The sequence below is a fragment of the Budorcas taxicolor genome, chromosome 19, assembly GCF_023091745.1.
Source record: "Budorcas taxicolor isolate Tak-1 chromosome 19, Takin1.1, whole genome shotgun sequence".
NCBI classification, from domain to species: Eukaryota; Metazoa; Chordata; class Mammalia; order Artiodactyla; family Bovidae; genus Budorcas; species Budorcas taxicolor.
This window is the reverse complement of record NC_068928.1, coordinates 55,153,843-55,270,985: the sequence shown is the minus strand read 5'-3', so window position 1 is coordinate 55,270,985 and position 117,143 is coordinate 55,153,843. Positions and strand designations below refer to the sequence as shown.

The 117,143-nt window shown below is 54.8% G+C and overlaps 6 protein-coding genes and 1 non-coding gene across 7 annotated transcripts; 3 read left to right on the top strand and 4 right to left on the bottom strand.

Annotated features, from left to right (window-relative positions):
- The first annotated feature begins 5,602 nt into the window (after nucleotides 1–5,602).
- Nucleotides 5,603–37,722, top strand: ITGB4 (integrin subunit beta 4). Its single transcript, XM_052657234.1, has 41 exons — nucleotides 5,603–5,700; nucleotides 9,239–9,327; nucleotides 10,323–10,405; nucleotides 10,620–10,721; nucleotides 10,860–11,064; nucleotides 12,017–12,113; nucleotides 12,300–12,471; nucleotides 13,400–13,663; nucleotides 13,936–14,025; nucleotides 14,305–14,427; nucleotides 14,868–15,032; nucleotides 15,183–15,259; nucleotides 16,150–16,352; nucleotides 17,932–18,035; nucleotides 18,139–18,237; nucleotides 18,375–18,504; nucleotides 19,094–19,216; nucleotides 19,314–19,420; nucleotides 20,143–20,176; nucleotides 20,367–20,558; nucleotides 20,816–20,919; nucleotides 21,212–21,270; nucleotides 21,408–21,431; nucleotides 22,730–22,878; nucleotides 22,965–23,144; nucleotides 23,951–24,099; nucleotides 27,732–27,936; nucleotides 29,092–29,249; nucleotides 29,590–29,770; nucleotides 29,899–30,036; nucleotides 32,198–32,380; nucleotides 32,470–32,601; nucleotides 34,179–34,358; nucleotides 34,767–35,003; nucleotides 35,148–35,306; nucleotides 35,673–35,822; nucleotides 36,349–36,537; nucleotides 36,627–36,782; nucleotides 36,868–37,032; nucleotides 37,129–37,236; nucleotides 37,358–37,722. The coding sequence occupies exons 2-41, from the start codon at nucleotides 9,249–9,251 to the stop codon at nucleotides 37,495–37,497; spliced, it is 5,595 nt and encodes a 1,864-aa protein (XP_052513194.1). The 5' UTR covers nucleotides 5,603–5,700; nucleotides 9,239–9,248; the 3' UTR covers nucleotides 37,498–37,722.
- On the top strand, nucleotides 26,303–26,374 carry TRNAA-AGC (transfer RNA alanine (anticodon AGC)). The gene has a single exon. It is a non-coding gene; the product is annotated as a tRNA-Ala (tRNA).
- Nucleotides 37,723–37,920: 198 nt separating the features above from the next.
- On the bottom strand, nucleotides 37,921–44,806 carry GALK1 (galactokinase 1). Its single transcript, XM_052658317.1, has 8 exons — nucleotides 44,589–44,806; nucleotides 43,672–43,861; nucleotides 43,116–43,235; nucleotides 42,788–42,923; nucleotides 42,497–42,678; nucleotides 38,397–38,547; nucleotides 38,152–38,314; nucleotides 37,921–38,056 (listed from the first exon to the last, which is right to left on the bottom strand). Exons 1-8 carry the CDS (start codon nucleotides 44,751–44,753, stop codon nucleotides 37,985–37,987), a joined length of 1,179 nt encoding a protein of 392 aa, XP_052514277.1. The 5' UTR covers nucleotides 44,754–44,806; the 3' UTR covers nucleotides 37,921–37,984.
- A 9,891-nt stretch (nucleotides 44,807–54,697) lies between these two features.
- LOC128065180 (histone H3.3A) lies at nucleotides 54,698–56,474 on the bottom strand. Its single transcript, XM_052658318.1, has 4 exons — nucleotides 56,361–56,474; nucleotides 55,762–55,899; nucleotides 55,493–55,646; nucleotides 54,698–55,395 (listed from the first exon to the last, which is right to left on the bottom strand). The coding sequence occupies exons 2-4, from the start codon at nucleotides 55,887–55,889 to the stop codon at nucleotides 55,267–55,269; spliced, it is 411 nt and encodes a 136-aa protein (XP_052514278.1). The 5' UTR covers nucleotides 55,890–55,899; nucleotides 56,361–56,474; the 3' UTR covers nucleotides 54,698–55,266.
- A 3,982-nt stretch (nucleotides 56,475–60,456) lies between these two features.
- Nucleotides 60,457–92,595, top strand: UNK (unk zinc finger). Its single transcript, XM_052657607.1, has 16 exons — nucleotides 60,457–60,578; nucleotides 78,270–78,479; nucleotides 79,641–79,817; nucleotides 79,948–80,078; nucleotides 80,744–80,879; nucleotides 81,395–81,512; nucleotides 81,879–81,963; nucleotides 83,103–83,245; nucleotides 83,608–83,808; nucleotides 84,379–84,444; nucleotides 84,895–85,069; nucleotides 85,846–85,947; nucleotides 86,055–86,243; nucleotides 89,372–89,553; nucleotides 90,155–90,412; nucleotides 91,205–92,595. Exons 1-16 carry the CDS (start codon nucleotides 60,475–60,477, stop codon nucleotides 91,358–91,360), a joined length of 2,433 nt encoding a protein of 810 aa, XP_052513567.1. The 5' UTR covers nucleotides 60,457–60,474; the 3' UTR covers nucleotides 91,361–92,595.
- A 1,605-nt stretch (nucleotides 92,596–94,200) lies between these two features.
- On the bottom strand, nucleotides 94,201–107,871 carry UNC13D (unc-13 homolog D). The gene is made up of 32 exons (XM_052658148.1): nucleotides 107,740–107,871; nucleotides 106,960–106,995; nucleotides 106,623–106,730; nucleotides 106,476–106,535; nucleotides 106,320–106,386; nucleotides 105,930–106,110; nucleotides 105,359–105,403; nucleotides 105,186–105,254; nucleotides 104,941–105,010; nucleotides 104,678–104,782; nucleotides 104,486–104,578; nucleotides 104,308–104,411; nucleotides 102,827–102,944; nucleotides 102,594–102,718; nucleotides 102,385–102,475; nucleotides 102,247–102,303; nucleotides 102,064–102,161; nucleotides 101,911–101,962; nucleotides 101,702–101,832; nucleotides 101,512–101,632; nucleotides 101,015–101,158; nucleotides 100,195–100,293; nucleotides 99,886–100,092; nucleotides 99,620–99,688; nucleotides 97,988–98,067; nucleotides 96,617–96,722; nucleotides 96,464–96,535; nucleotides 96,032–96,115; nucleotides 95,816–95,936; nucleotides 95,498–95,621; nucleotides 94,821–95,017; nucleotides 94,201–94,325 (listed from the first exon to the last, which is right to left on the bottom strand). The coding sequence occupies exons 1-32, from the start codon at nucleotides 107,854–107,856 to the stop codon at nucleotides 94,201–94,203; spliced, it is 3,276 nt and encodes a 1,091-aa protein (XP_052514108.1). The 5' UTR covers nucleotides 107,857–107,871.
- A 1,171-nt stretch (nucleotides 107,872–109,042) lies between these two features.
- Nucleotides 109,043–116,474, bottom strand: WBP2 (WW domain binding protein 2). The gene is made up of 8 exons (XM_052657451.1): nucleotides 116,365–116,474; nucleotides 114,053–114,161; nucleotides 112,746–112,881; nucleotides 111,999–112,091; nucleotides 111,059–111,193; nucleotides 110,751–110,873; nucleotides 110,231–110,307; nucleotides 109,043–110,111 (listed from the first exon to the last, which is right to left on the bottom strand). The coding sequence occupies exons 1-8, from the start codon at nucleotides 116,421–116,423 to the stop codon at nucleotides 110,058–110,060; spliced, it is 786 nt and encodes a 261-aa protein (XP_052513411.1). The 5' UTR covers nucleotides 116,424–116,474; the 3' UTR covers nucleotides 109,043–110,057.
- Nucleotides 116,475–117,143: the final 669 nt, after the last annotated feature.

Sequence of the window (117,143 nt, the reverse complement as noted above, 5' to 3'; positions counted from 1 at the left end):
TTATGCCAGACTGATGACTAGGCAGGGGCTTCCCAGAAGGCACAGTGGTAAAGAATCTGTCTGCCTATGCAAGAGACCCAGAAGACAGGCGTTTGATCCCTGGGTCAGGAAGATCCCTTGGAGTAGGAAATGGCAACCCACTCCAGTATTCTTGCCTGGAGAATTTCATGGACAGAGGAGCCTGGCAGGTTACAGTCCACGGGGTCGCAAAGAGTCAGACATGACTGCACACCTGAGCACACACACACTTCATTACATGATTCATTAAATCATTGGACATTGTTTTGGAGATGAAAGTCAATCTCTAACCCGTCCCCCTTCTCTGAAGGTTGGGGGTTGGGGTGAGGGTGGGGGAGTATTGAGGCTGAAAGTTCCAACTCTAATCACGTAGTTGGTTCCCCTGGCAACCGGTGCCCCCAACCTCAGTGGCTTTCCAAAAGTCCCTTCATTAACATGAACTCTATTGTTATTGAAAAGAGCTTCTTATAAATAACAAAGACTCCTTTCACTTATATCGCTCCGGAGCTTTTCCAAGAACCATAGGCAAAAACCAAACATATTTTGCTTATTTATATCAGAACATCACCAGTGTAAACTATTGGATAAGTGAAAATCCATCTGTGCATGGCATTGGATTTGAAAAAAACAGAAAAAAATGTATCTGCCACCATTCAAGTTGAATATATCAACTCTTTACTCTGAAAGTTAGAATTAAAAGAATTAACCTTTGTGCACTGCTGACGGGATTATAAAATGATGCAATTGCTATGGAAAACAGTATGGTGAGCCTCAAAAATTAAAAATAGGACTACCACGCGGTCCATCACTTCTGGGTTTATATCCAATAACACTGAAAGCAGGGTCTGGAAGATAATGACTGCACACCCGTGTTCATAGCAGCTTAATTTACAATAACCAAGAGGCGGAAGCTACCCAATGCCCATCAACAGATGAATGGATAAAAACAATGTGGTCTATACATACAATGAAATATTCAGCCTTAAGGGAAGAAAACCCGGCCACATGCTACAACAGAGAGGAAGCTTGTGGGCGTTATACTAAGTGGAATAAGCCAAACACAAAAAGACAGACTGTGTGATTCCAATCACGTGAGGCACCAGAGCAGTAGTAGTAGTAGTCCCCTGGACTGCAAGGAGATCCAACCAGTCCATCCTAAAGGAAATCAGTCCTGAATATTCATTGGAAGGACTGATGCTGAAGCTGAAACTCCAATACTTTGGCCACCTGATGTGAAGAGCTGACTCACTGGAAAAGACCCTGATGCTGGGAAAGATTGAAGGCAGGAGAAGAAGGGGACAACAGAGGATGAGATGGTTGGAGGGCATCACCGACGCGATGGACATGAGTTTGAGCAAGCTCCAGGAGTTGGTGATGGACAGGGAAGCCTCCATGGGGTCGCAAAGAGTCAGACACAACTGAGCAATTGAACTGAACTGAACTGAGAATGGTCAAAATCACTGATTCAGAAAATAGAATGATGGTTAATCAGGGTTGGAGGTGGGGAGTAAGGAGCCATTTAATGGGTATAGAGTTTCAGTTTGCAAGATGAAAAAGTTCTGGAAATCTGTTTCCCAGCAATGTGTACATAGTTAACACTGTTGATCTATACACTTAAACAGATTAAGGGAACTCCCTGGCAATCCAGTGGTTAGGTGCTTTCACTGCCCCAGTCTGGGTTCACCCCCTGGTTAGAGAACTAAGATTCTTCAAGCCACGAAGTACAGCCTAAATAAATAACTGATTATGATGTAATTTTTATGTTTTTACTACAATTTAAAAAATCATAGTGGTTGTTTTGTAATGTAATAGTAATTGTTCAAAGTTCTATAACTCGAGAAGATTTTACCCTGTATTTTGGAGGTATATAATTCATTCCCAGTTGATGAAGGAAACCTTTTTTTTTTAATTTGAAGGATACCTTTTATTAAATATAGAAACAGAAAGTCACTACTCTTCAACCCCCAAAGAATAATTGATTCAAGCAAGGATCAACAATGGATGCTAGAACTGTTCAGTGAAAGTTTGTCGGGAAAAGGGCAGGATGACAAAACACCATCACCGCCTCTTACTGTTTAATCATAAAGTGAAAATGCATTTTTACAATTAAGAGAGATGGTGAGCCAGCTAACATCCTGCGCCAGCCAATAAAACAGAGCACCTCCGAAGAGGTGCTTACTCTTCCAATGAGTGACATACATCGTCAAGCAAAAAATAGTGGCGGGCTTCCCTGGTGGCTCAGTGGTTAAGAATCCACCTGCCAATGCAGAGGACAGGTTTGATCCCTGGTCCGGGAAGGTCCCACGTGCCGAGGAGCAACTAAGCCCGTTTGCCACAAGCACTGAGCCTGTGCTCTAGAGCCGGGGAGCCACGACTACCTAAGCCCGCTCACCCTCCACAGGAGAAACCACCGCAAAGGGGAGCACTTGTACAACCACTGGAGAGTAACCCCTGCTCCCTGCAATGAGAGAAAAGCCCGAACAGCAACAAACACCCAGCACAGCCAAAAATATACAAATAAAATGATTTTTTTAAGTCAATGTTTGGGGGTGAGAGAGGGGAGAGGCTGTTTTAGGAGTAAGAAAGATTAAACAGTCAACTGTGGTGGGGATTAATACAAGGTCTCTAGACGGGTCACCAAACTGTTCTGGTCACACATCCACTGTCCGTTTATTATTTAAGTTGTTTCTTTATAGAAACGGGTACCGCAACTGATGTACACGGTCAGGCAAAAAGTAGTGCCTCCTGTGGTGCATCCCTGGAGAATACGCCGTCCACCTCGGATGTTCGTGGTTTAAACTGTGAGTTCCGTGAAGCAAGCAGGTGGTGTGGCTCATTCCTCTGCGATCCCCAGCACCTGGCATAAGAGCTCGTTAAATGCTTGTCAGTGAATAAATGATTGAACTAATGAGGGAGCAAGTCTAGCCTCCCTGAGGCCCTGGAGTGAGCGTGGGTAGGTGGGAGCTGCCATCTGACGTTCCTGGACCTCTCTTTCAGGGACCTCAGCTCTTTGGCAAAGTCTGCAGAAGGAAACCCCACTGCATACCAGGCTCACTCTGGCCCTAAGGCTGCAGAATCAGACAATAGAGGGTTTTGTTTTATTTTTATTTTTTATATAGAAGTAATATGTAGTACAAAGCTCCTTAACCCTTTGGGGACCAGTACCTATTTGGGAATTCAGTGTAATCAAAGGATCCTTTCCCGGAAAACCCACATTCCCGTGTCAGATACACCTTGAGTTTCACACGTGTTCTCAGATGATTCATGGACCACCCCCCGACCCAGGTCCATGCTCAGGTTCTGGGTAATGAAATTCCAGACTTGAAGAAACCCGAGGGACCTCATGGTTGGTCTTCTGAGGGCCTCTCAGGGTACACGTCTCACCTCTCAACTGCTGCCAAACTCCTGTTCTCCTAGCCTTTTTTTTTTGGATTATGCACAATGTAGGATCTTAGTTTCCCAACCAGAGATTGGACCTGCACCCCTTGCATTTGAAGCACTGGACCCTTGCATTTTAACCACTGGATCACCAGGGAAGTCCCCCTAGTCATTTTTTATATATGATTTTATTTATTTATTTTTGGCCATGCTAGGTCTTCGTTGTGCGGGCTTTTCTCTAGATGCTGCGAGTGAGGACTACTCTCTAGTTGTGGTGTGAGGGCTTCTCATTTCAGCGGCCTCTGTCGCAGACCACGGATTCTAGGGTGTTCAGGCATCAGTAGTTGCGGCTGGTGGGCTCTAGAGCGCAGGCTCAATTAGTTGTGGCACACCAGCTTCATTGTCCCACAGCATGTGGGATCTTCCAGGACCAGGGATGGAACTTGTGTCTCCTAAATTGGCAGGCAGATTCTTTCCCACTGAGCCACCAGGAAAGCCCTCCATTAGTCATTTTTTAAAGTGTCTGGAATGAGGAGGAGAAGGGGTTGCTGGGCTCAGTGGGGTCTGTGGCATTACTGCCTCTGGGCCGGGCTCTCCTTCTCTTGGAGGGCTCATCAGCAGCCCCCACTGTGGGGTACACCCCCGGATGGATGGTGCCAGCAGGCTGCTCCCTGAGCCTGTATTTCCCGGGGTGGACTGGGTGATGGCTGGATTAGCTCAGATCCATCGGGCATGACCTGGGTGCCCCAACCAAACTGGGGCTTCTGCCACAGAGCTCCCGATTCCAGGAGTCAGCCTCTGAGCCCCTGGCCCAAGCAGAGCAGATCTCAGATGCCTGGGCAAGGAGCCAAAGGGGTGACCTGAGGCTCGCGCAGTTGCAGTGAGCGCTTGCTGTCCTTGGCTGCTCCTCAGTCAATCCCAGCTGTTCCTAGGGTCACTCTGAGAGTTGGCAGTGTTTGCACCTGTTTACAGATGAGAATGCTGAGGCTCAGGGAGGCTGTGTCGACTACACGTTTATTGAGCAACTGCTATGTGCCCGGCACTGAGCTAGGTGCTGGGGATCAAAAGATGTGCTACACCGTGCCCATCCTTGGGGTTCACCCTGCAATAGGGAAGAGACCCCTAAACAGATTATTTCAAACCAGTGTGGCAAATAAAAAAAAAAAAACATGCCCCAGGGGTACACAACCCAGTCCAGGGTTCAGGGAGGTCAAGGAAGCTTCTTAGAGCAGGTGACATCAGCATAAGGCCCTCAAGGATAAGGAGGATAAACCAGGCTGGGTAAGAGTGGGAAGACCCCAAGTAAAGGGACCAGCCTGGTGTAAAAGAGCCGCAGTCCCTGTATGCAAGAGGATGCTGGCTTGAAGCTGCTTGGTTGGGGGTCTCTCTCATTTTGTGCAAGGTGGAGCCAGAGAAAAAGACCAAGTTGAGGTCATGGAGCAACACCAGAGAGGTGAACCCACTTAACCAGCAGCACTTGAGAGAGAACGAGCTGGGTGGGGTGGGGGTCAGATTTGTGCAGCAGCTCGTCAAGAACAGCTGTAACCTCAGGTGGGGGCTGCCTCTTGAGGGGCATTACTCTCGCTTTAAGAAGATTTAATTAGCTTGCCTGCAGACACTCAGACAACCAGTCCTTGCCCAGAGCTCCCTCTGGGCCCACGGGGTGAATGCGCTGGCGAGTTGGGGAGACTAAGATGCTGGGAAGGCAGACCCCGCCTGGGGCAGCCGAGGGCTCGTCCTCGGCGCTGGCACACAGTGAGGGGATGCACGGTGTATGATTGTCGGGTTGTGTGTCTGGGGCTCCCGACGGCTCCCCAGGGCAGGGGCGATGGCTCCCCGCCCAGGGTCTGGAGGAGAGGGACGGCGGTCCCAGAAGGGGGCTAGGAGGGGCCGCCTCCAGCTGGGGGCAACCCAGCCCCCGAGCCTGAAGCTCGGAGGGGCGAGGAGGCTCGGCCCCCGGGGCTGGACCGGAGAGAGGCGGGTGGCTCCTCCCCGGCCCCGCCGCCCTGGGTCGGGGCGCGGGGCCGGGCGCCGCGGGAGCCGCAGCCCTTTCCGGGGGGCGGGCCCAGAGGCGGCAGCGCCCGGCTCCTGCCCCGACAGGTGCGCGCCGCGCGTAGGAATGCGGCCGGCCTGACTCACCAGCGCCTCCTTCCTACCTGCCGCCCGCCCCATAAAGCGGTCCCCTCCCCGCCGCCGCCCGCCCTCCCTGCAGCCCGCCCTCCGCACCGTCCCGGCTCGCCCGCGCGCCGCATCTGGAGCCGCCGAGCGGAGCCCAGCGCGGGCAGGGTGCGAGTCCGCCCCAAGGTAGGTCCAGCCATCCCCCCGCACTCCGCCCGCCCCTCCAGGGCCCCGAGCCGCCGAGGCTGGGCGCTCTCTAGGAGATCTCCGAGGGGAGAAGCGGAAAGGGAGTGCGCACCCCAGCCCCGGGCAGCCCGACGGGGAGCTGATTGGTGGGCCGGCGGCTTTTGTTTCCCCGGCTCTTCCTTTCCTAAAGGCCGGCCGGCCCCCCAGGGCAGGTGCCCTGCCTGCCCGGGTGTGTCCAGGGACCCCCGGCGGAAAGGGAACAGGCAGAGCTGGAGAAGGCGCTTGGTTGTCAGACCTCTGGGTGGAGGAGGGCAGCAGGGAGAGGTCTGGGCGTCGGGTGGGCGCTTGGGAGAAGTGGTGGGCAGGGGCCCGGTGGGTGGCCTACTGGGCTGGGCACTTCTGGGGTTCAAAAAGAAGCAGACACCTAGAGGCAGAGACCCTCTGATTTGGCTGGGTGGTGCCACCGTGCAGCTGGGGTCTGGGGACTCCTTGACTCTCCTCTCCTGGCTGGGCACATGTCTGCCTTGCTCCCAAAGTCAGCTCAGGACACCCTTCCTCCAGGAAGCCCTCCTGACCTCATGGCCCACCACTGTGACCTCCTCCAGGGCCAGCCCCCCGTCCCCATCCTCTCAGCCCCAGGTGGCCCTGTCCGGTTGTAGGTGGGGACCTCTAGATGGCTCCTCCTGGGCTCCTTCTTCTCCCCAGTGGCCTGGCCACACCCTGAGCCCAAGGCTGGACAGGGTTGTGGCTGCCTCAGACCACAGCTGGACGTGAAGTCTGCAGGTCTCTGTCCCAGGGGGCTGAGCGGGTAAAGGAAAGCAGGAGGGACAGCGGGGAAGGGGTGTCCGTCTGTCTCCTTGGCCTTGAATCTGCGGGTGATAGCGCAGCAGAGGGGCCAGAGGATAGGGAAGCAGGAGGGAAGAGAGCTGTGGAGGGCGGGTGCAGACGTGCCAAGCGGGGGTCCCATGGGGTAGGTATCAGGAGAACGCTGAGCCCGCATTATGTGGACCATAGCGTGTGTCCAAGAGTATGTATGTCCCTGAGCCTGCCAGACTGGGTGTGCCGCTATGTGATAACAGTGGGTGGCAAGCACTCACTTCCGGGACCGGCTGCTACATAAAAAGGCCCCGCGCCTGGTGGGACCCAGAGTAGCCTGGAGGGTTCGTGTTCCAAGGGCTCTTCCCATGCCGCCACAGTCACGTCTCCCAGGAAGCCCACAGTCCTCTTATGTGACATGTTTTCACCCACCAATGACTACTTTGAAAACTTTTTAGGGAGGCCCCTTGGTGGTCCAGGGCTTCCCAGGTGGCAAAGTGGTAAGGAGTCTGCCTGCCAATGCAGGAGACACGGGTTTGATCCCTGGGTCAGGAAGATCCCCTGGAAGAGAAGATAGCAACCCACTCCAGTATTCTTGCCTGGAAAACTCCCATAGACAGTGGGGCCTGGCGGACTCCAGTCTGTGGGGTAGCAAAGAGTCGGACACGCCTGAGCATGCATGCAGTGGTGGTCCAGTGGATAGGAATCGGTGCTCTCACTGTCTGGGCTTGGGGTCAATCCCTGGTCAGGGAACCAAGGTCCCACAAGTCACTCGGTGTGGCCAAAAACAAAAAAGCTTTTTAGGCAGTTCCCTGGTGGCCCAGTGGTTAAGACTCCATGCTCCCAACGCAGGGGGCACAGGTTCATTTCCTGGTTGGGGAACTAAAATTTCTCATGCGGCAAGATTCAGCCTTAAAAAAGAAAAAAAAAAGTTTAAAAACACAAGTTGAGAAAAACACAACACTCCTGTGTGCATCGCTGCTATTTTAGAGTCTCTGAATATAATGTGAAGGTTAAATGGGGCGGGGGTGCTGCTGCTGCACTGCCCCATCTCGTCTGGACAAAGGGGAGCGGGCAGTCATTCCCCCACTGGTTCCTGTGCAGATTAAATGGCGATTATGTACGTGACATGCTGGGCACTTGCCCATTGTGTGCCCAGCCTGGGGGCACAGGAGAGTGAGTAAGAGCCGGGTTGGGCAGTGCCTGTACCTGCATGTATAATGGTGCCCCAGGGAAGCCCGGGGAAGCAGCCAGTATTGTGTAGCCTGTGGGTGTGGTGCCTGTGCCCCAAGGCTGCAGGAAAACCATTTCCCCCCAAGAAGCACCCCTCCTCGGCTGGCTTGGGGCACCCTTACCCCAGACCCATCTTAGAGGCGGGCTCCTCCCCAGCTGACTGCCTGCGGATGAGGTGGAGCTCCTGGTCGCCGCCTCGGAGAGACGGAGGCATGCCCTCCTGCAGCCCCTCGGGTCTCCCCAGAGCCTGGGGTGTGCCTGCCCCACAAGCCAAGGCCTGCGCGAGGACTCAAGGCTGAGGGCCAGTAGGCATGGTCTAGTCTCGGGCTGCTGGGTGACTGGCTCTGGAGAAGGAGGCCGGGCGGTCACTCTTGCCCTCAGCTCTGCCAGGCCAGGCGCCTCTGGCCAGCTCTTCTCTTCAGCAGGCTGTCCATCTTGAAACGTTCTCAGGAATGTCACTGCCTGCCCCCGAAGGTCACCAATGACTCGAGATGGTTTAAAAGTTGAACCAAAGGGGCCTTCCCTGGGTCAGTGGTAAAAGAATCCGCCTGCCAATGCAGGAGACACAGGTTCAATCCCTGATCCAGGAAGATCCCACATGCCAAGGAGGAGCTAAGCCCGTGTGCCACACCACTGAGACTGTGCCCTAGAGCCCGGGAGCTGCAAGCAGAGAACCCACCGCAGGGAGAACCCTGCGCACCGCAACTGAGGAGAAGGCCTAGCACAGCCAAAAGCAATGAATAAATAAATCATTTTAAAAAAAACAGTGACGCAAAGGCAGATGGGGTGTCCTGGGGTGGCTGGCAGTGTGTGTGTGTATGAGTGGGCTGCAGGGGCTTTTAATCCCCCTCCAGGCTAACTTTCTAAAGGGTGATCTGCTCAGAATCCCCCAACTCAACTCGGGCAGGCACAGGTGCGGGGACCCCCTCCTCTGATGGGCCAGGCAGCAGAACTTAGCTGAGTAGCAAATCATGTCCTCCCTTCCCTAGGCCCCCAGTACTGCGGAGGACCCCCCTCCTTCTAGGCTGTATCCCATCACTGGAGGGCAAGTAAGCGGGCCAGGACCCTCTAGGGTGGCCCTGTCCCTGCCAAGCCTGACCCAACCCAGTGGGGTCTGAAAGGCGAGGGTGGAAAAAAATCCCTGGTCTGCCCTCCGGGGAGCCCAGTACAAGAGACCTAGTGGTGGGACAAGCTCAGAGCCCACAGTCCTCAGTGGTGAGAGGGTGGGGGCCTCCCTGGCAGGGCGTAGGCCTTCAGGGCATCTGGCCGCTCTAGCGATGCCAAGGAAGGGGGCAGAGGAAAAGAGGGATCAGGGGTCCTGGGCCCTGCCACTTGTAGGCCAGGTGGCCTTGGAACATCACTAAAATTCTCAGAGCCTCAGTTTGTACATCTGTGCAATGGGAACGGTGGAGCTCTGATGAGGACCCAGTGAGCTGACACGTGGACCAGGGTTGTCAGGCATCATGTGTCAATTGTGGGTGTTTTACAGGAAGAGGAGGATGGCAGGGCCACATCCCAGCCGTTGGACCAGGCTGCTGCTGGCAGCCCTGCTGAGCGTCAGCTTCCCCGGGGACATGGGTGAGTCGGACACGCCCCTGCAGCACCCTTCTTGGCGGGGCCTCAGCTTTCAAGGCCCTGCCCTTAAGGTATCAGGGGTGTGGGGGGAGGCTGTCACTCAGTGTCTGGCCCAGACCCTCACTCAGCCATTCAGCAAACAGCCACCACCCACTTCAAGGGTTGTGGAGCCATGATCCTGAGCTGTGTGGCCCAAACACTTAGCGAAGCACAAGGAGACTTGGTCTGAAGGAGAGAAAAGACATCCACTCAGAGAAGGCAGGCGCTTGCAGGGTGTGCTGAGGCCTGGACAGCGGAGTTGAAAGATTTTATGGGAATTTGAAGGAGAGGGAGGTGATCGACACCGGCTCTCTGAGTGTCTGCAGTCCGCAAAGGGCTCCTACTGATGGAATAGTGCCTGTCAGTGGACGCCATGGCTGGGAGCTCAAAGCAGTCCGTGGTGGGAACATTTATACTTTGGAAATCGGTAAATGCTGCAAGTCAGGGCTTCCCTGCCCTCACTGGAGACACTGCTAAACATTGACAGCACTCCTTTTCCTGAAAGTCCAGGAGCCCTGCCCACTAGCGAGGGCGGGTCCTCACTGTGATTTTAACTGAACAAAACCAGACGGTATCCCAACCTTTGGGGAAACTGAAGTTTCACCTCATTTATTTATTAAAAACTTACCATGTGCAGGGCATAGGCTCAGCACTAGGGACACTGATAAAAGAAAGACAATCCCCGAGGAGCAGGCAAGGGGGCTGGTTAGGGTGTCCCCGCCAGCAAATGGGCCAGCGCCTCCATCTCAGCCCCTACCCTCCTTCCCTCCAGACTTGGGTGGAAAGTCCCAGTTTGAGACCTGGCTCCTCAGGTTGCTAACCGCGTAGCCATTGGCCTCTGTTTCCCCCTCTCTATCTTGGGAGAGAGTCCCTACCTCTTTCAAATGAGGATGCTTAAGGGGAGGGCTTGGTCCTGGGGGAGACCTGTCTCAGTGGGCCCACCCCGCTCTGCTCCGCAGCGAACCGCTGCAAGAAGGCCCAGGTGAAGAGCTGCACAGAGTGCATCCGCGTGGACAAGGACTGCGCCTACTGCACGGACGAGGTGTGTTGCTGCCCAGCCGGGCCGCCTCCCCAGCCTGCGCACCCACCCCTGGGCTCTGGCCGAGTCCACATTTGCCCCACCCTCGGCCCAGCCTTGGGCCAGCCGGGCGTGGGACAACAGGCAAGGGTTCAGGAAAATCGAGGGGCGTAAATCCGGGGTTAGGAGAGCAGTGGGAACGGGCACGGCCCCCCTGACCCTGTCTCCTTCTGGCCAGGTGTTCAAGGAACGTCGCTGCAACACCCAGGCTGAGCTGCTGGCTGCCGGCTGCCGGCTGCAGAGCGTGGTGGTCATGGAGAGCAGCTACGAGATCATGGAGGTGCCCGGGGTCGGGGGTAGGGGGAGGCAAGCTCAAGGCCATCTGCTTATGGGGCGTTATGGGGTCCCCTGGCTGAGCAGTCTCTCCATTAGATCTGGAGAGGCCTTCCAGCCAGCTGTCCTCCTCCCTTGGGCACAGGAAAGGCAGATCGACACCACGCTGCGCCGCAGCCAGGTGTCCCCCCAGGCACTGCGGGTGCGGCTGCGGCCGGGCGAGGAGCGGCACTTCGAGCTGCAGGTGTTTGAGCCCCTGGAGAGCCCCATGGACCTGTATATCCTCATGGACTTCTCCAACTCCATGTCTGATGATCTGGACAACCTCAAGAAGATGGGGCAGGATCTGGGTATGGAGAGGAAGACTGCGGGGCAAGGAGAGGGTGCCCCCCCCACCCCCAGCTGCTCAGGAGGCCAGGGCTCAGGCTAGCTATACCCACTCCACAAGGAAGGACAGGACTTCTGAGCACCCCAAGAACTCCTCCCCATTCTCAGAGGAGAGTCCTGACCAGACCCCCAATAACCACTCAGCAGTATAGAGGAGGGCCCCACTGGGTGGGCCCCAGACCCCCTCTGGTCCTTTTTGGGTGTTTTGGCTGGACCGTGTCACGTGGCTTGTGGGGTCTTAATACCCTGACCAGGGGTCAAACCCGTGCCTCTGCAGTGGAAACCCAGAGTCCTCGCCATTGGACTGCCAGGAAATGCCCTCCTCTGGTCCTGACAAGGAGGGTCCCAGCTGCTATGAGGCTGAGGTTAAGTCCGAGCTCAACAGACGTCTGGTCCAGCTCCCCACCCGCCCCCTCCAACTTGCTGCATGTGTGACTCTGGGTCCCCTGAGTCCCATTCCCTTCATCTGTAAATAATGACAGGGCTGCTGTGTGCACCAACTGATGCCAAACATGCAAAACGTTGACGTTAAGTTATTAAGTTATTCTTCCTCTTCCTCCTTCCCAAACCAGCCCCCAACACCTATGTGGATGTGGGGTTCTTGGGGCTCAGCTGTCCTTTCTTTTTGTTTTTAAAAAGTTTATTTATTTTTAATTGAAGGATATTGCTTTACAACATTGCATTGGTTTCTGCCATACACCAACATGAATCAGCCGTAGGTGTACATATGACCTCCTCCCTCTTGAAAGCCCCCTCCACCTCCCACCCATCCCACCCTTCGAGGCTGTCCCAGAGCCGCCGGGGTTGAGGCGAATCCCCCGGCCACTATTTTACACATGGCAGCGTGTCTGCTTCTGTGCTACTCTCTGTCAATCCCACCCACAGCTGCCCCCTGTCTTTCCTACTGATGCCCAGCTCAGGTCCTGAGGCAGCTCACCAGTGACTACACAATAGGATTTGGCAAATTCGTGGACAAAGTCAGCGTCCCTCAGACGGACATGAGGCCTGAGAAGTGAGTGATGGACCGAGTGGACGGGGGTCCTGGCCAGGTGGCCCACCTCCCCTCAACCAAGGCACTTTGAAAATCTTGGGGTTACACTGAGCCAAGGGCTGGTCCACAAGGAGGGTGGGCGCGGGGCATGGGGGTCTTCTTCCCTGACTTTCTCTCTCCGTGATGCTCCCCTTCCCACCTTCCCAGGCTGAAGGAACCCTGGCCCAACAGTGATCCCCCCTTCTCCTTCAAGAATGTCATCAGCCTGACGGAAGATGTGGAGGAGTTCCGGAACAAGCTGAAGGGGGAGCGCATCTCAGGCAACCTGGATGCCCCCGAAGGAGGTTTCGATGCCATCCTGCAGACGGCCGTGTGCACCGTGAGTGCCGGGAGGCTCCTTCTGGCCTAGACCAGCGCTGTGTCAAGAGCTGCCCACTGGCCTGCTCTGGTGCCAGGCTGGGGCCCCCATGCTCTCAGACAAGCTCAGACCCTCTGGGGGACTCTCAATTCCAATCCAAGTTTAGAGGTGTTGGGGCCTGAGCAGTCTTACCCTGGTTTTGTATTGGTCACCAAGGTGGACCTGAGCCTCGGCATTCCAAAATCTTCAGTGCCCCGAGCCCAAGCTCCCTGCTAATACCCATCTCCAGCTGTGCTAGAAGAGGGCACTTTTTACGTGCACATCAATTTTTTCATTTAAACAATAATGCACTGATGGTATAGACAATTTGGAAAACAAAGAACAGAAATTGCCCATAATTCCACCACCATCACAGAGACAGCTGCCTGATACCCCGGCAGCGTGTATTGTTCCCTTGTGTAGTCGAAATCAGTGCACGTTATATTCTGCCCTTTTTTCCCCCCACCTATTGCTTTTATAAACATGGTTTCCAAAACCACCCTATATATTTCTCAAACAAATGGCCATGCGCTGCTGTCCCTGTTTTAAGTCTCTTGTTGAACGTTGGCGTGGTGTCCGTTTTTCTGTGCAGTTGAGAGATGCTCGCAGAGTGATTGAGACCTTGGGGGGACAGCTGGCTGAAACTGGCTCCCATCTTGCGTGGTGCCCACTGTGGGCACCATCCCTGTGTCCATTTCCCGCTCCCCATGGCTGGTTTCTGCGCCCCCTCCCCACCCTGGTCATCCTCCCGGCACTGTTTGTCATGAGCGTTGCTCACAGAGGCTGTGAATCCTGAGTCCTTGCTGAGCACCGCATTGGGACGCGCCTTCGCCGTGATGATGCACGGCACTGTGACGTTGCCGTCAGCAGGCTGCCTGCTCCACGGGCACCCCCTTCTTGCTCTCCCCAGAGGGACATCGGCTGGCGCCCTGACAGCACCCACTTGCTGGTGTTCTCCACCGAGTCGGCCTTCCACTACGAGGCCGACGGGGCCAACGTACTGGCCGGCATCATGAGGCGTAACGACGAGGAGTGCCACCTGGACCCCACGGGCACCTACACTCAGTACAAGATGCAGGACTACCCGTCGGTGCCCACCCTGGTGCGCCTGCTCGGCCAGCACAACATCATCCCCATCTTCGCCGTCACCAACTACTCCTATAGCTACTACGAGGTACGTGGCTGGGCCTCCCTGGGCTTGGGGGAGGGACCCATGGAACTTCTCAGACACACCCGCCACCCTCCTTTCCTTCCTTCTGGAAACTTCAGATGGGCCCTGGTGGGAAGAGGCGGTCATGTGCCCATCCTCTGACCCCACTCCCCAGCAGGCAGGAGCTGAGAGCGTCCCCCACCCGCAAAGCGGGTGAGCCCCAGAGCTCCCGTCTGGATCCGGAGCGATGGCCCCCGTCAGAGGCTGAGCCCCGGGCCCGGCTTTCTCTCCCGCAGAGGCTGTCGTCCTACTTCCCCGTCTCCTCACTGGGGGTGCTGCAGGAGGACTCGTCCAACATTGTCGATCTGCTGCAGGAAGCCTTCAACGTGAGGGCCAGTGCGGGCTGCGGGGCCCAAGGGTGGCGGGGGTGGGCGCAAGAGATGGCCGGATGACAGAGGATGGGAAAACCGGATGGGAGGGCAGAAGGGCCTCCTGCGGTCCCTGAGGAGCTCCCCGGGCTGGCCCCAGGCTCCTGCAGGCTCTGCTCCCATGAGCCCCCGGCACCCAGGCCTCCGTGCAGGTAAGGCTGCGGCTCAGGCAGCCAGGCCGCAGCAGGCGGGTCTGGGCCCCACCTCCCAGGTCATCGATAACCTGCCCCCTTTCAGCGCATCCGCTCCAACCTGGACATTCGGGCCCTGGACAGTCCTCGAGGCCTGCGGACAGAGGTCACCTCTAGGATGTTCCAGAAGACGGACACGGGGTCCTTTTTCATCCGGCGAGGGGAAGTGGTATGCCTCCATGGGGGCCCCGAGAGAGGGGAGGTTGGGGACAGCACCCTGTGGGGTGGGGTCTACCCAAACAGAGATCCAGAATGTGGCCTCCCGAGTCAGACAGATCTGGGTTTGAAGCCCCCTGGAGCAGCCCCTTGGCTGAGCTCTGCCCTGCCCTTGGCTGGTGCTCAGCTGTAAAGCGGAGATCAGTCAGCATGGGGCCCGGGTTGCTCAGCTGAACGAGCGGGCCGAAGGCAGCCCTGCTTACTGTCGGGCTCTTGTTATCCTGACTCTGCCTGGAGGAAGCGAGTTGGCAGCCCTGAGGAAGGACGGGCAGGGAGCTGGGTGGCAGGGGCCAGACACATTTCTGAAGCTTTAGGGCTGAGAGCTTCCAGGTAGAACTGCCATCCCAGCTGGTCCAGCTGGGCCTGCCTCGGCTAAAGGCGGGGTCCTCGCAGGGCACATACCAAGTGCAGCTGCGGGCCATCGAGGACTTGGATGGGGCTCATGTGTGCCAGCTGCCGGAGGCAGACCAGAAGGGCACCATCCATCTGAAGCCATCCTTCTCCAACGGCCTCCGGATGGATGTGGGCGTCATCTGTGACGTGTGCTCCTGTGAGCTGGTATGACACAGCCCTGCCCAGGGGGCGCGGGCAGGGAAAGGCTAAGCTGACCGCCCGGGGACCCGAGTAACAAAGCAGAGCTCCCTTTTCGGGGTGCCGGCAAGCATCTCCTGCCCTTCCCCCACCCACCTCATCACGAATTTATTCCAGCAAAAAGAGGAGCGGTCATCTCGCTGCAGCTTCCACGGGGACTTCATGTGCGGACACTGTGTGTGCCATGAGGGCTGGTAAGTGTGAAGGGGGTGAAGCTGGCACCCAGAATGCCAGCAGCTCCCAGTGAAGGGGCCCACAAGCACTTGACGCTGGGCATACCATGGAGGCAGGCTGAGGAGAGGGTGGCAGCCAGGCATAGAAAAGGCTGAGAAAGGGGCACATCCAGTTGGTGGATTTAATTCAAAGCACTTTGAAAAACATGGGTTTGGGAATTCCCTGATGGTCCAGTGGTTAGAACTTGGTGTTCTCATGGCTGGAGCTGTGGGTTCATTCCGTGATCAGGAAACTTAAGATCCTGCAAGCCATCCAGTGCAACACCGCCACCCCCCCCCAAAAAAAAAAAAACCTGGATAATTCTTGAAAAAATACCTGGGTATATCGGATTATCTCTGGAAAGTCATTTAAGAATCAGGACGGTGGCCATCAGGGTCTTGTGGGTCAGGCAGAGGGGGAGGCTGACTTTGCCCTCCATCCTTTTTGAACCTTTAGTATCTGAGCCATCCTGGAGAAGGAAATGGCTACCCACTCCAGTATTCTTGCCTGGAAAAACCCCATGGACAAAGGAGCCTGGTGGGCTACAGTCCATGGAGGTGCAAAGAGTCGGACACGACTGAGCACACAGCACATTTGAGCCATGGGCCCCTATTCCCTGAGCAGAAGTGAGTCACGAATGAGTGATAGTAAGAATAAGGGCTTTTCAAGCTTCAAGACACCGAACAGATTTGTCGTGGCTTGAGGGGACAGAGGGAGGGTCTCAGGGAACTGAGGTTTGAGTTCAGTTCAACCACTGCTGTCTGCTTAACTTAGACCCATTTAGAGCCTCAGTTTCCTCATCTGTAAAATGTGATGGTGAAGGCCCAGCCTTCTTGCTGGGCAGTGGGGAAGTGACTGGCTCCTCCTGCAGGAGCGGCAAGACCTGTAACTGCTCCACCGGCTCCCAGAGCGACCTGCAGCCCTGCCGGCGGGAGGGCGAGGACAAGGTGTGCTCCGGGCGGGGCGAATGCCAGTGTGGCCACTGTGTGTGCTACGGCGAAGGCCGCTACGAGGGTCAGTTCTGTGAATATGACAACTTCCAGTGCCCCCGCACCTCTGGGTTCCTCTGCAATGGTAAGCTGCTGACCCGAGTCGGGTGGCACGGGGCTTTGGGGGTGGCCTGGGTGCCCAGCCCACACCCTGCCCCACTGGCTCTCCCATCAGAGCCCAAGTAGGGAGAGCCACACCAGGAGTCAGAATCCCCACGTCCAGGCCTAGCCCTCCTCCAGATTCCCTGAGCGCCACCCCCAAGTCCAGCCCCAACCTGGGACCTCTCTCCTCCTCCAAAAACTTGATGCCCAAGGCCCCTACCAGCATGACATTACCCTTATGTTTAAGACTCTGGCTCCCCTGAGGTCCTCCAGTCCATGCCCACCTTCTTCTCCACTCTCCCATCCCACTAGGGTGGGTACTACCCAGCTCAGTCTCAGGGATTGGTGCTATAAGGCATGGTGATCTTTCCTCTCTTGGAAGGTGCTACATCTCTGGCAGGCAGGGCCTGGGGTAATGCATCCCACAGGGCCCAACACAATGTGGGTCCAGGCCAGGGGCCTATAGGCTGGCCAGAGCTTCTGGAACTGGGCAAGGGCCACAGAACCCACAGGGCCACAGGGAAGGACTGACTGGGTAAATGGAGGAGATTGAATGAAAATCCACTCATCAAATACTTATTAAATCCCAACTGTATACTTGCCACTGAGGGTCTACTCTTTCCTTCATTCTTGCTTTTATCTGCCTTCTCTTCTCTTTACCTGCCTACCCCACAGTATACTCTGAGAAATGAAGGGAGAACCCAGGATGTCTGGAGAAAGACAGGTATTTAGCACAGGTGGAGCCATGAGATAGGAAGGGAGGGAGATGCTGCTGGAAAGGAGGCAGGGCCAGAGTGTGAGGGGGTTGGATTCCAGGCCAGGATGTACCAGTTTTAGTCTAGTCCACACTTTTTCTTAAAGGGCCAGACATTAAATGTTTTCAGTTTTGTAAGCCAAACCATTTCTATCACTACTACTCAGCTCTGGCGTTGTAGCAGAAAGCAGCTATAAGCAATACGGAAGCAAACGAGTGTGGCTCTGTTCCAGTAACTCTTTTGCCAAAGCAGGTGGTGAGCTGGATTTGGCCTGCAGGCTGCAGTTAGTCAACCCCTATTGTAGCAAGGATATTGGACTTTATCCTTTGGGTAAAGGGAATCATTGAAGGTTTTAATTTCATTTTCTCTTTATATGTTAACTTCCTATCCAGCCACCTTGCTCAACTAACTTATGAAACCTAGTAACTTATCTATAGATTCTTCTTGCTATTTGGGGACATTTCTGATACTGGCAAATGACAGTTTTTTATTTCTTACTTTCCAATACGTATGTTTTATTTCTTTTTCTTACCTTATTGCATTGGCCAGGACTCATCAGAGGTTCTTAAACAGGGGAGACATGTGTCTGGGTTTGTGTTTTAGGGTGATCACTCCATCTGCAGAGTGGAAGGTAGAGGGCAGAATAGAGCTGGAAAAATGGAGAGAAGGGAACTCCAGGAAAGAGAGGAAGAGATGACTCTGCCTGTGGCTGGAGATAGCCTAGCCCCCAAGGCAGCTCCGCCAGCTGGGCAGCCTGGACTGCAGGTGCAAATGTGCCGCTCCTCTCTTGCCTTCCCTTCTTTGCAGACCGGGGACGCTGCTCCATGGGCCAGTGCATGTGTGAGCCTGGCTGGACAGGCCTGAGCTGTGACTGTCCTCTCAGCAACGCCACCTGCATCGATAGTAACGGGGTAGGCCTGGGCATGCGGCAGGCAGTGGGGGACAGGGGGCGGGCCCCTCTCTCAGACAGGGATGGGGGCGCAGCTGGCTCACGGGGGCCCCCTCTCGCCTCAGGGCCTCTGTAACGGACGTGGCTACTGCGAGTGCGGGCGTTGCCACTGCAACCAACAGTCGCTCTACACGGACACTGTCTGTGAGATCAACTACTCGGCGGTGAGGCCAAACTCGCTGGGTGTGGGTGCGGGGACCCATCGCCATGGGGGCTGCCCAAGGGGGTGAGGTTGCGGGAGCGGGCCTGGCAGGGGCCACCCAGCACAGTGCCCGTCTGCCCCTCCTCCTCGCCCACCCAGATCCGCCTGGGCCTCTGTGAGGACCTGCGCTCCTGCGTGCAGTGCCAGGCCTGGGGCACCGGTGAAAAGAAGGGGCGCACGTGCGAGGAGTGCAGCTTCAAGGTCAAGATGGTGGATGAGCTTAAGAAAGGTACAGGGCAGGCAAGAGAACTAGGCAAGGGGAGACCTCTGAGAGGTGGGGGTGTCGCTCATCGGGGCGGGGCTGTAGAGCTGGGTAGGGGACTCGTAGTCCAAAGTGAGGACAGGCAGTCTGCAAAGAGTGGTTCCAGGCCTGGGGAGTGGTCACAGAATCCAGACCGGGCACACAGACCCAGGGAGGGGACGCACAGTCTGGCCAGGGCACCCAGTCCTGGGGAGGGGGCCATGATCATAGCAAAGGTGCAAAAATGGGCCCTGGGGCACACAGCCTCCTTTCCTCTGGTCAGAAAAATGTTCTAGAAGCCCAGCTCCTGAGTGATGCCCAGGACAGGCACAGATTTGCAGGCTTTGACAGTCCTGGGCAGGGCAGCCCCCACTTTACCCACCCCCCCGACCCCGTGTGCACAGTCTGCCGGGAACTCACATTCTACCCCAGGGAGAGGCCTCCTCCCCTCCATGCCAACCCCGTGATGGGCGAGGTGGGCCCCAGAGCAAGGCCGTGGTGAGGAGTGGACCCCTCGCCAGGCCCTGAGGTGCTCCGGGCTGGGGTCGGGTGCCCTGCTGACCGTCTGTGTCTGCAGCGGAGGAGGTGGTGGAGCACTGCTCCTTCCGGGATGAGGATGACGACTGTACCTACAGTTACACCGTGGAGGGTGACAGCGCCCCTGGGCCCAACAGCACCGTCCTGGTGCAGAGGAGGAAGGGTGAGCCGGCGGGCCGGCAGGGATGGGCCTGGGTGGCCTGTCAGACCTGCTTCGGGGGGATGGCACTGGCTCCCTCCTCCTCCTCTTTCCTCCCTAGAATGCCCCCCAGGCACCTTCTGGTGGCTCATCCCCCTGCTCATCTTCCTCCTTCTGTTCCCGGTCCTGCTGCTGCTGCTCTGCTGGAAGTACTGTGCCTGCTGCAAGGTGGGGGCTTCCCCGGTCCCCACCCCACCGGGGTCCCTGGAGGGGGCAGAGGCCAAGTGAACCCACACATTCCGCCCAGCTCTGGTGCCATCCCCACCCCAGCCCCTCGCCTCTGCCAGCCACCAGTGGCCGAATTCCTGGGAGTCCCTGGCCCAGGGGTCAGCTGCATGCAAAGGGTCACGAGAGCCAACAGGAAGGAAGGGCTCTGCCCACCAGGAGCTGGCCATCTCCCTGGGAGAAAAGACCAGAGACAGGAGAGTGCAGAGTATGGCCTGGCGTGGGATACTGAAGGGGGCAGAGGTGCCCGTACAGCAGCCCCCAGGGTCGTACTCATGTGTGTTACAGGGAAAAAGCGTTCTGTGATCAAATACTTCTGAGAAAGCAGTTTCTCCTCTGCAGGGCTTCTTGGAGCCTTTGAGCTAGTTGTTTGCATAATGAAACTACACGGGGAAGGAATTCAGTGCTTCCCAAAGGGGTTTGATCACAGAACCTTTTACTTTCCAGGAGTAGATAGTGGGACCAGAGTCTCACGGCATGCATTTTGGGTACCCTCTTCCCCCGTTCGCCTCTGTGCCCACACCCAGGCCCCTGTAACTGATGTCTGGGGAAGGCGCTGCTGACCCCTCTGGACCACTGGCGTGGGTGGGAGGCAGTAGCTGGAGGGACTTCCCTGGGCCAGTGCGGCCATCTCAGCTCTTATCCCCACCCTCCTTGCCTCCTAGGCCTGCCTGGCCCTTCTCCCTTGCTGCAACCAAGGTACGGGCCTGGCCTCGGCAGGGGTGGTGGGGCTCTGACAGCTCCTCCTTCAGCGGGGGTGGAGGGGAAGCAGGGCGCCAAGTCTGGGACAGAGGCCGGGGACCGTGGCGGGGGTCCCACCTGTGGGGTGTAGTGGGGGAGGGTCTAGAAAGCAGCCCCTCAGCCCTGTACTGAGGCCCAGGTCCCACAGGTCACATGGTGGGCTTCAAGGAAGACCACTACATGCTGCGAGAGAACCTGATGGCCTCGGACCACCTGGACACGCCCTTGCTGCGCAGCGGGAACCTCAAGGGGCGCGACACGGTCCGATGGAAGATCACCAACAATGTGCAGCGGCCGGGCTTTGCCTCGCACGCTGCTGGCATCAACCCCTCAGAGCTGGGTGAGGGCCGGGGCTAGGCACCGCGGCTCCTGGCGCTGCCCTTAGGGCCCGGGGCACGTTCACCACTGCTCGCTGCTCCAGGATCCAACATTCCTCTTTTCTCTGGGTATCGGGTGCAGGCACATGCCTGTTACCTCCTACCCTTCCTGAGGGGTACATGCCCCCAGTGCCCCCCAGTCCGAGCACGGCTTCTGGAGGGGGCTTCTGCAGTGCCCACCATGATGGGACTGACGATCCCCCCTTCTCGCCTGCCCTAGTGCCCTACGGACTGTCCCTGCGGCTCGCCCGCCTCTGCACCGAGAACCTGCTGAAGCCTGGCACACGAGAGTGTGACCAGCTGCGCCAGGAGGTGGAAGAGAATGTAAGGAGCTGGTCCCCGGCAGCGGGTGCCTCTGGGCCGGGTGTGAGACAGGTGGCAGGAGGGCAGAGGGAAGCTGCCGTGGCGCCTGGATGTATCCAGGTGGGAAAGAAGGGCTTCCTCGGACATGTACATGGCCAGGGGGTCACCCTGGGATCTGCCCCCTGTGAATGCTTCCAGAAGGGTAGAGCCACTGTTCATGCCCGTGGCCATGCCCCCAGCCACACCCAGGAGGTCCTTGGGGTGCAGGGGCTCCCCAAGGGCCCCAGCCTCACAGCCCTCCCTTGCCCGGCAGCTGAACGAGGTGTACCGACAAATCTCAGGCGCTCACAGCCTCCAGCAGACCAAGTTCCGGTGGGTCCTGGGCGCCCGGGGTGGGGTTGGGGGTGGGGCACTGCTCCCATAGCTGACGCCAGGGGATTTCTCCCAAGCAGACAATCCCTGCCCCCTAGGGACCTTCTGGCTCACGGTCTTCACTTTGTCCCCCACAGGCAGCAGCCCAACGCTGGGAAAAAGTGAGTTGAAGACACATCGGTGGGCAGTACCAGCCCCAAGTCCCACCTCCCCCATCCCCACCTCCCTCATCCCCACTTCCGTCTCCATCATCTCCGCCCCATGGGAGAGGAGGGCTGTCCAGGTCTGTCCTGGGGTAGGACCTTCACTGAACACATACCCGTATGTATGAAGCCCTCACCGAGAGCCAGCCCCTGTATGAGAACAAGGAACCCACAGGGGAACGAGCCAACCCAGTCCCTGGCCTCACACGGGCAATAGCCCCCACCCGGTACCAGGGACGGCCGGTGCCCAGAGCCAGACCTCCTCTGAGGCCAAAAGCCTTGATCCTGGAGGCACCGCTGGTTACTAACTAGATGGTCCTGTGGGTGACACACTTCTTTCCCAGCTCCCACCCCGAGTCCCAGACCCCCCAGGGAAGAGTGGGGTGGGGTTCAATACCAAGAAGACAAAACCCAGCTCTCACTGGGCACATCGCTGTCAGTAAGAACCATTGAGACTGGCACTTTGAGTGCTGACCACCGGCCAGGCCTTGTTTTAAGGACTCGTGTGTGTGGTTCTTACTCAAGTAGGTATCATTGCCATGCCCTTTGTATAGTTGAGGAAACTGAGGATCAGAGAAGTTAAGTAACTTACCCAAGATTACCTAGCCATTAAGATAGAACCAGGGGAATTCCCTGGTGGTCCAGCAGTTAAAGCTTCCTAGGTGGCTCAGTGGTAAAGAACCTGCCTACCAGTGCAAAAGACAAAAGACACAGGTTCAGTCCCTGGGTCTGGAAGATTTCCTGGAGTAGGAATGGCAACCCACTCCAGTATTCTTGTATGGAAAATTCCATGGACAGAGGAACCAGGCGAGCTACGGTCCATGGGGTCACAAAGAGTCGGACACGATTGAGCTCAACACAGGGGCAGCAGTTAAGACTCAGGCTTTGGCTGCCAGGGACCAGGTTCAATTTCCATATGGTTGGGTGAAAAAAAAAATTTTTTTAAGATGAAGAGCCAGGATTGCAGCCAGGCAGTCTGGCCTGTCCCCTTGGCATCTTTGCTGCCCTGCCTCCATGTGTGCGTCATCAGCCTCTCTGGGAGAGGTGGGCAGGGAGAGGAGCCTCCTCTCACAGATAAGGACCCTGAGGCTGCAGAGGGCGGTGGCGGGGCCAGGCCGGGTCTCTGCGTCTGTCTGGCTCTGAAAAAAATGCTTTTTGTTGCCTGGAATCTTGTGCCCCGATGCAGAGAGGACAGGCAGGAGGGGCGTGGCAGCCTCCCAGGTGGCCTGACACTCCCCACCCACCCCGCCCCCCAGGCAGGACCACACCATTGTGGACACGGTGCTGATGGCTCCCCGCTCAGCCAAGCAGGCCCTGTTGAAGTTGACAGAGAAGCACGTGGAGCAGGGGGCCTTCCATGAGCTCAAGGTGGCCCCTGGCTATTACACGCTCACTGCAGACCAGGGTAGGTGGGCAGGCTCCCTGTGCCGCTCCCTCTCACCTCCCAGCCCCATGCGGGCCCCTGACCCCCGTCTGATGGCTCCCCACCAGACGCCCGAGGCATGGTGGAGTTCCAGGAGGGCGTGGAGCTGGTGGACGTGCGGGTGCCTCTGTTTATCCGGCCCGAGGATGACGACGAGAAGCAGCTGCTGGTGGAGGCCATCGATGTGCCCGTGGGCACCGCCACCCTCGGACGCCGCCTGGTCAATATCACCATCATCAAGGAGCAAGGTCGGTCAGGATGGGGGCCACCGGGGACCCAAAGGGGACTCTGGGACCCTTGTCTCTCCTCACATCCAAGCGGAAGTGGGACCTGGCCCTGTGGCCTAGGCAAGCAACTCAACCTCTGAGCCTTGGTTTCTCCATCTGCAAAATGGGTATTAGGCTCTTGTGAGGGGGGTGTGGCTGTACCTCTCTCATAAGTGTTCTGTGTGGGGCTTCTCTTATCATCACCAGAGGGTACTGAGTTCTCCTGGAGCCGTCCCACGACCCTCTCCTTGTTCTGTGGCCTTTGAACTTGAGACTGAATGGGTCCCCAGGATGCCAGGACATCAGAGCAAGAAGGGACCTGGGGCTTCTTCTGCCCAGGCCTACCTAGAGGGCGGGCAAGGCGTCACACCACCGTCACCTACCTTGCCTTCCCTGCTAGTTCCCTGGGGAAACTGGACTTGTTGATAACCATCCTTCCGGTGTCCAGAGGGTCTATTCTGGTCGCTGACCCCTCCTCCCCACTTCCCGCAGGACTTAGGCCTGCTCTGCCTCGGCCCTTGGTCTCAGCCCTCATCTTTGGTCTTGCCGCTGCCTGGCCTCCCTTCTCTGCCCCGACCCTTCCAGGATGTCAGCTGGACACTGTTCCAGCCTTGTCAACTTTTCCTGGAAGACTTTTCCAGCCCCTCTGTCCACCCTCCCCAGACAGCAGAGGGGTGAGGGGTGATAAGCAGAGTCCTGAAGTCTGAGCTGGGCTGGGCCAGAGGGAGGGCAGGGGCTGAAAGGGGGACTGTGGTCAAGACCCCTGACCAGCGCCTGGCTCCTTGCAGCCAGCGGGATCGTGTCGTTTGAGCAGCCCGAGTATTTGTTCAGCAGCGGGGAGCACGTTGCCCGCATCCCTGTGGTCCGGCGCATCCTGGACAGCGGCAAGTCACAGGTCTCCTACCGCACTCAGGACAACACCGCCAAGGGCAACCGGGTGAGTCCTTGCCACGAGGTCAGGCACATCCCAAGGGCCCAGTGGGGGCCGGACACAGCGGCATCCTGGGTCTTTGGATGCTGGTGGTGCCACAGGCTGGCCTCCCAGGGACACGTTCCCTCTGCCACCCTGCAGCAGGGGCATCAGTTCAGTTCAGTCGCTCAGTCATGTCCAACTCCTTGCAACCCCATGGACTGCAGCACCCCAGACCACCCTGTCCATCATCAACTCATGTCCATTGAGTTGGTGATGCCATCCAGCCATCTCATCCTCTGTGTCCCCTTCTCCTCCTGCCCACAGTCTTTCCCAGCATCAGGGTCTTTTCAAATGAGTCGGGAAGATCTCCTGGAGAAGGAAGTGGCAACCTACTCCTATTCTTGCCTAGAAAACCCCATAGACAGAGGAGCCTAGTGGGCTACAGTCCATGGGGTGGCAAAAAGTCGGACAGGACTGAGCAATTTCACTTTCACTTTCACCAAAAAGGCCAGTGATGCCCTGAATAAGGCCTCCTCATGTCCAGACCATCCGTGTCCCCCTTGCAACATTCCAGGACCCACCCAGACACTCTTCAAAGAAATAGACTGTCCCCTCTGCCATGGCCCAGAGACTCTGGCCTTCTTGTCCCCAGGCAGGCCCTCTGTCGGCCAGGCCACAGGACCAATCCTTCAGGGCAGGGAGGGCCTCGTGGTGGGCTGGTGTCAACTTTTTCGCAACTTAATCACTCTCAGACAACAGCCATGTCCGTGCTTAGTTTGGCTTATACGTCTGTTTTTCTAAATTAATTACCAACGTTTTGTGTATTTTGATTTTTTTGGCCATGGCGTGACTTGTGGGATCTTAGTCCCCCAGCCAGGGATCAAACCTGGACCCAGGGACCTGGCAGTGAAATTGAAGAGTCCTAACCACTGAACTTGGAGAAGGCAATGGCATCCCACTCCAGCACTCTTGCCTGGAAAATCCCATGGATGGAGGGGCCTGATGGGCTGCAGTCCATGGGGTCGCAAAGAGTCGGACACGGCTTAGCGACTTCACTTTCACTTTTCACTTTCGTGCATTGGAGAAGGAACTGGCAACCCACTCCAGTGTTCTTGCCTGGAGGATCCCAGGGACAGGGGAGCCTGGTGGGCTGCCGTCTATGGAGTCACACAGAGTCGGACACGACTGAAGCGACTTAGCAACCACTGGACTGCCAGGGAATTCCCTATTACCAATTTTTTTAAATTAATTTTTTTATTGGCATACAGTCGATTTACCATATTGTGTTTCTGCTGTACAGCTAAGTGAACCAGTTAAACATAGACATATATCCACCCTTTTTCAGATTCTGGTCCCATATAGATTATTACAGAGTACTGAGTAGAGTTTCCTGTGCTATACCATTGGTTCTTATTAGTTATCTATTTTATGTCTATTACCAACATTTTAAAACTAAAAGTATTCATATCAAAACTTCACTGGACTTTTCTCTTGGACCAGTAGTTAAGATGCTGCGCTTTCACTGCAGGGGGCATGGGTTCGATCCTGGTTTGGGGAAGTTCCATATGCCACAGAGTGTGGCCCAAAATTAAAAACGAAACAAAACTTCACTCAAAAGTAATAAAGGTTAGTCGCACTGGCCTGCAGGCCCACTTGGCAATCATGAGAGCAAGTGTGCACAAACACCCTATTCTTTATTTCTTTTTATAGGTAGGACTAGTTCTCATTACTGCTCTAATGCTCCCAGTAAAAATTCCAAAAAGGAATTTGTACAACCATAACGTCACTGAAAGTGAAAAAGTGAAAGTGTTAAATCGCTAAGTCGTGTCTGACTCTTTGTGGCCCATGGACTGCAGCCTACCAGTCTCCTCTGTCCATGGGATTTTTCCAGGCAAGAATACTGGAGTGGATTGCCTTTCCTTTCTCCAGGGGATCTTCCCCACCCAGGGATCAAACCTGAGTCTCCTGCATTGCGGGCAGATTCTTTACCATCTAGGCCACTAGGGAAGCCCTTTATAAAGATCCTTTGGTAGTGAACTATGTTTTTTAACATTTTTAAATATTTCTCAACTTTTTATTTTGAAAAACTTCAAACCTACAGCAGAATGGAAAGACTAATAAAATTAGCACCCATTTACTCTTGACATAGATTCACCCATTGTTGATAGTTGCTTTCGCTCTTTCTATACAGATGTATATATATGTATGTGTATACAGATATATGCCTGGGGGTATAGCTCAGTGGTAGAGCGCATGCTTAGCATGCATGAGGCCCTGGGTTCAATCCCCAGTACCTCCATCCTTACATTTTTCGGCTTCCCTGGTGGCTCGGACTATTAGCAAAGAATCTGAATGTTAGTTTACAGTGCCACCTAGTGGAATCATGTGAAAAGGCTTCCCCCTACACACACTGCAATCCATCTGCCCCATATCAGTTCAGTTCAGTTCAGTCGTGTCCGACTCTTTACGACCCCATGAATCACAGCACACCAGGCCTCCCTGTCCATCACCCACTCCCGGAGTCCACTCAAAGTCACGTCCATCGAGTCAGTGATGCCATCCAGCCATCTCATCCTCTGTCGTCCCCTTCTCCTCCTGCCCCCAATCCCTCCCAGCATCAGAGTCTTTTCCAATGAGTCAACTCTTCACATGAGATGGCCAAAGTACTGGAGTTTCAGCTTTAGCATCATTCCTTCCAAAGAAATCCCAGGGCTGATCTCCTTCAGAATGGACTGGTTGGATCTCCTTGCAGTCCAAGGGACTCTCAAGAGTCTTCTCCAACATCACAGTTCAAAAGCATCAATTCTTTGGCGCTCAGCCTTCTTCACAGTCCAACTCTCACATCCATACATGACCACTGGGAAAACCATAGCCTTGACTAGATGGACCTTTGTTGGCAAAGTAATGTCTCTGCTTTTCAATATGCTATCTAGGCTGGTCATAACTTTCCTTTCAAGGAGTAAGCGTCTTTTAATTTCATGGCTGCAGTCACCATCTGCAGTGATTTTGGAGCCCCAAAAAATAAAGTCTGACACTGTTTCCACTGTTTCCCCATCTATTTCCCATGAAGTGATGGGACCGGATGCCATGATCTTTGTTTTCTGACTTAATCCCAAGATGTTCAGGAAAAAGCTCTAGGGCATTGAAAAATAAAAACTGGAGGTAATAGAAGCAACCCACCCAGGAAGCAGGGCCGGGGGGCTGGTGGGATTCAGACTTCAGAGCCCCAGGGTGGGGAAGAGTTCCTCCCTCCGAGGTGAGGCCTGCAAATCTCAGCTCCCCTGGCTGAGTGCCTGCCTGTGTGGGACCCTCCTGTATCTGCATCCTTGTCTCTCTGTGCCTTGGTTCAAATCCCAGCTCCACCACAACTACCTGTGTGAACTTGGGCATCTTTCTTTACCTCTGTGTGCCTCAGTTACCTGATCTGTAAAATGGGGACAGTAATATCTCTACCTCACTCTGCCCTGAGGAAGAAACGAGCTAATATCTGTAAAGTACTTGATGCACAAGAGGTGCTGTATAAACAGGAGCCATTCCGTGTCCATGTGGGACAGTGTGCGTGAGGGTTTCTGCATTGGCTGTGGGATGGGGGTGGAGCATGTGGCCTTGGCTCGTCTCCCAGGCCTGCTCCAACTCTGACCCCTTCCCATTCCTAGGACTACATCCCCATGGAGGGTGAGCTGCTGTTCCAACCTGGAGAGACCTGGAAGGAGCTGCAGGTGAAGCTGCTGGAGCTGCAGGAGATGGACTCCCTCCTGCGGGGCCCTCAGACCCGCCGCTTCTACATCCAACTCAGCAACCCCAAGTTCGGGGCCCGCCTGGGCCAGCCCCAGTCTGCCACTGTCATCATTGGGGACCGAGGTAGCCAGAGCCTGGGGTCAGGTTAAGCAGGTGGGAAGGGAGGGCTGGGGCTTCTTGAAAGTCTCAGCCGTAAAAATACAGAATGCTCAGTTAAATTTGAATCCCAGATAAATAACAACTCAACTTGTAGTATAAATATATCCCATATGCTATCTGGGATATACTTATTCTTAAAAAGTATCTTTGTGTGAAATTCCAGTTTAACTAGGCATCTTGTATTTATCTGGCAACCTGCTCTCAATCAGAGAGACCAGGGTCATGTGGCCACGGGCCTGCCGCTGGCTGGGAATCCCACCATTAAGCCTTAACCCTTTGACTTCAGCCTTAGTTCAAGCTAAAATGCAAGTGTTTCAGAAGGGGTGAAACACTTCTTATGTGCCCTTAGCTTCCAGTATAGTGGGGCCTGTGAGCCCACCCTGGAGGAGAGGTTTGCCATGGGGGCGGAGGAGGAGTCTTGGGGTAGGGGAGAGAGGAAGGGCGTTGGAGGAGAAAATGTTCCCTGTGGGTCATGCCTTGGCTGCCAAAGGGACAAAGAGAGCAAGCCCTCATCCCTCTGGAGACCCTCCTGGGTCCCCCTGAAGCAGGGGGAAGGTTCAGTTCAGTTCAGTTCAGTTCACTCGCTCAGTCGTGTCAGACTCTTTGTGACCCCATGGACCGCGGCCTCCCTGTCCATCACCAACTCTCAGAGTTTACTCAAACTCATGTCTATTGAGTTGGTGATGCCATCTAACCATCTCATCCTCTGTTGTCCCCTTCTCCTCCTGCCTTCAATCTTTCCCAGCATCAGGGTCTTTTCAAATGAGTCAGTTCTTCGCATCAGGTCGCCAAAATATTGGAGTTTCTGCTTCAACATCAGTCCTTCCAATGAACATTCAGGACTGATCTTTAGAATGGACTGGTTGGATCTCCTTGCAGTCCAAGGGACTCTCAAGAGTCTTCTCCAACACCACAATTCACAAGCGTCAATACTTTGGCCCTCAGCTTTCTTTATAGTCCAACTCTCATATCCATACATGTGATGTGATGTGAAGGGGAAGGAGTCTTGGTGTTTAACTGTGCGTCTGGTGCCCCCTGGTGGTGCAGATGGGTTCCTGCCCCCTCAAAGCCAGAGAGGAGTCTCTGCTGACTGCCTTGCCCTGGCTTGACCCTCTGCAGATGAGCTGGACCGGAACGTAATGAACCAGACTGTGTCATCACCCCCACCACCCCGGGGCGACCTGGGTGCCCCACAGAATCCCAATGCCAAGGCTGCCGGGTCCCGGAAGATCCACTTCAACTGGCTGCCGCCTCCTGGCAAGCCAACAGGGTACCGGGTAAGGTGGGGGGTGACGAGGGAGGTGGATGGGAGGCCGGGCACACACTGTCGAGGTGGGCCCGCCGAGGCCAGAGAGGGCCCCAGGGAGAGGAGAGGGCATGCTTGGCCTCAGTGGGTGGGGAACCCCTATCAGCCCCTGAGGGAGGAAGAAGTCCCTGGAATGTGGCCCCCAGAACCCAGAAACACCTGTGCTCTGGGCCAGCCCTGCTGCGTGCGCCTGGCAGGGCACTCAATCCCTCCACATCTGTGTGCCCACGGGACTGTCAGGGCAGGGCTCAGCGGAGGGACGGTGGGCTCTGCCAGCTGCTCCCCGCTGACCAGCCCTGCCCTGGGCACAGGTGAAGTACTGGATCCAGGGCGACTCCGAGTCTGAAGCCCACCTGCTCGACAGCAAGGTCCCCTCAGTGGAGCTCACCAACTTGTACCCATATTGCGACTACGAGATGAAGGTGTGCGCCTACGGGGCGCAGGGCGAGGGCCCCTACAGCTCCCCGGTGTCCTGTCGCACCCACCAGGAAGGTGAGGCCTCGCCACGTCCATCCCTGGCCACCCTGATGCTAGCCTGCCCGGCCCCGGCCCCACCCAGAACTCTGCCCTCTTGTCCGCTGTTGACAGCACTCTTCCTGCACCCCCTCTGCCCCACCCAGTGCCCAGTGAGCCCGGGCGTCTGGCCTTCAACGTCGTCTCCTCCACTGTGACCCAGCTGAGCTGGGCCGAGCCAGCAGAGACCAACGGCGAGATCACAGCCTATGAGGTCTGCTACGGCCTGGTCAATGAGGACAACCGTAAGGGCCTGCCCTCCCCTTCTGCCTCCAGGGAGGGGAGGGGGTGTGTCTGGTTGCCTGGGGGCATCGTTAGGTTTGTGGTCAGGTTTGGGCTGAGTTAGTTGCATTCCAAAGCAGAGCCCAGAAGCTCCCAGGGCAGGTGAGGATGGAAGGCCTGAGGTTATGTGTGTGCAGTGGGGTCACAGGTCCAGAGTGCCTGCCCACGCAGGTTAACGAGAGTGGCTCAATTCTACATGGGTGTCTTCAGGTCAGGGTAGAGAGATTTAGCAAATAAAAAGCAGAGGACGCCCTGAACTTCAAACAGTTTTTCTAGTACATTTCATGCAACGTGTTATCTGGCAGCCCTAGGCCAGAGCACTAGGCAGAACTCTTTATTTTTCTCCCGTCCTGGAAGGGAGAGATGACCCCAGCACTTGTCAGGATGGAAAACTTTTCAGGGGAACTCAGTCCCCCACTCTTGCCTGGTACAGGGCCCTCCTCTCTGCGTCCTCACGTGTTCAGTCCATCCCAGGGATGGAGAGCTTCCCACTCCCAGATACAACCTGTGGACCCTAAAGTGGGTCAGACTTAGCACTCCCAGGTGGCCCAACAGGGCAGAGGGCAGCAGGATTGTTCTGGGCCTCAGGCTCCTTGCTCTGTTCACCTGGCCGACCAAGCACAACCTTTTCAGCCGCTACGTCACACCTTGGCTCCGGAAGTCTTTTGTGGCCCGGTCTTTAATCTTAACCAGGCGTGACTGATGATTCCGGCCCACAGTCTTAGCTCTTGCCTCACAAACGTGTGAGGAAGCCCTCCTGACCCAAGGGCATCAGCCCTTTGGGGTGGTCCCCTTCCCTTCTCCCCCTGGCAGACAGATGCGACAGGGTGGACCCCACCTCAGCACTCAGAGGCCTCCCCCAGGCAGACAGTCCAACATCAGCCAGTTCTTGGAGCACAGCTATTCTCTTATCAGACAGCATCAAACTTTGCAAGTGGGGTTTTCCCTGAGAGCCCTTCTTTGGACCCCTCGGACACTGAGATGTCTTCTGATCATCCAGAGAGCCCCGTGTTGTCAGGTTGGGGCCCCTAGGCACTGTAACTCACTCAGAGCAGCCTGGAGTCTCTTCCTTCCCCCTCCCAGGGCTGTGTGTCCTCCCTTCTGGGTGTGGGGGAGCTGCCTCCCCTCTGCTCCTGGCTCTTGTGCAACCTCCATCCCACCCCGGCGCACTCGGCTCGTGCAGGCCTCGGCTTGTCCTCAGCTGCAGGATCAGGCCTGCCTTTCTCCTCCCATCCTTGCCCAGGTGGCCAGGGCAGCCTTGGCAAGTGCCCAAATATCTCCACTTTTAAAATATTTTTTATTTATTGTTTTGGTTGTGCCAGGTCTTCGTGGGGGCATGCGGGATGATCAGTCTTTATCGTGGCGCGCAGGATCTTTTCAGTTGTGGCCTGTGGGATCTGGGGCTTCCCTGGTGGCTCAGCGGTAGAGAGTCCACCTGCCAATGTGGGAGATCTGGGTTCAGTCCCTGGGTTGGGAAGATCCCCTGGAGGAGGAAATGGCAACCCACTCCCGTGTTCTTGCTTGGGAAATCCCACGGACAGAAGAGCCTCGAGGGATCCATGGGATCCCTCGAGAGTCCATGGGATCGCAAAAGACTTGGACACAACTTGGCTGCTCAGCAACAACATGTAGGATCTAGTTCTTGGACCAAGGATTGAACCCGGGTCCCCTGCATTGGGAGAGCAAAGTCTTAGCCCCTGGACCACCAGGAAGTCCCCAGATGTCTCCACTTTGGATTTCCCAACAGAGTATTTGGGGTTTGGTTGGGGACGGTGAGGCCCAGGTGGTGAGGGCACTCTTGGCTCTGGAGCCAGACTCGCACAGATGCACGTGAATGCAGGACCTTTACCAACGGGTCAAGGTGACACGCGGCTGACTTGTGTCTAGTGTGTCTCTGCCACTCAACTTAGCGATGAACCCCGTGGAGCCCTGGTGACACTTCTCTAAGCCAGTCACACCTGTCAGGGCTTGGCCCGTGGCTGGGCATCAACAGTTCCTCGCTCCTTGCCTTGTTCCCCTGACCCCTGGGTGCAGTTCAAGGGCCGCGTGATGGTCCTGGGGCATCCGAGACCAGGACCAGGCTGGAAGCTAGACGATCCCCCTGAGGCACTCTCCCTGCCCCAGGACCCATCGGGCCCATGAAGAAGGTGCTGGTGGACGGCCCCAAGAAGCGGACGCTGCTCATTGAGAACCTGCGCGAGTCCCAGCCGTACCGCTACACAGTCAAGGCTCGCAACGGGGCAGGCTGGGGGCCTGAGCGGGAGGCCATCATCAACCTGGCCACCCAGCCCAAGCGACCCATGTCCAGTGAGCAGGGGGCAGGGAGGCACAGGGTGGACAGGGACGGGCAGAGGCCTGAGATCTGGGCCCTGGCTCACCTCCCCCCCACCCCGCAGTCCCCATCATCCCTGACATCCCCATCGTGGACGCCCAGAGTGGGGAGGACTACGAGAGCTTCCTCATGTACAGCGATGACGTGCTCCGCTCTCCGGCCGGCAGCCAGAGGCCTAGCGTCTCTGATGACACCGGTGAGTGGGCCGGGGATCCCGGTGAGGATGGTGGGGGTCCTGAGTAGAGGGTTGGGCTGTCGCTGGTGTCCAGAGACAGCAAAGGGGCCAGTGACCACTGGGCAAGAAGATCAAGACTGAAAGTCCCCTCTCTGCACAATCAGCGATTTGACAGGCACCATTCTGGCTCTGGGTACAAAGGACAAAGCCGACATAGCTCATAGGACTGGTGTGCACGTCTCTGTGTGAGGACAGACAGACAGACATGGGTTTGGGGCACATGCACACGGGCTCGTGCACGTGAGACTGGAAACAGCTGTGAGAGTGGAAGGCTCACCAGCTGTGCCATGGAGTCAGGACACCCAGGACACCTCCCAGGGACAGGGCTACAGGCGAGGAGGCAAGCCTGGTCCAGGAGCCCCAGAATAGCGACTGGCTTGGGGGCCCCCAGAGCAGTGCTCCTTGCACTGGCCCTGCTCCACTTCCCTCTTGGATTCCTGTACAGTGTGATGCAAAGAGCCCCCGACTGGGACTCCTGGGGTCTATTTTAGCTCTGGCTTCACTGCGGACGGCTTCCCTTGTAGCTCAGTTGGTAAAGAGTCTGCCTGCAATGCAGGAGACCTGGGTTCAATTCCTGGGTTGGAAAGATCCCCTGGAGAAGGAAATGGCAACCCACTCCAGTATTCTGGCCTGGAGAATCCCATGGACAGAGGAGCCTGGCAGGCCACAGTCCATGGGGTCTATGGGGCAAGAGTCGGACAGGACTTAGTGACTAAACCACCACTGTGGGAATTCAGATGAATCACATACATTCTCTGCCTCGGTTTTCTGATCTGTGAAATGGGATGCCAATCATACTAGGCTGAATAAAAATCCACCAGGATTTGTATTTCCTTTTTATATAATTTATTTTCGGCTGTGCTGGGTCTTCATTGCTATGCAGGCTTCTCATCCCGGTGGCTTCTCTTACTGTGGAGCAAGACGGGCTCTAGGGCTTAGTAGTTGCAACTCCTGGGCTCTAGAGCAGTTACTCCGCGGCATGCAGGATCTTCCCTGTTCAGTTCAGTTCAGTTTGGTTCTGTCACAGACCAGGGATCAAACCTGTTTTTCCCCCATTGGGAGGTAGTTTCTTTACCATTGAGCCATCAGGGAAGCCCCAGGATTTGTATTTTCATCCTTCTTTACCTACATCAGGCTTCCATGGAGTCAAGCTAGGGTTCAGGGGTCTTGAGGGTTTTGAGGGTCTGGAGTAGAGAGCAGCTGGTATGAATCAGGTTCCTCAGCTTGTCGGCACCACACACATCTACTCCGCCGGCTGGAACACGCTGGGAGGCAGGCCGGGGAGACATCACTCCCTCCCTCATCCATAGGGGATGTAGGCTCAGAGCAGAGGCCTCACGGCTCGAGGCACAGCCAGGGCTCTGGTCCAGAGGGTCTTCCCTCGCCAGCTGCGGCCCAGACCGCCCTCTAACACCTCCGGGCTGAGGGTCCCGCCTGCCGCCGCACACCCAGATCGCAGTGCCGGGGGAACACCGGCTTCTTCTCCGCGCCCCTGGCGCCCCCTGGCGGTGCCAACGCGGCCCTTCGTTGTTCCTAAGGCTGCGGCTGGAAGTTCGAGCCCCTGCTGGGGGAGGAGCTGGACCTGCGGCGCGTCACGTGGCGGCTGTCCCCGGAGCTCATCCCGCGCCTGTCCGCCGGCAGCCGGCGCTCCTCCGACTCCGGGCCCCCGGGAGACGGCACCGCCGATGGGGGCGCGCGGGGCGCCAGCGGGGAGGGAGGTGACCGGCACCCACCCGCACCCACCTCGGCTCCAGCCAGAGCCCACCGCAGCCAGGCTGCCTTGCCCGGTGACCCCAGAGCCAGGGGACCCCAGGGCAGGCGTGTAGGCTCTCCCCAGGGCGGGGCCGACTGCTGGGGCTGTGAGGCCCTGGCGGAGGTCGGGTCCGTGGGGGCCTCCTGCCAGGCTAGGGGACCTGCGTTCCAGAAGCCTGCGGGTGTTGGGGGGGCTGTGGACTCCTCCAGGGGCCTCTGTCCCTGGTGGGCAGAGGGAGGCTGGGTGTTTTGATGCCAGGGGCCCCCCCGTAGGTAGGTAACCCCCGGAACTCCCAGGGCTGCAGCAGCCCGCCCCTCGGGGCTCCGGGGTCTGCAGCCGGGCCTGTGGGAGTGACCCTGCCCTGTCCCCGCAGAGCACCTGGTGAACGGGCGAATGGACTTTGCCTTCCCTGGCAGCGCCAACTCCCTGCACAGGATGACCGTGAGCACCGCCGCCCACGGCGCCCACCTGAGCCCGCAGCTGTCCCACCACGTGCTGAGCACCTCGTCCACCCTCACGCGGGACTACCACTCGCTGACGCGCACGGAGCACTCGCCCTCGGCCACGCTGCCCAGGGACTACTCCACCCTCACCTCCCTCTCCTCCCAGAGTGAGTGCCACCTCCTCCCCGGCCCTCCGGCCAGTCCTTCCTCTCTTCCAGCTCCTGGAGGCGGGACAGGGGCTGCTGTCCCACGCTGCCCCCCATCCAACACGCACACCCGCCCCGGCTCACTCGTGTTTTGTCCTGCCCTAGGCCTCCCTCCCATCTGGGAACACGGGAGGAACAGGCTTCCACTGTCCTGGGCCCTGGGGTCCCGGAGTCGGGCTCCGATGAACGGGGCCCCCCACTCCGAGGACTCAAGAGACTCTATAATCCTGGCTGGGCAGCCAGCAGCGCCCTCGTGGGGCCCAGGTAGTACAGGGGTGGCCGTCCTGCATCTCCATGGCCTTCCGGCTCCATGTCACCATCCTCCCACCATCAGCACTGCCCATGCCTCCTCACCCTCCATTCCATCCACATCCATGCTGGTGCCTAAAGTGGCTGTCCTCCTGGGGTGCTGGGCTGGGGCTAGGCCAGCTGAGGAGGGTGGGGGGCCGGCCACTCAGGCGGAGCCCGCACCCACCCTGAGTGTGGTGGGGAGGCACTGGGTGGCTTACAGAGGGTGCTGCAGGGCTGAGTGGGCTGCCGGGCCAGCAGTCGGGGAGGTGCGGCTGAGAACCAGGGCCTCCTGCCCAGACACCCCCGCTGGGGGCTGACTGTGGCCTCCCCCATCTGCAGGCTCCCGCCTGGCTGCGGGCGTGCCCAACACGCCCACCCGCCTGGTGTTCTCCGCCCTCGGACCCACGTCTCTGAAAGTGAGCTGGCAGGAGCCGCAGTGTGAGCGTGCGCTGCAGGGCTACAGTGTGGAGTACCAGCTGCTGAACGGCGGTGAGGCCTGGCTGCTGGCGGGCTGACACACAGGGGCTCAGGCTGTCTGGAGCCCAGCCGAGCCGCCTGACCACTGATGCCCCCGCTGCCACCCCTGCCTGAGAGGGCCTTTTCCCTTCCGAGCCCCCCACTGTCCCCTTCACTGCGTCCACTCTTCCGCTGCACCCTCATCCGTCTCCCTGGGCCTCGCTCCGTATCACTTTCCCCGCGAGGTTTTGCTTAGGGACCCAGGGCCTCTCTGCTGGGCCTATGAGAAGTGGCCCTTTTCTGGGCAGGCATGACCTGGGCCCATGAACAGCTATCATACACAGATGAGATTTCAGATTCCACTCACTCCTTGTCTAGTGCACAACCTGAACCGCCAACCACACCACACAAGGCCGCCCCGACCTGTACCCCAACCACAGCCGGTCCTGGCTGGGCGAGGACCAGGTCTGGGCTGTGGCCTAGGGGAGGGGCAGGATCAAGCCAGGGCTAGGGATGAGGAATGAGGCTGCTCTGCTGTCTGCCCCCGTCGCCCACCCAGGTGAGCTGCATCGCCTCAACATCCCCAGCCCCAGCCAGACCTCGGTGGTGGTGGAAGACCTCCTGCCCAACCACTCCTATGTGTTCCGCGTGCGGGCCCAGAGCCAGGAGGGCTGGGGCCCAGAGCGCGAGGGTGTTATCACCATTGAGTCCCAGGTGCACCCGCAGAGCCCGCTCTGCCCCCTGCCGGGTGAGTTGCCACCCCCACCCCCGCAGGTGCCCCCGCCTGGCCCTCAGGTACCCACCTGTCCCCTGACAAGCTTCCTCGGCTGCCCCCAGGCTCCGCCTTCACTTTGAGCACACCCAGTGCCCCGGGCCCACTGGTGTTCACTGCCCTGAGCCCCGACTCACTGCAGCTGAGCTGGGAGCGGCCCCGCAGGCCGGATGGCGACATTCTGGGCTACCTGGTGACGTGTGAGATGGCCCATGGAGGAGGTGCTGCCCGCCCCGGGTTGGGGGGCAGGGAGGGGGGGGTGTGGACAGGGAGCCGCAGAGGCTGAAAGGCATCTTCCCTGCCCAGAGCCAGCCACCACATTCCTGGTTGACGGCGACAGCCCCGAGAGCCGGCTGACCGTGCCCGGCCTCAGCGAGAACGTGCCCTACAAGTTCAAGGTGCAGGCCAAGACCACCCAAGGCTTCGGGCCAGAGCGTGAAGGAATCATCACCATCGAGTCCCAGGATGGAGGCAGGCTTCTTTGCCCCTTCCCCAGCCCCACCCCTTCTCTGGCCACACCTTCTCCTGGCACCGTCCTCTAACTGCGCCCCCACCCACTCTCTCCAGGACCCTTCCCACAGCTGGGCGGCCACTTGGGGCTCTTCCAGCACCCAGCATCAGGGGAATACAGCAGCATCACCACCCACTCCAGCACCACTGAGCCCTTCCTACTGGGTGAGTTGCCCAGTGGGGGCTCCTGGCTCTTCCCAGGAAACAGAGCTAACAGAGGAAGGGGTCGGGGGGGGGGGGCAGTCAGGACCCAGGGGTAGGTCCTTCAACGCTTCTTCCCCTGCAGATGGACTGACCCTGGGCTCCCAGCACCTGGAAGCAAGTGGCTCCCTCACCCGGCATGTGACACAGGAGTTTGTGAGCCGGACGCTGACCACCAGTGGGACCCTCAGCACCCACATGGACCAACAGTTCTTCCAGACCTGAGCTCCCCCAACCCTACACACACACCCCGCCCCACCCCCTCCCCAGGCGCTGCCTCAGCTACTCCATCCTTGGACTCCTGGTGGCCCGGCCCAGCCGCATGCTGATCACAAGGCCGCTGCCTCTGGCCACAGTGCAGGGGCTCAGTGTCCTCTGCACGGCATGGAGGGGGCAGAGGTCCCGGAAGGCCCTTCTGGCTGCACCCCCTGCCCCAGGCCCCAGCCCCTTTGTAACCAAAGAGCTGGACCCAGCATGGCAAGGGCTTGGCTTTGTTCTGCACTATAATAAAGGATTTCGCTACTGCTTGGCTCTGCCCTGACCATGTCTCTAGGCCCTATCCAGAGCAGGGAGTGGTTCTCACACCCCCCTTTTCTGATGCCCCAGCACACATACACCTCTTGAGGCAGGCAGGCATCAGAGTCAGAGATACAAGTTTATTGAGCACCCAGACAGGAGGGGAGGCCCGCCGTGTGCTGTCCCGGTGAGGGCCTCATAAGCGCAGCACCTTGGCGCCGTCAGCCGCCTGGGAGAGGTAGAAGGTGGCGGTCCCGCGGTACTGCTCCTGCCGGGGGATGGGGGTCTGAGCTCAGGGGGCCCCGGGAGCCCATCCCTCCTGCTCCCTTGCCCTCCCCTCCCCTCTACTCCAGCACTGCCAACCTGGATGTGCTGCATCACCCGAGGAGCAGCGGAGGCCTCCAGCAGGGTCACCGTGCAGCCCCCGAAGCCACCGCCCGTCATGCGGCTGCCGTAAACCCCCGGCGCGGAGAGCGCGGCCTCCACCAGCTGATCCAGCTCCGGGCAGCTCACCTCGTAGTCATCTCTGTGGAGAGAATACGGAGCCTGGAGCCAGCCCCAGCTGCAACACGTGTGCTCGTGGGGGGTCAGGCACCCAGGGGCCTCACCTGAGCGAGTGGTGACTCTCCACCATGAGGCGGCCGAAGGCTCTGTAGTCACCGCGGCGCAGGGCGGCCGCCGCCTGGGCCGTGCGCTGGATCTCACCCACCACGTGCCTTGCCCGCCGGAAGGCCTCCGTGCTCATCAGGTCCCGGCCAGCTGGGGAGGAAAGCAGCTCAGGCGACCTGCCACCCATAGCCTCTGGGCCCCTGTGGACTCCAGGCCGTTGGCCCCAGGGCATCTCCACTCTGGTTCTGATGAAGCTGTGGGTGGAACCTCGGGTTGGGGAGCAAGGTTTCAGACCTCACCTCCTCGATTATGAAAGGGGGTACCCAGGACGTCCCTGGGGGTCTAGTAGTTAAGACCCCCCGCAAGCTTCCACTGTAGGGAGCATGGGTTCAGTCCCTGGTTGGGGAACTAACATCCCATGTGCTGGGCAGTATGGCCAAAAAAAGGGGCATGACCTACCTCATTTGGGATGTGGGGAGAACTTAGTGAGGCAGACACATGCAGAGCTCCCAGCGTGCCTGGCACACGGTGGGTACTCAATAAACAGCCGTTTGAGCCCCATACTCTGCTTCTCTGGCGAATGGGACACTGCTGCCTTCCAGAGGCCAAGACAGAACAGAAAGGACAAGTCCTGCTGGTGTTTTTGCTGGACTAACAGTGAAACCTCCAAGGGCCAGGAATCCAGAACTAGGGTACAGCGCAGGCCTGCCTGGGACACCCCAGGGAACCAGCAGGCTGTCCAACTGGCTAATGCTGAAGCAGGCACAGCCAGCCGAGTCATTAAGGGCAGCCCTGAACACTGAGGAGACTTCGCAACTTAATTCCAGGTGCCAGTGAGATTCTGGGGAGGGACAGAGCTGAGCTCTAGTTGACAAAAGTGACCACCTTGGGCAGGGGCCCCGCTGGGAGAGGTGGGCGCCAGGAGTCCAGCTGGTGGCTATTAACGTCAGAGACCAGGAGGTGCCCGATGTGGGGAGGAAGGGGAGGAGGAGAAAGAGGTCAGAGACCCGAGGGGCTGGGGGGCCAGGAAGCACTCAGGGGTGACTCTGAAGTTTCAAACGGGAGTGACAGGGGTGAGGAAATAACAGACAAGGCGAAGTCAGGGGAGAGGTGCCCAGGAGAAGGATGAGTTCCACCAGGGCCAGGTGAAGGCTCCAGGACCCCAGGTGGGAATGGGGGGTCAGACTCCCATCTGAGTCCTCAGTGGGGCAGTGGTGGCTGGAGTTGAGCTGGGGACGAAGCCTGGGGCAGGCCCGGGAGGAGGAACAGGGCTCTGACCAAGCAGATCCAGCACTGAGGGGGTGGAGAGGGCAGCCCCCAGGTTTTTGTGGGAAGCCCCCGGGAGAGCTGTCATACCAGGTAGCATGGGAGACCGGCTGCTGGGTTCAGAGGATTCAGAAATGAGGAGAGAGGAGAAAGGGCTTTCCAGGTGACATGAGTGGTAAAGAACCCGCCTGCCAATGCAGGAGACGTGGGTTTGATTCCTGGGTCTGGAAGATCCCCTGGAGGAGGAAATGGCAACCCACTCCAGTATTCTTGCCTGGAGAATCCCATGGACAGAGGAGCCTGGCAGGCTACAGTCAATGGGGTCACAAAGTCGGACACGACTGAAGCGACTCAGGATGCACACAGAGGAGAAAATGGGGGTTGTGAGCATCGGGGACCCTTCCCAGAGGACTGGCATAGGAGGGAGACCCCATATGAGGATTTTAGAAGACTGGGCATGTTTAAAAGCAGAAGGCGGGGGGCAGGCGGAGGACAGAAAGGCAGGCAGAGAGAAGCACGGTTCCTGAGGGAGACGGAAACCTCCAGGGCTGGGGTGCGGGGGGCGAATGGAAGGGCCGAGGAGGAGGGGAGAAACAGCACAAGTGCTCAAGGGCAAAAAGCTCAACCACTGGCACCTGCACAGAGCAGGTGGGGCAGGCCTAAAGCTGATGGTTCACCAAGAAGGACAAGATGGTCCCTGGGATGGGCCCCACACCGCCAGGGAGGGCAGCTCCTAAGGCCAGCAGCCTGGCCCCGAAGGTAGGAGGACGAGCTGATCCGCCTGGGATCAAGTCTTAGCCCTGCCACTCACTGTACATCCCATCACAAAAAAGTGAGAGGGACTCCCCTGGTGGTGCAGTGGATAAGACTCCACCTGCCAGTGCTGCGGCCAGGGTTTGATTCCTGGTCTGGGAACATCCATCCCACATGCTGTGGAGCAACTGAGCCCGTGCACCCGTTACTGAGCCCAAGCTACAGAGCCCAGGAGCTGCAACTACCGAAGCACTCGTGCCTGGAACCAGCTCAGTGAGAAGGCTGAGCACTGCAGCCAGGAGCAGCCCCGGATCTCTGCAGCCAGAGAAAGCTCAGGCGAAGCAACAAAGACCCAGGGCGGCCCAAAGTGATAAATAAATGAAACCTTTTTAAAGATGAGTGTGTTATCTGTCCTACAGAGTTGTGAGAGACTTCAGTGAGTTAATGTTTACATGACCTTTAAACTGTTCAACAGACTATCTTCCTGGCCATGTATATCTGGAAACTTAAAAATACACATTATCTTTGATCCTGTGATCCTACTCCAAACAATCGAATCCTGAGAAAATAGGAGGAAAACGCAGAGAAAGAATTATGTATAAAAACATCCCTCGTGGTGTTAGATGTGATTATCAGAAACTGGTTAAGTAAATTAAAGGGCACCTGTATGCTGAAATGCTACAGTAGCTTTAAAAAGCCATGTTGATGGGGACTTCCCTGGTGGTCTAGTGGCCAAGACTGTGTTCACAATGCAGGGGGCCTGGAACCAAGGAATGTTCACTGGCCAGGGAAATTAATAGACCTCACATGCTGCAACTAAGAGTTCACATGCAGCAACCAAAGATTCCACATGCCGAAACTAAGGCCCCAGGCAGCCAAAAAAAAAAATCGCTTCCAGCGGCAGGGTCTGGGGAAGGGGTGGCAGGCACCATGTCAGACCTCAAAGGTGGCAAGAAGCAGCCCCTGATGCAGCCCAAGAAGCAAGCCAAGGAGATGGGACGAGGAAGATAAGGCATTCAAACACAAACCGGAGGAGGAGCTAAAAGCCAAAGCGAAAAGGCCCCCTGCCCACAGGAGGAATTAAGAAATCTGGCCAAAAAACATTCCTTGTGCCTGAGGCAATGATGGTTCTTAGTTCCATTCCTGTTTAAACATCTGGACTCCCTGCCATTAACATCTGTTGCCACCTATAGCTACAATGAAGTGTTGTCTTGGAACCTATTGTACATTTAAGAGTAAACTTTTGGGGGTGGGGGAAAGCTATGTTGATGACCGGCCTTTCACGGTATAGGAAGTGTACTGAGAGAGTTAAGGGCGACAAAAGGGCAGATAGCAACACTGTGTTTACGCAACTTTGAAAATACAGATGATGAAACCAACACAACAGTGTAAATCAACCATAATTCAATAAAATTTTTTAAAGTATTTTTTAAAAAGAAAATACAAGTACAGAAGACCATTAAAGGAAATATATTAAAATGCTAATAGTAGGACTTCCCTGGTGGTCCAGCGGTTAAGAATCCACCTGGCGATGCAGGGGACACGGGTTCAATCCCTGATTCGGGAAGATTCCACATCCCAGGGAACAACCAAGCCTATGCGCCATAACTACTGAGTCCATGGGCAGCAACTACTGAAGTCCGAGTGCCTGGAGCCCGTGTTCCACAACAGAAGCCCACACATCACAACAAGGAAGTAGCCCCTGCTCACCGGAACAAGAGAAAGCCTGCACACATCAGCAAAGACCCAGTGCAGCCAAAAAAAAAAGCTTAGTGGCTATCTCTGGGTAGCGATCTTATAGCTTATTATTTTCTTCTTTGTCCTTTTCTATATTTTCCACAGTGCATATTTAATTCTTAAATTATAAAAAACGATATCGAGATATCAAGCAGTCTTACGTTAGCCATATCAGGAGTGGGCAAAGCATGGCAGAGATTCCAAGAGATGAGAGGAAGCACATCTGGGCCAAAGCCAGCTGAGGCCCCGCCCTGCCCCACCCCACCCCGCCCCGACTCAGCAGCCCCCGCAGGGTGCCAAGCAGTCTCCAGGACAGAGCGCACCCAGCCAACCCTCCACTCACCCTCCAGCTCCTCCAGCTGTACCTCCCGAAGGCTCTCCTTGCCCAGCGCCCGGGCCACCTCTTCACACTGGTGCCGCCGCAGGGGATACTCACTGGAGCCCAGTGAGTGGCGAACATTGGAGTTGGTGATGAGCACGGCCAGCTTGGGGTCCGACAGTGGCACCAGGCTTGTCTCCAGGGACCTGGGGCGGAGATGGAGAGCGGGGAGATGACAAGGCCGGGCATCTGCTTGCCGCGCAGGCTCCATCCAGGAGCTCCTATGAGGTGGGAGGTCCAAGGGGAGCCCCTGACCTGCAGTCAATGAGCAGCGCATGGCCTCTCTGCCCCAGCAGTGCGATGAGCTGGTCCATGATGCCACAGGGCACCCCTGCGAAGCTGTGCTCAGCCCGCTGACACACCTGGGCCCGGGCAGCTATTGTCCCCGAGTCTGTGGCACAGGGCGAGGTGGGGAGGCTAGGGACCGGGAGGGGGCACTAGGGGGTCGACGGGTGGGAGCAGCAGTAGCTCCAGGGACGTTCCAGGGAGATTCCCCACCTACCCCGCCAAGGCCACGGTTGGGGTAGGAAGCTCTGATCACAGGACCTCGGGGAAGGAGGGCTGGGTGGGGGCTGGGAGGTACCTGGGCAGAGCTGCTGTAGGAAGGTATACGTGGCCACTTCCAGGGACGCCGAGCTGGACAGCCCACCCCCCAGGGGCACAGAGCTGACCACCACTGCGCTGAAGCCAGGGAGGGGGGCAGCTGCAGGGGAAAGAATGGATGACGGTAAGACGGGCCACCAGGGAGGATGAACACTAGAAGGGAAAGCGTTCTGGTGCAAAGGGAGGCAACTGTCCGGCAGCTGCTGCTGGGGGATGTGTCTCAATTGTCAGAGGTCACCAACCTGCTGGGCCAAGGGGTCCGCTACCCTCCACCCGGCCACCCTGAGGGTCCTGAGACACAGTCTCCCAGTTCGCAGGATTCAGGGCTCTGGAGACCAACACATTGGGGTTTGAATCCTGGCTCCTCCAATCGTGGGATGGGCAAACCAGGGCTAGTTCTGGAACCTCTGGGGGCCTCAGTCTCCTCATCTGCCCATTGGGGAATCTCTACTCTGCACCCCTAGCCACAGCGGATCAGATGAGCTACTGGGCTTTGTGGCTGAGGCAGGAATCTGACCCAGCCCCAGGCCTCATACCTGGGTAGTGCTGAATCACTCCCTTGACATAATTGGCCCAGTGAGGGGTCCCAGGCTCCAGTGGCCGCTGGCTTGTGGGCAGGGGAAACTGCAGCCGCCGGGGCTCGTCAGCATCCTCAGAGGTAGTGAGGAGGGAGACAAGCCCATCCGAGCGGGGGCTGCCCACCAGCACCGTCAGGAGCTCCAGAGCCTGGCAGGAGAAACAAAAGTATGCAAAACTCCCAACACCAGGGGGCCTGGGACAGACCAGCAGCTGGCCTCCTGGCTCCAGGTGAAGGGGATGTGGAGTGTCCCAGGGAAGAGCCTAACAGCTCATCAGGCCTTGGGGGGGCTTGAGTCCTGTCCCAGCGAAGAGTCAGTGCTTCGGGAGTGCAGATCTGAACTCTGCCCTGCGCGTGGGCTCCTGGCTGTGACGCAAGGGGGAGAGAGAGAGTTCAACAGGGAAAACAACAACAGAAGAACTCCTTTTGGCGCTTCCCCATTTGGAGGCAACCTCAGAGGCACTGTACTCACTCAACCTGCCAGGCTGCACCGAGGGATGAACACGGCCCCAGGCTAAGGCAGTCCAATCGCCCCTGTGTGACCTTGGGCAGATGACTAGCCCTCTCTGAGCCTCCTCTGCGAATCGAACGGTCTGGACCAGGTAGCCTAGGTCTTTACTTCGCCCGGATCTACCCCTGAGACCCCCCTTCCGCATCCCCCCACACCGTGAGGAGGCTCCCAGGGAGATGGCGAGGATCAGCGGTACACGGCCTACTTCCTAGAGGATTCCCGCCTTCCTGCCTCCCGACGTGGGAAATGACCCGTCCGACGGCCTGTCTACGTGCTCGGGCCCCACACGCGGCGGGAGTGAAAGTTCGGAGGGGACCGCGCAACGGTGCACGCGGGACGCGTGCGCCTCCCGCCCAACCCCTCACCATGGGCAGCACCAGGCCCCGGTTGTAGTCCGTGTGTTCCCCGATGAGGTTGACGCGGCCCGGGGCCGACACGGCTAGCTCGGGCTCAGCTCCGAACTCCTCCAGGAAGGCTCTCCGGGCCTTGACCAGCAGCTCCCCGGCTTGGGGCTGCTCTGAAGCGGCCATGACGCTCTCCCGGCGGCTCCGCCGGGTGCAGTCGGGTAGCGGGGGATGCTGGGGCGAGGCCGCGCGGCGTCGGCTCACAGTAGCTGCTCGCACCGCCCAAAACCGGCCCGCACTGGCCCCGCCCCGCCCGGCGCGCCGGCCCAATCCACCGGCCGCGGGCGAGGGGGCGGGCTGGCGGCGGGCTTCGGGAAGGATCGCTGGGAGCCCACCGCGGCGGGGATTGGCCGGACCGGGAGATCCGAACTGCCCTTCCTTGGCCTCTGTGTCACACCCATCCAGCCGTCTATCTCAGCCAGAGCTACAGAGGTGGCCTCCAGTACACCTGGGTCTCCCCAAGGGCTCTCCAGGTCCTAAAGTCCTGCAGAGGTCACCAACCCCTGATCAGGAATCTCTAAGAGGGTGGCCAGACGATCAACATAGAGATAAGGACTGCCCGAGTTTAGTGGAGTCCCTTTCTATAGGCTCCTTTCCTAGAGTGGACCCGCTGTCCGAGCTCCTAGCAATGGAGCAGTAAGGAGGATGGTAGTGGGCAGTGATGGGCCCAGAGTCTGGTGTTCTGAATGTGACATCTCTCTCACCAACGTGCATCCTAAACCTTCAAGCCTGTCCACAGTTGGCCACCCCATAGGAAACCTTGGAAGGGAAAGGCTGAAATATAAGCAGACTGTTTGAAATTAGGGAGGGGAGCTTTGTGGAGGGCTGTGGCCCGGGCTGTAGCTAGGGATCTGCTCAGAAGTTGCCCCAAGAGCATTCAGAAGTGAGCTTTGAAAACTCCTAGAAGTAAACATTGGAGAAGGAAATGGCAACCCACTCCAGTGTTCTTGCTTGGAGAATCCCAGGGACGGGGGAGCCTGGTGGGCTGCCGTCTATGGGGTCGCACAGTCGGACACGACTGAAGCGACTTAGCAGCAGAAGTAAACATAAGGGTAAACCTCTGGGACGTTGGCTTAGTCAATGGTTGTTTAGATATGACTCCAGAAGCACAAGCAACAAAAGGAAAATAGGCAAACTACTTCATCAAAGTAAAAGACTTTTGTGCATCTAAGGACCCCATCAAAAAAGTGAAAATACAACTCACAGAATGGGAAAAAATAGCTGCAAATCATACACTTAAAGGACTTGTATCAAGAACGTATAAAAGGGACTTCCCTGGTGGTCCAGTGGTTAAGAATCCACCTTGTATGAACCCACATGAAAAGTGAAAGTGAAGTTGCTCAGTCGTGTCTGACTCTTTTGCAACCCGCCGACTGTAGCCTACCAGGCTTCTCCGTCCAAGGGATTTTCCAGGCAAGAGTACCGGAGTGTGTTGTCATTTCCTTCTCCAATGAACCCACATGAAGGGGGGAAAAATAAGCTCTTGTGCTGCAATTGAAACAGTTTACCTCATATTGGGACTTAAATCCGTGTACTGGGACTCAACCCTGGAGAGGGAGATGGCAACCCACTCCAGTATTCTTGCCTGGAGAATCCCATGGACAGGGAAGCCTGACAGGCTACAGTCCATGGGGTCACAAAGGGTCAACATGAGTGAATCGACAGCACTGGGACTCAAACCCAGTCAAAACCCTGCCTGGGACTTGAACCCACGTGGCTGCAACTTGAACTCAGCCAAAACCCATGGTCTTCCAACTGAGATCACAGACCTGGTTTCAGGACCTAATGAACCTCAGGTTCTTGATCTCTCATCGCACAAGCTATTCAGTGAGAGACAGTGATAGGCAAGATGTGGATTTATTCAGATCAGAGAGAAAGACACTTAACCAAGAGTATGGGCCATTACAGAAGGCGAGTGCAGTGGCCTTGAAAAGTGGCATGGTTAGTTTTTATGGGCTGGGTAACTTCATAGGCTGAATGAGGTATTATTTCAACTATTTGGGGGAAGGGATAGAGATTTCCAGGAATTGGGCCATTATCCACTTTTTGGTCTTTTGATGGTTGGCCTTGGAACCATCCTGGAGTCTCTGGGTGTGTCATTTAGCCTGCTGATTGGGAATCAAATCAAGTTGACTTGTCTGCCATCTTGGATCCATTTAATTCTAATTGGTTTATGTTGTGTCCTCTGGCTATGTCATTCTTTCAAAAGTTGTGCCCTGTCCTTTCAAAAGCTGTGCCCTCAGCACAGCAAGAGATCCCACATGAGGCAATGGAGTTCCCATGGGCCAAAACTAAGACTCAATACAGCCAAATAAATAAAAGATAAATAAATAAAAAATAAAGTGCTGAGTCTTAAAAAAAAATCTTACAATAGGAAAAAGGTAACTTTAAAATGAGGGGGGGAAAAGATTAATAATAAGTCCTGGGGATCAATAAAGAAAAGTTTTAAAAGCTAGAAAAAAATGGGCAGAAGATTTGAACATTCTTCCAAAGAAGATGTGAAAAGATGTTTAACATCATTAGTCATTTAGAGAATGAAAATCAAAGCCACAATGAGATACTACTTCACATTCATTACGATGACTAAAAATTTTTTTAAAAAGACAGAAAATAACAAGTGTTGGTGAGGATGCGGTGAAATCAAAACCCTCATACACTTCTGATGGGAATGTAAAACAAGCAGTGCCATAAAGTGCTAATTGTAGAGTTATCGTTTGACCAACACTGAAAAGAACTGAAAACGTGTGTCCCCACAAAAACTTGTATACTAATGTTCACAGCAGCACTATTCACATTAGCCAAAGTGGAAGTGATCCAAAAGGGATAAATGGATAAACAAATGTGGCTTATACAATGGAATATTATTTTTTAAGCTATTTATTTTTGGCTGTGCTGGGCCTTTGTTGCTGCAAACAGGCGTTCTCCAGCCGCAGAGAGTGAGGGCTGCTCTTCAGTAGCGGTGCCTGGGATTCTCTTTGCGGGGGCTTCTCCTGCTCCAGGGTGTGTGGGCGCAGTAACTGCAGCTTGAGGGCTCTGGAGCTCAGGCTCAGTAGTTGTAGCACATGTGCTTAATTGCTCTGTGGGATGTAGGATCTTCCTGGACCAGGGATCAAACCCAGGTCCCCTGCATTGGCAGGCGGATTTTTATCCACTGCACCATCAGGGAAGTCCCAGTGGAATGTTATTGGCTATGAAAAGAATGAAGTTCTGATACCTGCTACAGCATGGATGAGCCTTGAAAACATAGTAAATGAAGGGAGCCAGTTACAAAAGACTACAAATTGTATGATTTTATCGATCAAAAATGTCCAGAATAGGCAAATCTAAAGAGACAGAAAGTAGATTACCGGTTGCTTGAGGCTGTGAGAAATGGGAGAATAAGAGGTGATAAGTAAGAATACCAACTTCTCTTTGTAGTGATGAAAATATTCTAAAATTTACAGTGGTGATGGTTGCTATATCTGTGAATATACTAAAACTGCCTTAAATGGGTAAATTGTATGGTATGTGCATTGTATTTTTTAAAAAATTTATTTGGCTATTCTGGGTCTTAGTTGCGACACGTAGGACCTTTAATCTTCGTTGCAGCATGGGGATCTAATTCCCTGAACAGGAATCGAACCTGAGCCCTGTGCATTAGGAGCTTGGAATCTTAGCAGCTGGACAACCAGGGAAGTCTTTATGCATTGTATCTTAATAAAATTGTTTTTTTAAAAAATGAGGAATAAAAGCAATTCCAAATTTCATCTAATGGTCTGCTCCTTTTGAGCACTCCTCAGCTTCCCTGGTGGCTCAGATGGTAAAAGAATCCGCTTGTAGTGCAGGAGACCTGGGTTCGATCCCTGGGTTGAGAAGATCCCCTGGAGGAGGGATAGGCTACCCACTCCAGTATCCTTGCCTGGAGAATCCCAGGACAGAGCAGCCTGGCAGGCTATAGTCCATGAAGTCACGAAGAATCCGACACGACTGAGCGACTTCCGCTCACTCACTGACAGTAAAGCACAGGCATTTTTTGGCATAGGTAAAACAAAACAAGATAAACAATGAGTGGTTCTTGGGGGCTGCTTGAAATGGAAGTAAACTCAAACCAGGCCTCCCTACAAGGAAGATGCATCCTTGTAGGGAGCAAAGACCCCTTGTAGGAGCAAGGATCCGTTGCTCTTTGAATCATTTACCCACCTCAGCTCTGATGGCCAACCACTCTGAGCCCAAATCTCTGCCCTTACTATTGTGATATCTCAGTCAGATGACTTACCCTCTCTGAGCCTCAGTTTCTCCTGGGGCTGGTATTTCCTTCCTGACAGACTGTTTCAGTAGGAAGTGAATGAGATCAGCTTCACAGAGTGCCCAGCCCAGCCTCTGACACTTGGTAAGCACAGAATAAATATTTGCTATTATTATCAGTCATCCATTAATACATTGTTGGACTCTCCTGCAAGCAATGGGCCAGATAAAAGCCTCTGGCTCTCACTGTCTGATAGGGGATAGTCTCAATCTGGCCCTCCTCCCTCACTGAGATAAAGGTCCCGACACAGGAGGAAAGAGCTAAGAGAGAGGAGGAATTCTGACCACTAAGCAGCTCACACCCTTTTCGTTTTTTTCCATTGTTTTGATTGAAAAGATGTCCTTTTCACCTATCTTCATCTTTTGTATAGTTTCAGTTGTTCCTGGAAAACCTTAATTTGACCCAAGGGCAAGTTCTCTTGGACTCTGGAAATACTGATTTCATCTACAAGAACTGTTTACTATCTGTGTTTGAATGCTGTCTAGCATGTTACATAAAATTCGTTCAGAAGGAAGTCTGTCTCTGACCTTTGACCCTCCCTCCCATTTCCTGGCCAAATGTCACAAGACGGGGGGGGGGGGGGGGCACCTTAAAGGGGACACTGCCACCCAAAGTCTGTCCTCTGCTTGTCCATGTGTTCAGTTCTTAGTCCTTGGGGCCTCTCTGCTAGGCCTGGTCTTTCTTCATGCAGTGAATGTCTGTGTGCTCCATGCAGCTCTGGCATCTCCGTTGCAATTACAGGCAACACTGGTTAACTTTAGTTGTGGCATGTGGGATCTAGCTTCCTAAATAAGGATCGAACCCGGGCCCCCTGCATTGGGAGTGCAGGGTCTTAGCCACTGGACCCCCGGGAAGTCCCAAGACTGGTTTCCTCGTGGGGCTTGGGTCCACATCTCCCAAGACAGTCTCTGAAAATCCTTGCTCTCAGCAGATGGCTAAGAGGCCATCTGGGCGATTCTGGGAGGCTTTTTTGTTGTTGATTTGGGTCCCCTTTGCCCTTCTGTTTCATTAATGATGACAATTTCTATAGTATTGATAATACTGATACCGAGTTTGTGGTGGGCCCTGGGGTCAGGACTGTGATGCAGTCTATAGGGCAGCACTGGTTGTTCAGTGCCTGTTCTGAATGGTCAGTGCTCCAGACTTTTGTCAAATCTTTTAAAAGGCACCAGACTTTGCACAGATTGTTTTATTAAATCCTTACAAGCCTACGAGGTAGGCACTCGTTTTATCTCCATTTTACAGATGAGGGAAAGAATCCCAAATGGATTAAGGAACTCATCCAGTGGGACAGCTGGGCCTTGAACCTGGGTCTGTCTGACCCTGAGATTGTTCTCTCGGCAACCACCCTGTCCCCAGGAGCACTCTGACCTGCTGTGACGTCCGCTTACTGAAGATCCCAAACTCAGCCTCTCGGTAAGGAACAGGAAGGGTAGCAGCTCTCCTGGACCTCTGGAGCCCCCAGTCCCAATTTGGAAGTCGACCAGTAGGCAGAGCTCTTGGGAACCTGACTGATTCTTTGCCACCTGGGCCGGGAGCAGATCCAACCAGCTGTGCTGTGGGGCTGCCAGGGCCATTGGGTTGGCCAGCAAACACGCCTGGAGTCTCTGCTGTGTGCCAGGCATGACTCCAGAGGCCCTGCCTCTGGAGCGCCAGGAGCTTCTTGTCCATCCCTGGCCCCAGGTGCCCCTGCTAAGCGGGGGCCAGTTGCAGGCCCCACCTTTATTTGGTGAACCCCACTGTGTCCCTGAAGTTCCTGCCCTCTAAGCTGGTGATTACCCTGCTGATGGCCAGGCAGGGAATGACACAGCCGCAGCTGACCCTCCCTGTACCTCGCCCCAGGCACTGCGGCGGGCCCAGTCCCCCAGGCCGCTGTGGGTGGGCAGAACTGAGACTGGCCGTAGATAGGGCACTGAATGGGGAGAGGCCCCCGGGTTCAGCCGGACTCTCAGGTTGCATGAAGACTGGGCCTTGGACCCAACCCTATCCTGTCCCCTCTCCTGGTGCTCTCGGCTCAGTGCTTAAGGCAGGGAAGAGCTTATGGGAATGGTCCTGGGGGCCAGTGTGTCCAAAAGAGAGGGAGTAGGGAGTAGAGGTTGGAGAAGGAAATGGCAACCTACTCCAGCGTTTTTGCCTGGAGAATCCCAGGGACGGGGGGAGCCTGGTGGGCTGCCGTCTATGGGGTCGCACAGAGTCGGACACGACTGAAGCGATTCAGCAGCAGCAGCAGCAGGGAGTAGAGGTTAACAGAGCCTGGGCACCACCTCCCTGGGGATGTGTGCAGTCCCTCCCACACCTCTCAGCAAAGGCTGCCAGCCCCAAGCTTGCAGCCCAGCAGCCTCTCTTATCACTGGCACTGGCGGCTGGGAGACGGCCTCCTCCCTTTCAGCCCACTCTCCCTTCCACTGTGTATGGTCCCAGAACTGCAACTTCCTAAACAGGGGCTGGCAGCTGTTGGAGAAAAGACCCCAGACCCTGGCTGCCCGACCTCGCTCCTCTGCACATCCCTTGTGGCCTTACAGCTCCTCCAGGAGTCACAGCCTCACTAAAGCGACCCCTCCACTCCATCTTGCTGATAGCAGAGGTGACTGCACAACCTTTTCGCTTCTCCCACAGGAAGGGCATTGGGGTAGGTGGGATGGGGGTGGAGGGTCCTCTCTCAGGGCAGAAGCTGAGACGTGCTGCTCCTGGGCATGCACGAAGGTTCTCACCCTTGCTGGACACTGCACATAGTGCCCAGGTGGGGACACCAGGACAGGCTGGGGACACCTCACATGAAGTCCCATGACTCTGCTTGAACAGTGGTTGTCAAAGTGGGACCCCTCACTGCCAGGGACAGCTGGGCAGTCAGCCAGACCACAGGGAGAGCAGGGGGAGCACCGCTCCCCCGACCCCAGGAGGGAAGACAACAGCCTCTGGCCCCTCCTTACAGCACAGCTTCTGTGCATAAGCTTGAAGCTGTTTCAGCTGCCCCCACCCACCTTGGCCCACAGCCTAGCTCAGTCCCTAGACCTGTGGACAAAAGGGAGTCCAAAGGCTGGCCGCCTGGCCCAAGGACATGCCCTCAGGGAGTGCTTTAAGATTTGGGTCAGCAACCCGGGCTAGGGTCTGTTCTTTCTCCAGCCTCGCCCTGAGGAAGGCAGATTGTTTGTGGGAGTTGCTGGCCAGAAGCCAGGCCCAGCTGAATGGGATGGTCTGGACCAGTGACATCCCCGAGGAATGGTGAGACAGGCAGGACCACCAACAGGGTGAGGGAAGAGGCCAGGGAGCACAAAGAGCACTACGCTCAGCTGTGTTCTTCTATCAGGGCCTGGGGTGGGGCTGAAGGAAACGGGCTGTGACTACCATGATGCTATCTGTGCTCAGTGGCCAACTCTTTGCAACCCCATGGACTGTAGCCTGTCAAGCTCCTTTGTTCATGGAATTCTCCAGGCAAGAATACTGACTGGTGTGGGCAGCCATTTTCTTCTCCAGGGGATCGTCCTGATCCAGGGATGTAACCCACTCCTGCACTGGCAGGCAAAATTCACCACTGGCACCACTGGGAACTCCTGTAATTGCCATGAGGTGACTTAAGTCAAGGGATGGGGAAGGAGGAGTGAGGGGAAGGAAGGGTGAGGATTGTGTGCCCAGGAAAGATGCTCAAGGCTCTTGTGCCTTGAGGGCCACACCATCCACAGTGACACAACAGCCACAGGTGGTGTGCAGAAAACTCACCCTTCTCCATGGAAGGGTAGGTTGGCCGTAAGCCTGAGGCAGATTGCTGACCTGCTGCTGTTCCCGTTCCCGTGTACAGGCTGGCCTTTGCCTGCACAAACTTCAGGGCAAGCCCAGTTTCCTGCTAATCCAAAGACAGCTCAGCTGACAGGGCCGTCTCTACTCTCCGCTGCCCTACTTGAAGGTGAGCCAGAAGGGGCCAGCTCTCCAACTGAAGCACAGGTCCCAGCATCAACACTTGACACCAGGCAAGAAGCAGTGCTTACAAGGGGCCAGACAGGGGAGCCCCAGACCACTATTGGGGAGAGCTGAAGGTAAAGCTTTCTGAACATTTCCCAGAGAAAAACTCTGTGAAAACATATACCATCCAAATGAAGACCATAAAGCTAAGTCTGAACTTCAAAAACTTTTATTTTTGTTTGCTTTTTTCGCACTACCTAAACCCAGGGATAAAACATATGGGAAGTTTCCCAAAACCAGAAAGTACTTTTGCCTTCTGGGTTAAAAATAAACTCTGGAAGCGCAAGCTCTACTATTTAAGCAGCAGATTCCAAGCTGCCCAATAAAATTCAACCTCAGGATGCACACTTCAGGCAAGGGCAAAAGCATCCACCACTTGAGTGGTTCTCAACGAGCCTCACCACCACTGGACAGCGTTCCCACCACCACACATTCCACTGGCTAGGATTTCTACATTCTTCAGGAACACAATGAATCAACTGTCAGAACTGGTTATGACGGACCTTCTAGGAAACGTTTATACCCTATCAGATTCCGCTTTTGGCACCTCACAAAAACTATCAAATTCTCAATCCTAATCTAACTCCCTGCTTTCCAAGGGAACCTCTTAACCCTTAATTTCTGAAACTAGTCCAAATTTAAATCCCACTGAACTGTACCAGAGTATAAGTATCTTTCTATAGCCACTGACTTCAAATTATACAGAATGCGTCTGCCTGACTCCCGTGGTTCTTGTGTCCATATTAACACTTCACTGGTGGCCATCACTGGTTAGGAACACTAGTTTCACACTGAAAAGGCAGCTTAGACCTAAACCGAGTTCTACACCTGTGGGCACTTGTAACTCGCTGTATAAAAAAGTCTATACTGGGAGGGGACATATATACACCTACAGCTATGGCTGATTCATATTGATGTTAGAAAACAAAATCCTGTAAAGCACTTATCCTTCAATTAAAAAATAAAAAAAAATCTATAAACGTTCTTCACAAATAGGTTCAGGAACAAACCCCAAATTTGAGTTCTAGAATTAAATTTCCTTTCCTCGCCAGATACGGGGAGGCAGGGAAGCCGCCTTTTAGTCATAGGCCCACACTGCAAGAATGTTGTCATAGCATTTTTAAAAAGCTTCTAGAGGACTGTTTACATGCTTTGTAGAATTATTCTTGTAAATACTGCTTTTGTCTATCAAGTAAAACTTGAAATCAGCTAAACTTAAAAGCTTTGTACTCAATTTAGGTTTTTGACACTTAGTTGAATAAACAAGTTTATTTGTAAATTTAGCCAACATACATAATTGACCTAAAAACTTCAATAGAAGGATAAATTTTAAAACCACTTGGAAAGCCATCTCTATGAAGTGATTTTCCCAGAACCTATGCCACATGAACACCATTTTAACTGGCAGAGGTTCAGTAAGCTGAAGCTATGTCCCTCCCCAACAGCAAGTTTACCCTAACAGTTATTATAATACAAACCCCACAAGGAAAAAAAGTTCGGTATTGTTCCTCCTTGGTAGAGAAAAGTTCAACCTAGTTATGAGACCAATCACAACACAAAGAAAAGCTGCACTAACTACTATATTAGTAACAGATGATGCTGGTGTGAGTAACTTGTATTATAGTCTAGAGCCCTTATAAATAAATCCCCCTCCCCGTTAGTGTTTGCATTATCAGCTAGAAGGTTAGTTTAACATGTGGTAGAATGAGGACTTATGCAAGGTATAACGCGAAAAGCATTTTACTACGTAAACAAGTGCAGTCTACTCAGGAGAAAACCAATCGAACTCTAAATTACACACCTTAAAGACAACACTCCCCACCACATGTCAATGTAAAACATTTAATTTAAAAATGTTGACACTACAATATATAAAATAGCTATTATAAATGCACATAGTGTATTCTATAGCTGCCAGGTTTACTTTTTTTTTTTAAGGAAACTGTAAGTTACACTGTGGTTAAGACTTGTATCTTCACCCTTGAAAAAGCCCACATTCTATCACAGTGATGTATGGTTAGACTTAACAGCCCCAATTGTTAAACACTTGGATCAAGTCATAACCAGTTTTATTGCAAAAGGACCCTGTACACATTTATCAATTCTAGTACCTTAATAGCTACCCAACAAGTCATTAACATACAGAAACATGCATCATGAGAAGCAAGAAATATCACCCATCCCTTCTGCATATTAGCAACTTGTCACTCCTGAGCAACAGTGCTCACATCACTGAGGTCTGTGAACAGTCACTTTTCGCAGTCATCCTGAGTGAAAGATGGAATGACTTAAGTACAAATGCAACATATTATAAACAATTTCTTACAAAAAAAGTCACAAATTAAACCGAAGTATTTTACAGAATTTACTACAAAACACCATAAAAACTGCCTTCACTTAAGCTCTCTCTCCCCGTATCCGGCGAGCCAACTGGATGTCTTTGGGCATGATGGTGACTCTCTTAGCGTGGATGGCACACAGATTAGTATCTTCAAACAAACCCACCAGGTACGCTTCGCTAGCCTCCTGTGGAGGACAAGAGCCACACTATTAGACTCTCTCCGAGGGGGCCGCGCACCAGCCCTCCCCTCCGCCCGGCCGCACACAGCCCCCGCCAGCTCACCTGCAGCGCGCCGATGGCGGCACTCTGGAACCTCAAGTCGGTCTTGAAATCCTGGGCGATCTCCCTCACCAACCTCTGGAAAGGCAGTTTCCGGATCAGAAGCTCGGTGGATTTCTGGTAACGACGGATTTCTCGAAGCGCAACAGTCCCGGGCCTGGAGCAAGCAGGAGAGCGCAAAGGGACACCGGTTACGAAAGCGGCCGGCGAGCCGCGGGAAGCATCTCGCCCGCAGCGCCGCCGAGTCATCGTCTCCCTGTAGCGCTGCCTACCTGTAGCGATGAGGTTTTTTCACCCCGCCGGTAGAGGGGGCGCTTTTCCTGGCCGCTTTGGTGGCCAGCTGCTTGCGGGGCGCTTTCCCACCCGTTGACTTACGAGCAGTCTGCTTGGTTCGGGCCATTTTCTTTTACCTGTAGAAGACACCCGTGACTCCGGGGCCGAGGCACGCTCGCCTCTCGGGGTGCGGCGCCCCGGACACTCGGCGCCCCAGCCCTCCCGCCTCCTCGCGCCCCAAGGCGGACGGCAGATGGCCGAGGGCCGCCGCCTCCTCCCCCTCCCCTAATGACTCAGGCTGCGAGTAGCAGCAGCCTCCTGGGGGGGGGGGGGCGCGGGGAGGAGTCACTTCCCCTCCTCGACGGGCGGAGGCCCGGCTGCCCGGAACCCAGCGTCGGGACCTCTGAATCACCAGCGGGAAAAAAGGCGGAGACGCGGTTCCGGAACGAAACCCCAAGGGAAAACTACCCGCCCCCACAGCCGGCGCCAACAGCCAGAGTAGCCCGCACCAGTCGGCACTTGGCTCTCAACGGCCTCGACCCGCGATATCAACGGCTGGCCAAGCCTGAAGTCACAGATAAAACGCATGAACACTTACTTAATGCCGAAGTTTTAGGCCGCTTCTCCGACCACCGCGCCGCCGCTGCTGCCCAAAGAGCCGCAGTAGCTGAAACACTGGACGAACTCTCTCCAACGAACGACCAAACCGCTCTGCGCGCTAAGCCCCCCTATGCCTCGGTTTTTATACCCACGCTTCACGCTGCGTCTCTGCGTCATAGGACCCTAATTTGCATACACCAATGACTTTTTCTATTGGCTGACGCTTTCGCCGACGCGCTGACATCCCCCGACACAAAGGCCGTGCTTCGGCCCCGTTCCCTGATTGGCGGACATCTAGACCACTGATTGGCTGTTAAAGTGGCCTAACGATTGGATGAATGCAAAGAAGAATGGACGAATCAGAGTTTAGCACCAAGCCGCTCTTCTGATTGGATAAAATGGAGCTATGTTTGGATCCTTCCCTTGGTTCCAAAGCTCTACAATAGAAAGTCAATGCAAATGAATTGCACTGGTCCTTATCAGGACTGGTCCTTAATCTGGACAGACGGGAGGGCAAGGGGCCTAACGTTATTTGCATCAAGCTAATACCATGAAGGAGACGGTATTTTCATGAAAATTTTGTAAATATTTTCCAATGTAAAATAAAATGCATTCCCTGTGATTGCTTACTTTTCATGAACATTTTGATAGGTAGTAGTGTAAATGAAAATTAGAATTCAGTAAATCATGTTATCAATTATTTTATCTATGAGGCATATACATTTTAACCAAAATACAGTTCTTTTGTTTGGTGGGGTGGGGAGAGGTAAATAACAAATAAATAAAAAACAAAGAAACAAATGTCAATAAATTATTTTATTTATAAGGACTGTTTTTTATGTCCTTAGACCACCACAAAACACTGATTTCAATATGCTTACAGTTAAGGAGTAACTTACTAGGCGACATATTTTTTTAAATTCTGTAATTCAACTGAACAAAATCACTACAGCCAGAATGGGAATAGTCAATTCTAAACCAGTATTTGCAAGTCCCTAAAATATAAACAAAAGACTGCTGCTGCTAAGTCACTTCAGTCGTGTCTGACTCTGTGCAACCCCGTAGATGGCAGCCCACCTGTCCCTGGGATTCTCCAGGCAAGAACAAAAGACAACTAAATTAAATATGGTCCCTTGTATTTAACGGTCTATCCTGGAATATATTACTTCTGAAGAAACATAAAAATGGTAATCCCTGGAGAAGGAAATGGCAACCCACTCCAGTATTCTTGCCTGGAGAATCCCATGGACAGAGAAGCCTGGCAGGCTACAGTCCATAGGGTTACAAGAGTCAGAGGCAACTTAAGAGACTAAACCACCAGAGAAAGACTACCCTCAATTTGGCAGCAAGTGACAACTGTCCTTAAGATTTTTTTTTTCCTCCCTGATAGAAAAAGAAAACACTTGGAAAATGAAAATAATAAATTTCCTATTCAAATGTAAAAAAATAATGGTAATCCCTACCTTTGTCTACATGTCTTGAGTGGATTTTAATACTTAGTTCTTCAGATGATTCAGTTATATAAAATATCAAAGCAGGCTTAAGGTAAGACCAGCCAAACAAAGTTCAGAAAATTGAAACAAAGCCTTGGGCATTCTACTCCACAGTTTTTACCCTGGATTCACCAAATATTTTAAATTATTAAAAAAAAGCAGAAAAATCAGGTACATACAGATTCAACAGAGAATTATACTACATAAATATAAATACCTCAAAAATTTACATCTGATGTCAAAAGTTACCCCTCTCATCATCAAAAGTGAGAGGGGAAAAAATGAACAGTTTGATTTAAAGCAGCTATGGCAAAAACACCTTTGGCCCAACCTCTAGTTCCAAATTTGTCATTTCGGCCCCCTCAATCATAACGCACAATATGTATTTGATTATCATATATCTATAAACTTTTATATCATAATTCAGTCAACTTTAGTTTCTTTCCTCTGCTCAAAGTTTAGGGTAGAGGAAACATTATTTCATGCCAGGCTGAGAAGAGAAACCAAGATGAAGGTTCTTGGCCTGTTCTCAGAAATTGTGTAAAGCTGAAAAACAGGGCACTGATTATACCTCAGGTAAAAGACTGTCAAGTGTCCTTGAATTTAACCAGAAAAATACCCTGCCATCTTTTTTTGACTGCTCAGATGGCCTAGAGAAGGAAAAGGATCCTAAATTAACACCCACTTTTGTGTTCCAAGGCTTTTCTAGGCATTCCAGAACCCTGTCTCATGCTTTCTACCGAATACAGTAGTGATCCATCCCCACCCCACACCCTCGCCCATCTCTGCCTCCAGAGATAAACTGAGCAACTGAACTGACCTGAAACTAGGTATGGATTTACATGCATCCATTTAAGAATGATTAGTGGAAAGAATCTGTCCCTCTTACTTGGTAGTCTTACCGCTAGGTTTTCCTTTTTCCTAACCTTAAGTGAATGCAAAGGAGGAAAAACAACACAAAAATAGGGAACAACCAAAGATGCTAATACAATCAAAACGATGCAGAATATGAGGCAGCGTGTAGGTTACTGTCCTAATTCCTGTTCTGTCACGTACTTGCTGAGTAACTTTGCACAAGTTTCTTAACCTCTCTGAGTTTCGGTTTCCTCTTCTCTAAATTAAGCAGTTTGGGTGATATCATCTCTCAATTCTACTAGTACACACTTATTCTGAAGCTCATAGTATACGCTCATTTAAAATATAGCACGCTGAACTGTATTTCTTCAATCAAATCACATTTGGGTATTTTGGAGGATAACCTATAAATTGATTACTTGGATTTAACAATAGGATTAAAGCAGTACACCATAATTTACACAACTTTTTTGTCCTGTCGGAATTTTTCATCTTCAAACACCCCTAGTGCTTAAACAATTGATTTGGTTTGTTTAAGAAATACCAGTTTCTCAACTTAGGTTTGGCTTCTGATATGAAGTTACTCGGAACAACATAATATAGATATGTATCAATCTTAAACATGAAAAATTTCCATTCAGCCCACAGTGCTTCACCCGTAAGGTTAATCGAATGTTTCTTTAATGAGATTATCATTATTTAACGCTATCTAATAAAATGTAATTAGCCTGTACAACAGGGTTTTGAATAGATTCAACATGGAAAACAAAGTTAAATGTTAACTTTGTTAACAAAGTGTTAAAATATCTGTGAAGAACTTCGCCCAACTGGCGGGAAGAGGGGAGGAGACATTTTCCCCAGCAGAAAGGCTGAAGGCCAGAGCACGAAAGTGGAGTGGGTTATAAATCGTACTCTCTACTCAAACCCAGGCCCATCCTCTGATGCTTTTCGACACTCCTGCAACTTGCCAGTGTACCTGAGACTATGCTAGATGGAGATTAAATTCGTTCTTGGCCCTTAATATACTGGAAACACGTTGGTAGGGCCAGGTGTCGAGTTGGGGGACTCAAGTCGTGTGGAGTTCCAGGTTTCAGGGCTGGTAAAGGTTTATGGAGCGCCTCGGCAAAGGCGCGGGAACAGAGTATTGTGTTGTATTGCTCTTCGTTGGCAAAGCTTTCTCAAGCTGACGTCCAGCAGGCCGACTTTCCTTCACGCTTGGTCCCGCCGCAGGAATGAGGATGTTGGCGGACTTCAGGTGCCTGCAGCTCAAAGGCCCACTGCTAGGGACCCGCATCAGAACCGAACCCAAGTTGGGATTAAGTACGGAGGCGAGGTAATCATTATCCTGTTGAGAGTGAAATTACACTTGGAACGGTTTCACAGCAGTCGTTAGGCCCTCCCTAACTCTGGGCCTTTTCGACCCCAAGGGCTCCAATTGCAGGCAAAGACTCCCCTACGAACCTGGAAACGCAGTTAAGAAGTAACGCAACTGGACTGCAAGCCCCACAAACCGTCGCGGGCTCTCAGCATCCGGGACACCACCCGCAAGGCTCTCTGGGTATTGTGGTCCGTTCCTTCGGCAGCAACCCTCTGCCGGCGGTAAAATTCCAGCCGAACCTGGGACCACAACTCCCAGCAAGCCTTGCTGCCGCGCGGGGGGTCTTCACGTTCTCGTGGCGCGGCGCAGCCGCACTAGGGCCTCGGCGCGGACCGCGCAGACTGAATAATAAAAGGGGAGCGGCGAAGAGGCAGGAAGACAGGACCATGTCGAAGGGCCCCGGGCCCGGCGGCTCCGCAGCTTCCTCGGCGCCCCCGGCCGCTACCGCTCAGGTGCTGCAGGCACAGCCCGAGAAACCGCAGCACTACACGTACGTAGAGCCCCCCCCCGCCGCGCGCGCACGCCTGACGTCAGCGGCCAGCGTGAGTCACGCGCGCAGGGAGAGCGCGAGGCGGCCTCTCCCTCCCCCCCTTCCTCCTCCGGCCCGGCCCAGACCGGTTCCAACCTGCTGGGGCCGGTCCCAACTGCCTACAACTGCCACCAACCTTTGGTCCGGCTGAGGGGCGGGAAACCCGGTCTCCGGCGCCGAGTTGGGAAGGCGGGAGCTTGGGATGCGGAGTGCACACCTTGTAGGCTGGAGTCTTTCGAGGCCTAACTGTTCCTCAGACCGTAAAAACCACAGTCCCAGGCACTTTGGGGGCGATAAGAAGTCCAAGACGCGACAAGGATGAGTTCCTAAGCGGCCAACCTTAGACCCGCTTATGAATGGACAGTTAGCGTGAAGTCCTGTCAGGAGACTCACGTACTAGGAACCAGAGGCCTTTTGTGACCGCAAGGCCCATATGTTGTCCACGGAGGCCACTCTTGATTGAATTCACTTAGAAACAGTTGCCCCAGCCTGGGTGATGGGGTCCGAGTGTTGGCCTCAGGCCCAACCCAAATGTGGCCTCAGAGGGAGCCCCAAATGCCGACTCTGCAAGTCTAGTGAGATGGAAAACCTCTTCCTGAGAATCTGCTTGTATCTTAAGTGGAGGTCCCTGTCTTCTATTTCCCTTCAGGGTACTTCTAAGCAACTACCTAGAGCTAGATGCTTTGGGAGAAAGTGAGAAAAGGAGGCAGGTCCTCCTGTCGAGTGAAATGTTGGTTTCCATTTCCCTGATGTTCTTTGAGTACCGGACATCCCCCCTGGGCTCCCAAGTCGTGTACAAGCCTAGAAAGATCCCCAAGTGTACCTCAGCCTTGCTAGAGATTTGGAACCTGGGGGTTGAACAACCCTTGAGGGGCACACGATAACGCTGCCTGGTGAACCAAGTGCAAGAAGCATTTGTTGGAGTAGAAATACGTAAAAGACAGGAAGAGCTGTTGTTTGTCACGGAAGTAAGACCCATTGGGAAACTTCTGAGATTAGGGAATATCGATTTTAAGAAGTGTGTTGGTTTAAGAGTCTCTGTTATTGGTTGAAATCATTTGAAACTTTTTCTTGACTTCAGTCTGACTCACGTTAACTATAACTTTTCTAATGTGGCGATTGCTTTGCTGATCCTTTCTTGCTGGAGTTCTTTCTGCAATCCGGCCATTGATTTTGGTGAGATGGTCTTAGAGAAGTGAGTGATCAGATGAAGGGTATGGTCCAACAGCATGGTCTAGATTTGGACATCTGCAAACTTCATCCTATTGAAATTTACTTATAATCTCTGGTTGCTCAGATCACGTTTTTTCAGTAAAATATGGATAACATTTTGAGTAATATGAATCTTGGTTTCAGTAACTTGTGTTTCTATGTTGTCATTGAGTATACTATGGAATCTGTGTTAGAAAGGCTTTCTAACCATTTTGAAATTGAGAGGTGAAACTAATCAACAGTTGTGTAAATGTTAATATAAGTCTATTTTCTTGATGCTAATTGTTTAAAAATTATTTAGTTGACTGCGCTGGGTCTTAGTTGGGATATGTGGGACCTAGTTCCCTAATCAGGGATGGAACCCAGGCGCTCTGCATTGAGAGCATGGAGTCTTAGCCGCTGGACCACCAGGAAAGTCCCTGATGCTCATTGTTAAAGTGAGATTTGTTTAAAATCTGCCTTTCCGCCTCTTGTGGGATAAGTACAGAGTAATCAGTCTTGGCTCTTCAAGTGGCTTAGTAAATGGACAGTAGCAGATGTAAAGCCCAGGTCTGATTGAAGGTTGGAGGTGTTACAGCTCGCTATTTTCTGTTATCTGTACATGTGTATCTGTGTGTGTGTTTTTATCTCCAAAAATCAGAGGTAGAATTCAGTTGGTAGAAAGAGATAGAACTCTTTCTTGATAGATTTATGGGCCTTCAGAAACCTGGATGATTTGGAAAGCTTCATTCCCTTGTCATGGGGTCTGAGGAGCAGGAAGCATAAAGACGCTGAGTGCCGCATCAGTATACTTGTTGACTCTGAACCCATTTGTTGTCCTTGCGGGTTAGAAGACAAGAACATTTCAATTTTGATTTCAGTATTTGCTATAAAATTTTGAGTTGCCCCCCAATTTTTTAATTCTCCTTCATAGCATGAATTTCTAGAATTTATTCCAATCTAAAGATGACCTTATCGATTGCACTTATCCCGTCATGGAATAAAGATACAGATGCCTTTCTTTTTTAATGTTTGTATTTTTACCTGTCAATTTTTTTTTTGCCTTTTAAAGCTTACTTATACATAAATCGCTAATTTCGTGTATTTCTTTTGTACCTGATGTTATTTGAGATTATGTGACAAGCAGTAATTTTGCAATAATTCAGAGGAGGTTTGCATTAAAATTGAATGCCACTGATCTACAGTCCATGGGGCCACAAAGAGCCCAACACAACTGAGCAACAAAATACACACATCATAACGGCAGTATTAGCAAATGCTTTTGAATCTATCAAAAGTAAAAATTGCCTTCCTGTTGGCTTGGTTCTTGCCCTTTATTCTTATCCCACAGCCAAAGTCCTAGAGTTTGAGCCCTCCTTCTTCTAAACCAAGAGGATTATCATGACAGTTTGAAAGATAATTATTTTTTGGGTGTTTTTTTAAGCTCTTGAATAATCTTACTTTAAGAGAAACAAAAAGTAATCCTTTCAGAAAATTGGGCGCTTGTGCTAGGCCTAAGGAATTCGACCCTTTTAGAAAGTGGTTATATCAGAATTTCCTGTATAGTACAATTCCATGTGTCTGATTAGCTCTAAATAAAATGATAATGTGCCTGTATTAGTTCTTCAATATGAGAACCACGTGACCTCTTGCTAGGTAATTTTTCTTTTTTCGACAGGGACTAAATGCAGCTTTATTTAGAACAAATCCATCTTACATTTTAGAAGAGATTGAGGAATGGGAAATTTTGGAGTAATACAAATTTAGCTAACTTTGGGCTTTTTTACTACAGAATTAATATTGTTAAAAGTGTATAGTTGAAGTCAAAGTGAAAGTCAAGTCGCTCAGTCTTGCCCGACTCTTTGCGGCCCCATGGATAGTAGCCTGCACCCAGCTCCTCCGTCCATGGGATTTTCAAGGCAAGAGTACTGGAGTGGGTTGCCATTTCCTTCTCCAGGGAATCTTCCCAACCCAGGGATCGAACCCAGGTCTCTCACATTGTAGACAGACGCTTTACCGTCTGAGCCACCCGGGAAGTATAGTTGAAAGGTCAACAAAAAAATTTATCATTTGGGATTTGGCAAGTCCCTGATTTTGGGAATTCCCTGGTAATCCAATGGTTAGACCTTGGCGCATTCACTGCTGTGGCCTGGGTTCAGTCCCTGGTCAGGGAACTAAGATTCTGCAGCTTAGCCAAAAAAAAAATTCAATTTTTGACCTCATTATTTTGATCCCATAAGCGGATATAAACCTCAAAAACATCATTTTTGGATTCTTTTAGTTGGCAGTTGATTCTCAGACTTCTTAATGCTCTGTATTAAAGGAAGGTGAAATTCTAGTTTATTAAAGATTTCTTGGAGCTTTCTGACCACTGGATGATCTCTTATAGGAAGATAGAAGATAAATGCTTTATAGCCTTATGTAGCCAGTTGTCATTTTAATTGAGGACTGTTTCCTGGGTATCTTTAAACAAGAATAATGTAGCAGTACTTCCATAGATAAATGATTTTGAGGGAAATCTGTTAGTGTATGCATTATGTAAATCTCATGAGCTTAGCTTGATTGCATCTGACTGTGTTTTGGAAAATCCAGGCAATGAACAGTATTTAAGTAATTATTGCAAATTGCAGTAACATTGTAAATACATTACTCTAGAGCACAACTTGTTGCACAGTGGAAGTCACTGGAGGCATTCCTTAGCAGCCTCAGCAGGAATGAGTTAAATTACCAATAAACATCTCTGGATCTTGTTTGCTCATTTATCAAGGAGAGCTAATTCCTTGCAGGACAAAATTGAGAGCTCACTGTGGCCTTCAGGCAAGCCTACAAAATCCCCATTAAGTGTTAAGTGCCCATGCTTAGGGTAAGCCTTTAATTTAGCATCTAGTTGATATTTGCTATCATCTAAATTAATGATTAAAGTGAAAGTTTGCTTAATGGTTAAGTTTTTTTGTTTTAATCCAACTATGTTAGATACTAAAGAAGGCTTCCCCACCATCCATATGCATCTGCTTTGACTGGTGGTTTCTCTCAACCTACAAAGACTGTGGCTTATTGGTGAGGGCAGCTGGACAACTCTGAGAGCAACTTAGAGAAATCCATCTTGAGCTCCTTCTCTGGAAGTAGCACCCCAGATAAGTGCCCCAAAGCAAGACATCCTCGTGGACCTACTTCCTCCCGCTTTCAACACATTGATGCCTGAAGGTGAGGTCTCCTTCCTGTGTCTTAGGAGCTATTAGCTCACTTAGGTAATGAGAATCCTGCAACAGCCTGAGTACCACTCACCTGCAGGCTTTCCTACCAGACCTTTGTCTAAAGGTTGTTTTTCTCCTTAGGAAAGATGCTAGGTCAGAAGCCTGGTAAAAGTCAGGTTGCATTTAAAGCTGCGTTACTTTAATTAGAGGACTGGTCTAGAGATTATTTTCCCAAATGGGGATGATATTTGCTTAATGATTAAGTTTTTCATTTTGTTTTATTTTGTTTTTGATCCAGCTGTGCTTGATACTAAAGGAGGTTTTCCCACATACGCATCTTCCGTATTTTGCAATTACAACTGTGGACAGTTATGGCTAATCCTAGTAGATTGTCTTCCCTTTTAACATCTTGGATGAGTTTTGGGGCACACTAATGTGTTATGTGAAGATGGATGTTGAATGTAAGTTTCTTGTTATTCTTAGTCAATATATGAAAACTACAGTTAGTCTGATTGCTAAAAATGTCAAGAATTCGCGATCAATATCCTTCTGGACAATGTAGTTTTCTTATTTTCTTACCATATAGATTCTTTATAGAGTTACCCCAGCCAGCCACCTTAAATACCTGCATGGGCAACAGAGAGATCTGTGGTGTAAGTTTGGGTAAAGTCAGTGCTTATGAACATAGGTATAGGGTTTATTTGGGGGGGTGGTGGGAGTGTTCTGGAATCAGACCATGTTGATGGTTATTCTAAAAACCACTGAAATGTACACTTTAAAATGGTGACTTTTTATGGTGTATAAGTTACTTCTCAGTTTTTTTTGGAAAAAAAAAGGGGGGGAGGATTGTTAAAATCAGTGTATGAGTCCCTCCTACTCAAGAAACCTTAGACACATGGCCTTTCAGGGCTTGGTAGTATCATTCAGCACGGGAGAGACCACAGTTCTCAAAAAGCTCTTTGGCACCCTTCTCCCAGCCTTCTCAATGGCTTCATCTCCATATGTCCATTCTAGGTGAATTCCCCCATGTTGTAAGTCTATGGAGATTCTTTTAAGAAGTGAATACTCAGCAAGTTTGGGATTCTAGTTGTTCGTAGTTGTACTTTAAATTGTCTACTTTGAATTGATAGCCATTATATAGAACAAGCATACTTTTCCCAATAGCTTCGTAAAATGAATTGTGTTTATTTAGTAGGGTGGGTGGGAGGAAGAAGAGGTTGCTGTTTTGCTAAAATGAACTGATTGTGTTCACAGGTGTTGTGATAATTGTTTTAATGATCACATGGGCATTTCTGTAAGGACAGGCCATGTGTTTCAGGCATTTAAAATGATATCAGTGGCTATAATATTTTTAGTTCAAATAATCACAATTAACTTTTAATTTCTTTATAAAATCCCTCAACTTTCACCCCTTTTTTCTTTGCCAGTGTGTAGAATTTGACAGCAGTTTCAAGAGCTGATGAGGAAGAGAAGATGGAAAGGAGTCTAGCAACTTAAAAATCTCATAGCGTTTTCTGTGAGGTGACCTTTTTCCTGCTGGTGGCTCAATTTATTTAGGAAACAAAGATATTAAGGCCTGTGATAGTATTGTCATGTCATATCCGAACTTACTGAAATATTCCCTCGCTTTCCTTATTCTTTACATCACAGTTTGCTTTTTGTGTTCATAAGTTGACTCATTTGTTTCCCATTAGTATTTGAAACATCTTATGGCCACCATGAGTCCTAACAGAATGACTTCTTGTGAGAAGCCGATGGGTGTTCCCACTTACCTATCAAATTTTGGTCTATTCACAAAACTACTGCCATTGAAGAGAGATAGTTAATGCTTTTGGAAGGAAGAGGTTGATAAAACTTTGGCGTGGTGTGTTATGACTTGAAAGTTTTTAAGCAGTGGTTTTTATATCTAAAAAGCTTGTATTCATTTTGGTAAAAACATTACTCTTTTTATTTTACTTTTACTGCTCAGAAGTGCCAAGCATCGGGAGTTCAGGACTTGTGTTAAGTCAGACATAACACAAATTAGACTTCTCTGGTGGTCCGGTGGTTAAGACTCCATGTTTCTAACGAAGCGGCTGTGGGTTCAGTCCCTGGTTGAGGAACTAAGAGTCCATGGGCCGCATGGTGCAGCCAACAGACAAAACAACAGAAAACCCACATAAATTAGAAGCACACACTTGAGTTTTCTTAGTTAAAACCAAATCAAACAGATTTTTACTATTGAACTAAGTACTTTTATAATGAATACGCAAGATAAATATCATATACCCAGTAGAGTATGTTGAAGTTAACGCTTCTGTTTTTGTTTTTATTTTATGGTATTGTAATTATGGCCTGTCAAAAACTCCCTGACATGTTTTCAACAGCTTCTGGAGAGTCGCTTATACTTAGTTGTTGCTGCTGTTGTTTTTCCTATAGCTCAGTGAAGAAAAGCATAGTTAACAGTCCACGTGGTGGTGAAGAGTAGGGATGCCAGGACCAGCCTGTCTTGAGTTGCAAGATCGCTTTACCACTTACAGCTGTGGGATCTTGGGCGAGTGACTTCCCTAGTGCGCCAGTTTCCTGACGATCCTGATAGTACCTGTGCCGAGGGGTTGTTATGAGGATTCAGTGAGTTAATGTATATGAAGCGCTGAAAACCATGCCTGGCATTTGGCACATGAGAGTACTGTTCTTACTCAGTATCTGAACAATACCCAGGTTACTGCTTTCAGTAGCATTGCTGTCTCCTTCAACAGCTTGAGCCTGTGTTATCTTCAGAGCCTACTCCTCTCTTCTGTATCCATTGGAATTTCACTTCAGTCACAGTTCTTGCAGCCTTCGTCAGCCTGGTTATATCTTACATGATGAATTTGTTCAAAACAGATCTACTCTTTTGGGGATACAGACTTTGTTGTACAGAAAACAGTGTTCAAAATAACACATCAGTTCAGACTTTGTACTGAAATGCTCATCAAATTGGAAGCTTTTCAGCCCAGTTGTATAGAAGAAGACTTTGAATCAAAACAAGGTGTTATCTAATTTAGAGAAGAATAAACCAGAGTATTCAATAGTCCTCACATATTCTCCACAATCAATGATATGAGTCACTGATTACATGAACTTGCTTCAGTTTTACCCGTTGCAAGATCCTTAGGCCAAGGAGACAGTTATAGAATAGAAAGAGGGAACCAGGTATACCATCTGGTACTGTTCATGGTTCGTGTTCATTCTTGGGGCCGGGACAGTTCACAGGTGTCAGCTCTTTCCCAGTGAAGAATGGGCTGAATTCTTCTGCAATGCGTGACTCCCCACCTTAAATTTTTGCTTGCTAAAATGCCTGTTGTACCGTGGGTCTCTGTGTGTGTATCTGTGTTAGGACAGTTTCACTATATCTCGGAGATTGCTACTGGCCCTAAGGTCTTTGGCTAAAACGTAGTTATAGAATCAAAGCCTGTCTTAAAGATTTAGACATACACAGAAATTCACTAGATGCTTATTTTGTTTGCCTGAAGAATACTCTTTGAACTTGCTTTTTCTGCCAGAAAGAATGTTCTAAACCAGGATCACGTCAGAAGATAGCACTTTACCAGAATTTATCAGCGCTTTATCCAAATATTTACCAGTTACAAATTTTAGCTCTATTTTTTTTTTCTTTTTTAATTTTGGCTGCTCTGGGTCTTCATTGTGGCCCACAGGCTCAATAGCTGTGGCATGTAGGCTTAATTGTCCCGTTGGCATGTGGAATCTTAGTTTCCTGACCAGGATTGAACCTGTGTCCCCTGCTTTGGAAGGTAGATACTTAACCACTGGACCACCAGGGAAGTCCCTGGTGCGGCTTTTTAAAAAACCTGGTTTTTTTTTTTTGGTGAGGGGGTGGCAGATCCTCCTGGTGTTATTGTTAGAATGTTGTATGGTTTCTGGATTATGTTGGGTGTGAAACAGAATGTGTTTGTAGATCTTTATAAACGTTGAATCTAGAACTGCTAATAGTTTACCTCACGTTTTTCAAAAATGAGGAAAGATTTCTTCGCAAATTGTAAGAAATACTGTTACACGCACGCGCGCGCACACACACACACAGATAAATAATTTAGGATTCTTAATGTACTGCTTATCTGCTCTTATAATCTTGAAATTAAGGATTTTATTCTCAAACTTAAAAAGGAAGAATCTTTGGTAAGCCATGAAGTATGAGCTCTGTGATCAAATTTCTTTATAGGAGTTATATATGGGAGAAAAAAAAAGTAGCCAGTAAGGTTAATATGAATATGGAAAACAGTAGATTATGTTAGTAGATAAGTGTCATTTGAACCTTTGGACACTACAATAATGAGTTTTTTTTGGGGGGGGTGGGGGGCTTGTTTGTTTTTCCTTTTGCTAGTTTCAGAATCCTGTCACGTTATGACTAGGTCTTAACGGAATATTTAAGAACAGGTTTGTTTCTTGCATTTTAAGATTACTTTTTCCACGATAAAGCTTGTATATTGCCTGAAACAGACAAAAGTCAGATTTTATAAGACTAGCTGTAATAACGATGAACAGTGGTGACTTATAAGGGACATGGGTATACCTGTCATGTTGCCAGATCTCTGTGGCCCCCATGGGAGGCTTAGGAGCAGTGACCACTGACTGGCTAGAACAGCCGGGCTCCCAGGAGCAGGGCCGTGACCTCCAGGCTGCAAGGCGTCCGGGGTGGGCTGCTTCTGTTGGCTCAGTCTCCTTTTTATTGGGCTCATAGATTGCTGTTCATTGTGCACGTTGGGAGTCCTAAGCCCACCTAATGTTGCTGCACCATCTCTTCCTGTTGCTTCTCCAGAGGCCATCATTGTCTTGCCCGTGTGCCTTTTTGTTCAGATCTGACCGTTTTACATGTGAATCCACTCAGACTACATATCAGAAGCAGGATGACATTTTAGGAGTCATTCGTTTTATAAAAAATGTTTACCACAGTTGACTTTTCACTTAACTCTTCTGACTTATTAGCAACATATATCTTTTATTTAATTTTGGATCAGATAGGATTCCCTGTCAAGTTGTCAGTAAAATTGTAGACTTCTTTCCTAACAAGTTTTCTTTATCTTAAACGTTGAGTTACAGTAAAGAAAAGTCATGATAACCACTAAAACCAACTATTAATACTGGATGTATTTTTCTTTTCCAGTTTTTCTTTCTGTATATAGTTTAGCTAGTTGTCTGGTTATATTTATATATTTTTTTCTCTCACTTAATGTATCTTTGTTTATCTTTGCACATTCCCAGCAACAACTACAGAGCAAGCCATCCCACTGGTTGCTTTTCTAGTCTGCTTGTAAGGCTGAAGATCTTAAATTTAGCGTTGAGTGTGAGGAGCAAGGCCATGCAGACATTGTGGGGAAGGTAGCTAGAGAAGTTACGGGTTTCTTAATCACCAGGAGAAACATCTAAGTTGCCTCTCAGTGTTTCCCTGGGTTAGTACACAGCTGCTGTGGACCAGGCTTATACCACTTGGGATGCTTTAATGTTTTTGCTTTTTCTTGGACAAACGCGTCTTGAACACCTGCTGCAAGCTGGCTTTGTGCAAGGGTACAAAGATGAGCAAACCTGGCTGTGTACAGAGCAGTGGAAATTCTCTGTGGTGGGGCCATACCAGCTGTGTTCAAACAGTGTGGTGGAAGCACAGAGGAGGCGGCCATTAAGACCCCTGGGCAGGGCAGGAACCTTTCCTGCAGAGCGAGGCACAGCACAGAGGGGATCTGGAGGCAGGAGCAGCACGGCCAAAAGCATGGAGATGAACGGTGACGGGAGGCTGCGGTGCGCTGCGGAGCATCCCCTGCCAGATGGCGGGCAGCGACCTGCGGCTGTGGGCCAGACCCACTCGGCTGCCTGCTTGTGTGCGATGGGCGAGCCGAGAGCAGGTTTTACATTTTTAATGGTTGAAAAAGAATAATATCTTGTGACACATGAAAATTGCATGCAATTTAATCTTCAGCATCCATAAATAAAGCTTTATTGGAACCCGCACTCATTGGCTTACATATCGTTTATGGCCGTGTTTGCAGTTTAACCAGAGAGTTCAGTAGTTCTGGTGGAGACCAGGCGGTTGCTTTGCATTCACGCATGTGATGGAAACGGCTCTGAATTGCTGTGCGGTGCGCGATAGATCCACAGTGTTGTGTTTTATTCTTTATCACCAGTGCCTGTCATGTCAGAACGCGAGGAGGAGGAAAATGGACTTGAAATACCGTGTTTTTAGGGCACAGCGGAGTGGATTTTCTTGTCCCTGAATTAGTTGGCCAAGCTATCTGTAATTAAAAAGCTGTGCTGGAAGAGTCCATCAGCATTCCCAGACTACACAGTTGTCACAATATTCCCAACTCATAGGAAGGCAACTGTCAGAAAAATTAAAATTTTAAAGAGACTGTTTTGTTACAGCAGAATTTCTTCACAAAAATGAAAATGAGGTTACAACTGAAAATGAGGCCTCATTTGTTAACCAGGCAAGGGAAGCCATACTGATATTGAATTAATTAAATTGCATTTGATGCAGGAACTGAAGAAATATGTCCAGAGCATTTGTTTAAAAGAGCGTTAGCCGTTCAGCAAGAACAATTTCTCAAAATGCTGAGGTCAATGGGAGCTACATCAATAGTCAATTAAAAACAGGCAAATGATTTTGTGTAGTTTTTCTTGGCTCTTGATGAGTCAACAGAAGCTGTTCAGTTGTTTTATTCATGGAGTCAATGCCATGTGTGAAGTGACTGAAGAAGTAGCCTCTTTGAATAGTCTACTTAAAACAGCTGCAGCTGAGAATATTTTCAAAAAAGACAGGAAAATACTAATTCAGTACAACCTGAAGTATAATCTGTTAATATCTGTCACAACAAATGATGGTTGGATTATGTGCAGAGCAGAAAATGATTTAATCTGTCATGAGCTATTGAAATGCTAGGATCAGTGATGAACTTCACTCCCTCTTGTGGGATTTAACCATCCTCAGTTCCATGAATTTTTATCAGAAATAAAAGCGGAATATTCTGACATGCCCTACTACACAACCATTTGATAGCTTAGCAGTGGTAAAATTCTCTTGTTTTTTGAATTAAGGGCCAAGATTGAAATTTTTCTGAAGGCGCAACCATTTTCAGCCACTATTACTAAACGCTGAATGGCTTTGGAAATTAGCTTTGGCTGCAGACTTGATGATTTTTCCTAATTCATTCTAAAATTACAAGGAAAAACATCACATATGCAAACTTTAAGAGTCGGACACGACTGAGCGACTGAACTGAACTGAACTGAAAGTCGTTTTGACAACTAACATTTGAATCATAAGTCAAGCTGCCTTATACACTGTCTCTGCTGCTAAAAGTTAAAGGTGAGACCTCTATTCCTACACAGATTTACCATGGATATAATTGCTGAACACAAATTACCGTTTGAGCAGTGACTTTGCATCTCGATAGGAATACAAAGGAAATCTCCATATTTCAAAATAATTGCAATTAAGGAGTTTACACCAAACCTTCAGATGAAAGTGATTAAGAGAAAAGTATCAGGGCACTAATACAATTCTATAAATGTCTTCCAAAACTAATATATGCTTAGTTAAAGTCATGCTTGTAGAATGATAACAGCATTTGGCAGGACCTGTCTATTTGAACAGACATTTCCAAAAGTGAAATCGGTCAAATCCTGTTACAGAGTCAGTATTAACAGATGAACATTTGTAACCAAGTTTGGATGCAGGGGACCCCCAACTTTGCAAATGTTATACTTGTCCCCCAAGCCCGTTCTTATTAGTAGACCTGTATTACCAAAAATTGTGGCCAGTTATTTATCTTCAACAATAAAAATTTTATTTGTTTTTTCTCTTGTTGTGTAAGTACCTACATAATATCCTCAGTTTCGGCTCTTAGCCCTCAGAGTCTAAACTACTTACTGTATGGTCCTTGGCAGAAAAGTTTGCTGACCCTGCTGTGGAGGTCAGCCTGCTGGTAGGGGGAGTGGGTCCCTGGCTGCAGGGTTGGCAGAGTGAGGCCATGCCAAACGCTTTTCTTGGAGCAGTGGGGAGCTAGATATGGATTGAGACACCAGCTGCTGCTTGCCTGTTGCCTCCAAATTTACATAGTTTTTCTAACAGTCATCTCTAGTACTTTTCTGTTTATCCAGATTCTTCTCACACTCCTCCCCAGAAGAGTGAAAAACCTAAATGGATGAGACAGCTTGAAATTCGATTTAGTTGGAATTCCTGGCGGTAGAACTCTGCTTTAAAGCACTGCCAAGGGTGCGGGTTTCATCCCTGGTCCTTGGAGCTGAGATCCCGCAAGCTGCACCGCGTGACCAAAAATAATAAGTTAATAAAAAGTTTAGCTGGAAATTGAGCTGGTAGCAGTTAGCACTTCTTTTCACATCTACTTAAGAATGATGTAATTTGCTGAATTTATTGTTAATCCCCTATGTGTTATCACTGTTGGGTTAATGGGCCAAGTGAGTGAATTTAGATATCAAGTAGGCAGATTTTTGTCATGTTTTTTTAGAACTTTGGAAAATAAAAATAATCCAGTAAATATTAAAAGTATTTGATTTTTTAAAAACAAGATATTTGCATGTATTTGATTTTTAAAGTTTTTAGGGAAAGGTATTAGTTTTATAAAGCAATTTAGTACTTTGATACCTATGATTATATTTGTGTAAAAATACTGGGAGAAAATTTACCAGAAGTCTAGCATTATTTGTGGTGGAACTTAGGATAATTTTGCCCTTTTCTGCATTTAAAATTTGTAAGTGGACATGTTACTTTCACAATGATCTTTTACTTTTATAAGTAAACCATTTAGAGGATAACTGATATGATACCCTAAACAGGAATGAGCAATGGCTTTGATGGACAGTCAGCCCCTAGCGGGGCACGCGTACCGGCACTGCTCCTCAGTCAAGGTGAGCCCCTGGCGGCTGCGGTGTCCTCTAACCTTGCTTGATGCTTCTGCTGGGCGAAGCTGTGGCTGTCTCCATCAGCTCCTATTTACTCAGGGCCTGGGTGGTTTCTTTTTTTTTTTCTTTTTCCTTGGTGGTTTCTCAGCTCATCCTGGCCACAGTGGGTCACCGAGGCCTTGCAGTTTGCAGCTAGTGTGTGTTCATTGACATTTATCGTTGAGTGGGGTGCTCCCTGGAGGTAGTGTGGGAAGAATTGAGCTCTGTGGCCAAGATGGGTTGGAGCTTAAAGGAGAAAATTGTGGATTTCTTCTGAAAATTTGTTTCATTTCAATCCATGAAAGAGTGACTTCTGAGTGGGTTTCTCTCTGCTGTCTGGACACTGCATTGCCGGTTAGCACAAGGTTGGAGGGGAGCCGGGAAGTTCTCACTAAACAGTTTGGTTCCCAGGTGGTGGATGGTACAGTTCTGTTAGCAGAAGTTTAGAAATTTTTCTCGTTAATTATTGTTGGTTGACAGTGGGTACTCTGCCTGCCTGGATTTGGTCATTTGGCCCCTTTTCTCACAAGAGGCTTTTATGCAGGACAGTCTGCCCTATCCCCTGAGTTACAAATTTCCTGCACTGTGATCCTTTTCACAGGGGCTTGTAGCTCTCAGTATCTGCCTGCTGGAGGCATCATAAAACTCTTGGTATTACTTTGTGGACTTTGCCCCTTGTGCGACTTTTTATTTCTTGTTATATTCATTCAACAAACTTTGCTACTGTAGTGAGTTCTTACATGCTTGCTATCAAGGACTTTATAATCTAGTAACAGAGGAAAATGTACACATTATTAATATGCAGTGTAGGATAAGGACTGTAAGAAGTGTCTAGAGAAAGTGCCATAAAAACTTAGAGATGATAACTTAACTGGGGACAAGGGCATGAGGGGGAGGGTAGGTAGAGGTGAAGGAAAACTTCATGGAGGTGATGGCATCAGAAGGTTCATTACCTTTAAATTCAGCCTTAAAAGATTTTTCCAGGTGAGGGAGGGGATAGGTGCAAAGGCATGGAAGTTAAAGATCTCTTTGCAAGACACCAAGGACTCCAGAGTTACTGGAATCAAGAGAAAGGAAGCTGGAAAAGTACACTGGGCCAGATGTGTAGGGCTTGAAATGCCAGGCCAAATAGTTGGTTTTTATCAGTGGCTACTGGTGGAAGCTAAAGGCTTTTAAGAAAGTAATCCCGTTTGGGCTCTGGGAGGAATGATGGGTGCAGTGCAGCATCTCCTGGACACAGGAGGCCAGATGCAGGGGGCCCTTTTATTAAAAGGTCTTGAGGGTCTGCCCCACGGCGGTGGTGATGGAGATGAAGAAGCGTCAGATGAGGTAATCTGCTGCCTCCACGTGTGTTCTGCGGGGCATCCCTGCCAGCTGGAGCCCTTTGGAGCCCCAGCATCTGCACGCAGCACTGTGGACACGCTGCCCCACGGAAGCAGGCTTGCCAGGACCTCTTTCTTCAAAAGGACAGGCATTTCTCTGGACAGCCTCCTTGGGTTTCTACTGAGGCCCCGATACTAAGCAGATAGGTGCCACTCTTAGGGTCACTAGATTTAGCAAAGAAAAATACAGGATGCCTGATAGATTGAAATTTCAGATAATGGACCATTTTTTAGTACAAGCATGTCCCATGAAGTATTTGATTTATCAAATTCCAGTGTAACTGGATGTTCTGTAATTAATCTGCCAATCCTGACTACTTCTCACCCTTCTCTGGCCCTGGGTTCAGTTTCCTCCACCCCTATTCCCTACCTGTTATCTCCCGAATGAGTCTTCTGTGGGCTGGGAGTCAGGTGGAGTATGTGCTGCCTGAGAGAGGTCAGTCCAGCCGTTTGAGGGGTTAGTGTCCCAACTCAGTGCCAGGGTTTGGTCCCTGTGTACAGCACGCAGGGCAGAGTTCTGTCTATGATCAGACGGGGAGAAACACCTTGAGTTCCAGTGCCAAAGAGGGTGAGAGAGGCCCTAGGGAGCCTTGCAGGGTTCAGCCTGGTGTCTCAGAATATACCTGCAGCCTGGAGATGCCATACCTAAAATTTGGCCCCTCTCACACCTCACTTCCTCATCACTTCCCTTTTGGAGTTCTACCCTACTCACATTCCACAAAGGCACTTGGAGCTCTTCACCTCCACATACTGTTTCTAAGACGGCTGAGGGCCGAAGAACTGATGCTTTTGAACTGTGGTGTTGAAGAAGACTCTTGAGAGTCCCTTGGACTGCAAGGAGATCAAACCAGTCAGTGCTAAAGGAAATGAACCCTGAATATTCATTGCAAGGATTGATGCTAATGCTGAATCTCCAATACTTTAGCCATCTGATGTGAAGAGCCAACTCATTAGAAAAGACCCAGATGCTGGGAAAGATTGAAGGCGGGAGGAGAAGGGGATAACAGAGGATGAGATGGTTGGATGACATCACTGACTCAATGGACATGAGTTTGAGCCAACTCTGGGAGATAGTGAAGGACAGGGAAGCCGGGGATGCTGCAGTCATGGGGTCACGAAGAGTCGGACACGACAGAGCAATTGAACAACAGCTGTTTCTAAGCTCATACTGTTTCCTTTGCCTAAAACACCCTTCCTACATTCCCCACAAGTGCCTCTCCTTCCCTGTCCCATTTCTCTCTGCCAACCTGGGTCAAGGATCCTTCTTCTGGGTTCCCGAGGAACCCACAGCAAGCCGTCCTTACAGCGTTTGCCACAGTTGACTGCACCTGTCACTGGTGTGTCTGTGATGATGCAGGCTTCTTGGGGGTAAGGACCTGCTACCTCAGTTCCTCAGTGCTCACTGCCGCACCTGTACCTAGTAGGTGCTCAGCAAACAGATGCTGACTGAATAGGACACTATTTGAAAGCGTTACTGCCCCTTAAACACCTCTCTGTGATCTTTAGGGAGCACCCACCTCCAGCTTTCCCCCCGCCCAGCGCAGAAGCCTGGACACTTCTCCACACTTCAGGGCTGGGAGGATTTTTTTTTTTTGGGGGGGGGCCACATTACATGGCTTCCAGGATCTCAGTTCCCCAGCCAGGCATTGAACCCAGGCCCTCGGCAGCGAAAGTGTGCAGTCCCAACCGCTGGACTGCCAGGCAATTCCCCTTGGCTGGGGGGATTTTTCAGCACTTTAATTAGCATCAAAGAAAACCTGTCTGGAAGGTCTCGGCCCTGTCCTCACACCTTCAATGTGCCCAGGCTGGCAGGGCCCTTAGCACCCCGGCATGAACCAGACAAGGCCTGGGCCTGCTTCCCTGTGTCCCAGGCCTCCCAGCTCCAGGTGGAGCTTGTAGTCTGGACAGAGGCTCCAGGTCAGTTGGCCCCCCTGCTCCCTTCTGCCCACAACCTTTTGTACCTTCTAGAACCATCCTCAGTGGCATCAAATGCCCTCTATCAAGCCATTTGTTGCCTGCGTTGTTAGGACTTGAATAAGAATTGGCCTGCCTGCCTGTCCCCCAGTGTGTGTGTGGGGTGGGGGTTGGGGGATGAATCGAAGAAACGCTTCACCAGGACACAAAGTGAACGAAACACAGATGGGTGGTATGGTTCTGTAAGGGGGTCGGGCCCTGCGCTGGTGGTGATGGCAGGTGGGGCTTGGAGTTGTCTTGGTTATTAGATGCAGAGCAAAGGAGAGACACAGGGTGGAACGAGGCCAGAAGGACAGCCCCCAAGCCGGGGTGAGTCAGGATGGAAATAGAATACCTCAGTCCTGCAGGTGGTCGTTCCTGAGGCATGGCCAAGAGGGAGTGGCTTCAGATGCTTCTAACATGAGCTTCACAGACGTTTGGGTGATGCTTTAGGAAACGTCTATGGGAAGAGCTTGGCAGAGAGGACAGTGGCTACCTGGGACGGGTCTGAAGGGACACCTGGTGACCTAGGTTTTCAGCTCCAAAGCAGCAGCCTTCCTGGTGCTCAGTCTGGCGCCCATCCCTGCTCCTGGAATGAGCGAGGCCTCCTGCCTGGCAGGCAGATCTAGACAGCGGAGACCCTGCAGGACCCTGCAGAGAGGGCCCTCAAGCTCCTGTTTGCAGCCTTTCCCCTGCGATCAGTGGTTTGGCCTAGGAAACCTCGGTTGTACTCGGCCACTGAGGAAGCCCTCCGCTGGTCACCATGGGAGGCAGCTGACCGGGGAGGGCATCTGTGGTTCTGCCCTGCAGGCTGGCAAGGGACCTGTGTGTCAGGAAGGATCCTCACGCTAAGGTCCTGCCTTCAGCCTAGTCTTCTCTGGTGTCTCAGTGGAACTGGCCCCGCAGAGTAGGGCCCTTGGGGGACTGGGTGGCCCACGTCTTGCTGGGAAGCAAGGGCCGCGACCGCGCTCCTGGCCTGCTAACCGGGGCTCCCTCTGCAGGTACCTGAAGGAGTTCCGCACTGAGCAGTGCCCGCTATTTGTGCAGCACAAATGCACTCAGCACCGGCCCTACACCTGCTTCCACTGGCATTTCGTGAACCAGCGTCGCCGCCGGTCCATCCGCCGTCGGGACGGCACCTTCAACTACAGCCCCGACGTCTACTGCACCAAGTACGACGAGGCCACGGGCCTCTGCCCGGAAGGCGACGAGTGAGTGCCGGCCGCCTGCCCTCCGAGGAGCCCGTCTCCTGGGCCAGAGGCTGCCTTCGGGGGACTGCTGCAGCCTGGCCCACTTTCCTGTGACCTGGACCTGGGCTCAGAGCCTGCCGTCCCCCAGGGGAAGCCCCTTTTCCTTTCCCCACTTTTGGGAGGCCCTGCGTAGGCCTTTCTTCTCCTAAGCCTGAAGGCCATGCCTGAGCCAAGTGGCTTCCTGGGCCTCCTGTCCTGCTCCCCTGCAGCTCACAGGACCCCGTCCTCAGCCTGCGCAGTTACCACCACAGCCGTTTACACAGAGCCTCTCCAGTTCCCCTTTTTGCTGACTCTGAATATTTTGCCAGGGCTTCCTCCAGTGGCTCAGTGGTAAAGAATCTGCCTGCAATCCAGGAGATGCGGGCTCAATCCCTGGGTCAGGAAGATCCGCTGGAGAAGGAAGTGGCTACCCACTCCAGTATTCTTGCCTGGGAAATCCCATGGACAGAGGAGCCTGGCTGCAGTCCATGGGATTGCAAAGAGTCGAACATGACTGAGCGACTAAAAGAACAACAGAATATTTTGCCACAGAGCTCTGTGAAGAGACGGCATAACAAACGACAAGCATAAGGAGGTGGCAAACCTGGGAAGGCCTCAGGGCACGTGTTGTGATCCTGCCTAATGTGTGCTTCCCCCATGCAGAGGTGGCGATAGGGGCCATCCTGGGGGTTTTGTGGGTGCGCCTCACTGGCCGTCTCGCACCAGCCCTCCCCATTCTCTCAGGGGTCAGAGGCTTGCTTATCCCACCCCCAGCCTAATGTAGCACCCAGAGCTCAAGGCGGTTTGCTTCTCTGAAGACCCCTGACCTGGGCAGCATGTGTTCTCCCAAGAGTGCCCCCAGGAAGCTTCTTTTCAGGACAGCCCAGGGCCCCAACTGAGTAGCCTTTGAGAAGTTGACATGGAACGCCAGGCCTCACGAGGTGCCACTTGGGGCTGCGGCCCCCACTAGCAGCGGGAGGGTGGCTCTGTTCCACAGCAGGACTTGTTGCTTGCTTGTTTGCTCAACCCACATCAGTGCCTCCTCCGGGTCATGAAGAGCCTTCCACGGGCAAGGAAAGGGCGGGGCTGGGAGCCTGCTGCGGCGGGGGAAGCGGAGTGACGCGCAGCCCCGCTGTGTCCCAGGTGCCCGTTCCTGCACAGGACCACGGGGGACACAGAGCGCCGCTACCACCTCCGCTACTACAAGACGGGGATCTGCATCCACGAGACCGATGCAAAGGGCAACTGCGCGAGAAATGGCCTGCACTGCGCTTTCGCTCACGGGCCCCATGACCTCCGCTCCCCTGTCTACGACATCAGGTGGGCTGAGGGCCATGCCGGGCTGAGGGCCCTGGGCAGGACCACAGCTGGAGTGCAGAGCTGGCACTCCACTGCCTTCCTCCTCATGCTCCCTCCCTGCTCTGTCTCTCCTCCGCTGCTCTCCCCGCAGGGAGCTCCAGGCAATGGAGGCCTTGCAGAACGGCCAGACCACAGTAGAGGGCAGCATGGAAGGCCAGTCGGCTGGGGCCGCGAGCCACGCCATGATAGAAAAAATCCTCAGTGAGGAGCCGCGGTGGCAAGGTAAGGGTGGCCACACGGCTGGCCACGCCCCTGCCACCAGCTGCCTGTCCTCTCCCGTCCTCCCCATAGCCTCCCTGAGCACCACCCATGGCCTTCTCCCCAAACCACCACCTCTCCTGGGAGGCCTGTGCCCCCTCCTCCCACCTCACACCAGCCACCTGCAGCCCAGTCCTGCAGGGCCACCCCTGACCCTGGTCCTGTCATCCCAAAGTGTTAGGGGTGTCCCTGGTGGTTCAGACGGTAAAGAAACTGCCTACAATGCAGGAGACCTGGCTCAGGGAGATCCTGGGTCAGCAAGATTCCCTGGAGAAGGGAATGGCATCCCACCCCAGTATTGTTGCCTAGAGAATTCCATGGACAGAGGAGCCTGGTGCTCCCTAACTACCTTCAGGGGCTTTCACACACACGTTGGCTGAGCATGTACACGAGTAGGTGTATTCTCAGCCCTGCCGAGGACTCCCTGTTTGACCTGTGAGCTTCTTTAGTGAGGGATGGTGGTGTCCTCTTTACCTCTCTCCTGGGTCACAGACTTGGTGTTGGCCCACAAGGAGGGGACCTTGCTCATTCCTGTCACCAAAATCTTGGCTCCTGGACCTTTCCCAATAGCTTCTCCTTTCCCTGCCTCCACCCTGCCCACCTGACCCCTGCCTCTGCCCCCTGTGCAGAGACCGCTTACGTGCTGGGGAACTATAAGACGGAGCCATGTAAGAAGCCCCCGCGGCTGTGCCGTCAGGGTTACGCCTGCCCCTACTACCACAACAGCAAGGACCGGCGGCGGAGCCCCCGGAAACACAAATACAGGTCCTTTGGCACCAGCAGGCCAGCCGTGGGAGGAGGGTGGTAGGTGACAGATCAGGGCCGAGGCTGCTTCCACTGTGCTCCCGGGGTGGGGGCAGGGAGGCCAGCCCCCCGCCTCTACAGGGGAGGGGAATGGTTAGGAGAGCTGAACGATCCTTTGGTGTGAAATGAGGATCTTTTCACTAGAAACCCCTCTAGTTCTGACCCAGAAGGGTGTCTTCAGGGCCAAGCCAGGATGTGGCTGTCGCCTGGCTCTCCTTTTGCGGCACAGTGCTGGGGGGAGGGGAGGACTTGGCTGAAGGGAAGAAAACAGTGTCCTTCTGGTGATGTAGCCAGGCTGGGCAGCAAAGCAAAGCCTGGCTTCTGGCCTGAGTAATGCGCTCACTCTACAGTGATCTTCCCTGTTTCTGAGCCTGGCTTTGCAAAGCCGGGAGACCTAACGGGCCCTGAGCTGCGATCTCGTTAGCATTCCCCAGGTCCAGTCTGCATCCTTCTGACGCACCCTGTTATTGAACCAGGTCATCTCCATGTCCGAATGTAAAGCACGGGGACGAGTGGGGAGACCCTGGCAAGTGTGAGAACGGAGACTCTTGCCAGTACTGCCACACACGCACGGAGCAGCAGTTCCACCCCGAGGTGGGCCTTGGAGCTGGGAATTCTTTGAGGGGCGGTTGTCCTATGAACATGGCCCCCTTAATGCCCAGAGGCACGTGGGAAAGTCATAGCCCTGACCAAGATCATGAGTGGGGAAGATCCCTCTCTGAGAGCTGGGTTGGGGCTGGCTGGATGTGTGACCCAGGAAGGGAGGTGGTCCCCGGTGTGGGGGTGGCCGTGTCTGCTCACTCTGTCTTGAGCGAGGAATTGGTAGGGAGAGACTTAGGGAAGTGGCCTCGAGTGGGGAGGAGAAAGAAGAGACTTCTAACCCAGCCCTGCTGAAGGCACCCCGGCTGCCGTCCGTCTCTGCCCAGGCCTGACCTGCCTCTCTTCTGCTCTGCCCTCCAGATCTATAAATCCACCAAGTGCAACGACATGCAGCAGTCAGGCAGCTGTCCCCGAGGACCCTTCTGCGCCTTCGCCCATGTAGAACGTACGCTCTTCTCGCTGCCCTGGGGCAGGGCCCACTCCCTTGCCCTGCTCCCCTTCCCTGAAGCTCATCCTGTCAGCCAGCAGTGGGCCCTGCCCACACTGGGAGTTCCATTCCCCCGCCGCCCCACCCCACCTCTCTGGAGCTGGCTCGAAACCCAGAGCTTCCAGGGTGGTGAGACTGCAGGGACTGTGCCCCTGGTGGCGCGCTCAGAGTCCCAGGCAGAGCCCCGGCCACTGTGCCTCTCCCGTTGGCGGACACCACTGATGGAACACGGCGCTCCGCCCTGCTGAGAGCAGAGCTGTCCAAGTGAAACCTAATGCAGCCCTCCTGCGTCATCGCAGGTTTTCAAGGAACCTCACCTAAAAAAAGAAATAGTTTTAAATTAGTTTTTAGTATATTTTTATTTAACCCAACATAAAATAATTTAAAATATAATTAATATAAAATCAAGGTTTTTTTTTTTCCCCAAACCAAGTCTTTGAAAGCCAGTGTGTACTTGAATAGCTACAGCACAGTCCATTCCAGACCAGCCACGTTCTGGTCTCAGCCGTGGCCTGTGGTTCTAGGCTGCCGTATTGCTCAGAGCAGCTCCACACTGCCCTGCCCATCTCAGAGACAGGCTTGAGTTACTGCCGTTGTCCACCCCAGACCACTGCTGGCTGTTCTTAACCCCTTCCTAGCCTTAGGCCTTGTCTCAGGGATTAGAGTGAAGAAGAAATTGCAGGCCCAGTAAGGGGGAAGCATACACTTGGCTCAGAGGTGGGCCTGGCTAAGGCAGCATGGAGAGCTGATGAATGGCCCAAGCTTTGTAGTTGTGTGGATTGGGGTTCAAATCCCAGTTCTTCTGTTTCCAGCTCAGCCACCTTGAGAGATTTACCTAAACAGTCTGAGTCTTTCCTTATCTGTAAAATGGAGACCAGGATACTACTCCTGTCTTCCAGTCATTGTGAGGATTCACGAATCATGCAGATTGCCTGGCACGTAGTAAGTGCACCGTGCGGTGTGTGATGAGAGAAACAAGGAGGCGCCTTCCCTTCACACACGGGGCTGTGTGGTCTCCTTTCAAGGGACCTGGGTGCGGTTGTGGAGGGCCGGAGCTGGCTCAGGGGCCGGTTGACACCCTGGCCCGTCTCTTGCAGAGCCCCCCCTCAGTGACGACCTGCAGCCTTCCTCAGCTGTGTCCAGCCCCACCCAGCCAGGCCCCGTCTTGTACATGCCGTCTGCTGCTGGAGACTCAGTGCCCGTGAGCCCCTCCAGCCCGCACGCCCCTGACCTCAGCGCTGTACGTGCCTGTCTGGGGGTGAGGGTGGGGGCACCATTCCTGCCCAGAGCCAGCATCTGCCTCTCTTGCTCTGTGCTTGGGCAGATGGCCTCTGCCCAGGGGGTTCTGCCCTTTAAGCTCCAGAGTTCTTCTGTCACAAGCTGATCATGGCTGGGGTGGTACCCCCAGAGCCTACGATCAGCCTCGGTCGAGCTGTAGACGGGACAGAGCGCCTCGTGAGGTCCTGAGTTCCTGGGTGCTGGTTGCAAATGGAAATGGAACTGAGCCTCTTGCTGGAGACTCTCCCTCCGACAAGGGGGTGGAGGGTAGCCATGCCCCCACCTGCATCCTGCTTATCGGCCCACTTTCTTCCTTCACTGCAGCTCCTCTGTAGAAACAGCAGCCTCGGCAGCCCGTCTAATCTCTGTGGCTCCCCACCGGGCTCCATCCGGAAGCCCTCCAATCTGGAGGGCATTGTCTTTCCTGGGGAGTCTGGCCTTGCCCCTGGCGGCTATAAGAAGGCTCCTGGCTTCGAGAGGGAAGACCAGGTGGGAGCTGAGTACCTGAAAAATTTGAAATGCCAGGTAAGGGATGCGGGGGCAGCCCAGTGAGTTTAGCCACATTCTGCCTGTGGCCGGAGAAGCCCTGGAGGGTTGTCCTGGCCCAGCTATGGGGAGCGTGACCCAGAATTAGAAAGTCCCTGATCCCAGCCTCTCAAAGACTAAGAGAGTGGGTGAGGCCATCCCATCTTACAGATGAAGACAGGCAGGTTAGAGGCAAGCACCTCACCCAGCATCAGAGCCATCGGCTGAGGGCTAGGGGTTCCCACCGCGGTCTTCTGACCCTGCATCCAGTCTCTGCTCTGCCCCATGCTGCCTTGATGGAGCAGTATGGCCTTGCGGAGCAGGACAAGAGGGGTCCGGAACTGGGCTTCTCTGTGACTTGGAGTCACCAGGGAGGAGAGGAGCAACGCCCCTTCGTCCCCAGGGGAGGGAAGGAGAGTGCGTGTGTGTGAAGGGGGACCACACAACAGCACCTCATGCCTCCTTGCCCCAGTCCCTGCAGCCTCCACAAGCTGATGCTTGGGAGGACTCTTGGGCTCAGGAGGTCTCCTAGCACCACATTCATCTCCTGCTCCCTGACTTTTCTCTCAGGCCAAGTTAAAACCCCACTCACTAGAGCCAAGGAGTCAAGAGCAGCCTCTGCTTCAGCCCAAACAGGTATAGAGCCCTCAGCCCCCGCCTTCCCCTTCTGGCACCTGCTGCAGACAGGACAGGCCCAGAACCCCAGGAGGCTTCTTCAGGAAGCTCCGGGCACCACTTTCTCTACAGACTGAGGGCAAGATTAAGGTGGGCCCCCAAATCCAGAGGGTGTGGGGGGGTCAGGCCCTGGAGCCCCTCACCACCTGGACTCATTCGTTAGTCAAAAAACTTATTGAGCCACTGGCACTGAACTCGCTTCCCCCTTCCCTACTTCAGGGTTTTAGGGGCGAGGGGGCCTGCAGTCTCCAGGCCACACGTCTCCCTCTCCAGCCCCCCAGGAGGGTGTTGAGGGAACAAGCCAAGAGCTGGGATGCATCCTTCCCATCTGCCCAGCCAGCCCCTGCCGCCAGCTCCTGGCCATGGCCTCCATGGGTGTCCAACCCCATCTTCTCTTCACTCTCGTTGCAGGACATGCTGGGCGTCCTCCCCGTGGGCAGCCCCCTCACCTCCAGCATCTCTTCCAGCATAACCTCCAGCCTAGCAGCCACTCCTCCTAGCCCCGCTGGCACCAGCAGCGTCCCTGGCATGAATGCAAATGCTCTGCCCTTCTACCCCACCAGCGACACGGTAGAGTCAGTCATAGGTAATTGGGCCACTTCTGTTGCGAGTCTAGGGGCAGGTCTGTAGTCAGGGATACTGGGTCTCTGGAGTGAGGCTGGTCGCTTTAGACATTGGTCTTGGGAGATCAGAAAGTGGGCGCTGTGAGTCCTTTGACCTGGATGGAACGTGTGTCCACGGTGCGGGGCCGAGATGGCTTTCAAGCACGTGAGCCCTTCCGTGTGCTCTTCTGTACAGGTTGGAAGAGGGGTCTCTCCCCGTGGGGGTGTGCAGTCTCATTCCACCACAGGTGTCAGTCAGCCCCAACCAGGTGTCCTTGTGAACAGCCTGCCAGCTGTCCTCAGAGCACCTGGTCATTAGATGCTCCTACCTTCTCCTTAGCAGGCACATGTGGGTGAGGCTTGGTGCCCGGTCCTCACGGGCACTGGGGTGACAGATGAGACAGGCCCTTCCTGTGCTCCCCAGTGGATGGGTGCTGGGCAACTGCTAGGCACTAGCCACCGAGGGTCCAGAGACCTGCCCGCCCTCAGGGAGCTCGGGAGGAGGCCTGCCAGCAGGGACTTGTTTCCCCCTGGGGCCAGCAAAGACAGCTTCAGAACGGAGAGTCACTGGAGCTGGACTTGGCCAGGGGTCGGTCTGGGCGGAGGAGCAGCCCAGGCATTATGGAGTCTTGAGATGAGGCAGGGCCAGGAGAAGAGGCAGTTAAGGGCAGGTGGGTCCAGATGGCGGGGCCTGGAACCTGGGGACTGTGTGGCCCCTTGGGAGGCCAGCCGGCTCATAGGCTTCTCACTCTACCTCCAGAGTCCGCGCTGGACGACCTCGACCTGAACGAGTTTGGGGTGGCTGCCCTAGAGAAGACCTTCGACAACAGCACAGTGTCCCATCCAGGCAGCATCACCATGGGTACTGGGCAGTGGGGGGCAGGGGTGGGGCCGGGCTCCTGGGGTCCAGCCTGGCCCCGCATGGCCCACCCAGCCCTCACTCCGTCCCCCTCCTGGCCTCTGTTGCAGGCGGCAGTCTACTGCAGAGCTCCGCGCCCGTGAACATCCCCGGCTCCTTGGGCAGCTCTGCTTCGTTCCACTCCGCATCCCCGTCCCCTCCTGTCAGCCTCTCCTCTCATTTCCTGCAGCAGCCGCAGGGCCACCTGAGCCAGTCAGAGAACACATTTCTGGGGACCTCAGCATCCCATGGATCTTTGGGTAAGAGCCAGTATGGCTCCCTAAGGCCTGGGGCGGGAATCTGGGCTTTTGGAAAGTGCCTTTGGGCATTCTGTCCTGGCTGGAGGCAGTACAGAGTGGAAGTGAGAGCTGGGGATCTGGGCTCAGAGGTGAGTCAGGCCCCTTATCCACAGTGCTCTGAGCTGTGTGAACCTGGACAAGTGACTTAACCTCTCTGCCTTAGTTTCCTCTGTCATGTTGGTATAATGGCAGTACCACTTCGTAAGCTGGTGCTGAGGCTTAAATGATGCAAGTGAAGTGCCAGGTGCCAGACCAGTACACAGTGAGAAGCATGGCCTCAGAGTTGCCAGGGCGTCCATCTGCTCTTTGTGCCAGTGTGGTTGCTCTGCCCATCACCCAGAGCTCCTGGAGGCCAAGGGAGAGGTTGAACAGGCTCACCCCCAGCGCAGGGTGGCCTTCCTGGCCAGCAGAAGCGCCAGGGAGATGCAGCTCTAACTCCAAAGGCTGTTTGCCAAACCCACCATTGGAACTGTGAGGACTGGGGCTCTGGAAGGCAGGTCAGAGCAGAGGGGCTAGAAAGGCGAGGAGGGGACCTGTGTGTATGAGCGGGGCCTGGTGAGCATTCACTGTGGAACAGATGCAAACCCGCGACGCCCAGCCCGCTGCCTGTCGGTCACCAGCAACCACTGCTCTGACTCCCCCTCCAGCAGCTGTTCCCAGAGACCAGAAACACCCCTCCACCCTGAGGCCCCTGAGGGTGCTGGCCGTCCTGGTCACACTGAGCCTGAGCCTCTGAGGTGCGCTTTGACTCTCCGACCAGGTGTGGGTTCTGCCCTGATCTCTCTGGAGACACTTAGGAATGACGTTGAGCCGTCAGCTTTGGAGGCTTAGAGCTATGTCTTTCTGACTTGCCTCACACATTCTGGAGGCATCTTGACTGTACTGGCCACGCATTCATTCATTCCTTCCCCATGTAGTTAACTGAGCAAGTATATGATACAGTGTGGGCTCAGGCATCCCTGCTGCCATGGTGCCATGGTCTGCTGGGGGAGGCACAGGCGCCAAGCCATGAGAGCGTACTTAGAGACCCTCACTCGTGTGGAGGCAAAGGGCCGGCTCTGTGACTCAGAATAATGGGGGGACCTAACCTGGAGGAAACACCACCTGAGTGAGAGGACAGAGGCGGTGGATTGCCTTGCCTCCAGGATGGGGCCGAGGGCCTTGTGTCTCCACATGGGATGACACTGGTCACATGGCCATGCTTGTGTTGCTTGGAAGACAGACTTTCTTAAATCCATTTGGTTCTGGAAAATCCTGGCTGGATTAGTGGGAAAAGGAGCAAGAAGTAAGTCATTAAAGTGATGCATGTGGTCAGAATGCGGCCAGAAGTGGGTATAGGTCTCCCTCAGAAGGTGGGGCACCTCAGGGGCCACAGAGCAGGGGCTCACAGCATGAGCAGCTCAGCTCAGCTCAGGCGCGTCCGACTCTGTGACCCCACGGACCGTAGCTCAGCTCAGCTCAGCTCAGGCGCGTCCGACTCTGCGACCCCATGGACCGCAGCTCAGCTCAGCTCAGCTCAGGTGTGTCCGACTCTCTGCGCCCCACGGACCGCAGCTCAGGCGCGTCCGACTCTGCAGCCCCATGGACCACAGCTCAGGTCAGCTCAGGCCGACTCTGCGCCCCACGGACCACAGCACGCCAGGCCTCCCTGTCCATCACCAACTCCCGGAGGCCACTCAAACTCATGTCCATTGAGTCCGTGATGCCATCCAGCCATCTCATCCTCTGTCGCCCCCTTCTCCTCCTGCCCTCAGTCTTTCCCAGCATCAGGGTCTTTTCAAATGAGTCAGTTCTTCGCACCAGGTGGCCAGCTTCAGCATCAGTCCTTCCAATGAATATTCAGGACTGATTTCCTTTAGGATGGACTGGTTGGATCTCCTTGCAGTCCAAGGGACTCTCAAGAGTCTTCAACAACAACACAGTTCAAAAGCATCAGTTCTTCGGCGCTCAGCTTTCTTTATAGTCCAACTCTCACATCCACACATGACTACTGGAAAAACCATAGCCTTGACTAGAGGGACCTTTGTTGGCAAAGTAATGTCTCTGCTTTTTAATATGTTGTCTAGGTTGGTCATAGCTTTTCTTTCAGGGAACACACATCTTTTAATTTCATGGCTGCAGTCACCATCTGCAGTGATTTTGGAGCCCAAAAAAATAAAAGTCTGTCACGGTTTCTACTGTTTCCCCATCTATTTGCTATGAAATGATGGGACCGGATGCCATGATCTTAGTTTTCTGAATGTTGAGTTTTAAGCCAACTTTTTCACTCTCCTCTTTCACTTTCATCAAGAGGCTCTTCAGTTCCTCTTCACTTTCTGCCATAAGGGTGGTAGTATCTACATATCTGAGGTTGTTGATATTTCTCCTGGCAGTCTTGATTCCAGCTTGTCCTTCATCCAGCCCAGCATTTCTCATGATGTACTATGCATAGAAGTTAAATAAGCAGGGTGACAACATATAGCTCTGACGTACTCTTCTCCCGATTTGGAACCAGTCTGTTTAAGCAGACACCCGCCAAATGGCCAGGTGAGGGCTGAGCAGGTGAGGGCACTGGGTGAGCATATGGCTTAGCCTATCACAGAGCGCAGGCCTTTACAGCCAGATGTCCTGACTGTACTGGCTCTCCCGCTTACTGTTCTGTGATTCCTGGCAACATGTTTTATCTCTGTTTCCTTGTAAAACAAGGGGGCTGGGCCCAGGGCTCCCTGAGCTCTTCTTGCTCCAGCTCTGCCATCATCTGAGGCTCTGACCCATGTCTTGCTTTCCTGAATCTCCTCCTGGGCCCTCGCATCACGAGAAGGCTCCCCTTCCTCTAGCCTGGAAGTTGGGATCACAAATCACCACGCTCTCCAGCTGCTCTCCCCAGTTCCCTGAATCACCTTGGGAGGCAAGTGAGGGGAACCCTGCTTTACAGACAGGGATGCTGAGACACAGAAGTAACAGGTGGTGCTTACACATCCCTGTGAAGTTCCCAGCCTGGCATTGCTGGAGCCTGGCACAGACAGCCCCCGGGAGCCCCCAGGCAGCGCTGACAGGGCCCGGGCCCAAAGCCCTTCAGAGCGCTGATGGCCCTCCCCTTCCCGGGGCAGGTCTGAATGGGATGAACAGCAGCATCTGGGAGCACTTTGCCTCTGGAAGCTTCTCCCCGGGCACTTCCCCTGCCTTCCTGTCAGGGCCAGGGGCTGCCGAGCTGGCCCGGCTTCGGCAGGAGCTGGATGAAGCCAACGGCACCATCAAGCGGTGGGAGGAGTCCTGGAAGCAGGCCAAGCAGGTACTGAGCTCCCAGGCCCACCCGCCTTTCCCAGGCCCCAGGGCATTCAGCCGGAGCCTGTCTTACATGGAGTGGGTGCAGGGGCTGGGGGAGCCAGGGGTCCCGGAGAGCAGGGCAGAAACGCGGCTGTTTATTTTCTCCCCCATGGAAAAACTTGCCTTGTCAGTTGGGACCATGGGGTGTTTGGTATCACAGGCCTGGAATCCCCTCTCCAAGCTGTGCGTTTGGTCTGGTCTCATAGTATCACGTGCTTCTCCCCAGAAGTCCTGACTCCTGAGCTCTGGGTCCAGGGTTCTGGGTTCTGAGATGGGCCACAGCCTGCTTGCCCCTCGAGGTGCTGGCCAGCTCTGCCTGGCGCTCCCCTGCTCCGCTGGGCTTGGCCCCCTGCCCTGCCCACAGAAGGTCTCGCAGGTCCTGAAACTTCTCTTTTCTGCAGGCAGCATCAGCCCTCCTCCCTGCCCCCCTTCCCAGACACACCTGCCCCAGCTCCCAGCAGGCCCCACGGCCGCGGTGGCCCCCACGGGCCCCCAGAGACGCACTCTCGGGCAGGGGAGAAGGGTAGCGGGCCATCGTGACAAGGTGCTGCGTGTTGGGCCCACAGGCTTGTGATGCCTGGAAGAAGGAGGCAGAGGAGGCCGGGGAGCGGGCCAGCGCGGCGGGCGCAGAGTGCGAGCTGGCCCGGGAGCAGCGGGATGCCCTGGAGGTACAGGTGAAGAAGCTGCAGGAGGAGCTGGAGCGGCTGCACTCGGGCCCCGACCCACAGGCCCTGCCCGCCTTCCCCGGCCTGGAGGCCCTCTCACTCTCCACCCTCCACTCTCTCCAGAAGCGGCTGCGGGCTCACCTGGAGCAAGTGGACAAGGTCAGCACCCTGGGGAGCACGGGTGAGGCTGCATAGTGGCCTCGGCCAGTGCTGGGACTCAGATGGGTCCCTGCCTCTTGGGGTGGGCTACCCTCCTGAGAGTTTCTGCCTCAGGTGAGCTGAACCAGGACGCCCGCACTGGGGAGGGGAGAGTGGAGGTAGGGGCGCCAGGGCCCACCCCACTCTTGGGAGGGCAGGCCTGAGCGGAGCTGCGGTAGTGCGCCTGCGTCCTCGGCTTCATCCTGACCACTTCCCTTCCTGGGAGCTCTGCACGCCAGCAGATGTTCCAGAATGTTAGGTCCCTGGGGCTCTTGTCTGCATTCCTCAGTGCCCTGCTGGGTCCTAGGAGCACGACCTAGCAGGGAAGAGCTTTCTTCCCTTCACTGGACTTCGGGCAGCCAGGCCCCACATGTGGCCCTGTCACCTCAGGCCCAGTGGTACCCTCTCCAGACCCCAGAGTTCTCACGGGGGACCTAGGGTCACTACAAGATCTAACAAGACGAGGCAGGAAGCCTCAGTGCGAGGAAAGGCCTGACCCTGTGGGAGCTGCAGAGCAGCCCTGGCCTTCCCGCACCCCACCGGGGCCTGCTGGGCCCACTGGCAGTTGAAGGCAGAGATAGGGTGCCTCAAGGCGATGAGCCTGGCCTCTGACCCTGCCCTCTTGGGGGCGGTGAGCAGGCTCTAGAGCTCTGTGCCCCAGTTTCCTCACCCGAAGAGGCTGAGTGAAAGTTGAGGGAGCTCCTTGTCCCATGAGGGGCCAGGCCAGTGACTGTGGTGTCCCTTCCTCCGCAGGCCGTATTCCACATGCAGTCGGTGAAATGCCTTAAGTGTCAGGAGCAGAACCGAGCGGTGCTGCCGTGCCAACACGCCGTGCTGTGTGAGCTCTGTGCCGAGGGCAGTGAGTGCCCCGTCTGCCAGCCGGGCCGGGCCCATTCCCTCCAGTCGTGACCCTGCAGGCCCGGCCCCGGCCTGGCTCAGATCTTCTCACCTAGGACTTTTTAAAGTATATATATATATATATATGTATGTATGTATGTATGTATGTATGTATATGTATATGATTATGTATATGTATACATTTCTGTACGTGTGTAGGTATGCGTGGGCGGCCCGCATGTGAACAGTGTGTGTATATCTGTACATAGATATAGACACACACTTTAAAACAGACTTACCAAGCACTTTTTAAAAGAAAAAAAAACTATTTTGCAGTTCTCCCCCTGTCCGCTCCCTACTCTTCCTGCTGCAGAGACAAAGTCCCCTCTTCTCCCACCAGCCTTCTGGCAGGGAATTTGTTTCTGTCTCTTTTTTATGTAGGAACTAACTATTTTTAACTTTTTCCTGGGGCCTGAGCAGGTCAGGGTGGGAAGCTCGAGGGGGCCAAGGGGAGGAGACAAGCCTTCAGGGCAGGCCCTGTTCATCCCGCCTCCCCAGGCCAGGGCAACCGCGAGAGTGTGGAGGACCCAGGGGCAACCCTGGTTCCCAGCTGTGAGGCTGAGAGGGAGTCCATGCCCACCGAGCTCCTAGGTTTACCAAATGTGTATTTAGTCTGGGCTGGCAGGCCAAAGCTGTGGGGCCAGCCCCACTCCCGACCCTGGGCCCTTGACGCTCCTCGAGGGGCAAAGCCCAGGCGTTCTACCCCTCAGGTACCTGAGGCCGGGGTCTTCCCCAGCCCTTCCCTCAGCCCTGGGCTCCTGGAGCGGCCTCCCTGGCCCTGGGGCACCTAGAGGCTGCCACTGCCCTCTCCACACCCGCCACGGCCCTTAGCTGCTCCCCAGCCCAGCACAGCCCTCCCCCTGGCAGCTAGCAGGGCAGTGGGCAGGGAGGAGCTGCGGACCGTGAGGACCAAGGCAGGGCCCGGCTCTGCCCTCCTGGCCAGGCAGGGCTCCGTATGCATTCCGTGGTGCTCTCTGAGTGCAGCTGACGTCCTGCCCCAGTGGGGAGCAGGCGCCCGTGTGCATGTGTGTGCGTGCCTGTCTGATGTATGTTGTGTCTTAGCTTCCATTTTAAACATTGTTCTGTACAGAGAGATGCGGCAGGGGTGGGAGGGCAGAGTGGGCAGAGGGAGGCCACCCCGCTCCCCGCACGGGGTTCTGGGGTGGGAGTGAGAGGGCCGCCAAGGGTCTGGCCTGGCCCAGGCCCCAGCTTGGGCTTAGCACGAAAGGGCTTTCAATGAATCAAGTGAAAACTTTTTTACAAAAATGCAAAAATCAAAGCTCCAGACATATTGGAAATAAAATATGAACTTGTGATGGCAGCTTGTTTACATGGGGGTGCGGGGGTGCGGGAGAGCGGGGCCCTAAATGAGGGCCTCTCGACTGTGCGCTGGCCTGGCACCCAGCTGGCTGTCCCACCCAGGCGCAAGGGCTGCTCCGGGCTCCTGGACGGTGTGTTCTCTGCCGCAGGCCTGCTGGGGCCTTTAATCCTGGACCCAGAGACCGCCCAGGCCAGAGAACTCTTCAGAGCTCTGTCGTCAGTGGCAACTGGTGTACCTAACTGTCTTCCAATAGACAAGGCCCCGAGTAGTTTCTCAAGAACAGACAGTGCCTGCTCATAAAAGCATCAAAAGACGGGTGGGCCTGCCCCTTGAGGGAGCCTTCGGGCCACCTCCCTCCCCCTGCCTCAGGGGAACAGAGCTGCCCGGAGCCTTGGAGATGACCTTATCTGATCACCCCTGTGCAGACTCCAAGAGGTTAAGTGACTCAGAGGTTAAGTGACTCAACCACGGTCAAGTGAATGACAGTGAACCCCAGGCTCTGACTCCCAGCCTGTGGGCCAGTCCCCTAGGCAGGTCTGGGGTGCCATTCGTCTAAGCCCTGCTGTCTAGAGTGGCGCCTTGGGCTCAGCCTGCGCTGGGGGAGGCCCCCTACTCCAGGTGCTCTCACGAGAGTGCCAGGTTCCCGTGCTGGCACCGGCCACAGAGCCTGGTATGTCTGGTGGGTGGTTTCTTCAAAGCCTTCTGCCAAAATACCAGTGATCCTAGTTGCCCCAGTCCCTGCCACAGCATCAGTTACCTCCATGCCCACCCACCTCGCTGCTCTGTAACACGGGGGAGTGAGGGGTGGGCCGGGGTCCAGAATCGGGGCAGCTCAAGGTCTCCTGAGGGCTGAGGAGGGAGTTTGCATGGCCTGACTGTAACCTGGGCCCCACTGCAGGCCAACACTTCATGTTTTGTGAGAGGACAGCAGACTTGTTTGTTTTATTTTTGCTAAGACAGTTTCTAGGTAGTAGGCACTGTCCTCAGCAGAGTGGTCCTCAGCAGACATGCCAAACCGTCCCCACGGCCTACCAGTTCTCACCCTTCTGAGCCAGAAGGTCCCTGGCTCCCGGCTTGTCAGCCTGGGTGCTGGCAGGCCCCTCAGGAGGGGACCCAGGTTCCCTCCATCACAGGTGCTGAAGAACAGGCCCCAGGAGCCTGGCCCCCACCCCAGCGGCTAGAACAGGACACAGGGGCTGAGACCCTGCTCTGCCAGAGTAACTTCTCCCCAAGAGGGGGCCAGGGGTGAGGGAAGCAGACCGCTGTCCCCCCACCCCTGGGACGGGGCTTACACGTAATGCTGAGGCCAGGACCGAAAGGAGGTGGGAGGGAGTATAAATACTGTGAACTGGGCTCCCATCACTGTGGGCGCCCAGCTCTGGCAGCAGGAGCCCCCACACGCTGGGGCTCCGCACACCCGAAGGGCCCTTTTGGGGTGTTAGGCCAGGCGGGAGGGTTGCCCTGTGGCGGGAGGACCCAGACTGCCCCCCCCCCCCCCCCCCCCCCAGGGACTGAGCCTCCACCACTACCGCTACCGCCCCGGCTGCAGGCTGTGCTGGTGGGAGGCCTGCTTGGCTCGCTGCCGCCGCAGCCGCACAAACGCCTGGGCCTCGCGGTCACCCTTCCGGCTCTCCAGCAGCTGCAGGATCAGATCCCCTGCAAAGAGAGGCGTTTGGGGGTCAGACTTGGGAGACTTTGCCCATCAGGAGAACAGCAACAGCTGCCTCGCTGGGTGGTCGTAAGGGAGTGGTATGAGGGTTAATGTGTCCAGGGCTTAGAATGGGCTCATCACAAGTGCTCAGACACAATTCCTACTCCTCTCATCGAGCTCGGGGGCTGCTCTGCAGAAACATGCCCCCTGGGCAGAGAGATGGCCCCTCTCCCCAAGCAAAATGTGGTGACATTATCCCACCAGGGAAAGGCGTGCATACCCAGCCTAGCTTAGACCACGGGTCCTTGATCAGACCTAAGATCTCAGCAACACAAGCCCCACTCCGGCTCCACAGGCTTCCGCCTCCAGGGAGGTGTTCCTGATCCCCACATCGACGCCTCTCTGGGGGCTCCAGAGCCTGGCAGCCCCTGCCCTGCATCCCCATGCTGGGCCAGGCCCCGCATTCACAGCCTCTGCCCTGCCCAAGGGCTCAGGCCTACCGTTGGGTGCAGGGTAGGTGAGGGGCAGGCGGGTCTGAGGCACTTCGCCAGGTTCCTCCATCCCTGTCAGGCCGGGCACGGAGCGCAGCGGCAGGAAGGCCTCCCCCTCCAGGTCATCAGTCCCCAGCCTGTCGTGGTCCAGCACTGTGAGCAGGAGGCACGCCCCGTCCTTCTGGCACGGCTCAGCAGGCACCAGGCTGGGCGGGGGGACAGAGTCAGCTCAGCTGCCCACCCCGCACAGTGCCATGGCCACCCACCCCCGCACACGGGCTGGCCCAGACGGGTGGGGATTAGGATCACGTCAGCTCTCAGCCTGGCGTATCTTGGGGCACATGCTGTCATGCCTGCTCTGACTGTTGGCTGATGCTTTCAACCAGGGGCCCCTGTGTACCCAGGCACCCCCTGTCTTGTGGAACAGAGGACCTCAGAGACACGACCCTTCCCTGAAAGCAAGCCTCTCAGTCCAACATGTGGGAGGCATCTCCCCAACAGTGCCCCTTAACTCCACCTGCAGGAGTGCAGGCTTGAGGCATGTGCCAGCAAAACATTTGTCCCCACTGCCCCCTCCCTGGGACTCACACCGGGTCATCTGAGGGGAGCCCCTGGGCCCCAAATGGGAGGAGCAGGCCTGAGGCAGTCTGGGGTTGGGGAACACAGCCAGTGTAGGCACCACTCACAATTCAAAGGTCTCATCAAACAGTGGGTGAAGGTCCTTCTTGTGCTTTTGGGTCTCCCGGGGGGCCAGCTCAGGGAACTCATGCCTGGGTTCCAAGGTCAGCTGGACAAAGGGGTCGCTGGAGCCTGGCAAGTGGCCCGGGAGGAGACGTTGCCAAGGATGATACCCCAAGCCTTGAGTGCAGTCCGCACCCCAGCAGCGGTGCCCTGCCCGCTAGCACTGCCCCCTCGTGGTGGTTCAGGGGAAACGCACCGAGCGCCAGGAACTCTGGGGGACCCGAGCGCAGACACGGAGAGCGGCCGGGGCAGACTCCACTCACCATTGGAGTCCAGGGGCAGTAGGTTGGAGGCGCTGAGCAGCTCCACACGCAGCTTCTGCTCGGAGGGGCGGTAGGAGGCCTTGATGGTGACGGCCCCGAGCTCCTCGGAGGTGGTTGCTGCCTGGGGGCGGGGCGCAGGGGCGGGGTCAGCGGGGGCCGAGCGGGCGGGGCGGGGCTCCAGGTGCGCGGAGACCGCGGCGGAGCGCGGGGCCTCACCTGCTGCTCGAGGCGGCAGCAGAAGTACTTGCTGACGAGCTCCCGACTGGAGGCCGCCTGCAGCTCCAGGTCCCTCTGCAGAGCCTGAGGAGGGGACACACCCTGAACCGTCACCCCCAACCGCAGCCCAGGGCTGCCCTGGCGCCCTGGGACCACAAGGCAGGGTTGGCCCTGCGACAGCTAGAGGCACCGACGCGGCGGGCTCCGCGGGTGTGTCTCAGCCGCCCTGCCCCAACCGGCTTTAGAACCTCACGCTCGGTTTAAGGTTCTGCTGTTGCTGTCTTAAATTTTTCAGGTTTGTTTTTTTTTTCTTAAGAAAGGGCCCATATTTCATTTTGCGCTGAGCCCTGTAGATTATGCAGCAGGCCCTGGACACAGGCGAGCCCAGGAAGGCAGGCTCCCCAGTGGCGCCAGCTCACCCAAAGGCCCTACCTGAAAGCTGGCAGTGTGCAGGGCCTCGGGCGGCAGGCCACAGCCCTCTGCGTAGAAGCAGACCTCCAGGTTCTAGAGGGAGCAGAGAGGTGAGAGATGAGCCCCTCCAGGCACTCGTCCCAGCAGGGTCATCATTGTTGTCACTGGTGTTACCTGTAGTGCAAACTTCAGCCTGCTACAGGCCAGGGGGCAGCTCCGCTGGGAGGCAGCCACCTCCGCCAGCACCGAGAGCGTGTGTGTCCAGAGCAGACTCAGGAGGCTGGGGGGACGTGCAGAGGGACGCAGGATGGGAGGACAGAGAAGGGAGCCGAGATGCTCTTGAGAAAGGGGAGGCCTCGGGGCCCCCCGGGCCTGCGCCCAGGTCTGCCCCGCCCCCACCCTCCACCTGGTGGGACTTCACTGGTGGGACTGGGACCTGGGGCACAGGCAGGGTAGGGAGGGAGGGCTGTCTCCTGAGGGAAGAGGGGGTAAGGGGGCAGTCAGGCCCAGTCTTATCTACAAGCTAGTGAAGAATCCTCGTGGGATTATCAAACCCCAATAAACAAGGGGGGGAGGGGTGGTCCCCCAATGACAGAATCTTGAGTGAAGATGCGAGTGGCCAAAATGAATAAGATCTTATGGATCAGCAGGTACTACTTGCAGGGAGAAAAAAAAATAGCAAACCAAGCCACAGTCCATCCTAATAATGACCTGAAGTAACTGACTTGTCAAAGTAGAGTCAGGCAGAGAAACACACACAAAAAATGTGTGCTTAAGAATGGGGGAGGTCTAGGGGCTTCCCTGGTGGTCCAGTGATTAAGACTCTCTGCTCCCAATGCAGGGGGTCTGGGTTTAGTCCCAGGGAACTAAGAGCCCACACACAGCAACTAAAGAGCCCTCAGATGGGCTCCCAAAGCTGTGCTGCCCCAGAGGGAGAGGAGCAGGCCTCCGGGGGCCAGCGGCCCCATGTGGGGGACCAGTTGGCATCATCGTCACCGTCGTCACGGCGGCTCAGTCACCAACCACTTCCTTTGTTGCAAGCTCTGTTCTCAACACCTCACATGACTCATTTAGTCCTCCACAGAGGCCAGAACTATGATCAACTGCACAGAAAACTTGAGTGATCTGCTCAGGGCCATCCACCAAGCAGCAGTGAAGCTGGAGTCTGAATCGGGGTCCTCCAGAGCCCACACCCTTGACCTATACCCCCTGCTGCCTGTGTGTGGGGCCCTGCTCCAAGAGACCCTAATGGGAAGCTCTCCTGGAACATGGGAGAGGAACACCAGCTTCCAGGAATATTAGGGAGGCCAGAGCTGCAGCCCCCAGAAGATGCAGCCCAGGGCCAAGGGAGGGCGACCGGCAGGTTTCAGCTCAGCCGGAGGTGAAGTGGACGGGCTTGTGCAGTCCTGAGCGCCCTGACCCAGGGAAGCGAGCATTTTAAGAACCCAGCTGCATTCTCCCCCGAGGATGGATGCTGAGGCCGGGAAGGAGGGGCAGGAGAGGAGGAAGCGGTGGCACACGGCGGGGCAGGCGGCTGCTACAGACCTGCTGAAGTTCTCCTGCACCAAGTTGGTGTTCATGTAGCAGAGCTTCACCTCCAGGAACTTCATCAGAGGCAGAATGGCCTGGGGAGGGTAGCAGTATGTCTGGCTCTGGCCCATTTGGGTCCCATCCCCATCCCCTTGCCCTGACCCAGAAAGAAAACAGAGCCAGGAGCTTTCCTGCCCATCGGTGGAATGTCTGCAGAGCTGACCCCGGCCCCAGTGGGCTCCAGCCACGCTGGCCTCCCCTATAGCCCTTGAACCTGCCAGGCCTGGTCCTGCCTTTGTCCGTGCTATTCCCTCCCACAGAAATCCTCATGGCTCCTTCTCTTGCTTCCTTGAGGTCTTGACTCAGCTGTTACCCTCTGAGTAAGGCCTTCTCTGGCCACTATCTAAAACCACAGTCCTCAGGGACTTCCTTGGTGGGCCAGTGGTTAAGACTCCATACTTCTACTGCAGGGGGTTTGGTTTCCATACTGGTCAGGGAGCTAAGATCCCACAAGTCACATGGTGCAGCAAAAAAAAAAAAAAAAAAGCAGTCCTTTGATCCTTTCCACTCCCTTGTGTTTTCTCTAGAGAGTTTATCATTATCTAATACATATGAGCTTCCCAGGTGGTGCTAGTGGTAAAGAACCTGCCTGCCAATGCAGGCTAGATGTAACAGATGAGGGTTCGATCCCTGGGTCAGGAAGATCCCCTGGACGCAGGCACAGCAACCCACTCCAGTATTCTTGCCTGGAGAATCCCATGGACAGAGGAGCCTGGTAGGCTACAGTCCAGGGGGTCGCACGGAGTCAGACATGACTGAAGCGACTTAGCATGCATGCATGCATAGACATATATGCATTTATACACACACGTATGTACAGTTCCAATAATGGCTGCAGTGACAGTTTATACTTAGCTCTTTCTTAACCTCGCTTACTAGAATGCAAACTGTAGGAAGGAAGGGATTCTTATCATGGTGTCCACTGATGTATCTCCCCAGTGTCTAAATCAATACCTGGGACAAAGTGGGTGCTTAAATAGTTGATGAATTGATAAGTAACATTCTCCCAAACCCTGATAGTTCAGTTGGTAAAGAATCTGCCTGCAATGCAGAGACCTGCAAAGGAGACCTTGGTTCTATTCCTGGGTCGGGAAGATCCCCTGGAGAAGCAAAAGGCTACCCACTCTAGTATTCTGGCCTGGAGAATTCCATGGACTATATAATCCATGGGGTCACAAACAGTCGGACAAGACTCAGCGACTTTCACTATTCTCCCAAACAGTCACAGGTGCACATTACTATCCCTGATTGCAGATGTGGAACCTCAGGTCAGCTGGCCTGAGTAACCAGGACAGTCATGTGACTAGGCAGTTGAGAAGGATGCAGGGCTATCTGGCTGCAAAGTCTAAGCCCTCCCCTACTGCACCCCCCACACTGTCAGTGCTAGGAGAGCCTGTGGGATGACCCAGCCCCACACTCTTAGCATCCAAGGAGGAAACTGAAGCCAGGTGGGAACATTCCTTGCCCACGTCTGGGGAGTTTAACTCTGACACCTCACAGCCTTCAGCCCCCTGCCCACCCTAAGCCCCTTGGCAATCCCTGACCCATGCTGCTGGCAAAGGTCAGTGAGCAGGGCGGGCCACTCACGTCTTCAGGCAGGACGGACTCCCTGATGCCCACGAGTTTCTGGATGTGCTTGGCAATGCCCGCCTCCAGCTAGAGACACAAAATGGAAAGAGGGAGGCCAAGGGCATGAGTCGGGGCGGGGGCGGGTGGCCGTCAGGAGAGGTTGCTTGTGGCCTGCGTTTAGGTTCAGGAAGAGGAGAAGGCGGGGCACTGACCCCAGTCCTGCTGGGAGAGGACTTCAGGCTGCTGTTGGGTGGGGTGGGGTCACCGTGGGTCCAGCAAACTACCTGCTTGGCCAAGGTGCGGACGCCGGTTCGGATCTCATGGCCCAGCCCAGCCAGGGCGCCCTGCAGCTGGGCATGCAGCGTGTTCTGCAGCTGCTCCTGCTCCAGCACAGCCCCCACCCGCTGCTCCAGCGCCTCCCATGCCAGCTGGGTGGGCAGCTTGCCGATCACCAGCCGCAGCTGCTCCATGTCATTCACCACCACGCACAGCTGCAGGCGGGCAGGGGCACAAGGAGACAGGCTTTACTGAATAGTATCAGCACTGGCCGGCTCCGCCCCCAGCCCAGGCCAGCCCCCAGCTCCGGCCCTTACCATGTTAGCCGCCTGGCCTTGGTCCTTCTGGCCTGCAGAGAGCTCCTGGGCACGGGCCTTTATAAGGCTGCAGTACACCAGGGCCAGCCGACAGGTGTCCTGGGGTGAGGAGGGAATGATCAGTTTGGTGGGGGAGGGTGCCAGGAGAGGCAGGTAGCGGAGGCACAGGAACCTCAGTGTCCTGGGCAGTTTAAGGTGGAGTGTTCTGGATGCTGCTAGGGTGAGAACTGGGACTTCCCAGGTAGCTCAATGGTAAAGCAGCCACCTGCCAATGCAGGAGACATAGGTTTGATCCCTGGGGTGGGACGATTCCCTTGGAGAAAAGTGAAGTGAAAGTCACTCAGTCATGTCCAGTTCTTTGCAACCCTGCGGACTATACAGTCCATGGAATTTTCCAGGCCAGAATACTGGAGTGAGGGGCCTATCCCTTCTCCAGGGGATCTTCCCAACCCAGGGATTCAACCCAGGTCTCCCTCATTGGGAGCAGATTCTTTACCAGCTGAGCTATCTATCAGGCAAGCCCGTCCCCCTGGAGAAGAAAATGGCAATCCACTCTAGTATTACTTTTTTTTCCTCCTAGTACTTCAATCCCCACTCCAGTATTCTTGCCTGGGAAATCCCAGGGACGGAGGAGCCTGGTAGGCTAAAGTCCATGGGGTCACAAAGAGTTGGACACGACTTAGCAACTAAAATAAAGAAACCAGTGGCTAAGACTCTGTTCTCCCAATGCAGGGGCTCAGGTCCAATCCCTGCTCAGGGAACCAGATGAGAACTTGGGTGAGAACTTGGGAGAAATGGTGGAGTGGGAATGAGGCTGCACCTCCACAAACTTGACAGTGATCATGAAGGCCTCCTCCGGGTCAGGCCAGTCCAGCTGCCGGGCGGTGTGGCTGATCTGGGCAAAGCAGGTGGACAGATCCACAGCGGAGGTGCTATGCTTGGTCAGTTCCCCCAGGGGCACCAGCTAGGAGATGGGGCAATGTGTAGAAAGGAGAGTTCAAGGCCTGCCAAATCCTCCCTGCTTGCATCTGCAAGCATCCATAGTTCATACAGCCAGCAAGCTCAGAGCTGGGCAGGGGGCTGCAAGACACACAAGCAGGGCTCCGCTCAGAGCCCGCAAGCTGCCAGGATGAGCCTTTATGGGAACCCACGGTTCACCCCGGAGTAGTACAGGAGACAGCGTTTCACACCTGAACTGGCCTCAAAAGCAGCGCTCAAAGCTGGTTAGCCGCTTCCGCACCTGCTGCAAGGTACCGGCAGCGCTGAAAGCCACACCCCAAAATCTGGGACACCGCCCCTAGCAGGCCCCACCCCTACCTGGTCCATCTGTACCGCGCGCTGCACGCGCGCCAGGGCTACACTGTAGGTTTTCTGCAGCCAGGACGGGATGGCCGGCTGGAACCAGCGGTGGAAGCCTTCCAGGGCCAGGACGCCATCCCTGGGGAGAGCGGGGGTCAGCCTGGGGAGCTGCGAGCCCTCCTCGCCCGGCAGCCAGTCGACTACCCACCTCTCCGAGGGGTGCGGGCCCAGCTGGTAGAGCTCCTTGAGGCTGACGTAGAGCTGGAACAGGCTCTCGCCTACCTCCGGGGTCACCGAGCCGCCCACCATCGCGATGTAGTCTTGCACCCGCTTGGCCACCTGCGGAGGGAAGGCGTGGTGGGCGGAGCTCCAGAGGCAGGCGCGGGAGGCGCGGCCGCGGGACACGGGGAGCCTCACCAGCCACTGCAGCTCCAGGAAAGCCATGGAGAAGAGGTCGATCTTGAGCACGCTGGAGGAAAGGCAGCAGGCGTGACCTGGCGGCACACAGCCGGGTCCCTCTGGACCCCGTGCGAGCCCCCATGCACCGCTCCCGCCCCACCACCCGCTCACTTATGGAAGATCTTGTTCCACGTGCGCTGGCACTGGTGCAGGTCCCCAATGATGTCCTGTACCAGGCTCAGTAACGCCTTGCCCATCTCCAGCAGCCCCTGGCAGGGACAGAAATGAGCCAGGCAGGGCTTCAAGCGGTGGGCATCTGGTCCCACCACCTACCACCTGGCATGAGCCCCTCACCTGCACCATGGGCTGATGGTGCTGCTGCTTCAGGTGGAACCATCCCACGGTGCCAGCCTGGGGGCAGAGAGGCCGTGAGCAGGGAGGGGTGCCAGGCCCAGGCACACGCCCTCCCCACCCCCAGGACAGGCACCGTACCCGCAGTGCCTCAGCCACCAGGCTGGGCAGGGGAGCGCTGTCTGGGCACAGTTCCCCAAAGGCCTTCATCTTGCACATCTGTACCAGGACCCTGTGGGGATGGAGAGCCATGTCCAAGATGCCGCTGCCCTATGGCCCCCCTCATTCCTCCCGGAGACTGCCATCCCTCCCAGAGGTGCCCCCGAACGGGGGCGGGAGTCACCACTGACCTGAGAAGGGACTGCAGCCGGGCTGGGGAGTCAGGCACCGAGAGGGGGAAGACAGACCGGAACCTCCGGATGAGGGAGAGGCCATAGGCCAGCAGGGAGCTGAACGAGGTGGCCAGCTCCTCCAGCTGCAAGGCCCAGAAGGTTCCGTGAGGCAGGGGCTGCTTTAGGGGGCCGAAGCCATTCCCTGAGCCTTGCCCGCCCAACATCTCCCCCCGCAGCTCCCCCCAGCCCACCTGCTCGGCCTTGAGCCGGCCCTGGATCCACTGGTACTCAATGCTGGTGATGGGGAACAGGAGGCAGCTGCTAGGGAACTCCAAGCTCTGGTAGAGACGGCTGTAGGCCAGCCACTGCCTGCGGTGGACAGGAAGCCCTCAGCCAGCTGAGGACCTCCTTTCCCACGGCTTGCCTGGCCTGGGGGAGGGGGTCAGGGGTGGACAGTGCCCAAACCTCTCCAGCCCTGCTCCACCCCAAAACCTCCCAGGGTTTCTCATCAGCCTGTAGAGGCTGAAAACCAGTAACTGAAAGTAACCCATGGGATTGCTTTTGTTCCCATAGTGAAAATGCTCAGTCATGTCCAACTCTTTGTGACCCCACGGACTATACGGTCCATGGAATTCTCCAGGCCAGAATACTGGAGTGGATAGCCATTCCCTTTGCCGGGGGATCTTCCCAACCCAGGGATCGAACCTGGGTCTCCCGAATTGCTGGCAGATTCTCTACTGTCTGAGCCACCAGGGAAGCCCTTTGTTCCCATAAGGGCTTTTCAAAACATGTAAATGAATTGCCCCGTCTCTTAAATTAGAATATTTGTGATTTTAAAATTCAGGACTTCTTGCTTCTTTCAAAAAATCAGATTTGGAGACTTGAGCCTTCAAGTCCAAGTCCAAGTCAGCCAGAACATCCCTTTAGAGAGCTGAGGGGAGACTTCACAGAGGGGGCCAAGCAGAAACAAGTGGGAGGCTGAAGGAGGCTGGGGCAGCACAGCTGCGCTTGACAGGCCTCCGCCATCCGGGGACGCAGCGACACCAGCAGTCCTGCTGGGGCCCTGGGGCTGGGGCGGCAGACTCAACTGCCCAGGACTCGGGTGATGTCAGGGAGTGAAGTGTCCAGAAGGCAGCCATGATGGACGATGGACAGGGGAAGCTAGGCTCCCCTGCCCTTGACCCCCTGCCGCCCAGCAAGGCGACAGCCCTGCAGCTTCGGCATGAATCTTTCATGGGAAGCTGGAGATGTGAATCTGCATGGAAAATCTCCAGATTTTAAGAGCTGGCGACTGGACTTCCCTAGTGGCCCAACGGTTACGAACCCACCTGCCGATGCAGGGGACACAGGTTTGATCCCTGGTCTGGGAAGATGCCCCATGCAACTAAGCCCATGTTGCTACAGCTACTGAAGCCTGCACGCCCTGGAGCCCTGCTCCACAACAAGAGGAGCCCCTGCAGTGAGACGCTCACACGTGACAACTAAAGAGTAGCTGCTCTGCTCGCCACAGCTAGAGAAAAGCCTGCAGACAGCGACAAGGACCCAGTGTAGCAAAAAACAAAGTTGAGTCAGCTGGCAACTGACTCAAAACTTAAAATACACAGTTTGGGCCCCAAACAAATCTCTGGAGGGTTAGACTTGGGGCTGCCAGCCTGAAGGAGGGCAAGCATGGAGGGAGCGGGTGGCACAGTGCAGACAGCCCTCGGGTACTCTGGCTGGGCTGGGCACTCACGCCAGGGACCGGTGGAAGTCCGACAGGTCCTTCTGCGTGGCATGGAGGAAGAGAATGGTGGCCGCCTGGGAGCTCAATGACCCATCCCAGGAGGTGCTGCCAGCCTGAGGAGGCAGGTGAGGGGTGTCAGGACCTGGCAGGCAGGCCCTGGCCCCGCCCGGCCCTAGCAGGGCAGTACCTGGTGCTGGGTGACCTCATGGGACACCAGCTGCTGCAGGAGGTGGAGGTGGACTGTGTAGCTGGGCTGGGAGCGGCTGGCCTTGGTGGCTCTCTGCGGGTGGGCGGGGGCGGCAGCGGCCCAGCATGGCTGTGAGCAGAGGACCCCACGCCTGGGCCAGCCCCTCCCTCCCCGCCCAGCCGGGCCGCCTACCCGCTTGTGGATAAACTGGAACTGGAGGTGACACTGGCCGCGGTCCGGGTAGGTGTCCGTGCAGGGCTCCAGGGGGTACCAGTGATCCTCCCGGCAGCGCAGGTCCTGGCGGGCCAGGCAGGCAAGAGGTGCCCACGCCCTTGAGCCGCAGGAGCTGCTCACGCTTGGGGGCCAGGGAGGCGATGGGAGGCAGACCCCAGGCTCCGCCCGATGCAGACCTGGAACCCCTCCCTTGGACCCCTCGTCACCCCCACTCCACTCACCTGTAGTCTGAGAACTACGTTCCCCAGGAAGTCGTCCTGGCCTTTTTCCTTCCGGGCCTCCTTAAATATCCTGTCCCAAGGAGAGGGGCTGAGAGCCTGGCCAGGTCAGGCTGGGATCTGCTCCCTCCCTCTGGCCACCTGGGCGCAGCCAGAGCCTGCAGCCCAGCCACTGGGGTACACGTTGCGGGGGGTGCGGGCAGAAGGAGCCCCGGTTCCTTCCCCAGGGAGGACCCCACAGCACTCACCTTCGCAGCCCATGCAGGTCTGTGAGCTCCCCGAGCTTCTGTCTGACGGACTCCACGGTGTCCATGTCCCTGGTGTGGGCAGAGGCTTCAGCGGGAGGCGGACAAGGCGTCCTGGGAGCCCCGGCCCCTTCTCTTCCCCACCCCAGCGGGCGGGATTGGGGCCCAACCCTCACCACATGTCCAGATGAAAGCTGGCATTGCTTATGTCCTCAAACTCTCTGTAGTGAGAAAAGAGCATGGCTGAGGGGCTTGGATAGCTAGGCCCCCTGACCAGGCCACTGGACCCCAGGCCCAAGCCTGCCATCCTCAAAGTCAGTTCAGTTCAGTTCAGTCACTCAGTCGTGTCCAACTCTTTGAGACCCCATGGGCTGCAGCACGCCAGGCCTCCCTGTCCATCACCAACTCCCGGAGTTTACCCATGTCCTCAAAGCTACCCATCCTCAAGTCTTAGCCCTTGCCTGCAAACTCCTCCTTCTCAAATGTATCGCCCCCTTCTGCATCCCCATTAACCCACCCGTGCCTGACCCCCCCTCCCCCAGCACGTGGCATTTATGCCACTGCCCTGCCCTATCTGGCCTCCGGTCTGTCTTCCCTGCCTTGGGAGCAGCCTCCACCTCCGGTCAAGCCACGCTCTCTCCCCCAAGCCAGGAAGTCCCGCTGATCTCACTGATGGGGGCCACCACCCCACAGCCAAGTAGCCCCCTGACGACCAGAGTGGGTGGGAGTCAGGGCAGGGCCACGTACAGGATGAACGTCTCGTCCCACACAGGGTTGAGGGTCTGGGTGATGACCTGGGTGCGGTGCGTCTGCTCTTCGGGGATGGTGTGCCTCACCACGGCCTTCTGCCGGCGCCGGAGGCCTGGGCTGCCCCCAGACACCGTCATCCCCTGCTCGATGCCCAGCAGGCAGTAGGGGTCACTGAACCCTGGGGAGGAGGGGATGGGGGAGGCAGTAAGGGTGTTGGCTAGGCTCCCAGGGAGAGTCCTTATCACCCCCTCCCCATCCAAGGGCCAGGGGCCAGCAGCCCCTAGCTGAGCCCCAGGGGATGTTTGGGGGATGGGAACTCTGGGACAGGCTGTGACGGGGAGAGGAAGGAGCCAGGAAGAAGACCCCGGGTCCCCATCGCCTACTCACCGCTGACATCCTTGCCCAGGATACCCTTAGCTTGTTTCACCGTTGCTTTCAGACAAAAGACTGGTTTCTGGAGGTGACAGGAGGTGGGGGCTGAGTCCCCGAGGGAGCTGGCCCTCCCAGCCCCCCTGATGGCCCAGGGTGGCCCTGGCGGGTTACCTCCAGCTGCTGGACGCGCTTTAGCATCTGCTGATGCTCCTCGGGCTCCATGTGGAAGGCCTGGTGGGGCAGGAGTGTGGGAAGCTGGGGGCACGGGGTGGGGGCGGCCAGGCTGCAGGGAGGCGGGCAGGAGGGGGCTGGGCTCACCTCCTGCAGGTACTGCAGCAGCTCGGAGGACTCCCCCACATGGTTGGGCTCCGGCTGCCCCAGCCGGTACAGGACGGTGTAGAGAGCTTCCTCGTAGAGCAGGGCCCGCTGAGACATGGCAGGGTCACCGCAGGATCCCCCGTCCACCCACCACCACAAGGTCTGAGCGCCACCAGCCACCCTGGCACCCAGGGCACATGCCCGAAGCGGGGACCAGGTGTCTGAACGCACAGGGAAGGGAGAGGGTTGAGACCCAGCCTTGGCAGGAGGCTGTTTGGGAGGATGCTGGCCCGCTTCCTAGCGCCCCTCTATACCCCCGAAACACCCTGATTCTTACCTCCTCAGGCGACAAGTGGTGGGATGAAGGCTCGATCTGGGGAGCGAGGCAAAAAGACAGGGTGTCCCAGAGGCCAGGACTGGGGTTTGGATGCCCGTACGACTCCCCCCAGGGCAGGCCCAGCCCGAGGGCTCGGGGGCCCCGGTATCTGGCGTCCAGCCCAATGGTGCCGCGCACCTGTTCCTGCGGCAGGCCTCCTGGGGGTCCGGCCCCTGAGCCACCTTCCTTGTCCCCTGGCCTGCCATGGCTCGGGTCCATCAGTTCTCAGCTGCCCTCCGGCAGCGTGAGCTCAGCACGGCCCTTGGCCCCAACCTTCCTTCCTTCCTTCCCCAGAGGAAACAGGGCTGCTTATCGGCGGCTCCGCTCCGCACCCCAGCGGCGGAAGTGAGGCCCAGCAGCGAGGTATGAGACTGGGGGTCATGCCCAGCGGGCCTGGGGGTTGCTCAGCAGGTCCCCCAAAGCCCAGCCCACAGCAGCGATACTTGTTGCCTAATGGAGCCCACGGAACTGGAGGAGCTCAGGACAGCCAGCAGGGGTAGGAGCAGGTGCCGTGGGTGGGGGCCCACCAGAGGGAGGGGTCTCAGAGAGGCTCAGACCCTGGGCCTGAGGCTCTGGGGAGCCCAGAGGACACCTGTTCCACTGACCCGGATCCCAAAGGCTCCACCTGGGGCTGGGGTAGGGCCAGAGAGAGGAGTAGAGCCTCAAGAGGTGGGGCCCGGCACCCAGAGCCGGCAGAGCCCCACCCAGGCCTGCTGGGCTGCCCACTGAGGTCCCTCCTACCTCCTGAGCCCGTGGGGGCCGGGGATCCTGCAGATCTCTGACCCCGCGGCGCCTTATCTTGATGGCCTGGCGCAAGAGGGGAGGGCGCCTCTGGGGCCGGGAGAAGAGCGTAGCCATGGTGTTCAGCCCAGCCCTTCCTCTCCGCCTGGGGGAAGATAGTGAAGCCGCAGGGTTATGCAAAGAGCCCGGGGCTGCCACCCGTTCCAGGGCAGGGGGAAGGAAGGGCAGGCCCCAGGGGAGGGTCAGGTCAGGGTTTCACCACCTCGGGGTGGGGGCCCCTGGCTCCCTGGCCCCTGCACCTTCCTCCCTGGGGCTGGCTGGGATACTGGGAGGAACCTGGGCGGACTGCAGGCAGAGGCAGGCTGCTCGGCCGCAGCCTCCCACACAAGGGCCCCAGGGATTGTCCAGCACTATCCAGCAAGGGGCTTGAGGGCAGGGGGACAGCAGCCCCCCGGGTGACTGAGGGAGGCCCACCTGGCTGGTCCTCACCCGCAGCTTCCCCGGAATGGGCCGGGGAGTGGGCAGGGCACAGGGCGGGGACCCGGAGAGGCGTCTCCCCCTGGGGCCAGCCAACTGCTCAACCTGCTCTGCTCCACAGGTGACATTCCACCGATCTGACGAGGCCAGGCTGTGCCAGGCAGGGACGGCCCCACGGCCCCTGCCCCCACATGGAGGGCGTCCTCTTCAAATGCCCTTGCAGAGGGTTTTGCCAAGCCCAGGGGCTGCTGGGCAGGGCTGGCCAGAAGGTAAAGGTTGGGGAGGTGACTTGGTCCAGAAGGCACAGGAAAATCGATGCTTCAGGCTAGGCTGGGCTTCAGCACATCCAGGACCTCCCTCCAGATCAGGGTCCTGGGGGTGCAGGCCTAGATGTGGGCTGTGGCCGATTTCCACCCTTCCCGGCCTCAGGAACGGAGGCTCTTCAGACCTGCCCGGCATCTCAGGGCAGGGCAGTGACCATGCCAGCCTGGGGCGTGGAACAAACACCCATCTAGCCCTGTGTCCAAGGCCTCTCACCCGGGGCAGCTGCTGGGCCCCGGGGGCACTCCGTGGGTGGACACTGTTGCTGAGCAACCCCCATGAGACAGACACAGGACAGGCCTCGGCATCCTGGGTCCAGATGGGCCGAGCGAACAAGGGACTCTCACATGGGAGGGAGCACCATCTAACGGAGCCTTCCCCCACCCGCCCCGGCCCGGCTGCAGGCCAGACAGCTCTCCTTCCCAAGCGCACCTCCCTCACCACACAGAGCCAGATAGGGGTCTAGTCACTTCATTTTTACTAGTTCACATTTTCAGCAGACAAGTCAAGGTGCAAACAGGATTTATTTCACATTAATATATTAACTGAAATTTTTTTGGTCAAATAAATAGGGAATCCTCTAAATAACCATCTCCTCTCTTCACAGCCAGTCCAGGAGCAAGTGAGAGCAAAATTTTAGTGCATTTAGGGGACACACTGCCAACCAGGTATGAAGCTTAAAGGGAAGAAGGCAGGCTGAGGGGCTGGCAAGAGCTCATGGTCAACGTCCAGGCCAGGCCCCAGGGGTCTGGTTCCCAGCCCACCCGGCGGCCCCCAAGTGGACATGAAGTGGACATGCATTCTCCAGTTCCAGTCCGAGAGGCCTTCTCTAGAGGGAAAGGAGAGGTGAACGGAAACAAACTCCAGAAAAACCAGCGAGGCAGCAGAGGGGCTCTGCCCCCAGCCATGGCTGCCCTCAGACCACCCACCCCCGGCGGCTGGTGGGAAACCCTAAATGTTGAAAGTGGAGGCGACAGGAAGACCCAGGACGAGGCAGGGACGGGAAGGTGAGCCTGAAGGGGCGCGGCCGGCTGGGGATGGAACGCAGGTGGGCAGTTGGCGGGCAGGCGGCCCTCCTTAGCCAGGCACAGACGAGGGCAGACGGAATGTGAGTGGGGCCTGGCAGGGCGCCGGGGCGGGGGCGTGGGCAGGGCTTGTGAGGCTGGGGGAAAGCAGCTACAAAATCAGAGAGCTGGACTGCGGTGGAGGAGGTGGCCAGAGAGTCCCTCCATGGGCAGAAGCTACGAGAGCAGAACGGGAACGGAGGGGGGTGGGGGGGACGCCCCCCGCCCCGCCATGGGACAGCGCAGGAAGCCACAGGGCTCCGGGCTTACGTGGGAAACTGGGAGGCACCGCCCCGAGTCAAGGGGCCCCCCTTCCCTCGAAGCGAGTTCCTGATAACTGTTTTATATCAGAACTGGAGGAAGGACAAGCCCTTCCCATCACACCCCACAACCCCAACTCAGCCCCAAGGGGAGGGGAGGAGAATGAGGGGAGGCAGGAGGAGGGGGTGGCGGGGTCTACTGGGTCTTCTTATCTTCAGGGGGGTAGTAGGGAGGTGGTGGAGGCTGGTTCTGAGGAAGAAAGGAAAGATCACGTTAGGACCGTCTGAACAAGAGGAGGTCTCTCTCGCCTCTGAATACCAGCAGCTGGGGCTGTGGGTCCCCCTCCAGTGTGTGCCCGCCCCACTCACCGTGGGCATGTAGACGTTGTGTGGGTTGCCCGGGTTGTAATAGGCGCTGGCAGCTGCTTCTGCGGCCTTGGCTTCAGCTGTGAGAACACACACACTCGGGACGAGCCCCAGAGACAGGCCTCCCCGCCGCCTCCGGCCGCCCCTGCAACCCTGGCTCCCCAGTGCTCGGGTGGCTGGTGCCAAGGACCCAGTTCCATGAATCAAGCAGTGGTTAACCTTCCCTGAGTGCTTCCGGCACTATTGAGACACCCCCTGTACTCTTCCCCATCCGATCTTCACCACGACACCCCCAGGTGGTTCTGTTGGCACATTTTGCGGATGAGAAGACTGAGGTACAGAGGGAAACCTTTCCCAGGGAGCACGGCCAGCTAAAGACAAGAGAGTGGGCTGGCATCTACTGATCTCTCTTCACCACCCGCCACCACACGGCTGGTCCCCTGGGACTGTCCCTAGGCCAATGGTCGTGCGTTATCTGGGGCTTCCGCATACCCGTGGGGAGCAGCCCAGGGGCTGAGCTCACCTGCAGAAGTGGAGGGGACATCGGGGCCGCTGACCGGAGGCTCCATGGGCCCGGGGTAGGGCGGCGGTGGGGGCTGCATGTACCCCATGGCCCCGTCCATCATGGGGGGTCCCGGATAGAACTCTGCTCGGCGAGAGGGACGGGACCCGGTGAGCGGCGCCGCCCTGGCCCCTTGTCTGGTGCCCCCCCCAGGCCCCTCCGGCTGCTCCGTCCATCCTGAAGCAGGTCCAAGAACAAGTCTCCCCTCTGCAACCCCCTGGCTTGGGCGGGGGCGGGGGTGCGGGGTGGGCAGCAAAGGACACACTCACCAGGTGGGGGCGGTGGGTAGGGGTAGCCAGGAGGGCAGGGGTACATTCCATTGGCGACTGGCGGGGGGAAGACATAGGCCCCGCTGGGCATGTAAGAGTAACCATAGGCTCCGCTGGGGGCTTCGCCTCGGGAGGCTACAGTACAAGGGGAGAGAGAAGTGAGTGTCTCCGGCCTCAGGCGCGAGGAGCTGTAGGGTCCCTGGGTGTGCGCAGCAGACGTGCCTCAGCCCTCCCTGCTCGAGGCCGCCTCAGGCAGGGACGGGGAGAGGGGTCTGGGTGGGGACGGAGGTCAGAGCTGGGGCAGAGGAGATGGGGCGAAGGGCATGGGGTGGTGGGAGGGATGGGAGGAAGGAGGCTCAGGGAGGGGCAAGAACGGAGCTGGGGGAGCCTGGGGCCAAGGTGAGGAGGTCTGCGGAACACAGCCCTTGGGACTTCACAGGTTGCCTCATAGGAGCATAAAGGCTGGGTTTGTTTCCGTGAGGCCAAATGTCCTCGAGGCCGAACGGCTCTGGCAAATCATCCTATACGTGCTCCAGGCAAAGGAACCTCAGCCTTTGGGGTACAGGGCGGTGATGTTAATTACAGGTTTCCTTCCCACTGCCCTGGTGGCTGAGACAGGAAAGTATCTGCCTGCAACGCTGGGTCGGGAAGATCCCCTGGAGAAGGCAATGGTTACCCACTCCAGTACTCTTGTCTGGAAAATTCCATAGACAGAGGAGCCTGGCGGGCTACAGTCCAAGGAGTCGCAAAGAGTCAGAAAGGACTGAGTGGCTAACACTTTCCCTTTCCCTTTCCCAACTCCCAGCCCTGGGCAGCCTGGGGCCCAGGAATTCACCTCCTGACTGCCTAAAGAGCACGACTAAAAGGAAACAAACCCAAATGAACATAATAGCACACGCATTCCATGTGTCCTCGGCCCCGGATTCCGAGAGCCCGGTACCTTGAGATGCCACCTGTAACATCCGCTGTCCAAATTCGATGGCGCCCCCGGACATAAAGGTCAGCTTGTAGGATGCAGAGCCTTCCCAGCCACCTGAGAAGAGAACAGCGCATCAACAGCTCAGGAGAAGAGCGTTCCGTCTGAAGAGATGGCTGTACGTCCTCTCCAGGCCCCATCCAATGGCCTGCCACACACATCACAGGCCAGCGCTGCGACCCGGCCGGCCCCCTGCCCACTTCCTTCGCAGTCCTGTAAGCACAGCTGCGCTGGGGCCTCCCACCCCCAATAAAGCAGCAACAGCCGATTCAAGTTCAGAGCAGCTCTCTCACTCCCGGGGGAGGGGGTGGTGGTGCTGAGAACAAACCCTTGCACCTCCTGCCTGGCTTCTGTCCAAAGGGGAACCGTGAGCTCAGCAGCAAGGCTCAGGCCAGGCTGAGTGTGGGGGAAAGTGAGAATGGTGCCGGGGTCTCTGGGGTCTGCCAAGCTCGAGGGAAAAGGCACCTGCCTCCCATGCACCTGAACAGTGCCCTCCCACACCTAACGTCTGACACACGCCCCAGGTCGAAGTGAGCGTTTTCACTGGGTCTGCAGTTGTTGAGCCGCCTTCGCTCGCTCTCTGATCTGAGCTGTCATCCTGAATGCCAGCATTTCCCAGCTCTTGGCAACTTCACCCCCTGATGAATGGCTGGCAGCCCAAGGGCTGGTCTTGGAAGCTACTCCGGAGCCCAGAGCCCTGCCGTCACCCACCTCCTGCTTCGGCCTTCACCGTCCCTTTGATGTAGTTTGCCCCAAACACAGGCTGCTTGATCTCACAGTCCTTCATCAGATAGAAGGGCATCATGAAGGACTGCATGGCATCCTTCGCCTTGGACAGAAAAATGACCTGCAAGGAGAGACAAGGGCCATCACTGCTCGGACCACAGCCAGCCTGGCCACCGCTTCCTCTGTGTGAGGCCGCCGCTCCCAGGGCTGGGGTGGGTGGCCGCAGCCAGCACCCAGCAGCCCCAGGGCACTCTCTGCAATAGCCACCCCTGGAGGGTGCCTTTTGGAGTAAAAGGCCGCACGTGCAGCTGGGCTAGGGAGGCCAGATGTGTGAATTCACAAGAAAAACGCGTGACTCAGGCCACACGTGTGAACAGGACGGCCTGCTCTGTCACTCATGGGCGGTGAGGAGGCGGCGGACGCGGAGCCTCAGTGAAGAGGCTGCGAGGCGAGGGCAGGGGGGCGGGGAAGGGCTCCCGTAGCAGGGGTCCAGCCTGAGCTCCACAGAACTGAAAGGGGGCAATGGCAGCAGGTGGCGGACCCCGGGAGAAGGGGCGGCACTAACCAGCCCGTGGACTCTGCCCAATCAGCAAGGCTCTCACCCCCCAGGTAGAGAACCTGCTGTTTTATACGCACGACTTTAATCTGTGACTGGAGATGCCAACTTGAACCCCCAGAGACAGGGTTTTGAGACATCCCTCCCCATCCCCACCCAGGTCTCCTCTAAGGCCTGTGCACCTCTCCCCACTCCACCTCTAAGTCAGCTCTCAGGTGGCCCCAGGCAGCCATCTTCTTCCAAGAACATCCATTTGTGTTTCTCTGAGTCTGCCCGAGGTCCTCTTAGGTGAGGCCCATTCTGCAGGCTGGCATTTCTTGCTCTGCCGGGTTTGGCCGGGCTCTTTGCCCAGCCCAGAGACTGCGGCCGTGCTATTGAATCCTGTGGACCACACTTATTACTCTGGACGTGCACAAGGGCCTCACGGGCTACTCCTACAAAACTCAAACTACCTCGGCCTCTCCCCCCAGGCCCAGGTCATTCCAGCAGCTGCACTGAACTCCAGACTGCTTGCAGCAGCAGCTCGGGAATTTGCATGGATTCACTGTCCAGCCGTCAGTTTTGCTGCACAAAGAGCCTGGTGGTTCGAGAACCAGGGAGATGTGACAGAAACACGCTGACATTCATCAGGGCTGAGAGGCCACTAGACTCACAAGGCTGAGGCTGACCTAAGGCTCTCACATCAGCCTCCTGGAGCCACGAGTCTCCAAACCAGCTGCCTCACTGTACAACTTACCCGGTACGGGGTAAGGTAGACGGTGCCTTTCTTGGTCCCTTTGAAGGCCTCTGGCACATTCCTCATATCACTGAACGTAAGCTCTACATGGTCATAGGACATCAGAATGCTGTGAGAAAAGAGGACAGGCCCTGATGAGACTGCTGGAGTCACAATCTGTCACCCCCAAGGACTGAAACCTCCTGGGTAGCAGCTGCTTATGAGTAGCTGCCAGCGTGTGGTCGTTTCAACACTGCTGTGAGGAGCGTAACAACACAGCCATGGAAAAAATGAGCAAGCTGGGTTCCCCGAACCCCACCCACACAGCCCCAAAGTGACCAGTGTAGGGACTTCCCTGGCGGTCCAGTGCTTAGGACTCCCCATTCTCACTGAGGAAGGCCCAGGTTCAACCTCTGGTCGGGGAACTAAAATCCCACAAGCTGCAGGGCACAGCCAGGAGAAAAAAAAGTGACCGGTGCAGTAGAAGAGCCGCAGGGCTTTGCAGACACCATAATCCCTCCAATCGGGTTAGATCATCTGGGTTAACTCTTCTGTTCTTCTTCCAGGTCCTTACAGCAGGTGCTCTGTTTTTGTTGGTTTGCCTTTTTAAGCCTGATGCGTAACTTTTTAAGATATGACTCTCCACCTTACCAAAGGGTTCACTTCAGGGTTCCTCTAAACCTGGGGTGCTTAAGCTGAGTCTGCAGGGCTATCAGTCCATGAGTCCTTGAGACGATCACACACGTGCTTTTTCCTGTGACAGTCCATAGCTCTCATCGCTCTCACAGGGATTCTTGAAGAGTGAGGTTCACTGTTTTACACATCAAGCTTTATATGCTGAATGGAGACTTCAGTTACTGTTTATACAACTTTTTCAGAAATGGGGCGCAAGCATTTGCTAAAAATAAGGCACACCATTACGCAGCAGCACTGAGTCCTAAACCAGGTAGGAGGCCCAGGAGGACAGGTAACATTCTTCTTTGTTTTTAAGATAACATTCTTGTCCCAGAAAAGCCCCACTGAGAGAGAAAGAACAGTCCCAGGAGATGGTACCAAATGGCATCAGCAGGGTTTGTCCACCCTGGGACTGGCTCGCACACAGAGAGGCTACACACCCAGGGCAATGTGAGGTTTCTCTGATTACAAGACAACGCAGCCCAAGTTCACATGGTTCTATTTGTCTTTTTTTGCCCTCCCAGATATCACAACTTCCTTCACTGGGGAGGGGGTAAGTGGAAAGAGGACCAGTACCAGAAAAGACAGGGAAAGCTCAGAGAAAAGAGGTCATGATCAGGAACAGGCTGGGCCTGGCAGACCCTGTGCCGGTACCATGGAGAGAGTCAGTATTGTGGGCTCCCTGAGTGCTTTCCTGACTCAACAAGCATGCCGGGTTACAGCCCTGGGCTGAGTGCTGGCCTTAACCAGTGTCTAGACTCTGATCCCACCAAGTCTCTTCTGGGGACTCAGATTCCTTCTTTGCTCCTTCAAGAGGTGCTTTTGGGTCACTCAGCCAGGGCTGGCTGGTCTGATTCTCAACGCCCAAGGAGCAAGAGGAGAGAAGCCATTCAAGGAGTGGAAGGTAGGAGAGACAGAATTGAGTGGGGGGTGGGCAGGACAGGTGGGAGACTGCTCTGGGGAGTGACCCGAGCCAACAGGAATTCAAGGGAAACAGGCAAAAACTGACCTTTATAGGAAATATGTCAGGCATCTCACGATCGTTAACTATGTAATTTCACCTCTGGGCCTCAGTTTCTCACCTGGAAACTGAGTAGTTCTGGAATATACTGGAAGGCTACATACTGGTAGTTAAGGCTACTGACTTTGGAATCAAGACTCCTTCGCTGTTACTTACAGCTTTGTGAGCTCAAGCAAGTTTCTTAACTTCCCTGTGCCTCAGTTTCCTTACATGTCAAGTGTGTAGTGTAATAGCATCTACCGCACAGGATTCACATACTGAAAAAAGGCAGAACAGATGTCGCCCCTCCCCGACACACAGTAAACGCCTAAATAAATGGCAATTACTTTTGTCTAAAGCTTTCCGCGTTTCCTAACGTCTCCTACTCTGGGCAAGGGGTTCGAGGACGACCCGCAAGCTCCAGTTGTCTCTGCAAGGCCCCCGCCCCATCCGGCCGCCCCGGCCCCATCCCACAGCTGATCAAAGCATCCCGGCCCCTCCCTCAACACCCACTCAGCTTCCCGCAGCCCCGCCCCAAGCCGTTACCCCCCCCACCCATCAGTTTCCCCTCTCCACGGGTTCACGCCCCGCCGCCCACCGCCCACACGCTCGATGCCCGCCCTTCCGGGCCTCTAGGGTTATTCCGCCCTGTCTTCACCTCTCGGTGTTGTTGACGATCACTCCGCCGCCCTCCGAGTGGTTCTTGTTGAGCGCCATAGTCCCTCGGAACAGGGTCCCGAGCCTGGCGACGCAGTGCGCTTGCGCCCTTCTTCTGCCCGCCCCTGGTGGCGTCGTTCAGATAAGCGCCAGCCAGTCACAGCTCCCGTGCGGAGGCAGGCTCTACCGCCTGATCCCGGGCGTCACGTGCTAATAGTTTACGGCCTCGCCCCCTCCCCCCTCCCCGGGTAGCGCCTGCATCACAAACAAGCTCAAGACTACAACTCCCAGAAGGCAACGCTCCCTCAACCCCGACCTCTCCCTACACTCTAGCGGAAGGATGCATTCTGGAACTTGTAGTCTCCGAGACCGCAGGTCCCGATTGACTCCACGAGTCGCATAACTAATTCCCACCTACCTCCACTGCGTCCTCCCAGGGAGCCGAATGAATAGTTCGGTTAGCCACAGAGGAATTAATCGTAAAGGCGCTGGAGGCAAAAGCTCATACCCACAGGATGGAGGTTGTAACCTACCCCAGCTGTAGGAGCGCTGATCACTAACTGGGGCAGCTTCATTCCGTCTACAAACGTTTGGAGTGAACTTATATGACTGCTCCCCCACCCCCACCCCCAACACACACACACACACACACACACACACACACACACACACACACACACACACACTTGAGTAATCACTGAGCCAGACCGATAAGTGCAAGACCAGTTTCTGTTTGGCAGAGAAGAGTCAGGAAAAACTGCGATCGCTCCCATGAAATCA

Coding starts and splice junctions, on each gene's coding strand:
- ITGB4 (XM_052657234.1), top strand. CDS start 9,249: ATGGCAGGGCCACATCCCAGCCGTTGGACCAGGCTGCTGCTGGCAGCC. Junction 13,664..13,935: donor ACTCCTATAGCTACTACGAG/GTACGTGGCTGG, acceptor TCTCTCCCGCAG/AGGCTGTCGTCCTACTTCCC. Junction 20,920..21,211: donor GCCAGGAGGTGGAAGAGAAT/GTAAGGAGCTGG, acceptor CTTGCCCGGCAG/CTGAACGAGGTGTACCGACA.
- GALK1 (XM_052658317.1), bottom strand. CDS start 44,753: ATGGCCGCTTCAGAGCAGCCCCAAGCCGGGGAGCTGCTGGTCAAGGCC. Junction 43,236..43,671: donor AGTGATTCAGCACTACCCAG/GTATGAGGCCTG, acceptor TTTCCCCTGCAG/CTGCCCCCCTCCCTGGCTTC. Junction 38,057..38,151: donor GGGTGATGCAGCACATCCAG/GTTGGCAGTGCT, acceptor ATCCCCCGGCAG/GAGCAGTACCGCGGGACCGC.
- LOC128065180 (XM_052658318.1), bottom strand. CDS start 55,889: ATGGCCCGAACCAAGCAGACTGCTCGTAAGTCAACGGGTGGGAAAGCG. Junction 55,647..55,761: donor AAAAAACCTCATCGCTACAG/GTAGGCAGCGCT, acceptor TGCTTGCTCCAG/GCCCGGGACTGTTGCGCTTC. Junction 55,396..55,492: donor CCGCCATCGGCGCGCTGCAG/GTGAGCTGGCGG, acceptor TGTCCTCCACAG/GAGGCTAGCGAAGCGTACCT.
- UNK (XM_052657607.1), top strand. CDS start 60,475: ATGTCGAAGGGCCCCGGGCCCGGCGGCTCCGCAGCTTCCTCGGCGCCC. Junction 79,818..79,947: donor TCCCCTGTCTACGACATCAG/GTGGGCTGAGGG, acceptor CTCTCCCCGCAG/GGAGCTCCAGGCAATGGAGG. Junction 83,246..83,607: donor ACGCCCCTGACCTCAGCGCT/GTACGTGCCTGT, acceptor CCTTCACTGCAG/CTCCTCTGTAGAAACAGCAG.
- UNC13D (XM_052658148.1), bottom strand. CDS start 107,856: ATGGCTACGCTCTTCTCCCGGCCCCAGAGGCGCCCTCCCCTCTTGCGC. Junction 95,622..95,815: donor ACTGCCCCTGGACTCCAATG/GTGAGTGGAGTC, acceptor GCCACTTGCCAG/GCTCCAGCGACCCCTTTGTC. Junction 94,326..94,820: donor CACCTACCCTGCACCCAACG/GTAGGCCTGAGC, acceptor CTCTCTTTGCAG/GGGATCTGATCCTGCAGCTG.
- WBP2 (XM_052657451.1), bottom strand. CDS start 116,423: ATGGCGCTCAACAAGAACCACTCGGAGGGCGGCGGAGTGATCGTCAAC. Junction 114,162..116,364: donor ATCGTCAACAACACCGAGAG/GTGAAGACAGGG, acceptor CTTTTCTCACAG/CATTCTGATGTCCTATGACC. Junction 111,194..111,998: donor GTTACAGGTGGCATCTCAAG/GTACCGGGCTCT, acceptor CTTGTACTGTAG/CCTCCCGAGGCGAAGCCCCC.